Source organism: Aulonocara stuartgranti (genome assembly GCF_965226115.1).
Source record: "Aulonocara stuartgranti genome assembly, chromosome: 13".
Lineage (NCBI taxonomy): Eukaryota > Metazoa > Chordata > Actinopteri > Cichliformes > Cichlidae > Aulonocara > Aulonocara stuartgranti.
This window is the reverse complement of record NC_138949.1, coordinates 27,216,064-27,360,242: the sequence shown is the minus strand read 5'-3', so window position 1 is coordinate 27,360,242 and position 144,179 is coordinate 27,216,064. Positions and strand designations below refer to the sequence as shown.

At 41.0% G+C, this 144,179-nt stretch overlaps 1 protein-coding gene and 1 long non-coding RNA gene across 3 annotated transcripts; one reads left to right on the top strand and one right to left on the bottom strand.

Moving 5' to 3' along the window:
- Positions 1 to 53,535: 53,535 nt before the first annotated feature.
- LOC309720303 lies at positions 53,536 to 67,191 on the bottom strand. 2 transcript variants are annotated; one of them, XR_014280456.1, is made up of 3 exons: positions 67,173 to 67,191; positions 59,476 to 59,769; positions 53,536 to 56,752 (listed from the first exon to the last, which is right to left on the bottom strand). It is a non-coding gene; the product is annotated as an uncharacterized lncRNA (long non-coding RNA). The 2 variants fall into 2 exon arrangements; XR_014280457.1 differs by lacking the exon at positions 67,173 to 67,191 and adding an exon at positions 61,333 to 61,577.
- Positions 61,664 to 138,670, top strand: meis1b (Meis homeobox 1 b). The gene is made up of 13 exons (XM_082557119.1): positions 61,664 to 62,358; positions 64,084 to 64,304; positions 65,389 to 65,530; positions 65,845 to 65,895; positions 66,462 to 66,512; positions 67,657 to 67,800; positions 76,698 to 76,809; positions 97,148 to 97,293; positions 114,992 to 115,068; positions 129,188 to 129,246; positions 131,025 to 131,114; positions 131,755 to 131,852; positions 136,717 to 138,670. Exons 1-12 carry the CDS (start codon positions 62,347 to 62,349, stop codon positions 131,811 to 131,813), a joined length of 1,164 nt encoding a protein of 387 aa, XP_082413245.1. The 5' UTR covers positions 61,664 to 62,346; the 3' UTR covers positions 131,814 to 131,852; positions 136,717 to 138,670.
- Positions 138,671 to 144,179: the final 5,509 nt, after the last annotated feature.

Genomic DNA, 144,179 nt, shown 5'->3' with positions numbered 1-144,179 from the left:
CATCCAAAGGGATCAAGGCCCAGCAAGACCCAGACCCAGGCCATACATACATTCATCAAACTTTTGATGATAGTGTAAATCGCTTCACATAAGCAGTTAATGCTTAAGTTTTCCCGGGTTATCTGTCCGAGCAAACCAGAAGATAAATGCTGACTTCTCTGCCAGATACCTTTGGCTGAGTGTGTGTTGGGGGGAGTGTCCAAAAAAACAACTGGATGGGCTACAATACACACATATGTGCAACACATACACGCACATACTCATCTATCAGTCTTACCTCTCAGGGGTCAGACATAAAGGCATGGCTTTTCAGCAGCATCCACTTAGCTCAGAGAGGCAAGGCTGACTTATTATCCGTGTACCTTTGTCCATCATATTCACTTTGTATTAGAGTCAAACAGAACAACTGTGTCTTTATGTAGGCAGAGTTAAGTCTTGCAGAGGGTTTTGTGAGACTGATAAAAGAGAGAAGAGGGGAAAAGTGTTTCAGACCAGCATCAACAATAACTTGTTTTAAACAAACAGTTCATTGGCTGATACAAACATCTATATTTGAAAACAGATTTTTTCACAATATATTAATTTTTATAAATTCTAGCCATGTCAAGCAGGTTAAATGGTTTGGAGACAAATTTAGAGAGGTAAGGCTGAGCTGGTTCTGACATGTGCAGAGGAAGGATGGCTAATATATTGGACAAAGTAGCTGCCAGGCAGCAGGAAAAGACGAAGACCACAGAGAAGTTTCATTGATGTAGTGAAGGAGGACTTGCAGAGTGTTTGTGTGATGGAGAAGGATGTTAGGGATAGAGTGAGATAGAGGCAGATGAACTGCTGTGACAACCTCTGAAATAAGGTTGCTTTAATACTATTGGTCAGTATTAAAGTGATAACTGATATAGTTGTGGGAATTTTTCTGGGATTTTGGCTTTGCTGCCAGGTGTTTCATTTATATGGCCATAACTGGCTCAACAATGAATCCACTTGATTGGTTTGCAAAGTTTGAAAGATAATGAGAGCACAGTTTCTCTACTTTTTACCATATTTTGCACCAAGAAACATCGTCCTGCAAGTCGAATGAAATAAATAGATCACGTCATTAAAATAGTCTGAAGTGAAAGAACTGAGCCAAATATATAGCATTTTTTCTGACATTGGCATTACTGATTGCTGTTTTAACACATTTGTCTGACTTGTAGCAGTAATGTTTTTCGCTGTAGTGATAGTACACTGAGTGAATATGAAAAAGTTGGACACATTTGTGAAATTGCCCTAATGTTTCTTAAGGCATCCCAGGCCGTATAAATGTGTCCAAATTATATATACAATATTTTATAATAAAATGAAAAATGATGATGTTTCTTTTAGAATTTTAATGATAGCAGTGGTTTTACTGGGCTGGTCCACTTGAGATGAAATCGCAGTGATGTCCAGGTACTGCATACATGTTATATGTGAGCTATATACTAAAATGATAGAGATTGCCTGCGACTACTTTCCAAATAAGAGAGACATTTTCTTTTATAACCTCCTAGTTAGCAGGACAATTTTCACTTTGTCATCTCTTCTAAAATCATGTTAAGTGCCTTGCAGCATTTTTCAGATTCAGGCCTTAGTCACCCAGGCCCAGACTTGGCGAACACTGGCAACCTGTGGTCACTAGGGGAAAATTCTTCTTCCCCAACCAGTTGGCTGGTGGTTGCTGGAGGTTGTCATCACCAGGTGAAATCAGTCACAAAGATGGTGCTGCACCAAAAATCTCCTTGTGATTAGTTTGGTTGGTAGCAGGTTGCCGCGGTCACCTGCAGTTTGCACGGAAAACGCCAACTTCTTAGCAAGCACTTGCTATTTAGTCCTCAACCTGGAAACGGAGAGCATTTACTACCAAAGTAAAAGCTGCATATTGTTTCAGCGATAAACTCATTTCAAAAGGCACAAACTGCTTTTAACGTGAATGTTGTTCTTTTCTGGTTTGGTTCATACAGTTTCACTACAGCTCAGAGAGTAAATGGTGTGTGTTTTCAGACAAGTTGGCGTAGGGTTAGATGGGCACTAATCGGTATCTTGACCTTGTAAATTTTTTCAGTTATTGTATGATTGTGTATCAGACAGGTTTTTAATTTTGTGAACACCTCATGCCAACATTTTAATACACAATGTGGGTGTCTTACTGGCTTAGTCACATAAGATTTGTCGAATGTAAATACAGCAGTTTTTGGCTCTATGCCCTTTTTCCCCCCCAAAGTCATTTCTGTCTGTCTCTTCACTGCGAACATGTGGTGGATGTGCCAGAAACTTGTTTTGTCATCAATGGATTTCACTTCTTTGGAACAGAGTTAATCCCTCTACCTGGAATAATTGATTTTTGTTTTCTTTGGTAAATAGACTCTTAATGTATCTGAAGAAGAAACTGGATAAAGTGCTCATTAAAGTTCAAGTATGTTTAAGTGATGACTCACCATTAACTTTTGGAAAAGGGAATTTTGTTCTGTCACATTTGTGCGTCACTTCGTGTGGGTGTGTTCTCTATAAGTGCTGATATAAGTGCACATCTACTTGGTGAAGAAATGCAGTAAACAGAACACAAGAAATGTGCTAAGTTGCTCAAACCACTATGCATTTGATTAGATTTATCAAAACTTGTTACGCTGTTGAAGGGGTCTTTGGCTTGCACCTGAAAAACAACACATTCATCACACATTGCACTTGTCAGTGACACTTCAGATATATTATCGCTTCTAAACGAGAATTCCCCTGGCCCCTGTAAGTAAACCTTCTAAATCCACAGGTCTCATCCCTATTTTCCACCCAAAAACGAGCATTAGAAGGATTGCTCTGCTATTGTTGCTTCCCTTGGGAGCAAATCTATTTCTGCAGAGATGGAAATTGTCGGTCCCCACAAAGCTGCTGACACACTCTCAATGGAGGTGTCAATTCTCGAGGCCTCGCCATTGTGGACTGGATAATTTAATTGGAGAGGCACGACGGTGTGTCCCCGGTCGGGGTATTCAAATGTTATATCACCGCCTGTCCCAATGCTGGCTCCTTTCCTGGTGAGGAGATTCAAGATTTGATCCTCCACCCCTCCTCCTGCTCCTCCAGATCCCTCCCTCTCTTCTCCGAGCAGGTGGGGGCAGTGTAATGCAGGCCCAGGCTCCTGAGAGGATCCTTTGTTTGGGGGGAAACACAGCCTTGTGGCCTCAAAGTCTCAGAGCGACTGATGTGGAGAGGTGCAGAGGAGGAGGGTGAACCTGTACAGCGATTACCTGGGAGTCGTTTTGGGGCAGGCACAAAATTAGTCAGCAGATAATGAAGCTGTCTTTGATTGCAAGAGAGAGTGAAGGTTGGAGGGGGTTGAGCGTGGGGTCTCCTGTACAGGAGGCCTCCACAGGGCATGAGAAGCATGTCTTTGGAGGAACGCCTGCTGTCAACGAATGCTCTGTTTCTCTGAGATCCTGGCATAGTTTAGGGTTGAAAGATGCACAAAGGTTGGAGAGGAGCACATGCAAACACATTCCTTTGTACTTCGGCTCCAGGTGAATGAGATTAAGAGACAAGTGTGTGTTTTCCCAAATATGTCTGTGTAACCAAAGTCCAACATCGATACACACGTTTGCTTTTACTTTTCTCTGCTTAGCAAATAGGCATTTTTGATAACCTCCTTAATGAGTTTGATCTGTTTTTAGCATTTTCTTTTCTCTGACATATGGCAGCAGATGATCCATCCCAAACATGGCGCAAACAAACATATAACATCTTTTTCTTTTCTTTTCTTTTTTTTGTGCAAACTGTCTACCAATTTCCATCTTCATCCTTTTTTGCGTGTATGTGTTTGTTTGTTGCACTGCAGAGTTGTCACGACAACCTGCACAGTTGGCTGATGGCTGCCCTCCAAGCGCAGACAAAGCTGTCGTCGAATGAACCAGGCGTGTGTCCACGGGACCTGAGGGGTGCCGCCACCGCTAACAAAACACACAAAGCCCCTCGCCCCTGGCACTGGCCCTCACCCCGTCTACCCGCTATCCTGCCCCTCCCACACACCGCCGCCTGCTGCTTTGTGCCTGCTCCAAGCAGAGGAAGTTCCTCTCATCCCCTTTTAGAGGTAGTCCTGCCACCCATGCCCCTCTCTCACAAAGGCAGAGCTGAATGCACACACACATGCACACACACACATACACACACACACACACACACACACACACACATTCTTCGAGGTACCACAGTTTATGTTTTTCAGTCTTTACCATATTAGAGCCCACCTTTTGTTTTTGTGCATAAACATAAAACGCTCTTATAGACTCACACGTCTTCGACCGGCCAGACAATATTCCATGTGGAACTTTGTGGTAGATATGTAAGTTATTTTTGCATTGCAAATGAGAAATACAAATCTTTCACTGTTGTGTGAGGTCTCATTTATATTAAAGGGACTTTTTATCCCATGTCAGATTTACATATTTTCTCTGGTCAGTAGTCTGGTTTGTTTATCCATCAAGATTGTTATGATGCAAGTTGTCCAGTTTAGGAAACATCTGCTTAATGCTTTACATTAATTATAACTAAATGGCACACATCTTTTGGTATCAAATTACCAAAATGCATTTGAAAAAGTCATCAGCAATATCGCTTTCCAGAAATCAGAGTTTGGCACAAACGTTTGTGTAGGATGATTTTTTTCTTTTTTACTCTCTAATGCACGCAGATGCCTAATATTAGATTATCTGAGTGGCCGTTAATGTTTATATACAGCCTTGTTGTCACTAGCACAAGCCTCTTGTCATGGATAGATGTATGATGTCATCTGCAGCATGATACACCTCTGAAGTGTAATGGTTCCTACTCCAAACTATTCACATTAAAGTTTGTGGATTCTATAAGAAATGGCATTAGTTAAATTAAATTCAAGAGAAGGCAGAAATCTCTACAGTTGATATCTGTAAAACTGGGAAACTCGCACTAAAACAATGAAGATGAAATAAAAAGCACTAAAAACATTTGTAAAATATCGAGGGGTGAACTGCCCCAAAAAAGGATTTGTCAAAATTCCAGCAGTATAGAGTCAGAGGCCCTAAATTTTAATCTTTGTTGTCCTCACAACTCATAAACAGATTTTTTATTGCCTATAATACAAGTAGTTTTATTTTTGTGCCATCCTGATTTTGTAAATGTAGCCAGTTTGTAACATAAGCTTTCTGTTAATAACGGTCTCTTTGCACAGGATAACCTCAATGATATCATTAGACATTTTTTTAGGCCTGTCAGATCCCTCTTCTAGTCCCGCAGAAAGCTTTTTTACAGCTGTCGTTGCAGTCTTAGCAGTACTCATGACTAGTAAACTGATCTTGATGTGTAAAATCTGAGGAGTTTTCCTTTAATCTTCAGTGAGTGCAGATCCCTTACTCACATCAGCGGGACTTACAAGTGAGGAAACTGTTCCACATCCAAGGACACATTACATCTGTCAAGTCAGCTGCATTTAAAAAGTAAAGAGTGTAGACAGGCTGTGTCAAGTGGTGAGTATACATTCTTTGGTATGTCAGTCACTCTATAGTACGCGATGTGACACTGAGCTCACACATTTGTCACAACAGTGCCCCGTCAACCCATAAGCATACCTGTATTTAACTCAGAATGACAGATCATTCAGGACTCTGTGTTAGGCCAACTTTGGTTGTTACCACTCAGAGAAAGCAAAACCAGTTTCCTTAAAGGCTGGTTTGGACTTTTGGAGTGAATCTTTGTAGTGCCTACTATGTAACCTATGTAAATGGCTGACACCGTTACCAGCATTCATGCTTTTGTGTGGTGTTTCATGTGTTAAATGTGTTGTGGTCATGTCCTGGTGTCTTATATGTGGTGCCAGCCACGATAGAAACAAATACAATGCCTGGACTTTGTTTCCCTACTGGATCCCCACTCTTTGTTATGGTTAGTTCCCCTCACTTCCAGCGGGAGACATATTTGTCCCTCAAGTTTTTCCACTTCTTTGTACATTACCTCACATCCTTTCCGATAGTTTTGGCAATCTCCCTCCAGGAATTTGCTGATATCTGTGAGTCCTTATATTGATGCTGTTTATTTATTGCTTACCTATATAACCCAAAACTGTGGACATGAAGTAGCCAGGAATGCACAGGAGTAACTGACAGTACTAAAACACCCCAGTGACAGTAGTTGTAGTCTTTGTTGACATGGGAGGTGCACGTCAGGTTATGTCGTACGATTTCAGACGGTTTTGAAGTTATGAAGTTATGTAGTTAGTTACCTTCAGTGTAGCACAGAAGCGTAAATCCCCTGGAAGAATCCTGTTATGTTGTTGATTTACTTCGTGATTAGGGTGTGAATACAAAACTTCAAATCTTAAGTATCTTAGAAGAGCATTTAGCTGATCTTAAAGAAAAAAACAAGTTTGATTGATAGAATTGAGTCTCGTTGTCAGTCAGTTTATTATTTGAATTTTGCAAGTGAAATCCACACAACAACAAAAAAATAATTTACGCATGTTTTTGTGGCATTAAAAAAATCAAGTGAATTTAGTTTTATTTGGGCTTTAGTTTAAGGAAAAGTCCCTACACTATTACAGAGAAAATCCCAACAGTCAGACAGTATTGACGCTTCAAAACGCGACTTCATAAAGCAGTGGTGACATCATGGTAGCGGTGTCCCTTGTTTATCTACAGTCTATTTTCTGTCTTATCAAACTGCAACCACATAGTCATATTGAAACATTAATTTAGTTTTTTAATAATTAAATTGAGGAACACTTTTGGAATAAATTCAGCTGTGACCTTCACTGAAGTGTTTTAAAGTTGCGCTGAAGTTTACGCAGTATCAGCAGCATGAGGCGACTTCGTCTTAAAACTCCATCTCTTTAATGAAGGTTATCCAATAATTATCTCACCAGTGATGTCATGAAGCTGGATGAAAAGGAGTGAAATACAGTTTGGACTCAGAACAGGGTCTCCAACCTCTTAATGAATATGACCTCTGAGTCCTTCCTGCAAATCCCTGAGCTCTCATCCCCCCTCTCCAAAAAAACGACCTACAGTGTTTAATGATTCCAAGGACTCTGGAGTGAACTCCAAGTCTAATCAATGAACCCCATCTATGGGGAGCCAGTATCCCCGAGACACTGTTGCAAAGACAGTCATGCTTGGCAACCCAGGTTCACCATGGTGATGAAACCCTATTAGAACAGCCCCCCCCCCCATTGTGGAGTGTCTGGTTGAACTGGCAACAGAGTCATTATGTAACCTCTGCTCATGCTTGTTCTCTCTGGAGAGAACAGTGGAGATCAAATATATAGTCTGTTTTGATAATTCATATCTCGTGGATTGCTTTAATGATAAGTGCCAGTGAAGTGACAACTGGAAAACTGAGAGACAGAGTTGGGAGTGATAAAGAATAGAGTGTTAAATATAGTGAGGTGAATTGCCCAAAAAGGAAACTAGTCTTAATTTAGCATAAGGAGGAACTTTTATACTTATTTCCAGCTTCATATTATCTATTCTTGGACTCTTTTAGTGCAGCTTTGCGTGATTCATAGTTGAGGTTGCAGCTTTGAATTGAAGGTCACTGGGGTTTCGTAGCTTATTGACAGAGCTGTGTGCCGGAGATGAATATATCAACGATATCCACTCTCACAAGGGATTCCTCGTGTATACATTCACTGTAGTATTTAAAACTTTTGACATGTTTGGTTGTGCTGAAACACTGAGGTAAGGATGGTTTGACTATAGAGGTGCCTGTCTGAGTAATTGTGACATTTCAGTTTAGGGAAAACATGCAACTGAATTCTGGTTGCTTTTGTCTCACACTGCTTTCTTTGTGCTCCTTGATAATCTCTCAAAAGGCCCCAATATTTTTGATAACTTTGTTGCAAGAAATGTGCTATTAAAAAACTGTTTTATGTACCTGCCTGCTTGCCTCTTCCAGTGGAGTTCCCCCTTTTACTTTTCTGTTTTTTGTTGTTGTTGTTTTTTTTTAAATCCAAAACATCTGAAAGTCTTCTAAGTAAGGTTTAAAAAAAGGAGGGAAGAACATTTTCCAGTGCTCCTCTCATTGATGAAATGTTTCCTCTTCCTCTTCAATTATTCAAGCCGTTTTCATTGGAGAACTCCCAGTGGCACCCGGTGAGATTTGCATCCTGATTTATTTGTCATATATCCTTTATATCTCTAAATTCTTTATACCTCTCCAGTGGCTCCATGCATCTTTCATGGGCTCCTCGGCAGTGTTTGCAGGCTAGATCCAAACACATTTTACACGTCACGCTGCAGCTGCAGCTGCAGATCACATATTTCACCTTGGGAGTGTAGTGTGAATGAAAAATTTATTGTCTAGGGTCGTTAATTTTTTTCCCTCCGCTCACACCACCAAGTTTTTGGCATTGTCAGTGTCACAAGTTGCCACCTCACAAGCTGCGTTCGCTATTTTCTCTGTCCCTTATTCTTCTGTTTCCCACTGATCTCTGAAACTTGCAAGAGAAGCATCTCTCTGACCTGGAAAGGCTGTTTTGGTGAGAATGAGTGACTGACACAATTAGGTGAATATGGAAATGATGTGTTTATGCGACCCACGGGGCAAGTTAAGTCGAGACAAATTTATTTATGAAATGCTTTTAACAAAACAAGATCACCGTCGAGGAGTTCTGAGAAACTAAAAACTTGATCCACAAAAATTAAGCAATTGTGACAATATCAGTCACACTGGCAGCTGTTTGACTTGTCACCTCTTTTACTTTTTCTTAAGAAGGGAATAAAACTATATATATAGACAAGAGAGCTTACCAGCTAGACTTTTTTTGGCCAGAAAATATCCCCGTTTTATTTTATGCCATTGACAAAATAATGGCTAAAAAAAGTCCCTGAGGGGGGCTAAGTTTGTGATACAGTTTAATACGACAATGCTTTGAACTGGCGTCACACAGGCTTTACCCCCACACCACAGAGCACAGGGATAAAGATAAACATGTTTGTAATGGTGTAGATTTAATTCTGTCTTTGGCCTGCATTGCAATTACTCTCACCCACGCAGGATGGTATAAGGAAAAAGCATTCCCAACTGATTAATTCCCCGACAATTATTCCCCTGTCTCTGTTGACATGCTGCCACTCCAAGCCGTTCCACTAATTTTTATTTCCCTAACGCAGACACAATCTAAAGCACTGCATATGTGGTGCGCAGGGTGGGGAAATACTCCGGCTTTTTCCTCTGGAACGGAGTGCCGCTCACAGAGACAGATTGTCATACTGGAATGGGCCACCTAGCCTTACAATCTCCATCTGCTTGGGCAAACCGTGGATGAGCGGGGGAATGAAAGAGGGATAGAGAAACGGGGGGAGAGAGAGGAAAGGAGGCAGAATGATGGAGTGGCTATTAAATATACAGCAGGCAGTGAAGAGCATGTGGGATGTTGTTGGGAGACGTCTGAATCGTAGAAGCTTCTGTGCGCTTGTTTTCTTTCATTTTTGGTACGGTTTTGTTGTTTTCTTCCATTTCTTCCATTACTTATTTTTTTGTTGGCTCTTTCCTTTACTAGTACCAGGTTTCTTTGTTTTTTGTCATCTTTTGCCCTCATTTGCGATTTTACTTCTATTTTCATGCTGTTGCTCTTCCTGTTCATTATCGTTTCTTGTTACCTTTTTTCCTTTCATTCATCTGTTCCTCGTCTCCAGTTATTTATAATTATGCTATCACATTCTTTATCATATGTTTATATATTTATCATTTTTTTCACTTTATATTTGAATAATAATACTATTCTTCTCCTGCCTTTGTGTTGGCTTTACCTCAGTTCCTTTCCCCCTTCTCTTTTATGGTCTTTTTTTTTTTTGCATTTCCCATCTACTCTTTCTCCTTTACTCTCCTGGCATGCTCATTGGGATGTATGGCCACCTTTGTAACATAAATCAGTGATGAATCCCGCCACAGGGTTTAAATGGAGATGTTTTATTAGAATAAGTCCTTGAGTCCTTGGCGGCAGGAGCCAGTTCATGCGAATTGAGTTGAGTTGAGGCTAACCTCGATGTTAATTCAACCTTTTATGAAACGGCTCTCGCGGTGGTTGGTTTGGGTGCCGTCTTGGGCTTCGTGACAGCTCGCTAACGCAGCTCCGCTGAGGTGTCTCTGCCACATTTTCTTCCCGTTTGCCATCTAATTCACACTTCCCTGAGGTACACTCCACAAAAATTGGATGGTAAAACATTGTGAAAACATCCTTAAATGACAGTCGAACCATGGCAGCGGATGGGTGGGGCAAGTGAAAGGGTATGTGGGTCATGTATCTGTGTCCAGATCACTTGGCAGATTTTTTTTCTTCCCCCTCTTTGTCTTTCATTCCAGCAGATTTCTTCATCAGGTTGTAAGGAGGCCAGCCTTCTGCCTTGAAACATAGTATGTGCTGTGTAGTGCGGGTGGGTTTGGGGAGGATGTGGGTGGGTTTGGGGACGGCAGTGAAGCAGCCTGACTGGAAAACCATGTTCAGATATTTTTAATTCATGGGATACCACCTGGCTAATGGTGTTCTTGGATCCGCCAGTTCCCCGCAAGCCCAGAACAGAACTTGTTTCAAATAATCTGGTCTCCACCAAATGCACCGAAATTATTCATGCAGCCTGCATTATGAGCCGTTGATCATATTATTGGAATAAAAAAACAGTTCAGAAATGTCAGATAGCATTAGAATGCACTGATGGCAACCCAAACAGCTCATGTAAATTACATGGGAGAAGATGGACAGATATTCCTCTCTTAAGATTTTATAAAATAAGATATGCTATGCATACAGAAATTTAGTCAATTAAAGGCACACAAATGGTATGTATATTTTACATTGTATTTTTATTAATAATATTATTATTATTATTATTATTATTATTATTATTACCTCAAGATTATTCGAATAGGACATTTTAAAAAACAAAAATAATTTTCTTCTGTCAAACATTAAGAGATTCTGTAGTCTCATAGTTACCGTTAAAAAACATATTGCTTTATCTTAAATCCTCCCTCAGTGGGTCATAACAACATTCTGATGTCAACATTACAGGAAACGTTAACATAGTCATACTGAACTTACAGTAACCAGCAGGCCACTGATTGTTATCCTGCCCATTGATTTCCTCTGTGGCCCTAAGTACTGACGGCTTCAGCTTAAGATAGCATGAGACCATAAAAGAGAGACTGACCAAACACAACATCATATGATTTTATGAAATATTGATAAGAGTGGTCTCCACTCCCATCAGGCCTTATGGACAAATAAATGGACAACTGACCAGCGCTGGCTGGACTTGAGCAGCTTGTATAATGAACCGAGGAGCATAAGAGCTAAACAAAGTACAGGAAAACAGCAACTGAAAGCTTTTCTGGAGCAGATTTTCAGATATCTTTCATCTTTTGGCATTATTATTTAGGTATTATTGTCTTTTATGGTTGTTTATTGTGTCATACTAGTTTTTTTATGGCTTTCCAGTTTATTAGTGTAATGGATAAAAAATACAATATAATAAGTCCCATATGTCTATCTCACAATAAATAATGCATACAGTACATGGTATAGTAATTCGATTTTCTTCTTTTCTTTTGAATCAGTCAGTTAATTTAATAAAAATAATTATAAATACGTGTAGAAGGAAAATGATAAACTAGTACTTGTCCTATATTAATTAATGAAATTCTAATGTTTGATCTGGGATGTTTTAAATTGATATTCTGCAGAATGCTGGGAGCAAACTCAGGATAGCAGCATGAAGGAGATATTGTGGTTTGATGTTACTGCAGGGAAGTTTCATAGATTTGAGTTGCCCATATGTAAACACATGAAGTCTTGGACACTGTTGACATTTTGTCCATATTGATATTTTGCCCACAACTTCTTTTAATATTTTTTATTTTGGAGACACTGATGCACACTACTCGTCTTATCAGAGATCTTTATCTTGATCTGTGCTGCAGAGTGTAAAATCTCAGTAATGAAAGCTAGACTTATCAGTCTAAACAATGTTATGTCTGTCAAAGAGATTATCGTAGCTGTTATCTGCATTTTATCTAAATATATAACAGTTGCGTTAAAAGTACAGTACATTTTTTATATATTCTTATTTTTTTTTTTTTTTTTTTGGGGGGGGGGGGGGGGGGCTGCAGTAATTCTGTAATTTTGATAAATTTATATTGCATTATTTGGAAAGATTTTGAATATGTTTCAAAAACCCAGAGGATATGAGATCTACACATGCTAAAAAATGACTGTCAGTCAAAGTGAAAACAACTATTTTATTTCTTCAACATCAAAACAGAGATTTTTTTTGTTTTTCGAGCTTTTCAAAGAACGTGATTCATTAGTTGCACATATTCTTTTTTTCCCGACAGATAGGGAAAAGCAGTTTTTAACAAGCCTTTAGTTGTTGAGGGGAATAAGTGTAAGCAGTCTTCCATCAACTGCACACATTCCTCTGATGAGACGATAGTGGCTAAGATGTTTATGCAAAGATGCAACCTCACGCTTTCAACTCTCCCAGTCACATGGACGACAACTTGGATGCCATATTAGACGTGAGGCAACAAACTTGATACGGGTATTTACCAACAAAGCTCTGTTCTCACTTGTCGTGGTGCAGAGTAAGAGGATTAGTTTCCTGTTTTCTTTTTTCTTCTTTTGCTGTCAGGATTTAAGAAACTACAACTTTTGAATTTAATTGTAGTTCTGTTGTTTTAAACACACAAGACTCTGGCTTTATGCTATAATAAAAGGGGTGAATTTGATAGCATAAATATATTGTATTTGTACATAAATACTTATTTTAGGCATTTAGTGATGGCTGACATTTTCCTTATGTGAAAGCTCTGTTTTTCTCAGGGTAGAAAAATACACATAAATGAGGCAAAAGTTGTTCGATTGATCAAGGAAATCAAAAATTCCAAAGTAATGTTACTCTGTGCTTTCACCTTGCCGGTCATTCGATTTTTTTTCACTTTTTTGCTTTCTGATCATTATAGAAGTTTATCATTTTTATTTTTATTCCATAGTTTGTATTTGAGTACTTCTTTTTAAATGCATCATCTCACAATTGCCTCTTTAAAGAAAGTTTTTGGTTTCCATCAACCACTTTATCATCAGTTTACTATTTAAAAACTTATGTAAACATAGCAGAGAGAAAAGACAAATGAAGGCTGAAGATGAAGAGGAACGAGAGTGAAGAGGAAGAGAAGATGAGGTGGGGTGGGGTGGGCTAGGAAGGAAAAGAGGGGGTTGTGGCAGATTTTTTACCTGAAGGCAAGAGAAGGCAGAGGAACCCGCAGGTTCAGCAGGGAGCAGCCGTGCCCGCCACAATTCCAGGAAGGCCCTCTCCACTATGATCCATTATTCAGCACCAAGCACAATTAGCCTCTGTCAAGCTATTTTTACATGCTCCGATAAGATAGATTCAATGTACAAAAGAATGTGCAACATCTCCCTCCTGCTCCTCCTCTTGCACATCACCACTTATTTATTTATTTGGCACGTTAATGCGTTAGAATGGTATCGATGTAGCTTTTATCCCTTAAGTTATTCATCAGGGCTTTGAAAGAGTTTGTTTAGAGCTGTTTAGCGCGGCATCATCGGCAAAGCTGGAGGGATGAGCTATACTAAATTGGCTCATCTATCTCGATGTTATGATATGTGGGTATAATTTGTGTGTTTCAATGCAGATGGTTGGCATTCAAAAATGAATTGACCTCAAGGACCTTAACAAGCACTTAGCATCAAAGGAATAACATTAATACAGCCACACTAAGTGCCGCTGCCAATTACCAGGGGAGGCTGACTAGGGTTGAGATGGGTTCAAGTCAAATATCTATGTATGATCTGCTGATGATATCATTGGCATTTAAAATTTAACAGCACAGAGTATCATGTTTACTGACAAACTAACCTTTTAAACTAAAACTTTGAGGTTCAGTGTCCGAGACCTAGATTAAGTCTAGTTGTAGATCAAATATGTTGAGGAACCATGGTGTAAATTTCCCATCACATTTCATAACTACTTTTAAAGGAATTCTTCAATGTTTTGAAAATATACTATTTCAGTCAAGATCGCTGTTTGGATCTGCATTAATTTATATTTGGTGTTATGGTTCAGTTTTGGGCCTCCCCATGCTTACATGCACAAACATAGAATGCCTAATGGGGGGAGGGCACAGCACACTGCTGTTTTATGGCCATGTAAGAGTAAGAGGCTGAGGTGGAATGAGCAGCAGCAAAAGCCCAGCAAAGAGCAGGCATCAGTACAAACAAATATCATACTAAGGTTTAAACAGGTTTTATAGTTTCCATACCTGCAAGTCCACTAGGGTCCGCTTGAGTCCCAGTGACGTAAATGGTGTCATTGGACAGTAAGCATAGGGGTCTGTGCCGACACCCACATGATTGCCTGTTTTTCTGTGACCACACAGACTCGTGTGCAGAGATTTTCCATTAGAATGCATTACGCATCCAGGCAGACCATGGAAGGGGATTCAGGCAGACTCCAAAGAAGTATACCGGGAATCACTACTTGGCTGTCAGGTCTTCAGCTGTCCATTGCCATGCCTACAACCGGCTGGTGAGTAGTTGTTGGAAGTTGCTGCCAGTCGTTGTGACTGCTGCTGAAGCCCCAGTCACACGCCTCGAGACAAGTTATGACCCCTGTCAACCACAGGAACTGAAAGTGAAACTGTGGAAAGCTAATGCAAAGCAGAAACGTTAGACCACTTGCCTTCAAAATAAAGGTCGCCCCTTTTGATTTTTTTAAATTTTTAAAAATTTTTTTGCAGTAGCAGCAGTAGGACAAATTCTACTTATGGTTTCTATTTTAATTTTCGTCAATGCTAACATTAAATTTGTTTTCAACCAAAACATCAGGTATGCAAAGAGGTTGCTGCACAAACCCTCTTTATAACTGATTTTACCTAGCAACAATCAGCAATTTCCAATTGGTTGGGAACACATTTATTTTTCCCTTTGCAACAAGGAGGTTGCTGACTGGTCTCTAGGCCTATGTGGACTAAATCAGACCCAATATAAAACGAGAAGCTGAGGTGGACATGGGTTCTGAAGTGGCTTGCAGGTTTTGGATATTGTAAGCAGGCTAAAGCAACTTAAATTGTGACCCCCAAGATGAGATTAGCAAACTGCATAAGTAGATGATGAGCTATCAGTCGAGTTATTAGCTGATGTGGCATCAGTTGATCTGCCAGGAAAGCAGCTGAGGTTGACTTCATGGTCTGCCTGAAATACCTCTGTGCTTGACAGAGAAAGATTACTTCTCTAGTTTCTCTATATTGTGTTTTGAAGAAATGGTAAACTCCGGTTCAGAGCAAAAAGCCACTCATCCCTCTTTCTCTTCTCTTGAAAACTTGATGCCGCTGTTCATTGAGTTGTTCTGTTAAGACGTAGCATTTCTGCAGCCCAGCCAATGCACAGGCGATGTGAGGATAATTTTTCACATAAGCATACCTTAGAAGTAATAGTTAGTAGCGATTGCTGCATGGTGTCATTATTCATGAGATGTGCTGCAATAGAGAATAAATGTATGATAAGGTTAGGATGAAGAGTAGAAAGTGCCCGAGCTCTCTCCACATTTCAGAGCTTTATGTGCATATTCCAGACTTATATGTACAACATAATTCAGTCCAAATTGGCTCTCCTGCCATTTTCGAAGAGGGAAAAGGAAATGTTTTGGCTGCAAGACTCTTTTGCCAAATGACACTGGCTCTTTGTTTCATTTCCATCCCAATTTTGTCTAAATTTACCTCATCACTTCCTTTGAAAACTTTGTATTTGGTCACGGCTTAGGGCCTCAGGGAGTCTCCTGCTTGAAGTGAGATGAGGATTAACTTTGCTGGTGTCACACACTTTTTATCGCTACATCATTTTATCATAATAAACTTTAATTTGATGAGATTCAGTTAGGAAGCTTGAAGATGAGATGCAGTCTGGAAGCTTCTCTATCTATGATCTGCTCTGATATCTTGGATGTCTAGGAATACATTTCCTGCATATTTACAGCACATTTACTGCATAAAAAAGCTGCTTTACGATTTACTTAAGGATGAGGGATTAGTTTCAATCACATGACACAGTTAAATATATTGTACAGGTAAGGACCTTGGACTAGGGTCTTAAACTGAGCTAATCCAAATTTCATCCATTTTCTAGAGAAACAGGACTTTGGTGACTCAAATTGAAATAATAGAGCAGCGATTTTTTCTGGGGTTATTCAAGAAATCAAAGAATTCAGGTCTGCACCCATATTTTTTCTGCAAATGCAAATTAACCTTATATGTTTTTTTTCCTCATATCAGCTCCTGATTATAATTGCTATGTATGAATGCATGTAATATACAGTACATTCACCCATCTAACACTAATACCAGGACCCGTCTTGTGAAGCCAGCGTCCTGTGCGGCACTGCTTTAAAGATGAAAAGGTATTGCCTAGTCTATGGATTATTAACAATCTTTTAAGTTCACATACTGCCCCAGTACCATGAATCTAAATATGCAACATGATTAGCTCTCATTAACATGAGGTATTCCTTAACAAGGTTGTTAGCACCTCCCAGCCAAGTGCTTGGACCCCTCTGTCATTGCATCGGATCAAACAGGTAATTAGTCTTCTTAAATGCGGGTGTATGTGGGGTGGGGTTTTTTTGTGCGTGTGTGTGTGTCTGTGTGCGTAGAGGTATTAGTGGGGTTCATTAGCCCTAACCCCCACTTAGCCACCCCTTTCCCCAACAACAGTTGATCTTTACAAGACCTGCCTTCCTTTTTATTCTTCTGTTCCTCCTCTCTCTTATCTCCAGCAGTGTTGCCCCTGACCCCCTTCAGCCCACAGTAGTAGGATGGGTGGGGTTAGAGGTGTGAGTGGAGGTGGACGGGTGCATACAACGGGGGCGGCTGATCAAAGCCCTGGGGATCCCCAGGGAGGACATTTTCAGAGGCAGGAGGGAATTTAAACAGTGGTTTAAGCCAGGAAATCAGAGCTGAGGTAAGAGGCGAGGGGGTTATTGTGGCTGTTTGTAAGCCAGGAGAGGGGCAGCCCTGTCCTTAATCCCCTTAATGAGGGAGGGGATCTAACCAAGGCTGCTTTCACCTGGAAAGGGTCTTAATGTGGTTTGCATGGTGATAACCTTTGAAAGCTATTGGTTTTTTTAAAGAGGGAATAAGAAGTGTGCGAAGTGAGAAATCTCTGGATTTGTAAGAGCAGCGTGAAGTGTATTAAGGATGACAGAAGCATCAGAAACAACAAAGTGGTCTCCAGAGGCTGACAATATCCTGTGTGTGTGCAGTAGTGTGTGAGGATGCATGTGTGCCTGTCTTCTGAGCTGAGCCTCTTTTTGAAAGTGTTTGTGCACGTTGCAAGATGGGATGTGTGCACAGTTTATATGTGTGTATGGGGGTATTTTTGGACTGTTGTGCATCTGTGTGTGTGTGTGTGTTCTGTCATGTCACTGACATGACAGGCGCGAACGCTGATTCAGTCTGGCGGTGGTAGCGTCTGAAAGCGCCAGGGAACCTACCGGGAGCAAATGATATTCATTGGTCTTAAACGGTCGGGTTGGCCGGCCGGCCTTGTTGCAACCACCGGTGTCATGTTACATTATGACCTGAAGATGACGGGGGACGACGCTGCTCCAAAGAGAGGAGAGAGAGAGAGAGGAAGAGGAGGAGGTACAGGAAGGGCAGGGTGAGGAGTGGCAGTCGCACAGCTGAGGTCATTTAAAGTAATAATCCAAAACTTGTAAGTTTTTAGCGGCACATTGTTGAAGAATTGTCTGCAGAAATTTGAATACTCTCCATCTGAATTTCTATTCATTTTGCCTGTTCAGTTGTCTTAATTTTGTTTGTTTTGAAATGTTATTCTAGTTTATATTTTTTCTTCTTTTTGAATTATTTTTCACATGTGAAACAAAGTAATTTTTTATCATACAGTGAGAAGATTGCAGTAAAGCAGAAGCAAAACTGTTTTCACATTGACTCTTCAGTATGCTTTTGATTCAATTAGCTGAAAAAAACATAAATAAAAACTTTGTGGGTAAGTAATGCGTCAACAGGGGGTGCTACACAGCTGCTTAATCCTTTGAGAAAATTTAAGCTGTTACTTTAATAGTTTTTTTCTCTCATTGGAAATGTTTTTGATTTATTCTATTTTTACATCGTCTGCATCTTTATCTGTGTGTGGCTTTTTCGTGCTCTCTCTCTGAGTTCGTGCCTCTCCAAAAAATGGTTTGAGCGATTTTCAAGTGTCTGAAATCCTCTGCAAGTCTTAATGAGCTTAACCTTAACTTTACACTTACAGATTAAAGAATAAAGGGTAAAAGAGCCAATGTCTTTTGATTACCCATTTATTAGGCTGCTAAAAGCAGTGTGTGCACAGAGACACTGCCAACATCTGTTTGCAAAGCTGCAAACTTCCTGCTTTATTTCTGTTTTGTGTTAATTAGCACTTCTCTCTCAGAGCCACACACAAAAGAAGATACTTGCAAACTGGGAAAAATGCCTATAGCTGCTCCAAAGAGAACCCACTTTTACACCTAAAGTGTGTTTGAGCTTTGATACTTTAATGAGCTTATTTTAGTGATGAACATGTAGAAAAATGTTCCTGGAAATTCAAAGTGTAGTTTTTGTAACAGTTTTAAGTATTAATTGCATAAATACTGTTCTTGGTTTATTTTAAGGGGACATGTGTGGATAAAGCTATCTGCACAGAGTGCAGAGAGAAAAACAGACAAACAAGCAAATAAGTGAGTGTCATTGTTCCAAAGAAAGAAAAGAAACTGTGCAGTTTGGTTGGAAACTAAACAAAAAAGCATCTGTGCCATAGAAGAAAAATATTTATAAAGACAAAACAATGGTGTCAAGCTAAAACAAAGGCAGCATTTATTGGTTTGTGGCACTGAATGGCAGAGTTTGATTGTGTACAGAGGGGCTGGGGGTAGGGGGAACAGCTGTGTGGCTTTATAAAGACGAGACGCTGAGATCCTCCATTGTCAGTCCATACCTTGGCATAGATCTGTTTTGACAAAGCACCATTATTCGCTGTCACCTTGCTCGCATGGTCAGATAATGAGGATGTTTTCACAGGCAAACGGAGAAAACAGACTGCGAGAGTCACCACATAAAACAATGTCATTGTGGCGTTTCTGTTGAGGCAGAATGAATGGATTTGTCTGAACATTTTGTGTGGTGATAGCTTTTTTTTCTGTGGGTTGTTTGTGTCTCTGCCAGTGTTGACAGGCTCAGTTTCATTCCCGGCCTTGGCTCGACTTTCTGCCAAAGCTTCTGCTGGAGTCTATTAAAATGTTGCACTGCAAGACCTATCGCCCGCGACCATCAGTAGACTTTTCTGGACTTTGCGGGATATAGAAAACCAAGTGTGATTTCTGGGAGAGGGAGAAGAAATATGTGTTATACTGGAAAATGAAAGTTTTAATCTGCATAGGGAAAAATTGATTGTAGCTTTAAAGTGTATTGTGAGTACATAATGGAGGAGATAATTCAGTTTTTATGGGCACCCTGGACAACTTTGCATGTTTGCAGCTCCAAATGGCAATAAGAGAGAGTTTGAAAAAATCTGAAATCCTGTAATGTGCTGCTCTGCTGGCATACAGCAACACTCACTGATGCCAAAGCAAAACAAAGGGGAAGTAAGGCATTAGATAAATAAATGTAGCTGTTTATAGACGAGATTATACTTTTAAATTGTTTGCTTTGGAGATTTTGATTTGTAAATTATTACCGGATAGGATTATGGCACTGATGCAACCAGACACATGGGAATAAGACAAACGATGAGGATATATGTAGTTGAACATTGAGCGTTACTATATTAATATATATGTATATTGCTATACCATTGTTCTGTATAGCTTTGCTTCACTCTGGCAGATTTGACCTCCATTTCGACCTCCAAATCAGTCAGGTGTATGAGCTAGTGCTACGGTTAGCACCCCAGTATTCCACTCACACAGTCTGTGCACGTCTAGCACTAGCTGTTAACCCGAGCATCTCCTCGGCACTGCAGCTGCGCCAACATCTGTGCTCACTGTCGTCTTGATCCGCCCCATTCCCTCCAATAACCTGCCCTCCCTCTGATGGGTATGAATAAAGGAGGGAACAATCTGGATACTCTGTTGCACAACATGCCTCTGGGACTGAACAAATATCAATAATAGATTTACCAGCATTCAACTTTTGCTTAGTTTGTTTTTGTATCACATTTCCTGAGTGGTCCCACACTACTGGTACTAAATGGTTTATCATTGTTATTATTTAAATCTCTTCTTGAGCCTTTTTCAAGCTACATAGAGTCAAATTAACTTTTTACAATCGAGATACGTTTAAGGCAACGTAGGCGCCTGTGTTTGAAAGAAGAGTGTACAGAAAACGTTTGATGGCTTCTCAGGATGCTGTGATGATGAGTCGCTAGTGGTTTGGGCTTGAAATCCAATGTGAATTAACGTTTGCATCTTCATGTTTTCTTAGCATGATGAAGGAAAGTATTCATTTACTAGTCGTAAGTTGGCTTCTTCCAAATATTGCTCCTGAAAACAAAAGAAGCAAAAGTAATAGCAGAAAAAAATGATATTCTTTTAGTTTAATTTCCTTTGAACAGGTTAAATTTCTTATATATTTGCTGTTAAGATGCTCTTATAATGTGATGTCTGAAAATGTTACTCTAAATAAATATATGCAAATAGATCACTATTATTATTGTTGCAGCCACTATTTTGTCGGATGATTGAACAGAAGCAAACATCTTGTCTAGGTTTTCTTTGAAGTGCTAATGAAGCTAATCCTTAGCTTGCTTATTTTACAGACGGTATTTTGGTGTTACTAAACCAGAAATTTCAAGCAAGTGGCGGACCTGAATGAGGGCCTGTGGATACCACACACTCGCAGAGCAGACGCTGTGAGCAGAATTTGAACCTGTGCGGGGAAATTCCGTTGGATTTCGAGTCTAACACCTTAGCCGCTCCATCACAGCTCCCCGATGTGGCCAAGAATCCAGAAAGACCATATGCTGGTCACAGATTATCAAACATTTTCTGTACATTCCTCTTCCTTGTAATCTTCGTAATGCATACCCTGCTTTACTTTAATTTTAAATCCATAAATTATACAGTAAACATCGTATTGTATAAACTAGGGCTTTACATTGGCCTTTAGGCCAGTAATTAATGGGAAAAGAAAGCATTTAGTTAAGTCATACATAAAGTGAGAAGTATAATTTTCACAGACAGCTACAGTCTCTCTGACAGCCATGAGATACAATCAGGATTAAAGCACTGGTGTCATGTCATTTTGTCTTAAAGCTTAGTGTGAATTTTTCAGAAATACTGTGTCCTTGAGATATGCTTCCCTTGTATGGAAAGAAACATGCAAATGTTCTGCACACCACTGTATTTTCTGTTAATAAATGATTGCTCATAGGGTGTTGGGTTTTTTCTGTTTATTCTGTATTATTATTGGGTCTTTATCTTACAATATAAAGCGCCTTGAGGCAACTGTTGTTGTGATTTGACTTTATAAATAAAATTGAATCGAATCCCATTATGTATTCTCTACCATTACTGTTGTGGCACTCATTTGTCAGTGGCACAAAGGATGATTTATAGGTACCTAAAAGCTTTTAGTCAGGACCACTTAAACCAAAGAGGATTGTTATACCATCTCCAGTCATTTATATTTGGAGGCATCGCTCGTTTTTTAGGAACTGTGAGCGCCTTCCTGACATATGTGGAGAGGTCAAGGCAGGGCAACCACTTCTTCTTGCCCTCATAGGATGAGCAGCAGCCAAACACAAGAAGGCAGGCATTGATGGCAAAGAAATGGTATGTTAATGAGAAACTGGAGTGTAGGTGGGTTGCAAAGAGGCATTAGAGCAGAAGATAAACTAGCATTAGATACAAAGATAAAAAAAAGCACCACTTTTAGCGTTGAAGGTTTATACACTTGCAAAGAACTTTAATCACTGCCTTCAAAAATGCATTGATGTAGGTGCAGGAATAATTTAAAAGCATGTGACTGAACTGCTCATAAGCTTTGATTATGACATTAAATAAATGCAGCTGCTGTTAAATCCTATTTTCAGATCTTTTATTTTGTTCTTAGAAGTCAAGAAAAGCAGTCTCACCCTGCATGATACCATGCTTGGTAAGGTAATATACTGAAAAATCCTTTCCAGTTGCATCTTGGCACTGCACAAACAGGCATGTAGGCGGGACCATGTTAATATGGTGTGAGACTGCTAATGGCTTTATGATTGGATAATTAGAGGAAGGTGGGTAATTAGGAGAGTAGTCTGTGCTTGGCTTCTCTGCTGGAGTGAGTAGGAACAGGAAGACTTCATGCTGGCTGTTGAGGGGTGTTTATGTGTGTGAGCGGGGAAGTGTGTGTTTTTGGATGTCATTGCTACTGGCTAGTAGTATAAATCCTTGCTGTGCCAGTTTAAGATTCCAGACTTTAAAACAGGGTAGCACTGAGTTCAAGAAAAGTGGTTCTTACTGCATATAATGCAAAGCTGGGTGATGCAAAAGCCTTTAAAGGGTGAATGCATGACTGAAAATCTTAATGTTCTTAGGAGTTTAGTTCATATAGGAGCAAAAAGACTCTTTTATTTTCTGTTGTTTTTTGATCACATGTCCAGTGTCCACTGTTTACCGCTTGTTTTAATCACTTAGTATTACAAATGTATAATATTATGCTAATTAGCATATTCTAATGCTTCTTATTAGGACCAGTGTCCCAAACCAGAGAAAACATCTATAAAAAGATCAAATAAAATAATAGAAAAAAAACCCTGAAATTTAAAAATATTATTTAAGTCTTTATGTTTTAGAGATGTCAAGTCATACATTTGTATGAAACACTTCAAAAAAACATCAGCTGTGTTACTTTTGGCTTTTACTTTACTTTGTATTAAAACATAGTCACATGATGACCTAAATCAATGATCACCCTCCAGAATAAAATAAATGCTTTTTTTTTTTTTTGCTCCTCCTTTTTATGAGAATATGAGTCAGGAAATTCTCCAAATCTGGCAGAATTTTACGTTTTCACTCCTCTTAGACTCTTTTAGTTTACCGGTCCACCCTGCTGCTTTAAGAGTGTGTTTTTAATCCTTGAGAAAATGACTGTGAAGCTAACGACTTCTCCCTCCACCCGTCCACCATCTCCAGACATCATTAAAGCTCGGCTATAGCCCCAGGCTGCGCATGAACCCCTTCTTCAAACTGTACACTTTATCCATAATTCAGCTATCTATCCTGAATTATTCAAGCAAATAGTGGGGAAAATAATGGAGTTCACTGAATCTTACTTACACATAAAACTGTTTTAATGTTGATTTGAATTTTTGAGGATTCCTGATGCGGCGAGTGAGGGGGGCTTAAGTAGCACATGTGGCCTGCTTTGCCTCAGCCCTGATCAGGGCAGGGGAGGATGGGTTGGCTCATAAACACATTAGCACAAGCTCACAGTGGTAAATGGATGCACATGAGTGTATAAATAGCATGTATAGCTTTAAAGATGCAAAAAAACACGACTAAAGAGGTTTAAATGAAGACGAATGTCTTTAAAATCCTACCTTTTTGTAACTGAATAAAAAAGTTCATCACAAATTTGTTGTTTCTTCAATGTGTTTACAAGTAAAGTTCTTTCTTCCCTAACCTGTACCAGTTGATACCACAACTTTACTGTATACCTAAATATTCATTGCATGTGATGACTGATGGCGTGACACAGTGAGGTTCCCTCGCTCTCACCCCCTGTGTAGCCATTGCACATGTTTTAAGGAGAGAAAGCGATAAATGAGCAGCAGCCCCCACTTGACATCTTATCAGAAAATGGCTGAATTAACATTAGTTGCTTGCTTACCATACCATGAGCCTTCATGTTAAATCATTTACTCCCTTTGGAGTGGGTCAGGCCATGCAACTTTTATCGCGGGAAAAGAATCAGAATTCCCCCGGATAGGGGAAGGTGGCTCATGCATAAATAAAGTATACAGTACATGCGAGCACTATAACCTTGCTCAGGGGTTTTGCTGGAAGCACAGAGCACATTACTTAGAGGTTTTATACTGTATCATATAGAGGCTGTAAGGCTATGCTTTATAACTGGGCCTTTAGAAAGCGGGGCTGAGTTGGAGGAGAATACATTTAAAGCAAACTCAGAAACTCGGGACGCACAACAGCATGCTTCTGCATACCTTCACTTGTTTTTAGCTTTTGAAAACTGTGATTTTTTGCTATATGTGGATATAAACACAATACTGATTTGTTGCATGAGACAGTGTATGTTGCTGCTCTCTATCTATCTGCATAACAGAATATTTTACCAGCCTTACAGTAGTAGTAATTTAAAGGTTTCAGTGGGTGTTCAGTGTTGCTGATTACAGTTCACATAAAACATTTTTAGTGCAAAGTCCTGCATTGTTTTTTTTGTTTTCTGCCTTTGTTGGTGCAGTTTTGGTGCTTCTTAGGATGTTAGTCATGGCTGTAGATCAGTGGAGAAGTACATTTAGAAAAATCTGTGTTATGTCACCTATGTGATTGTGTGTGCCTAAGAACAAATAAAACAAGGGCTCATTGAAATATTGCTCCATTACACTCATAGTGGACAAAAAACCCACGGGGCCCCTTTAAACCAAGTGTTTCCCTGGATTAAATATTACACTGATTTGAGGCTGGAAATAAGTGAAAAGCAACCACAGGGGTGTGATGAATACATTTACTGCTGTAGCACCTTCATGTTACAGTCTTGCATGTGACTGAAATGATAACATAGGAACATTGGAAGCAATAATGCATCCAAATTTCATTGCTTTGTTTACTGCATGCTGTTCTTGTTTGCCAATTTTCAAAATAAACAGCAAAAATTATTTATGAAAGTATATCATAAATAAACTACAGGCATAAAGTAAATCAGTAACACAGTAATAACGTTGATTTTTAAATATTATTTAAACATTGGGTCTTCTGATGTTCTATGGTTTAATATTTTATAAGATTTTAAGTATAGCTTATAAAAGAGTTGTTTTTGTAATGCTAATGCAATGCTAATACTCTCTTAATCGTCTATTCCTTCGCTACGCCTTCAGCATTTGGCAGTTGTCACTCAAAGATGAGATGTGAACATGGCTACTATTATGAAAAATCAAGCGCACATAAAGATAGGTGTTCCGATTTTGTTTGACTGCAGTCCAAAACCAGTTTTAATGAGGATCCATATGTGGATGAAGAGCTTGCACCACTCTAGGAGCTCTACCTTTCTCCTGCATACCATTTAGCCCAGTCTCTCTAACTTGCTGTGTATGGATGTAGAGGAGAGAAACAAGGGACAGGGTCACAAGAGGAATGGAGAAGTGGATGTGGGAGGAGCGAGGGATAGAATGACTGGGGTGTAAAGAGCAGCAGAGAGAAGTGAGCAGTAGATCACAGCAAGGTGGAGAGGAATGAGACCCAGACGTGAGAACTAATTTGACACATTTGCCCAGAATTCCAGCACCGTCTGCCACTATCAACACATTTACCCTCTTTGTCTTGTTATCGAGGGAGATGAGGCCTCTGAGGTCTAGCATAGGTCTGGCAGATCAAAGAAGGCACTTTTCCAATGGAGGCAGTCATCCAAATGCACAATCCCTTTCTCTCTATTCATAGAGGAGAAAGAGAGATACAGCTAAAGAAAAGTGAGACTGACAGTCATTTTCCTGTACTAGGTAGGGGGTAACATGTGAGTACATTGTATTTCACCATATTGGAAGCATATGAGGTTTTGCTTGGTTTCCCCCCTTCCATCTGTTTAGATCACACTAAGTTGTTATCTGACTTACTTTTCTCTGTGTCTGAATTATTGTCTATTACAGTGTTCAAACAACTTCCAAACTTCAATCTTTAATGGGGGCTTTTTTTAATTTCCTTCCTTTCGCTATTATCATAGTTTCTCCATTAAAAAACCTCTTTGGAAAGATAATCAGTGATGGTGCTCAACACATACAGGCCTCTGATGAGATGCCACATGTGGATGGGTTTTTGTTTGAAGGTGATCCAACTTTTTGCTTTGGATACCGTCCTCCTGACCCTCATATGGTTAGCTTCCTGCTACAAAATTTGCCATACATGCTGAAAAGCTGTCTTCTTGAAGTGTCAGCTCAACTTAAAACAAACTGACCAGTATTTATGAAGGCACCACAGGCAGGGCGGCAGCAGATGATGAATGCATGCAGTTTCTACTGGTATTTGTACAGTTGCTTTCAAACATTGCTGGAGTAAGGCTTCTGTGAAGATACAAGCCCAAACCAAGAGAGGCATTGTAGGTAACTGTAGCACTCAGTGTTCCCAGAATTAAACTTACACTCTAAGACCATGCATGTGGGCACGAGAAATAACTGAGATGTGCCAAAAGGTTTACAGAAAGTCAGAATAAAACTCCACATATTAGGCGCCAGGTTTTTCTCTCCTGGTCTTTGAACTCAAAATTATGTTCTAGTACTAGGCCAGAAATTTGGTTTGTGTGTGTGTTGACTTTCATAAGCTGTTATTTGTTATATTTCATGTCTCAAACTAGTATAAATTTCAAGCTTTTATGTTGCTAAGTCTTAACTCAAGTGTAACTGACTGGCTCCTTTAATACTTACCAGTCACTCATGATTCACTAATCATTTCAGAAGTCCAAAAAACAGTTTTTTCTGTAAATACATATAAATATTAAAAGAAAGAGCAGAAAATGTTAGATTTTATTTATTTATTTTTTTACACAGGGGACTGGACGATGTTAATCCTGGATGCTAGCCACTGTGTTCATTAATTTTTTTCACCTAGTCTCCACTTTACAGCACAATATTAATTTATGAGAGTCAGTGTAGAGCCATGTTCTAAGAGGATACTTGGTAAGAATGCAATGTTCACCATTAAGAAAATAAAAAAGTGCTATTCAACAGTTGGTGAGAAGTTTTCATCAGAGCTTAAATGTCAAAAAGCTGGTTGCACCACTGGCAACACCATAGTCAGTTAAAATCTAGGAACTGTGTGATAGATGTATAAAATTTCATGCTGAACTATCTGAATATAAAAATATATATATATCCTCCGAGACCCAAGCTCTTATTTTACGTCTATTTTTAATTTGTCCTGCCTAATTGGGATTAGTTAGGCATAAAAATTAAGCTTCATCGTGGATCAGAAAGGAGTATAATACGTTTATTTTATATAACATACAGTATAACACAATAAAGACAACAAGTTTTAAGCAAACTATAAAAAAATTTCATTGGGCAAAATGAAATATAAGGTTCAAAAAAGCCAAAATGTAATGTTCACATAATCAAATGTGAGGACCTAGGCTCTCAGAAAGCAGTTCAGTCTGGATCAAAGTCATAGACTGGCCAGCGTTTCCATTCCAGTTGCTACTAGAATTAAAACAAGACCAGGTTAGCATGTAAGCTGGAGTGTCTGAGAAGCCGTATTTTCTAATAAAAACAATTTAAAATCTTATCTGCATACTTTAAGTCCTCTTGTGGTAATTTTACCCTCGTATTATCATTAAGGAACTTAAAAACATTGTATTACAACCCTTTCCAAAAATATCTGCCCTGTAATTGAATTCCATGACTGATTGCATCAGACTAAAACTGGATGGTTTTGTTACTTCAGCTCCATGTTCTCACTAGATGAACTGCCTATTAGCAACCTTTGTCTCCCCTAATGAGATATTCTCTGCAAAATGTTAATTACTAAACACAGGGCCGAGTGGCTTCCAGTACTGACCCCATTCTGATTGAACTTAATAACAATTACTGTAGTTCCCTGCAAAAGTGGGTTAAGGGAAAATGAGGCTGTACTGTGACAAGCAACTTAACTATTGAAACAAAGGAAAAACCATGGTCCAATTTCATTTAAGAAAGACTTTAGAGCCAAAGTTTTCTCAGTTCAGCGTTATCTGACAATCATAATGATGCAGAAATTGTGTAAAACACACAGCTATGCATTTATTTTTATAGCCTGTGTAATGATTGTTTACACAAGTTTGATCTTTGTTTTTTTCTTGGATTGCTTGATTGTGTGTTTTTAGCTTAACGCATATGGCTATATTCTGTATTTGTACTGAATCCATGAATCCAGCGCTATGTGCTTTTTAATGGCACAGACCTCTGTTGGCTCAGCTATGAATAACAGTAATTGTTCAACCCACTCCCTGTCTGTTCTCTTTGTGCCCCTGCCAGCTGGCATCTGGAGGCCACCGACAATAATATTCACCCTCTGCCACGTCACCATGCCCCCTCCCCCACATACACACACACACACACACACACACACACAGTATCACATGCCACTTTACTTTATCTACATGAATGGTCACATGACCCTCCAGCTGTGTACACACAATTCCTCAGTCATCATAGAAGTTTAGGCTGCACTTCGTTTTGGTCACACCTGCATTCATATGCACAAAGAACAAACACATATATTTAATGTAAACTGTGTACATCCCACATGCATTGTGGGAACGAAGAGGTCTACTAAGGCTAGTGTGTCACGCTGTACAATATGCATCTATTGACCTGTAAATACATAAAAGGTTGCTTAACATTGTTGCGTACAAATCCTGATTTCTGTAGCCATAGACAACTTCACTCGCGCATGCCTGCGTGTGCTATCACTGGCGCACACACATACACATACAAAGCTCTCCTCTGATACTCTCAACCCCCAGTCCAGCTTTTTCCAAATGATCTCATCAGATTAGCCCCAGATTGCTACCTATTACAGCCCCGCTACTTATTTAGCAATTTAGCTAGGGGGAAAATTGCCCCCGCTTGATGGCTAATTTTCAGAGGTGACATTTTACCACATTGGGCTGCAGTGCTCAGGGTGCACTGTTGTTGGATAGACAGGGGGTCCAGTTGTAGAGGAGCCATTAGGGCTAAATGATCCCCTCTGACTTGATTTACTGACGGGAGTCTTCACATTGTAAGTAGTGTGGACAGAGCACACTGGAAGGTGAGGGACATGAATGGTGGTGCTGTTGTTGCTTGGACCAAATGTGTTCAAACTTAATGCATCTCAGTCTTGTCTTGATCATGTGATACAGGTTCTGTTATGTCTACAGGTCTAAAGGTTTTTGGTTCCCTCCATTTTTAAAAAATAGGTTTTTTTTGTGATCAAAGCTGCAGTATTGCACGATTAGCAGAATTTAAAATCTAACTATTCTATTTTTTTTAAAAAATATTTACTTAACTAAAGTTTTCTGCAAAAGTTTAGGAGTTTTTTTCCTTTTTTTCCCCTTTTTTTTTTTGCCTGTCCCGTTTGGCTCTTTTGCCATCAGAATTGTTGTCTAAAGGCAAAGAAAGATGCCCAACGGATTTACTTTACCAAATGGACCACCCCAGCCTTGCCGTAACGGTCTATTTGATTCACCTTTTATTGTTTATTTTATTTTATTTTCACTTGCTAAATACGGGACAGATTTGACTGGGGGAAAGAAAGGGGAGAAAGAAAGAGGGAAAGAAAAACAGTGGGGATGGGGATAAAGGGCAAAAAACAAAAACCAACAAAATAAGCAGACAAAAAATACATATATCGATCACCTGGATCACCTGTTGAGAAAGAAAAAAGAGAAAACAAGCAGAAGAAGCACGCTTGTATTAAAAGTTTCCTTCATGTAATGATCTGCTAGATGGTGTGGGGGGGCCACATCCTCGTCCTCCAGGGCATGAAGCAGGTATGGAGGAGATCAAAACTCCAGACATCCAGAGGCCCCCAGAACACAAGAGACCAAGGAAGACCAACAGAGGGGCAGCTGCGCCACTATCCCAGAAAGAGCTGAGGAGAGTCCCAGATGAGGGGTCACTCAGCAGCTGCAGAGCAGAAGTTAGGGGGTGTTGCAGTGACGTGCCTGTGAGCTCCGCCGGCAGCCAGCTGTGCCTGAGTGACCGAGCCCCAGGCCGAGAGGCCGGGGGCACCCCACCCCCGAAGTGGCCCGAGCAGGCCCCAGGCTCCAGGCCCTGACAAGCAGCCACCAAGGAGTGAGCCGGTGTGTACCTGGACACCCATCCCTGGACACAAAGAACCACCAACGCACCGATGTCTGAGGGCGTCTGCCACTGGTAGGGGAAGTGGTGGGGGGAGATAGGCCTCCAAACCTTGGAGGGCCTGAGATGTCCCCAGAGAGGTGGCGTCTGACACCCAACCTGACATATAGACACAGACATACAGGCACACACAGATACAGACATCCATTCCCACCCTCATGCTCTCATATGCAATTACTCAACACTCACCCAATGTGGAGACAGACACAAAGAGACACTGTACACACAATCACACTCCCCAAGCGTACTCTATACCCCAGGTCTAGGTACCCTTGCCCCTGGAGGGGGAAACTGCACCCAGACCCAGGTAGTGTTACCCTTTTCCCTGGGGTGGAGAGAAGCAGACTGCCCCGACTCCGCAGCAGCAGGGAGGCCCCACATTCCAGACCCCAATCGGACGGCCAACTCCTCCTCCCAGAGTCCCTGCTCCAGCAGGCTGCAGAGAACGGGGGTGTAGGAGTTTTTTTCCTGTCTCTCTTTGAGCTGGTGTCTCAGGTTCTATGCTTCCTAAAGCCAACAAATAGCCTTACTAGCCCAATTTCAGCCAGTCAGACACATCTTAAACAACAATTAAGTCTCTATAGGTATAGTATACAGTGTCAAAGTGGGACCAGAATACATATTGTAAGGTCAAAACCCTAAAATAACGGAGAGAATACCTCAACAATCAAACAACCCCCTTAGAGCAAGTAAAAATTGTTCACCCTGCTGAATGTATTTCATTAAAATCAGTTCTATGTTTGGTAACCTAAGCTTTTGTTGCAGAACTAAAACTCAAGTGATTTATTACGGTAACTAAAAAGCAAACAAACAAACAAAAAATCTAAGCAATAACCTAAAAACACAATTTTAAAGTAATATTTTAGAAGAAACTGCAGTTAAAATGGATTGGTTACTATGTGGATCAGCTTAATAAGTTCATTTGTAGCACTGAAAAATAATTGGATTGTAGCATCTCTATTCTTAAATTTGTGTGACAATGGGGGAGTCAATAACAAATTCAAATATTTATTAAACAATGACCAATGAAATTCAAGCTGGGTGCTGGGTGCATCTATATGCAACATATTATTACAGATAATACAGCCATGACAGAGAAAACACCTAAACTTTGAAATTGAACTTATAACCACAAATGCTGCTATAACATTGGAGTAAAGGCCAGTTGTCAAGTTTAAGTAATTTTTATTTGTAAACACCAGTAACTTGAATTGGTGTCTAAATATGCAATATTAATATTTAAAGCAAAGCAAAAGAGGCTTTAAAAGGCCCGTGGAGGCCTATTGTATATGAGCCAAATTATTTCAGTCAGTTTGAAATAAAATTGTTTTTCTGCACACAGAATTGACATGCTACCTAATTTAGTTTTCATTAGTAATTTTGTCATCTTAATGATTAGTTTCAGGAATCACTTTTTCATTATTATTATTATTTCATCCATATTTATAAAAAAATATGGATTTCTAGCATATACATTAAAAAACTGTGCTGTAGCAATAATTTATTTGTAACTACAATTTTTACTGAACATGTAGGGCCCAAAATCTTTCATCTCTGTTCCTGACAGTGGTAAAATGGTAACATCAAGACTTCCCGCTTTAGTGATTTTGGTCTGCTGCCACCCACACTGAGAATGCATTTCCCCCTGATCCTGTAAGGTGCACTGGCTAATAGCATCTGCTGCACCAAATGGGATCTGTTATGCTGATGTGAAAGTGCATCAATAATCCCTGGTGAGTTATGAACTGACCATGATTATTGCCGAGAGACTGCAGGAAATCCGTTTGAGGCTGTAAAATATAAAACCATGACATTGTAAATATGCAACCCATTAAAAACAGCCAGCTGACATTGCCAAAAATAACCCTAACACACTGTCCAAGGCAGAAATATGGATTATCGCCTCATGCAATACAATTCTCTTTATATGTTTCATGATCTGTAAAACTCCCTCTGCTCTCATTTATAATGAATGGAAAAACCTTATGTACAGCGTGTTTTATGCTATGCTGATGATGTCCATGGAGGGTGGCTTTACTGCTGTGTGTGCTTTTGTGTGTTGGTGAGTGTTTGTCCCTACTGCCTGTGAGAGTTTGTGTCAGTTGAATCATAGGTAGATAAAGACTGAAGTAAATTTAAGGCAGAATAGTTATTATCAAGAGGGGCTACTATAATTTCATTTAATATGTCCACAGGTAATTGGACAAAAAAAACATGAATCCTGCATGACTTTGGCCATATTAATATGTTAAAGTCACTGTGAAAATGAGAAAATTCTGCATTTTTCTACATTTTGCCATGTGAAACCAGCGAACGGAGCTACAAAGTCAGTTTTAAGGTCTCGGGTTGTTTAGTATTGTAAAATTGCACTTCACCTCACTGCATCTACAGCGTTTGACCGGGATAGACGTTTTTTGCACACAGGGTCACACCCCATCAGTGATGGATCGTTCCAGACTGCATTATACAACACTTCAAACTACTGTAAGTCATCAAAAATAGGATTTGTGACATGCTCATGTTATCCTATCCTTGAGTACTCCTTTTGCATGTTTCCTTGATAATTTTGGTTTGAAAGCTCATTCCTGGCCTTGAATACAGCAACTGAGAAGACATGTTTACTGCATGGTATGAAGCATAAAAATCAAATTTATTTTTCCTGGTTCAGAAAAGGTAAACAAAGAAAACAAAAAGACAAATGTAATCTTTCTTTTTGTTTATTTATTTCTTACACAGTGCAGAGGTTAGAGGGTAATTTGTTAATTATGTGATGTTCTCACATATCACAAGTGGATCAGACTAAAAGCAATGAGAGACAGAAAAGCAGACATAGAAGTATCCTTTTTGCACACTGATTAGCTGCATTGAGGCATTAGTAGAAGCAAAACAGTGGCATTATGGCCCTAATGATGACCAATTTGAAGACCCCTGAGGACCTCAGCTGTGTCCTGCACCAGACGTATTGCCCCATGATGAGCTTAACCAAGCCTATTTATCCATGCACTTTCTTCCCAGTCTGTAACAGCCAGCCACACGCAAACACATATGCATAATGGAGAAATAATGGAACCGTCTAATAATTTGTTTGGGCCAGGGAGGAAAGTAAAGGGATGGTGAGCTGGAGGCTGGGTTTCTAAATGACATGCCCCTGTGGCCTAACACGATTAGAATTTAAACTATGAAACCGTGGAGCCCTTCTTCAGGGGTCGAGATGAAATATTGAGATTGCTGCAATGGATTTTGCGCTCTTCCCAGCTTCCCGCGACATTCCCTCACCCTGACACTTGTCTGCCAATCAAAGTGATGGACAGCTAACACGGTGGGAACAAAGATGAGGTCCACTGAGCCGGTTTGTTTTAGTCGGTTTGGTGGCGAAGGAGGTTGAGTGACACCTTGGTGCTTGGACACACTCTGCTTTACTGAAGTGATGTCCCGTAGTTTATTTTTGTGGTTTAAATCATCAAATCAAATCATTCTATCCAATTTTATTCCACTCTAGATTGTTTCCATCAGACACATGTCCTTCTCACAACTGTAACTTCACTTTTTAAGAAAACTTTATCTGGACGAGCTGGAGGGAAAGGCAGTGGAGGATAGACTCAGTTAGAGCTTCTCACTCTTGCTCTGTCTCGCTTGCTCTCGTGGTGCAGTATGAACCACAGAAACTGTGTTTGGCACAGAAGCAGAAGCTCATGATTATTTGAATATTTTCTCCCTCATGAATAATACAAAATATTGCTTGCTGGACGGGGATCTCTCTCTCTCTCTCTTTCTTTTTTTTTCACTCTCTATCCCCGTGTTTGCATGAAAGTGTGCATACATGTGCACCTGTGCATAAGCAAGCAAGTATTTTGTGCATTGCAGTCTTTCCCTACTTTTGCACCTGTGAGTTTATTTTGTGCACATCCTTATGTTTTATTGTGTTTGTACGTGCTTAGAGAGAAAAAGTGTGCAGGGGTTAAAAGGTTGCCAGTCTCCTTCCTCCAGGGTTCCAGACTGCCAATGAACATATGTTTATCTCTGTGATCTCTTAGCCCACCAGCCATATATGCTCACAGTGTGCGTCCCCACAGACTCTGCTAGTGCCAGGAGAGCAAACATGTTGATGTGGAGTCTGAGCAAAGATGAGGGAGCTGCATCCAAAAAGGAACCGTGGCAGCTACTTGATGTAGTGAGGTTTAAACCTTTAGTCTGCTGTTGTTTTACAACACCCTTTCTACTCAACAAGGGTGGTCTGATTTAAAGTTGTGGTTCATATTGTTGCGTTTCTGTTCGATCCAGATCTGATTATAGATCAAGTGGATTATATAAATCCCCCCACAAGAAAGAAAAGAGAGAGAGAGGGAAACTGGTTTCATCACGGAAACCTAACTTTTGTCTTCTTCCAAGTGTTTTGATTGCAACATGAGGAAACACTAACTTAAAATTGTATTTCAAACTTTAAACTGAGGTTAATGGTGTAAGAGTCTGCTGAATAAGATAACAGCTACACCCTGACTGTGACACATGGCATAAATAGTGCAGTGTACAAAATTCAAAGGTTCAGCATATTATCGGAAAATTGAACAATTTCAGTTACAGCTACTCTAATCAATATGTTAAATATGTTAAACAATCAGGGTTGTGATTTCAGTCTCACTGATTTTACTTTTAATCTATACACCTTTACTTTTTGCTCTTAACAACTTTATGATTTTAGTGAAAAAGAAAACCTTGAATGAATCAAAGAGCACATGGAAATATTTACTAACTATTTTGTGAACACATGGCAACATTTATTTGCTAAAAAGCCCAATATATCCTTCAGATGTCCAGAAAACATCTTAAATTAGAGTGAATGGTGTTCAAACTTCAGTAAATGGTAAAAAAAAAAAAAAGGGAAACGACAACAATAAATAGCAGCAAAACTAACCACTCAGAAAGTTGTATTTATATACTAAAATGTGGGCTGTGGTTGTGTGCTTGCACCACTGAAAGTCCACAAGCTGATTATCATAAGTAGCAGGATTTTACATAAAATATCTTTTGATAGATCAAGCTCAGTTTTACTCCCCCCTGGATTCATGTTACTCTGTAAAAACAACAGCAGGACAATAACTGCTGATTAACATTTACTGTTACACAAAGCGCAGGAAATGTACAGTAAATGCCAGTATTTTTTAATTCAGTCAGCAATACTTGACAAAAGTTAAATGGTAAACTTATTTTCAACCCTTTGTGAATATTTTTCCAGAAGAGGGGGTCAGGATCATTGCAGTTGAGCATGACTTGCTGAAATGTGGTCAAAAAAATAAACCTCCTTAAAAAAGAAAATGAAACCTCAAGGACAGCCTGAACTTTAGCTCTAGTGATTATTTTCTTTTGAGTATGACTCAGTTTATGTCAGTTTATTTTCCAGTTTTCAAGTGTTTAATCAGTGTAGTTATTGTACTCAAGTTTACTGGCCCCATAGGAACTCTGATTAGAATCAGATAAGTCTCCTTTTTTCCCAGAAGTTCTTCCAAACCCAGGCTCCTGGCCACTTTAGAGAACACTTTGATAGAGACATCCAGCTCGCTTTCAGTGGAAGTCATGTCACATTTGTGCTAACCTGCCCTCAATTCGCCCAGGAAAATAAAAGAGAGAGAATGAAGAGAGGAAGCACATGAGGGAGGGACGGCCAGAAGACAAGAAAAGAGCCATTTCTTATTCATCTGATTCTAATTTGGATGTAAATTGCAGGCTGATGTCACTGCAGAGATGCATGTTGCTGGGTAATCACAGAGGAATCCAGGAGAATGATGCCAGAAAAAAAAGTACTGCTAGACAGGTGCACAACAGATCTGCTCAATAGAGCTGTCGCTTTATCTTCATGATCTAGCTTGCACACGATAGAACACAGGCGACGGTGCATATGGTGGCACTCTAACACGCTGTCATACAGTACAAGCCTCTAGTTCAGTCTGAAACTTTGGGCATTGAGGCTCGAGCAGCTGTTAACTGCCAACAGCTAACTCTCTTTTCTTTCTTCTTCTCCCTTCCCCTCGTTCTCTTTTGCAGTCTCTTCCATTCAAATGAGTCCACATCCTCATTCTCGTTGAACTCATTCACTTGTTTTATTTCCTCTGTTTCTTTTTTCTTTTACACTTCACTGCCACACCTCCACCCATCTCTGGGCAATGTGCCACCATCCCAGTTCCAGCCACCACATCTGCTCATGATAAGTTTAATTTCACTCAATTGCTGTTCATTAACGAATAATGATCCGCAATCTATTTGCTACACCAAGGCAAAGAATTTGACACGAAATAGCTTGCCTCTCGTAAACATGTGTGATGTTGCTTTCTTGTTGACACATACACTCGCACAAAAATTCCTTTGCCTTCTGTCTACTTGATGATGTCAGAGGTTGATTGTGGGTTTTGGTCGGGGGCAGCTTATAGCTAAGTGACTGCAAGAGCGCCTAATAATCCCTCTGTTCGAGATGGGCCCCGCTGGGGCCAAATGAAAGATGTAATGGGATCCCTCTGTATGCCTGCTTTCCTTGCAGGGTTAGAGATTAACACTAGTGTCAAATTCGGCTCTGTCTGCCACAGCTACGTCTCTTCATCACACTCTCTTACAAGCCTGAACATTTCACAGGTTTGAGACAAATATCTGCTAATATGACTGGACATTTTTTTTAGCATAGAAATTTCTTAATTTATATTTGCTACTTTAATGTAAAACTCATCAAAACTGAGTTTTGAACATTATCTGTATTTGTACAGTATATATATACACATACCAATGTCACTGTCCTACACAGATAACTCACATATACACAGAGAAGTATACCATGTGATTTTAACTTGTCTGTCATTTTGGATGTGTCACAATGTAGCTGTGAAGTGACTAGACCACTCGCAAAGGCATACAGACTGCTTCAAGACCATCTGGCAACCACCAGTTGTGAGTGGAAAATGTGACCATTCCCTGACCAGTTGGTGAATCGTTGTTTTTCTTTAATTTAGTGTTAAAGTCCCACTAACAAAGGCCTAGAGACCTATCAGTCTTCACTGGAAGTTACAAGGGAGAAATATGTATTCCCAACCGGTTAGTGAAAACCTTCTTTTAATTGCTTTGACCACTAACAGATTGGCATGGTTGCCAATTGGTAATTTGCACAGTAGTTTGCATGGAAGACACTGAGTTTTATTAACCACTTAGCAACAAGTGCAACACAAGCAGGAAATGGAGAATTTTGCCTTTAAAGTAAAGGTTGAGCCTTTTGAAATGCGGTTGCTGCAGCACTGAGGCACAACTTTTATTCTGAAGAATAATGTTCTCTGTCTCCTGTCTTCCATGCAAACTACAAGAGATTACAGCAATTAGCTATAGTGACCAAGGCAACCGTAAGGAGGATGTTGGTGCAGCACCCTCTTTGTAACCAATTTCACCTAGAGACTGCCAGAAACCTCCAGGAACCTCTTTTCAGCCAGTCAGGAAATATATGTTTTTCCCTTGCCACCAGTGGTTGCATCACATCCAATATTGTGGACCAGTCTCGAACAATGCGCGGATGATGTCATATGAGAACCCTGTATGGGCTTTGCTCCTGTGTCTTACTTATTTTTCCAAGTCTGCTTTTTGTGCCAGAGAACAAAGGGCCTACAACATAATTTCCTTTAGGCTGATGATGTCTGTGGAAAAAAAAGAGCAACAAATGAAAGAAAAGGTGCTGGATGACGGCAGCTGATTCTTTGTCAAATTGGCACAAGGTAAAAGTAAATAAACAGGACTGGCTGGCATTACAATCAAAATGTCTATTAGCCAGAGCATGTGTGAGGCCCTCCATTTCCATATTTTAGGTGCCACTAGTTTTAGTGAATAAAAATGTAGACATGCACAGAAGCAGGAATGAGTAGGAGTAAAGAAATCCAGCATTACAAGGCTGCCAAAACTCACTGCCAGCAGTCCTAGAGCCACTAAAACAGCCAGCTTTGACCAGTTTCGGTGGCAACAGTGACAGAGTGAGTATTGCTTCTAAGTAGAAACCCAGTTTGCTTCAGTTTGGCAAACCTCTGCGCCTTTACAGTTTGAGCATGAGTGTGTGTGTGTGTGTGTACAGAGTCTCCAGTGCTGGAGAGGCTTCAGAGAGAAGAGAAAGTGTGTGTTTGTGTGTCAGAGCATTGCCACAGTAGTCTGGCAAACAGAACTTGCATACGTGCACATAGGGGCTTAGTGGTGGGAAAACTCCTAACACATGAGCACGCAAAAACACACAGACACACAGGCGCGCGCACACACATAGTCAGGAGTCAGCTGTCTACTCCTGCTTCTCAGCTCATTAAACCAAATCCCAGGGACTGGACTGAAGAATTTAAATGAGAACTCCCCTGCCCCCCTCCTTTGAAGTTTTGCCCCTTTCAGCTCACCGTAGCTGGAGCTGCACTTGTAGCCTCTAACAGGTATAACACGCCCACTTTCTCAGTGCTTCTTCATTAAGTACTCCGTGCTGCCTCTACTACACCTTTGGGCATCACACCGGCTGTTTGAGCTGACACTGATGGCCCTTTTTGCTTGGACTCTGACCTTGGGGAGTTTAAAACCCTGAAATCGTATATGTGTAAATCCGACAAAAATCCCCCATCCAACACTCCCACCCAGCCCTTGTTTGTCTGTGCCTTGTAGCTCCAGGTCCCCACGGAAACTGGATAACAGCAATGTTTAGAGAAGCTTGGGATTCATTTGGGATAACAGAGCTTGCCTGACAGGCCCAGGGACTCTTGCAACAGTAACCAGAGAGAGGCGGGTGAAAGAGTGCAGATTAGAGACTTTCAATGAGGACTTTAGGTAACTGTTTTGCCAAAGAGTTCTCTTATCCTCTCATTTAACTAACCGCCACTTTTGGTTGAAAACACAAGACAGTAGTGTTTGATTATGCCTACTGTGTCAATGTCAGTGCCTGTGCATACACCAATTTAAGTTTGTAAAAGTGTTAGTTAAAGGAGAGTTGTGTGTACTAACCTTTTTTTTTTTTTTTGCAATAATAAAGATAAAGAAATAAAACACAAGTTTCATCTGAAAGTTTTTGCCAATAAGTTTTCAAGGTGCTTCTATATAATTCTGTCCATTGTAAAAATAAGTGAAGAAAACACAAGTTAAAAGCAGGCAATAAAAAAAGGCAAAAACATGCTAATGTTTATGTATTAATTAAATTTCTGTTTTGTTTTTTATGAAAACTAACTGAAACTCAACTATATATAGTTAAAGAACACCATCTCAAGAAGCCACAGAGTTAGATAAGTGTGTTAAAGAATATAAAATCTGCTTCTCTTACCACTCTTCATTTGTGACCAACTTCATAAGACACCCATTCCCCGCTCTCTCACCCATGACCTCTGACCCCAACCTTGATTTGTCCTTTTTAACTATTTGCCAACTTTTTGGGGAAGAGGCCATCCCTGGCTGTTTCTCTATGGAACTATCCTATCCTCCCACCCCCCCTCTTAGCTAGGCATCATCCAGTGGCCCTTGCTCTCTGTATCAGCTTTTTGTCGGGGATTTGCCTGCTCAATCCCACAAATCAACAGAGGATAGATGCCTATTGTGCGTAATCAAAGCACTTCCTCCTGGGGTAATCCCTCAATTTGAGCAGGAAGAAAAGCCCAGTGAAGGGGGGATGTTCTGGATCAATCCTATGAAGGGCCCATATTATACACTCTTATTTCACCAAAGAGACACAGCCAGGCACCATTCTTAACCCCCTTTCCCTCCAACCACCTCCAACTGCTCTCCTTTCTGTTTGTGTTTATCTTTATTTTACTCCCCTTCTCTCTTTATTAATCTGTTTTTTCTTCAGTGTTATTGTCAGCGAGTGTCCTGGCATGTTGGCTGGTTAGCACGTGGCAGCTCTTTTATCTCTGCTTGTTTACCCAAGGAACATTGAGGATGATTGACTTGTCGCTGGCAAAAGCTTTTTTGTACATTGGATGTAGGATGACAGAAGCATCAGCCTAAATGTTTCAGTCAGCCTGTACACAAAGGCCTAGCCAGCTTTCATCTACTAGGTAACAATGTAAATACATTTGGCAGGTTAGCTTCAGTGTGAACTTATGATATGTCATTTTGGTCATTCATGCTCAGGTAAGAAGAAGCTCTCATGGGATTGATTCCATTTTTGTGCATATTTACTACCTTTTCCCAGTACCACAATCAACAACAATCTCACCGTGACTCAAATGCCGATAGAGGATTTGGACTTAATTATATCTGTCAGTCAAATTTATTGCCATCATTGGTAGAAAGGTATGGTAGAAAGCCTGGAATATTTACTAAAAATGCAAGGCTAAACAATAAGACTATATATGAAAAAATGTGGATATAGCTTGGGTGTATATAGCAATTCTTTTATGTAATTTGTAAAAGTGCTACATAAAAAACACCAGCTTATGCTTGAAACCACATTCATATGCATAAATAAAGGCGAAAGGTGTACAACTTTTGCTTCCTGTTTGCTGTTATTTTGGTTCAGCACTCAGTGTGTCCTGCTTGTACAGAGTCCATGCTTATTGCTAGTTGGAGGATGGCCATAGCTTTTGTGTCTGCAAATTGAAGTTAGCATGGAAGTGCCTTAAAGGCATTCTTTTTAATGAGCAGCACCACTGCTCTCACTGCAAAAAGATTAGATATATTGATATATTGGATATATTTAGGAAACTTTCTTGTTTACACTTTGATCACGTTATTGGTACAGCTGCTAGTTTTTCATTCTATTAAGTAACATCCATCCAGTCCATCCAGCCTCATTTGCTCTTCGAAACTAAGCAAGGCTGAGCCTAGCTAGAGCTTGGGTGGAAGACTGTCTGTGAATACCAGGTGCTGTAAGAAATGAAGTTAATTTTGTAAATTATGGTCATTATAAGAGTCAGAAAGGAGGCTTAGGTTGATATGGTGCTACTGTAATTGGCACTGGCACCTCACAGCAAGAGGGTTCGAACCTGCTGGTTGACTGGTGCCTCTGTGTGGAGTTTGCATGTTCTCTTTGAGCTTGCGTGAGTTCTCTCTAAGTATTCTTGCTTCCTCCTACAGTCTAAAAACATGAATGTTAGGCACATTGGGGTTTCCAGTGGTTGTTGGTCTCTGTGTGCCCTCCAATAAACAGGTGGCCAGTGCAGAGTGTCCTGCCTTTTTCCCAGTGACCGCTTGGATAGTCTTGAGCTTCTCTGAATTGGATAAGTAGTTAACAAAATGGATTGATGGAAGAAGACGGATTATACAGAGAAAAATCACTGGCTAATGACTTGTCAGTCACAAGTCATTAGCCAATGAATGTGCGGTGTCCCTCAGTTCACAGTCAGATCCACCCGGGCCTCATTGCGCCTGTTTTGAAATCAGCAAACTGCTTAAGTCTTCATAATGGGACTTCACTAACCAATGGATGACATCACAGTAGACATGTGATTCTTTTATATTGTCTATGAAGGGCATTGGCGTTATGGACAGGCCTCGTGGGTCCAGGCCCACTTAATAAGGTCACTGTGCCCCTTCAGCTAAAATCTAACTATAAATTACACAATTTGGCAATGAGAAACTTAAACACTGATTTTGCCAATAAGTTATTGTAGTGCAAACTTAATGTAACTGCTCATTAAGCAGTAGTTTAGTGCTTCTGCAGCAACTGTGGTAACCAGTATAACAGAGGGCAATGAGCAGATCAGGTCAGGTCAACAGGTCAGGCTTTGGGACGTACCCATCATGTCTCTTTGAAACCAAACTCATCAGCTCGTGGAGCTAAAGCGTTATCCTGCTCAAAAATTGCAAAACAAATGGAAAGGCATTGAGGATATTGTGTGCTCACGGTCAGCTGTCCTGTTGAGTTCATTGATCCACCTTTGCACTTAGAGAAAAATTATTTCACTTTTGTCTCCTGCAATGTAAGACAGATATTTTTGCACTTTTATAAATGTGGCTACGTGGTCTCTGTGAGTGTACTGTGCATGTATGGTAGAAATGAGGCATAGTGTATATGAGTGCAAGCGCATTTTATTTTTAAAGTAAATAGCAAAGTGACTTGAGCTGAATGTCCCCTTGTCAGAGTTGGTAACCTGACCAGTTCATATAGTCTCTGCTGACCCTGTTTAGGAACATAGTACTGGATAAAACCAGCTATCCATTGCTGGATGATCATTACCCTGGTTTGTCTTTTTTGTCAGATGACCTGTGCTGTATACCCAGAGCCCCTCTGCTTTACCACCTGTGCTTTACCAATGAACCGACCCTATTTAAAAGACCAAGAAAGATGCATTTCATGAAATGACACTAAATCCTAAATTCACCCTTATCTAGTTCCCAAGCTCTGACTTTAAGGTTAAGAGACATCTCAATAAACGCTGGTTAACTGGTATGTTTGTGTAAATAGAAAGTGTGAAAATTTGGTTGTAGACAACAAGCATCACTACTATTTGTCTCACTCTAAGGATTTATTTTAACAAGCCTTAAGTAGAAACATTTTACTGGCAGTAAATCTTTCATACTGTACTCTGACACTTCCTGAAATTGCTACCAGCACCTCTTTAGTAAATTCCCCAAAAACTTCACCTCTTATTGTTAGAGTAGACTCTGCGACCTTGTCGTGGTCTCGGGTTTTCTCAATTAGTTGCTATGTCTAGGCACCAACAGATGTTTCAGCTGTGTCTGTTAGATCTTTAAGTAGATATTGTGTTTAGTCTTACAGGCAGCTGCTGTTCGTTTCTGTGCTCATGCTTCTCTTGCATCCTTTCATTCAAATGGACTAACTGTGATAAATAGACACAAATGCATCCTAACACTTTTTTTGTGGCTCAACTTATAAATGCCTCAGATGGTTGTTTAATAACAAAATATCTGAATGTCTTTGATGATCTGCAGATTTCTTGGTGCAGCGTAACCCAAACTCAGTTTTCCTACATGAGAGTGGAATCAATAGGTGTCATTAAACAAATCTAACAAAACACGACCTTTACTTGAGTTCTGAGGTTACAAAGGAAGTCAAAATAGATGACTGGATTAAGTGAGAGCTGACATCCCCGGAGACTCATTAGAATAGGAGAGGAATAAGGACAGAGAGAGAAATCAGGACCGATCCCAGCTGGGCTGACTTCCCTTTATGTCTGACCTCATCACCAGGAAAATCTTAAAAGACATCCATCTGGTCAGGTACACACGCAAGACACCAGAAGAAGCTGTGCTGTGTGCAGCCAACTCCTATGTGTAAAAGAAACTCTACTGCATGTTTACATTTTAAGTGATTTAATTGGCTTGACTTGGCAGTTGTACCTTTTAAATACAAAAAAATGACAATTCAAATATTGAGTCCAAGATATTATTGGTTAATGGAAATTCTTAGTTTGCTTAGAAAGTATAAGAACAATTCCAACTCCACAATTAGACAGTGGTGTCTTTCTATCCATCTGATGATCCCTGAGTACTGTATTTTATCTGCAATATTATTATACAGAGCAAAGCGGAAGCTAGAAATGAACACGTTCATTTGTATTTTATTTTATTAAAAATTCAAAGTATTTGATTCATTCTTATAGAGTTAAACTCACAAACTTTTTCCAGAATTTCCTGTTTTGAGAATTATCACTGACTTTGGAAGCCTTGTTCACAGACATTGTTGCCTTAGCTTCACATTTATTGTTGCAAATATGTATAATATTGTTTAATAATCTATGATATTGTGTATACTATATATGAGTAGTTTTACACATTGTATAAGATGAATTACGATTTGTACTTAAAAAAATCTCCTCTTACAGAACGTGACAGTATATGGTTTAAATATTGTGAGCTGAGATGAAAGTATGCGAGCAAACTGCTGCACTGTTTGTTTTGATTAAAAGTCTGTATGATCTTGGACATCTTTAATAGTCTTTGCTTCCTAAACATTTAAATTTCAACAGACTGTTTTTAGCAACCTGAGAGTACATACTGCAAAAGTCCATAAAGTCTCACTTTTTTTCAGTCCAGCCTGGTGCACTGGTCCAGCGTGAGATGGCAGCAATGTGTGGCCCAGATTGTGATGATGTGATGGATGATGTGAGTAATTCTCATTAACTGGGAAATGGCACATTAACATTTATTACTTCTGAAAGAGGTATGATTACCTGCACTTGCATTGGTTGAGCACAGCCCTGCGTGCAGGCGCTTTTAATTCCCAGATTACGCTATCCTCATATATATATGGCTTGTGAAACAGAACACACGACTTCTTTATTTTCCTGCTTGCTGACATTTCCAGTAACTGCAGTAAATTTTTAGTCCAACTTTTCTTTTCACTGCAACTTGGAAGTGCGGTTTTTTTTCTCTTTTTTTCCCCCTGTGTCGGCAACAGGATCAGACTTAAACCACCTTCTACTTTGCCGCTGTCTGCCTCTAAACACCATCCTCTCCTGTAGTAAGTATGGCTCTGCTCTCTGGGGTCTACAAGTGTCCCAATCCCTTCCTCTGGCCTCGGTTTCTAACCTAGATCAAATGTTAGGCTTTAAAAAGCTAAAGTTTGATGTGGATGAGCAACTGCCTATGAAACACTTTAATCCGCAATGCTGTAATGTATTTAATTTCACACCCTCTGATGGTGTTGCCCCTTCTTAGGATTACCCAAGGGAGGAAGGGGTGGGGGTGGGGGCACGGGGGCATAGCGAGAGAGGAGGGGGCAGTCACTGAAGCTCTTCGTAAGAGAAAGCAAGACTTAGGAAAGACAGAAGGAGAGAGAGAAAAGGCACTCAAGAGCTGTTCAAGTAAGGGAAGAGAGGGATGGCAAAGAACAGAAAAAGATATGAGAAAAAGAGAAAAATGCTACATATACACAGAGGAAAGAGTAAGAGTTATAAAGACAGGAGTGAAAAGTGAGGTAAAAAAGCGTTTCCAAAACCAGAGAGAAAATCTTGGCTTCACAGAGAAAAAAGGAGAATGTCACTTTACAATTTGGAATGCTTGTATTCAAATAAGAGGTCGGAGCTTTGGAGCCCAAAGAATGCAGCTATATCTGCATTGTCACATCCCCCTTGCTTGGATAAGGGGAAAAGACACCCTGGCAAATCCCATTGTAGAGCTTGGGAGCTTCATAAAAGTTAAGGAGCGATGGATATAGTCTTGGCCCCCTTATGAGATGAGGATCTATCTGGCCTGGCTTCGGAAGCCGTAGACGCATACGCAGGGATATTGGAGGCAATAATTCCCCGGGACGGGAGCACACACAGGCTCCTTTATATCGCCCCCTAATATCCAATTTACGGGCTCAGGCCCTCCGCCAGAGCAGCCCCCGAGAACTTAGAATGCACAAACGCCAGCGTGAGATGGAATTAGGGCCAAGTTCTCTTTTCTTCTGTTTGCCAAAAGTTTGAGGCTTACAGAAATATGAAACGGTTTTTTTCTCTCCCTCAGTCTCTGTCCCTTACTCCCTTCCCTTTCCTTTCCTCTCCCCTCAACCCCCCGCCCTATCCGTTAACCAAATGACCTGAAAGCAACAAATAATTTGGGCTGGGGATGGAAAATGACTTGATTTTGTGTGGTTTTGGATAATACGGAGCGAGACTTCCAACACAGTGTGCAGGAAATGGTGTAAACAAGTATCACTGATTGGAAATGATATATACTGTAGTCATTAAATATATTTGGCTTTCTTTGAAATGTGTTTCTTCAAGGGTATTGTTGCAATGCTAAATTCCCAAGAAAAAAAAATGTTTTTAATAATTTAGAAGAAAAATACATGGGGGAAGGAAGTCTATCATGCTTAGATGAGTGGGGATTTATTTAGGTTCTGGGTGGAAAAAGTAAAAGTTAGAAAGTGTATACATGCTTAAGAGGCGTGATATCCCTCCTCTGCTGATCTCCTTATCCTCTCCTTAGGCTCCCTAAGCAGCATGTGGTGCATGCACACAGACAGGCACACAGACAGTGACTTTCCCTCTGCTATTGCTGGATGAATCTCCTGTGAACCTTGCCAGCCGCCCTTGCCTGTGGATGTATTTACTCATAACAAGGGCTTAGGCCAATAAGAATATATGGTGATTTATACTGTGACCAGCAGGGGATTGTGTTGCCCTGATGCTTTAAGTATTTTACACTTTGCTAAACTCTCTGACACCTCCAGGGATAAAATCCCCCATTTGTACCAGCCCCATCTCCGCCTCTAAGAAACTCTGCACTAAGCGACAACAAAACAAAGTGGGATCAAACCTCGTCATAGCAACGCAAGTCAGAGGAGATAATAATGTATTTGCTCCATTATATCTTAACATAGAAAAAAAACAACACTGTTCTACAACTAATGAGCATAACGTGATGGAAGAGTCTACAGCCTTTGGCCCAAGATGATCATTGTTTACGTTCAAGTGACAAAGCCCTCTAGTGGCCACATTAATTATGACTCTGATTCACTAGCAGCAACGAAAGAATTTAGTTGATCTTAATATTGAGACAAGTCTTCAGATGGAGGAGGTCTGGTAGGAGCATCAATAAAGCATCAGAAAACCAAGAGGACTGCTGTTTGTTTGGTTGAGGGCAATGATGAAGTAGTTACTGTACCCAAGTCCAAGCTAAACCTTAATCACAGCAGTGTCCAGGGCTTAAGTGTCCTCAATGGTACCGTAAACATGCATTGCTTTCTTCTTTTTTCTGTGTTTTTTATGCCAATTAGTTCAATTCACAGCATAGACTAGATGAATGGGTTAGATGGCACAAAGTATTGACAGTTCAAAGACTTCTTGATAAACATGCCAAAAAAGTTTAATGGAACTGAACAATTAAGGCTTCAGTCACACAGGCCTAGAGACCTGACCACAACCACCTGATAAACACTAGCTGATAGGGGAAAAAGTTAGTGATGTTAGTGCTAGTGTTAGTGCTGAAGGTTGCTGGCAGTCACTAGTGTGAAAGTGATTGTAAAGAGGTATACGGTGGTGCACAGAAATCATATTTGTGATTGCTTTGATTGCTAGCAGTTGCCAGTAGATTGGAAGTCGTGGATGACACTGACTTGCCTGTGCAGGCACAGGTAGTGAAACTAAAAAGTGCGACACAAACTAAGAATAGTAAGAAAAGTTTTGCCTTTGGAAATTTGTTGGTTGCAGCAAAGAAACGTATATTTTTCTTTGAACTTGAATGTTCTCCGTTTCCAGTTTGCGTTACATTTTTTAAGTTTCACTAACATTTGGAAAGTAAGACAGTCAAGATCTCCCATACAAACTATGGGCTGTCGTGGTAATCTGCTAGCAGTAAAGTCTGTTTATTGGGTGCTATGACATCTTGTTTCCTACAGGGGTTCACTCCGATGAACAGGTTAATAAATCAATATTCCAGAGACTTTTACTCTACATAATCAGGAATGTAGTAGTAAGAAGGTTAATTATTTAATTGAGTGTAATATAAAAGATATAATAGATTTTATTTATTAGATAATGCTATATGAGTGTTTTACACCTATTCGTAGAGCATAAAATAGCAACAGGCTAATCAGACATGGTTTGATTACTGTGCAGTTTGCATGGTCACCTCACCACAGCAAGATGCATCTCTTCTGCAACCCCAGACAACGCTCATCTTTCTATTGTATACTGAAACTTGGCGTGACGGTTGGGAATGGAAAATAGGAATCGCTTGAAGGCAAAGGAACAATGTTGTACATTAAACAGATTCAGGTTAGGAACGCCCAATAAAATAAGCTGTTAGCACTGTGGTTATGTTTATTGTAATGCTAGGTTGTTTTCCTTGCCAGGGCGGAATGTCAGCATGATGTTTCTCAGGTGTGAACACACGTGCGCACCGTAAGTGAAGTGTGCAGGCACGAAGCGGTGGTTTGCAGATGATTGGCTTCTTGTTCAATGTTAGAAAGCAAATTGTAAAACTCTCAAGGTAGTTTGGAACAAATTGTGATTACTGGGCCTACATTTGTTGAGATGCACGTACTAGTTACTTAAAATAGTTTACATCATTTTAATGGCCTCTCATTCTATCGCAGCTCAGCCACTTTCAATAAAATTTATAACATGTGATTAGATACCTTTTTTTAACATTTGATCGTATTAGAGAACTAACATATGTATATAAAAGATGAGTCATTTAGAGTCCTCCTCTCACCTTGGTTATTTGATTCCAGCTGTGTGCCATGTCTCTTTTCTGACTTGAAGGAAAAAGCACTTCTGCAAAAAATATACTCATGCATCCTCGATTATACTTCATCCCCACCTCTTTTTGACCTCCAGATGCATTTTAGGAGCCGAGACATCCTTCAGCATGGCATATTGAGATTGATTTCCAGGTCACAGCCAAGAGGACGGAAGAGACGAGGAAGCACAAATAAGCAATATGAGAAAAGCCTTTTGTGCTTTCAAAAATGATGAATAAGAACAAGCTGATGCCATCTAAAATACAGTGGCAGAATTTTAATTAAGTCCTTATTGTGAATCCTTATTTTGAATTTAAATGAATTTATTCGTATTTGCTACTAAGATGCTAGATGTCTTGAGTTCTGAACCTGATTGGACTAAAGAATCTTTAAATATTACATTAAATCCATCATCTTACACCGCACTTAACTTTGACAACCAAAGACAAGCGGTTGCAACTTTTACAAACTTTTCACACAGAGTTGAAACCAAAAAGTAACCTTAGAAAACCCCTCGTACGAGCTATTCGACTCCATCAAAATCCGTCTTTGTCATAAATTATCAAGTCATTGTGGCCAAATTCTCTAAATGCTATCGCATTTGAGAACCCAACGCTAATATTATCCATCTACCTTCCCCGAAAGGTCAAGTAAAGTGTGCCCAAGTCATAAAAATTCCCCATCTCATTATTTGAGCATTTTTCTGGCTAGTGGCAGGGGTGCAGTGCAGTGGAAATGGAATGATATATTGCCGTTGGTCAATAGTCGATCTATAATGACTGTGTTGTTGGGCTTTCACTTTAGAATAATTTATATCCTTCCTGATCAATAACTAATCTTGGGCATAGTCAGCACTGAAATAAAGAGGAGAATGATGATGGCAGGGGGAGAGGCTCTGCTGGAATGTGTGGGAATGTGATGCCCCACCACCCCCCACCACTCACACCCACCCGCAGTACACACACACACACACACATACAGGTCTCTTCTCCACCAAGTAGTTCATCACAAACCATGTAAAGTATGGGTGGAAGTGTACTTTTTAGAGGTAAATGATTGATTTTGTGTTATGCGTGTGTGTGTGTGTGTGTGTGTGTGTGTGTGTGAGAGAGAGAGAGAGAGAGAGAGAGAGAGAGAGAGGCAGAGAGAGGCAGAGAGAGGTGGGGAGAGTGATTTTACTTAAACAACTATCTTTGTGAGAACTACTTTAAGTTTTAGAGCACTGTCGCGCAGTTCCCATCTCTTTCTCACAGTCCATCAGAGGGCTGTTTGATGAAGAATACTTGGCCTTAGCATTAGTGTTGGGGTCAGCCACTTAAAGTTACAGTATTCTGTTACAGTATTATGTCCTCACAAATATATTTACACAAGCGTGCATGTGTACGTGCCCAAACATCTACATTTCTGTTAGTGTTTTGAACACGAGTGTGTACTTGTCCAAGCATGTCTGTGTTTGTGTGCCTTTAACATTTATGTGTGTACTTGTGCGCGTGTGTGTTGGCCTGTGGAGCTGAGGGGGCTGAACCCTCTGCCCTCAGATTAGCCCCTGGTTGATAGGATTAGGCTCTAATGACTGGGACTTGGAAGACAAAGGGAGTTTCTGCAAAGAGGCTTAGATATGGAAGAATTAACAGCAACCTTGCATTGCTCTTTCTTTCTCTTTAGCTTTTCTCCTGCCTTGTTCCCTCCTTCTCTCTTCTTCTGTCTTTATGACCTTTCTCATTGTCTCTTGCATAGTCTTTGTCTCTGGATGTCTTATAACACACTGATGCTTTCCATAACTGCTTTCAGACAAGTGCATCCACTCATGCACCTTTGTGCGTTTAGAATACACAAATGCTCACCATTGTTTCAAATTGCATAAACTTTCCCTTTAGACTGGGGACACTTTGTCTTTATATTTTAGCTTAAATGATTGTTTAGATGTCAGCAGATATCTGACCCTTTTGGGTTTATTGGTATTGTATCTATATAAACTTCAACGTATACATTAAAGGTTCGCATAAGTTTTACATTTTCAGACTTCACCATTCAAGCTCATGATGTGATATATCAGGCTATCATTATAACTTTCATTGTGATGCTAAATTCTTCAATTTCTATGTGTGACTTTTCTAAAAAACAATCTTCTGTATCTTCTAGTTTGAGATCTGAACATTTTATTTTCACAAATAATAATAATACAAACAGAAAATGACTCTGTTTTAAGTCCTCGGAGACAGAATTCTTCACATTTACTCCAGAAAAACGACCAAGAAATTGAGCTCTCACTGGGAAAATCAAACATCTTGAAACTCTTTGATACGATTCAGTGCCGTCAAATCACCGTCAATACCAAACAGTGCTACAGTGTCAATGGGTCTGGGTTTTTCTATAGTCAGCCTTATTAGTGCTAAATGGTCTGATGCGCCAAGACCCTGCTCAGGTTCTAATTGCCCCGGTCTCAGATGCTCTTTTAGAGGGAGCGCCAGCCGAAACGCAACACAACAACAGCAAAAGAGAGGGATTTAGGAGATTTTCTGCCAGCTTACGTAAGAAGAGAGGAGAGCAGCTTCTTTTGGTCGGAGCAGAGTTTATGTGAGCAAAGATAAACCCATTGGTGGATGAAACCATTAGAAGAGTATTGCTCAATAAGCCTTGGTATTTTAATTTGGAGCAGAGCGTGTGTTGTGTTTGAAAAAGTATTGTGTGGGATGCAGTGCAAGGCCATGCTAGCAGTGTCTGCGAAAAGGAAAAACAATGAGGGGAGAATGATGAAGAACCTCAGAATAAAGCAGGGCGGGGTGGATGTCAAGGTCTGTTTGGGAAGTCATGTATGGCGGTATGAGTGCGAAGGCTGAGTGTTGGTTTACTGAGCCCCAGCTGGGCTCTAATCCGACTGACTTTCATAAACCTGACTGGGCAGAGCAGCCACAAGCATTGGCATTAGCACGAAAGAATCACTGTGAGGCTGTGTACAAGCCAATCTTCTGTCATTACTAATCCTGTTACTCAGCTGTTTATTTAGTATCCTTAGTTTCTTGCCAAAGTCATCATCTCAACTTCATCAGTGAGAAAATAAAGAAAGCTCCATCTGAACACGTGGTAAAGTTTTATCAGGATATAAGTGACCTACTAGCATTTAAAAATAATGTGAAGATGATTAATTTTGCCATTTTAATTACTCTGCAGTAGCTTTTTCTTATCTCATTTAAAGTAAAACTGTCCCAAATATTCCTGGAAAGTAATAAAATGGACACAGTTAGTGAGTAATTAGCAGAGAGACTTGGCCTGATATGTTAATACGTCACAATGATTCTCAGTTCAAAGTCTGGATATGGAGGTAGGATCAGCGAGGCAGCCTCGGCGCACATGTCAGAACTCCACCTCAAAGCCAAATCAACTGCATTTACAGTATAATAACAGTGACATCATGCAGTTTTCCTAACTATCCCCTGAGTTATGGTGAGTCCAATTTGCCCTAAAATGCTTGCATACGTATGTACACACAGTCACATATATGAAGTTGTGCGAGCGCATGCACACACACACACACACACACACACTTACTTCTCTACTGCGCTGTACACCCACAGTCTGTTAGCTTTTATCTTGTGCTGGGCAGTAGATGAGGACCATATGCAGCCTCAGTGCAATTATAGTGTGGTGAATTGGTAGGACAACAAGAGGGCGTTTTAACGGAGCAGTAAATGCAGGTAAGGGCCTGTATTAAGCCAGATCAGGTTCCACTGATGTTGTCAGCTGGAGACAGGCTCTCAGACAGCCTGTGAGTGTGTTTGTAGGTGTGTCCAAGCGTATGTGTTTGCATGCAGGCATGTTTTATGTGCATGTTTTGATTGAAATGTAGGTAATATTATATCAGAGGAAACAGTTACCTGTGTTTCTTTGAGGAGCAGTTTTGGTTACCGGCAATGTGACTTTCTTCATAAGTATGTGACACACGCATATGTAATTTACCTGTCTAAATGGCTGAAGGAAATTGCATGTGATCCATAATGGTTATGGGGATATGACCCCACCAGGCTTTTTTTATTTTCTAGTGTCTGATAGGTGAAAGGTCAATCTCTAAATTGTTTGTCTGCAGCCCTATAATGCTGACTCCCAAGGGAGGCTCGGCTTAACCCACACCGATCCTAAATCACCATTGTATTTAGTTTTTTTCTAAAGTTGAGAAAAATAAAAGTATTACAGTAAAAAGTAAATAAAATCAATAATTAATATTAATGTTTGCTAATTAGGTTTGTGTAACAAATGTCCAGTGGTAGAGGTATTTCATGGAAAGCAGAGATACCACAGTGCAAGTAAAAGTTCTGTATTCAAAAATTGTTATCATTAAACATTAGGAATAAAAATCTAAATATACTGACGAATATTAATTGAAAATATTAATTGTGATGAATGCATAATTTCATAAAAATGTAATCTAGTAAAATTTGCTTGTGTATTGAAGGATTATTGCTATTAAAAACTAACCTTAAATAGTAATTTGAAGTGCACTACTTTGATCAAATGTATTACCTACGACATAAACCCTTTGAAAGAATCCAAAGCTGCTTGATTAATGTAAAGAAAAATGTATAAAGTACAACAAAGGAGTAATTATGTCCAAATCTGCTTACTTTTTCATCACTGTAGACTACTTTTTTTGCCACGTCTTCCTGATACTTGAGCATGCTCATCTGATATTTAAAATGAGCTGCAATCAACTGCCAAGAGCATTTTGTCAATATTGTACGGAAGCAACAGATGTATGCACCATTACCTGCAAATGCTGTATCAGTCTGTTGATTCTGGACTATTTAGGAGTTTAATCCACATTTATGTTCATACGTTGGTTATTTTTCAGAATTTGGTGAAAATAAAAGGAACACAATAGCCAGCTGCAGGGGAAGTTCTGGTGGTTTGGTGGTGAGGAGGGAATCCAGGCACAGTGTAATCATTGCTCACATGTCAATCCAGACTGATCAGTTCTGTCACTGCTTTTGGATGGAAACAGTTTTTTCTTCCCTGTGCGGAAAGCAGAAGCGGTCAGCCACAGCTGCCCTTTTCCTGTCTTTGTTGTTAAATGACAGAAATATTTAGAATCTGTTTTCCATTTTAGTTATGTTTATTTGAAAATGGGTCATCCGAAATGAAATTTCTTCTGCTGAATGAAAACTCGATCACAGCTTTTTTTTTGTTTTGTTTTTTTAGGCTCAAACTGATTTCAAAACATTTTAAAATGTAGGAGTTGTGGTATTTTAAAATTATGCATGTCAGAGAAAACAGACATAAATGTTCAGTGACTAAAACATGTATTCCCAGCCGTAACTTCAGAAGATTTTTTTATTTGAGTTTGCTGAGGAGAAACCACATTTCTTTTTTCATTTGTTTAACCAATGTATCCACATGGTACTCATGTACATTTCCATAGAAGTTATAAAACCAAGATGCTTTTGCAAACTCGAGTTCAGAGATTGACACTTAAACTACACTAAAATATGTCTGTACACAGCTATAGATATTTATCTTGTCTAATGTGTCTTCTTTTGTACCCATATGTGATCACTAATAGTAAATAAAAGTACAGGAAAAATGAGCTGCAGTGAGTGCAAATGAGTCTTTATATTAGCATATAAGTGTCAATGGACACTTGCAGATAAGTGTTTCAGTAGAAATCACTGTAACCCATTACATTCCTGGGAACAGTTTAACTGTCATAAAAAATAGTTTTAAAGAAAACCAAACATTGCACAGTAAAGATTAATGATTAATTCTCACCCGAGAGGTGATGCTATATGAGGCTTTTTAGAACGGAGGCTTCGTATTTCACAGGTTCTGTCTGCATTTAGAAACTCAAGGACAAAGCAAGAAAAGTGCGAGGGAAGAGTAATTATTGGAGGCAGGTGTGGTATAATGTGTCATAAACAAATGAGGAAAAAGAGAGTGACGGAACAAAGGGTACAAAGATAGAAATGTCAAACATTAGCGTGTGCCAAGTCATCTGTTGTTGTCTTTTGATGGTTATGACACATGTGATAATTAACAAAAGCTTAGTGGAAGGCATTTACAACAAATCACGCTACCTTGATTCTTTGACAGTTTTCATGTGGGTTTAGAAAAACTTTTCCCAGAAAACAAGTTTGTCTCATTCTTTGAAAAACCTTGGTGGATTTTCTCTTTTTAAATTGCCTCCATTTACTATGAAGCCACAGTTAGTGCACAGTAGAGCAAGCTTTCACCATATCGCTGACATTTGTTGTTATGAGATGAATTTATGCTTTGAAAGCTTCTTTATTAGGATCCTTAGGGTCATACAGTATACAAAGGATCTTAGATGAGAGCTGACCGCTGACCTCCTCTTGAACTTCAGTAGAGATAACTTTGTTTAGAAGAGATGGCAGTAGGTTCACTAGAAACCGCTGCAGTCAATCAGTATGTTTAGTAATCTGATTCGCTGCTGCAGGGATGAACGAGTGCCCTGCTGCTGAACTGGAGTGCACACGTCTGACCTGTTATGCCAAATATTTGCTCTACATTTCATCTCAACATTTTCCTAACAAATGTGAAATTATTTTGAAGTCCAAGTCATAACGATCATTGGCATATTGACAATATGTCTTGTAAGCTAGTGGCTCTCAAACTGTGGGGTGGGCCCTCTTTTGGGGGCAAAGGGCCACTGCAGGGTACTATTGATGACCTGGGGGAGTTATGGAGTAAAACACAGTTGAATGAATAGAACTTTTGTAAGGAAATTACAATGTATCTATATTTAACTAAAGTTAACAATTATGTTGCGTGGGGCATAAACTTTTTTCACTGTTGGAAAGGTGTTACGCCAGAACCTGAAGGCATCACAGTCTGATGAAATCCACACTTTTTTAAAAAACAAACTTGATATTTATATACAGCCTACTGTAAATTGATGTTGTATCTAGTTGTTGCATATGTCTCTCCATGTTTTATCTTAATTAAACTGTGATAAGGAAAACATCAAATGCTTTAAAATGTAAAGGATGACAAAATAAAATTCAAGATTTATTCATATTTATGTGATGTTGGTTTAAGTATTGTTCTGATTTAACATTTTTACATTATATATGAAAAGTTTTATATTGCCGTATTTTTTATTTTGCAATTGCAATAAAACAAAGTAAAGGGATCTCTCAGAATTAATTCTGAAACACTTTGCAAAACACTTTGTTAAGAAATGAATTGGTTTGCTATTAACTGGGTGGCCATGTCAAAGAGGTAAGTGGAAAGCTGCAGCTTTTATCACCTTCATTGACATACGATATGAGTACTTCACAGTGGTTTTGTGGTGAATGTTACAGCTGCATTTTGTAGTGACCATGTGTTTACTGCTGCCTGGGAGATAAAGAACAGCCACAAGCCAACACTGGCCGTGGTTAGGGTTTTTCTATTCTAGCAGCCACTGTGGCAAGAAACTGGCTATCATCTGGAGGAACGGCTGTACAAGAAAAGATTTTTAAAAAGTACAATTTGGCTGCAAAGCCTGAGAAAAACATCTGTATATTTGCTGTAATGCTGTTCAATACTGAACCCTATTTAGATTAAATTGATTACCCAACTGTTTCCTTTACCGTACACTGCATTTTATGCTATGGACACAATACTGTTTTATACAATTTAAAACAAAATATGTCAAGGGGACTGGAATTTCCCTTGATATGTGTATTATATGAATTAAATATCTCATAAAATGTACAAAAACAAACATGACTTCTAAAATTTCTGAAACGGTCCCTTTTAACCGATTTCCATATAAGAGTAAACTAGCTAGCAATCAACTTTAAAGATATCAAGCTCAGACTGAAGACTATATTTTGATTTTAAAAACACTTTATAGCTTCCTTATAGCTGATGTTGTCTGTTTCTCTACTGGGGTTTCCTGGTTTATTACCACTAGGCTATGCTGTGCTCCCAGGCCTCTCTCTGCTCCGGCCTAAACTCACACCCATCCAGAAAAAGATGAGTCTTCACACCTCTTCTGCAGCCTTGCCTCACTCCTCCCTTCCTATCACTCTGTTTCCCCCCCTCCTGGTTTTATAGCTTAGCTCCAACACCCAGCTTTTTCCACTCGCCCTCTTCTCATCGTCATCCTTCATTTCTCTGCTTTGCCGCTCTCCTTTCTTCTCACTTTCCCTCCCTCCCTCTCTTTCTCCCTCTCTTAGGTGCTGATCAATTCACAGTCTCCCTGGGAGGTGTGAGAAAAGCCCCCGCTCATCCTCACCCATCCACCCGCAGCCACCCTTACCCCTCCAACCCTGAATGGATCACCTTTCAGATCATTCATCCCTGGATTTTTTTTTTTTTTTTTTTTTTGGGTTACAGGGAGTGGGGAGTTCAAGTGATGATGATGATGCCGATGATACTCTTTTCCTCCTGTTCTTCAGTTTCTCCTGTCCTCCTTTTTCACTTCATCATGTCTCTTCCTCTCTCTGCAAAAGTGTCTGCGACACCATTAGCACACCTGAAATAATAGTGCCGGTGACAAATGCTGCTGGAAGGGCTGGTTGAGAGAGACGCTGAGAGGGAAAGACAGAAAGAGGGAGAGAGTTAAGGAGGTGTGTCTGTGTGTGATAGAGCGGTGAGCTCTCTATCTGCCTGTGGTGTTAATTCAGATTCTGCAGCCCTTCAGAGTAAAAGTGGAGCTGCTGACCTGGTGACCAATGGCACAATGTGAAAATTGACGGGCAGCATTACAGGAACCTGTTCTCTCTGTGTTTGCGCACTTGAACGCACATGTTTAGAGGTTTATATGCCATATGTAACAGTGCATCTATTTTCACACACTTCTCACTGTATAGGAAAACAGCTGTTTATCACATTATGTATCCATAAGTGTTATGCAGTTTGAGTGTGAGATCCAAGGTGCTGTTGTGTCAGTTCTTGATCAGTCATTTGCAGTTGTTTATCATTAATCCACATGCTAATATTAATTATGCATTGCCATCAACGCAATTCATAGAGAAAGCAGTAGCAGTTCCCTTAGTGTTGAAATTTGATGAAGCTTTGAATATCTTTCTACATTTTGAAAATTAGAATCTTACACCTAGTAACATCTTGATGTAGACGGTTTATTAAAAAACACAGCTGAGTGATTTCTGCACAACATTTTATCTAAGGTTTGAATACTGAAAGTGTTGATTTGTTATGTTTAAGACTTTATTTGAAAAGTGTTTCTCTTAAAATGTTACCTGTGACACTTTGACAATAAATGAGCAGATCTGGTTCATGTAATATCAACATTTCTAATCCACCTTAAAATAAAACAACCACTCTATAATCAGTGACAACGCACCAAAATCCTTCTCACACCGTTATATATTTTATTAACATATTAAGTTATTCACATAAATAATGACAAGAAATATGACAAGTCACTTCTTTATAGAGTCAAACAATTTTATTCTGCCTTTAGTCCAACGTTTGGACCATAAAATGCTCACAGTGCAACAGAAGAACGCGTGAAATTTAATAGAGCCTTTACGCTGCGCGACTTTAGTATGTTATTTGAATGATCTGGTCAGGAATCTTCCCGTCCTTCTGCATCACATGTAATTTCCAACAACTCCGGTAGAAGGCGCAAATGATTAAGCATTAATGTGTGTGAGAGGCGAGAGCAGCTGAGATTAACATTTGGGCCAAAGCGCAGGATCCAGCAGGAGTGAATACTCCCTGAGCTGATTTCATGAAATTAATATTGCGAATCGTTTAAATACTGTGATCATACCAAAGTCAAGCTTATATCATTACCTAAGCCAAAGTATTTACCAAGATGTTTGGGCACCTTAATTATACTGCAAACATATTAGTGTCACTCTAGAAAGAAAAGCACCAAGCTTTCACATAAATCACAGCCCAAACACGCTTACAATGATTAAAACGAACTGTAGACCATATAAAAACAAATGCTGCACTTTCATATATGATCAGTATTTTATAAACGATGCTGGATAATGTGTGTATAATAAATTAGCCTTTTTATAATGAGTCATACCTGCATGTTACATCATATTATTTCTTGTTGCACTAACGTTTTAATCAGATATAAGCAAAATAAATGATTTACTTGTATAAAAAAATGAGTGCCCTTTTCTGACTGAATAGTTTCTAACTGGAGCTCACAGAACCTAATTGCGCCCTAATGTATCCTGTTGGGTTTTCTGACAGGCGTTAATAAACTAGTAGTTGCATAAAATTAGATAAACTGTGAAAACTTTGCAGCAGGTCTGTCTGTGTTCTGAAGCAGTGACACAAAGCAGAGAGGCTCAATGGCCTTTTTGCAGATCCCAACATGTTTAGGCGCAAAGCTGCGGAGCTGCAAAAAGTTTGACCTCAGTTTGACTCCGCAGGCTGCCAGTTGCTCCTTGTTTTTTCAAACAGCTACAGACAAGCAGTGATACAAGGGATCACCAAGAGCCAAGCCATGATTCATATCTCTGACCTGGAGGGGTTTCGTTTGTTATTTATTAGGCTAAGATTCAAATTAGTCATTTTTCTCTCTTTACATATTTACATAAAAAGCGAAAAATAATCGCGATTAACTTGACATAGTTTGGAATAAACACTTTGGATACTCCTTCTCTGCATTTTGAGTTTTAACCGAATTAAGTATAGCGTGTGTTTGTAGTGCATAAGGTGTGCAGTTTCTCTTTGTGTTCACTCTGCACGAGTCAAGACGCAGAGGCCGTCTAACAACGCTTTCATTTGTTTCCGCAGTCAAACATGCTGTCAATTTGCATTCAGTGGTTTGAAAGTAATACCTGCTGATTTTATTGAAACGACTCAAAGCATTATCGTCATCGCAAAGCGGATTAAACAGAAGTGACGGTATTTGCCCCCCTGCTCTCTTTCAGGATACCAAAATGCGCTGACCCTAACGAAGGAACAGCTCCGAGAGAGAAAGTGGAGCTCCAGTTTGCTTTTATGGATGCTAATTGACGTAGCTTAATTGCTTTATAATGCTATAGTTTTTTTTAAGTGAACAAGTGCTAATGTGACCCCCTTTCATGTTGATTTAACCTTACTTCTTCCCAATGACTCGCGAAAATTCCGTGTAGGTGAGCTGCATTATAATCTTTTGTATTCCAATAAATATAAATTTAGCTGAAAGCTGATTTTAACCGCAACATCCTCTTTAATTAGTAATAACTGAACGTGAATATTCATGTGGCATTCTTACAACTAATTATTTGCTTTGCCGTAAAATGAAGAAGAAAATGCGAAAATGAGAACTTCTACTCACCATTAAATAAATAAATCAGCAAAGTGGACGAAAACAAGTCAGCACAGTTTATTATTTGATCCCGTGTTCTGTGCGTAAAAGTCCGTGCCTTCTGGCTTCCCTGTGTCCGTGCCTCGAAGCCTCAGCGGCCAGACTGCGGGAGCCTTTGATAGTCATTTCATGCCTGTAAAACTGTCCCATCGGATCCTAACGCTCGGGTTTTACCACAGGAATCACCGCTGAATGTGTGAAGCCGCATTATCGTATTATGACACCGTTTCTGGCATCGGGGCAGATGATCGATGACTGGACGCACTGCACGGGGAAAAAAGAAGAGGGGTGAAAAAACTTAAAGCAGGCTGTCACAGACCAGCAACACCTTAACGCCTCATGAGCATAATCAGGAGATAAAATGGATCTTTTAGACACTCTCCATTCACGTGTGATGGGCTGAAAAATAAATGAAAAAGTTGTGTCGGTCATCGTCATGTGACAAAGAGTGACAAAATCTGCAAATATCCTTTTGTAACTTCAGGGGGAAAAAACTAATAGCTTATCTCTTAAAACTAATCATGTCCACCTTAATCCGTTTTTATTATATTTCTTCATATGCCACGGAATATCTCATTAATATTTATGTAGAAATAGGTAATCAAAGTTCATTTTTAATTAAAAAATATCAGCTAAATTAAATAAGATTTGTAGTTCTTCTCCTCCCGGTGAGGAATCATATATAATAAGATAAAATAGAAAATTCAAACAATTTGGTTAATTTATACCCAGACATTATTCAGTGGTATCATTACTTTTCTGAAATTCCTCAAGAATCCAAGTTCCCTTTCATATATTAAAGCTCATAAATATTTGACCAAACTTTTATAATCTCTGTACGGCAAATCGTGAAACTCAAGTGAACGCTTCATTATAAAAAAGACAAAAGTTAAATTAATAAGGATTCCGAGAGGAGAGACATTATCATATCTTAGGAGTAGTTCTGTTTGGTTAGGGAAAGTTAAGTGAAAGTGTAAGTGCGTTTAGAGGGACGTAATTAAGTTGGAGATGTGAAAATTTGTGTGTGTTTGGTAGGGGGGTAAATGGAAAGGTAGAGAGGAAAGGGGGTGTCTTGGTCAGATATTTTGAGTTTTGGCTAAATTGCGCACTGTATAAGCTGACAGAAGCGTAAAGTGTGTGTTATGTATCCGCGGCCGACGTTTTGTTTTGCACCTCCTCGCCAATGTGGCCTAAAACCAATCAATCAGCTCGGGATCGATCATGTGGGGAGCCAATAGGGGGCTCCCATCTCTTTGCCTCCCTGCCATTGGACAGCCCGGGCTGACTGGAGCGACCCATTCGGCACTACTGTGGGGGAGAAAAGTGGATAACGTTTACTGTTATTTAGACATAAAAGATGCTTTGACGACGACTTTAATGTTTTATATACTTATTTCAGTATCCCCTTTTCTCATGACGACTCTCATCAACATCCGGAGTAATTAAGCTGCTTTCGTTTGAAAAGCAACCAACTTTTAAAATAAGTATAAATGTTCCAAATGACGTGTTTAAAGTTGCTTTGTTGTTCTTTCTATTTAGACTGGACAATTTCTCCAAGGTTTTTATATGTTGTTTGCTTCTAGTCTTTCAGTTATAAAATCAAACACGGGAAGCAAATCGACTGCACAGAAGTCGAGCTGCAAGGCCGAAAACCTGCAAAACTGGATGTTTGGCTGCAGTGGATTTCATGCATAAAGAATGATGACAGCCTCTCAGAGGCTTCGGTTGACTGCAACATTACTGGGATGAGCTCGACTTATTTTATTCTACAGCTCATTTTCTTTCATTATAAAAATATTATTAACTTACAGGCTCTTAATAACGTACCTGAGAACAGCTCACTTCAGAGTAGAAAGTTGGTTCAGTAACTCGTTTACAAACTATAAGAAGAGAAGTGGGTGCTGGACGTGTCAGTCCCGAATTCACGTGTTTTCCAGACTGCAGAATAAAGTCAGTTTGTGAGGATGAGACATGAAGTCGAAGTCATAGATGAATATTCTGTGTTTAGTGTTGTTCCAGCTCGCAGTGCGGCTGGCTGGCTGGGCTCACAGGGTCCTCCCACCCCCCCTCCTCTCCGCACGACTTGCTGCAGCCCGGTGCGTTGTGTAAGAGACGCGACCTGTTATGGCCACCACTACTTCCGGGTTTCGGCAGTCTGGTCCAGATCCTCCGCTCCTCCTCAGCTCAACACACACATCCATTGTACACAAACGGGCAGGCGGCTCACGCATACACACGCACTCACACACATGCAGACGCATACACGCGCACAGCATCGATCGTGGCTCCTTTAAGAAAGCCTAAGCCAGAATTATCACCCCACCTCCTCTTGATCTCCTCTAGACGCTTTTGCATAAGAAAATCAAGCCGGGAGCCGAGAGTGATCAAAGAAAACGAGGGGAGAGCTGCTTCATTTTTTAACTGTGATTGTGACCATTAACATTTAGGTGGTGCCGATCCCGTGGAGACGCACGTCGGACCATCATTCATCCGGTACTTTTGACAAGCCCTCGCGTTTTGACTGACAGGCGGAGTGGCAAAAAGCCATGAGAGTCGCCAGTTTTGTTTGAGGGGCTTTTTTATTTTCATCCTGGTTTTGGAAAAGGAGCCCGGTGCTGCTGCCCCGAGGATAGCCGAGGACCTATTTGCCGCGCCTGGGCTAAACTTGCACAGAAAGCGGGAGCTGGCTTCATCGTTCCGTGGAAAAAAAGAAAAGGCAAACGGGATTTTGGCTGAAACATCTTCTCATTTATTTGGATTTTCTTTCTTTATTTCGTCTCCACCCTGGCCGCAGAGGGGATTTACCTAAAGTGAAAGGACGATCAGGGAGTGAGGAGGGTTATGGCGCAACGGGTACGTAGGGCAATCCCCCCTAAAAAGTTTCTCCAAGTCTGCTGCGCTTGAATGCTATGCTGCGCTGTAACGTGGCTTAATGACACACATACCCACACGGACACACATTCGCGGCGAAAGTTTCTGTCGTCTTTCTGACACACGGAGGGACGGTTTCATGTTTGGCGTGTTTTTGGCCCGGTATTACGCACGGTCGCTCTCGTTTGTCCCACAAACCGGCCCAGTGAGAGACACTGGGAGCGTGATCATATCTCACATTGGCTGTGTTTTTTAGATTAGTTATGACAGGCCAGTTACTGGAAGCAAAATGGGGGAGGGCATGGAGGCAAAACAAATCTCTACTTTTCTCTGTTGACTGCTCCATCAAGCTTACTTATCGAGTATTTACGATCAAAATAAAAATTCCGTCGGTTGTTCGTCAATCGACGGCACGTCGTAGAATGGGTTTAAATATGCAAAAAATAAGCCTCGAGCAAGTAAGGCACTTTTTCCCTAATAACGAGGTGATGACAAACGCTCTGATTCGCACAATCCAGGGACTTCTTTTCTTTAGAGCAGCAGCTGAATCTTCACACGGATAATAAACAGCGTAAAAGCGGGGATGTTAGGGACACTGGACACATTTAGCTGCAGAATTTGGCACTGGGGCTACACCACGCTGGGGTTTGCACCTCTTTGCCTTTAGGCTCGACATGCTCAGCCTTAAGTGATAATGCATTTTACTCTTCCACCGGCACTTGTTTGTCACGTCTAAAAGAACGTCATTAATATTTCAAGCATATTTTCTTGTATATGAAAAAGCAAACCTCAAATAAGTTGCTTAATTTGACCTTTCTCAGACCAGAAGCAACATTTCTGAGTAGTTACAAACCAAAACGTAAAGGCTGGGTGGTAAATTCACTCAAAAGCGACGCATGAAAAAAGTTTGAATATTCACCTTCGGTTAACAACATGAAAAACAGCACGTGACTTGTGTTGTTTAGTTTTGTTTGCACTAATCATAGCGTGCTTGATAAGTAAGAACATGCTGCACAGTTACGAGCCTTTAAAATGAGAAACGCCGCAATTAACAACTTTAAGACTTTTGTTGTTGTACACTGTGACAACACAGGACTCCGGGTTTATGGTGTTAAAGCCCAACAACCGCCTGGTTAATGGCGATAATAATAACCGAGCCGTGTTGCTACAGTTTTTGTACTCCCAGTAATTTCGAACATATTGAATAATTCATATGTGTTTTTCCTCCGGGCTTCAAGGGTCACTGGGAATGAGACGAGAACAAAAACTAGCTTGCACTTCAGAATTATCAGTGCAGTTTTCTTACTGGAGACAACTCAGTTTTAGACTCAAGTCTTTAAAACTTTCTCTGATTATAAAATCAAAAACACAGACGTGAATTTGTCTCTCTTTTGCTTTACATTTGTTTGTTTTTCTCCCCTCCTCAATTTTTAAGAACATTTATTTTTAAAAGGGCAGCTAAGCGTATGTGTACCTGAAAATTTTGGATTTTTTTTAAAAACACGTTCTTAATTTTGTAAAATTAATTAAATTATTTCTTCAGTTTGACCGAACTTTTTCTTAGAAGAAAAAACAACAACACTACAAGTGTTACTTCGCCTGCTACTCACTTTTACACTTCGCTGTTTTTACACTAAAGTTTTAATCAGTCTAATATAGTCTTGTACGTCTATATTCACTGTTGACCCGGGTGTTTGTTGTGTGCAGTACGAAGACTTGCCCCACTACGGGATGGACGGTGTGGGCATCCCGACCACCATGTACGGAGACCCGCACGGCGCCCGGTCCATGCAGGCGGTTCACCTCAACCACGGTCCCCAGATGCACACTCACCAGTACCCGCACACCGCCCACACCAACACCATGCCTCCTAGTATGGGCTCCTCCGTTAACGACGCTCTCAAGAGAGATAAAGACGCTATATACGGGTAGGTGCACGCCTTCGTTCCGTGGGGAAACTCACTCTGTCGGGCAGGCGTGTATCCAGGCCTGGAGGGGCCAGCTGGGGTGGGCAAGTGGGTGCAAAATCAGCCTCGTACAAAAGAAAACACAGGCTCGATGCCAGGGACAGCAATCTGTCCCGGTGAAGAGTTTAAGACACACTGGAACCCAAACTGATGCAGAGGCGCTGGGGAGGAGAGAGGCTAAGCGGGCTTCTCCTGCTCTTTTATTTTTTGGCATAATTTGGAGTGTTGTACTTTTCAGTCCAGTCATGTCTGTTGCGTGTTTCTATTGGGTGAAAGATATAGCAATATCTTTTGTACTTGGAAGACTCGCCAATCTCCCGTTGTTCCAATTATTTTTTGACTTGAATATTTCTGAAACAAGCTCACCTATACGCAGAGCCTTTTCCACCCCCAAGTTTTCCCGCTTATATTCCATTTAAAGCTCTGCCGTTTATTATAAGTAAAAAAAAGTGCAAATAAAAATAGATTCTGCTTTTTAACATTTTGAATTAATTGTATTAATTTGCAAAGCTTCAGCAAATAAAAAAAAAACTGTTCAAAGAAAATCATTTATTAATTTACGTGAGTTTATTAAAATCTAAGAAGAGCGTTTTCAGGCCAGTTGCAGTTTTACCACCTTTTGCCACAGTGGCACAACTTCAGGTAGCGCGTTCACCTCCGCATTACCAGGCTGCACATATTTATTCTAAGGATTTGAGCAATAAATAATAAATGTGTGCACATTTAACCGTCGAGTTTTTTTTTCTTTCTTTTTCTTTGCCAAACAAACACACGCCTGTGATGCAAACGGAGACCTGTGCAAGAAATTGTTTGACAGACTCTAAAGCTTTTATGCTATTAGGCGCGCCTAGATTTAATCACAAAAGTCTGTCCGCTGTTTGAAGCCTTTCTCCGAGCCTCTGCATAATATAATAGCATGGGCTGCAGCAGCAGTCCCCATGGGTGAGTTGTTGAAGAGTACCATGGCTGGCTAAATCTAGCCTGGAGTAGTCTTGACCCCGGCGCTGTTCTCTCTGGTGACATTTGCTATTGTGTGTGTTCCCAGGCACCCCCTATTCCCCTTGCTTGCACTGATTTTTGAGAAATGTGAATTAGCGACTTGCACCCCCAGAGAGCCCGGGGTGGCGGGAGGAGACGTTTGTTCATCGGAATCTTTCAATGAAGACATAGCAGTGTTTGCAAAACAGGTCAGGAAACTTTGACTCTTCTTAATCTGCATGCTCGAGCAGCGTGAGCTCTCACCTGACAGTCCGAAATGTGCAATTCTGGCTTTTGTGCTTACACTTAATTCTGCACTGAAATGAATTAAAGAGACATCTACCATTCAAATTAACGCGATTTTTACAATGTTCTAATTTCATATTGTGCACTGTCTTTGCGAAGAAGTAACTAGTGTTCCGTTTAATGTGTGTATGTGAATTTAATATTACATTATATGTTAAAAATATCAGTGTGACGTTTTCTATTCATATATTTTATAAAGAAATGTTTTGGGTTTTAGATTCGGGCAGAAAAACCTTTATTTTCATCGAATCCAGAATTGGATAATCTGGTAAGCTCTATATTTTATTATTGCACAAATGACATTTTCTGCATTTTCGTACTGCATTTTTGAATATGCCAGCTGTTGTTTGGATGTGGCGGGCTTTTCATCTGTGTCAGGCAGCCACGTGGTGCTGAAAAGTTAAAGCAGGATTGCAGCTGATATCCCTTTTTTTTGGGCTGTTTGATATCATGATGGCCCCCGGTTGTATCTGCAGATGAAGGGCTGCTGTCAGACAGCTGTCACACACCTTTGAACCCTGCCTGGAAACTTATTCTATTCAGTCTTTCCACTTTGTTCAGTTTGATACTTTAAATGTAATGTTAGAGTAACGCTTCCCCTCGACTAGTTGGTGACTAATAGATCTCTGACTCTGAGGCTTATTGCAGCTTCAGTCTGTACTGTACGCCTGCTCTCCATATTGCAATAACATCCAAGTTTAATATCAGTTCCACATAAAATCCATTCACATGAATATTTTCCTCATCTACAGTTACTTGTATTGAGAAAAACGCGTCTGTTTAATATCAAGAGATGTGAACAGCTCATTTTTTATTGTTATTTTAATTTTTCAGATGATTCAAGCCATTCAAGTTTTACGATTTCATCTTCTGGAGCTGGAGAAGGTAATATTCTCTCGCCATTTCTGTCCACTGTGCCACTTCAGACCTATGGGCTGTATTTGCATAAATGTATTTTTGCTAGTCGGTTATAATTAGCGTCAAAATCAATCATGGGGCCATTTCTCTTCCGCGTTTAATCACGACGCAAGCTGTTACAACTGGAACAGATATCTCTGTGCCCAGTCTCTCCCATGTTTTAATGAAGTTTAATGCTGGCAGAAATTGCGTGCAAGGTGAAACATATAGGCGAATTTTGCGGGTTTAAAAAAAATGATTCTTTGTGGAGGGCAAAAGGCCCCAGGCAACCATCTGTGGATAGAGGCAGTAGTGGGTGTAAAACTCTGATTTGTCTTCGTTTCAGATGGACTGCGATAGCCTCTAAAGCCAACTTTAGCCTAAACGTTGACATTCTCAAACATAATCAAAACTGTTAAAAAGTTTTCGTTTTTAAACTTATCTCCGTGCATGCACTTCTTTCCCTACAGATCTTGCTTCTCTACGGAAAGCTATATATTCTGTACATATAAACTCAGTAGCCTAAATAAAGTTTGAAGTAGCATTTTTTGCGCATGCGTTTATCCTTTTTCTGTTTGTTTCTCAAGCAGTCGGATGCGTCACATTGGCAGTGATAATATAATAAGTTGATGAAATTAAACAGTTTACCTTAAATGTCAGTCAAGCGGGTCACCCTCCTCTAATGGCCACAACCCAGGGCACTGATGATGAATTTAACACGGGTGTTGAGTGCGTTGTAGCCTCAGAGCCCTCTTGTCACTGTCAATTTTCGACGATATCTCTATTTTGAGAGGAGAAAAAAAATGAAGTTGACTATTCCATGCAGGACAGTCCACTGCCACAAAAGGCGCGGGAACCTTACCCTGAATCCAAAGTGATCTTTCAGTTTTTACAGACGAAAGAAAATTAACAATAAGTTAATATAAACCCGTAAACATAAGTTTAAAAGAAAGTTTATATATACGTCTATAACGTTTAAATACAGATTCACAAATGTAATTTTTAGCTGTGTCAAAATGCACAAAAAGTCTTCGGGGCACTTTTGCGCTTCGAATCGGTGTCGTGGTTGCGCATGGCACTGTCGTGTAGTTTGGGTGAGTGTGTAACACCTCTGCCTTCTTTCTCCCTTTAGGTGCACGAGCTGTGTGATAATTTCTGTCACCGGTACATCAGCTGCTTGAAAGGCAAGATGCCCATCGACTTGGTCATAGACGACAGGGAGGGCGGTTCCAAATCAGACAGCGAAGAAATCACGAGATCGGTGGCCCTTGATCAGGTACATCTCTCCATCTGCGCGTGTGTGTGTGCGTGTGTGTGCGCACGCGCGCGTTCTCCCTGCTGGCCATTTAGCTATTCTGGGTCACTACTGTGCTGCGCTGCTATTTGCATATGATTAAAGACGGTTTCCATTCCATCCTTCGGAATGAAAAAAGAAAAGAAAAATCGGAATAATGTTGCTATTATTGGCCCATTAAGACTTGAACCCGGAACCGACCTGGGAAGATTAGCTTGAAAAAGCATCGCCATAAACTTGACCTGTTCCATGTCGATTTTAATTTAGTTCCTCTCTCCATTTCTCCCGCTCTTCTCTCTTTCTCTTTTTGAACCTAAAGCCTTATCAGCTCCTCTCTGTTTTGCAGCCCAGAAGAGAGCAGCAGCAGCATGGGCTGCACACTGTGGTTTAGATGCCTTGGTTTCTCCACTGTAGCTAGAGTTCACGGTTCATTTCGCGTCTTGTCAGTATTTTTCCTTAGACATGAGTGCACACTGCTTATCGAGACCCCTCCTCTCCCCCTCTTTTGTTTCGCTCAGAGCGCACAGATTCAGCGCCAATAAGACGGTTTATTTTCGAAAGCTATAGAAGCAGGGGGCATTAAAGGTAGATTAAGAAGTGTTTCCTTTTGTGCAGATATCAGAGATAACCACAGCCTTCATTATGTGCTTCACTGACTGTTTGCACTCCGGGGACATTGTAGTGTGCGCACAGGCATGACCCTAATGGTCCTTACACTGCCGTTAAATAATGATAACAGCAACCGATCATTATAACTATGCAAATCTGGACTTGCGGCCATTAATAGCTCACGCCCTGTATGCAGGAAAGCGGGCTGCATGCACGTTTCGCTAAGTTATACCAGAGTTTTAAGAAATTACTTCGGAGTGTGGCGGCAATAACCTATAGACAGCGCGGGGGAGGGGGAATCAAGTGTCCAAATTAAAGGGATTAGTTGGATAGTCCGACATAAAAAGTAATGAAGCGATTAGGCTAAATAATTTAAATCCGCGGACTTCCATATGGTTGAGTGGCTGGTCTCAGAAGAGAGAGACAGCCAGCGGCTTTTATGTTCTGTGCTGAATGGGAGGACTGGGAGCCGATTGGGGCCCAACTGGGAAGAGCCTCACTCTGCTGCGCATGCACTACTCCATCCCTGGCCCTTATGTCTGATTATGGAAATGAGAAAGATCACCCAGAAGATAATACTTCATTTAATCCAGGAACAGAATTAAATAACACAGACACCACTTGTGCTTTTAAGTGTCTCTTTAAACAGCCTGTTGTATTCTCTCAGGGATTCAGTTGTCAAATTTTTTATAGATAGGTCAGAACATGGAATGAAGCCTTATGGTATATAGATATTGAAATAGTGTGTTAAAACCCTTGGGATTCTAGGTATATGAAGAAAATGATGTTGTGCTTGCGGCACTGATGCGGATCTTTAATTGACTGTAAGATGAAGACGTGGCCTATTTTAATATAATGACGGTTGCCTACATATAGCCAATTCAGGCCAAAACCATACAAGCTTATGTTTACACTGAAAGAATCGTAAAAAATGACCTACAGGCACAGTTTGTATTAAAACACAGAGCAAACTTTTTTGACAGATTTGTAATACTGAGGGATGGGCTGATGTTCTGGTAGGATGGCCTAATGTGGAGACTGTCCACAAGAGCAGTCTGTGTGTAAATGAGCATATCCAAACAGGCAGAGGGTGCATGCCTCTCACCGCTGAATACTTACATTGTCAATCCAATGGCACTGCACTTCATGACTTACTTGTGGCAGAATATATATTTTTTAAAATTTTTTATGGGCTATTTTTGTGTGGCATCTTATCTGCAGTTGTTAGGTGGTGACATCCTTAACGGATTTGCATTGTGTGTGCATTATCTCTTTCCATATGTATTTTTAATATATGCCCTCGGGCATAAAGTTGAAGTGGACTGGAAAAAAATGCTGAGAATTTGCACAAAAGAACAATGTTAACAAGATGGAGAAAGCAGGCTCATTTATTCATAAACCAATTTATTCCAGTGAGGCGACTGTAGCAGAGGAAAAAAATGTCAGAGGAAAAAACTACTTTGAATTTATTAAACTCAACAATTCAACAACGCTGACTTTCTTGCTGCATTATGTACCCTTGCGTCATAACAGTGATTTTTCTGAATATTCTTTACATGTCTTTACATTTTTTTTTCCTTTTTTTGTTTTCCTGCCTATGTGAGGAAATATGAAAGGACACCGAGCGCCTCTTTCAAAAGAAAGCAGAGCATAGCTGAGAGGTGAAAAAGTCAGAGGCTCTGCACTGGCTTGTGAATGCAGCCCAGCCAGTTTGGGCATACCCTCCTATGTTTGTGTGTGTCTTTCGGTGTGGGTGTGTGTGCGCAGGCACACGCTCTGTGCGTGTATATATATATATGTGTGTATTTGTGCGTGTGCTGCTGTGTGCGCACGCGTGTGTGTGTGTGTGTTCAGACTGGCTTGATAAATGCAGCACCCCCCTCAGGTGCTATGTGAGTGGAGTGACTGGTTAGCACCAGTTGGACTTTCTTAACTCTTTCCTTGCTGGTCTCTGGAGAGCTTTCCACCACATTCACGTTGATTTCCTCCCTTTGAGCTGAATGTTTTTGCCCCATTAGATCTACTTTGAGCTAATCAGTATGCAGACATAAAAAACACAAGAAGTTAATTTCGTGCAGGCCTTTAATGTGATCGCGAATATTGCCGCGTCTGTCTCAATCTTCTTCTTGCTGTGAAAATATGGCAAGAGTTACTCTGCTGATTGTGTCCCTATTTGCCTGGCACACACATTCACCTCAGTCTAAAGAAGTGGGGAGGTATTTCTGCGCTGCTGTACGTCATTTACACATTTGCCTTTAATTGCACAGAGCGTATGGGGAGGGGTGTAGCAATTTGCTAATGAACTCTGAGGGCCCAGGCTTTCTGCTGTAGAGGACAACAGTACTAATAGTGATGAGGACTCACTACAAATCTCAAGAGCTCCTCTACTTGATTGAGCTATGCAGGCTGAAGTGGGACTGGAAATAATTGAAATTTCCTTTTAAAAATATTTACTGCCTGACTTTTTCTTTGATTATGAATGCTGAGTCTTTTCCTGAGAAGTTGAAATAATGTGAAAATAAGGTGAAATTGGCTGCAATCTGAAATAACATCTACAGTATACATTAGGGACCCGTTGCTGTTGTGCTTCTAACCTGCACAATCTTTTCTAAACAAACCCGGCTTGTTTGAGCTTTGTGTTGTGGTCACTGTGTAAGAATTTGCTCCTGATAGCGCTATCGCGGTATCTTTTTCCCAACAATTGGCACTGTTATGCCATACAAGTACGGGTTTCCAGGTCAGTGAGACCCAGCAGTGTTGGTTTAGGTAACTCTGGCGGTCAAAGAGTGACCCCTGCTCCCTCCCCACTCCTAGCTCAATGGAAACCATGACTGCCAGGGTCAGCCACTATTTTCCTAATCAGTACACCGCTATCGCTAATCTATCCGCTTCTCGTTGAAGTATGGATCGAGTTTCACCCGACTTAACAGGCGCACACACTCGCTCTGTTTTTTTCATCCCCCTCTCTCTCCTACAGTGGCACACTGCTGTTCTTAATACAAACTTTTGAATCATTGTAGTGATTGTTGGTAATAGCAGCTTTTGTAGTTGAATAGAAGAGAGGTTTGACCCCCACTCACCCCTTCTCTCCTCTACTCCCCCTTTGCCTAAACTCCCCCTTTTCTTCCATTCGGTAGTGAATGCAGGGCGGCTGTTGGGGATTCAACAAGTGATACAAAGAGGTGACCACGTGACTTGTGTGTTTCTTAGCCTCTTTATAATTGTGGTGGAATAGCAAGTAGGGGTGATTATGATTGAGCAACTCAAGACTGAAGTAACTTCAAAGAACTAGAATGTCAGGAGCCTCTCTCATGCCTTCATAATTTTTTTCACACATCTAAAGTGCATATGTTTGTTTTTTTTGGTGTTATGGCCTTTTTTTGTTAAAGTTGATTTATGAGTTGTTTTTAAAACTAGTGCTTAGTGCGGCCTCACTGTGTCACAGACACACTATGATAGTCAGAATTTCCCAGTTACAAATAAAGTTTTTGGTTTGTGTCTGCTGTTACTTATGATGGGCGGCCATGTCTGTCCCTGAGGCCTGCTGTGGTTTCTTTGGCTAAGTAAACAATAACCTGGCTTAACACATGTGTACTTAGCTAATGGAAAGTTCCTCTCCCCCTTAACCCCCTGCAAGCCTCTGACAATGGCCACCATCACAAACAACCCGTCTCCAAGGAATCCACCGAGAACATCCCAGCGCAGTGGCTCCAAGTCAGGCTAGGCTAACGAAGAAACCACAGCAAAACGTGTTGTTAACTAATAATGCCCACCTTTCCATTGCTTTGTTTGGGGTTCGATGGCGTGGAGAGGGGAAAGCACTTGAGCTAATGTTTTTGTTTGGATTTCAGCTCATAGAGGGTAACCAAGGAGTCTATAGTAAGAGCTGCAGTAGAAGAGGCCACAGAGGAAGGGAAATCAGTTTGTCAGTTTCCACGAGTGTCATCTAAATGGACTTTGAAAGCTCTGGTAATTATCTTAAACATGTAATTATCTTTGGTTGTCTCTATGAGGTTAACCCACCGGTTTTAAAAAGCCGTTTGAAGAGTACCTGACGGCTATTGAGTGTAGCATACTTTACTTACTCAAGAGACCAAATCCAGTTTTCTCCCTCACCCCCTTTAGCAATTATAAGGTTATTTCTTCTTTCTTTGTCTATTGTGAAGAGTTAGGGAGGAAGGGGGAGTGTTGAACAGAATGGGAGGGAGTGAGGGGTCTTTTCTCTCTACACCCCCCACTTTTTTTTTTTCCACACGCATACCATTATCAGCCCCTCTTTTCATTTTGGAAGCAGTAATATTGCAACAAGGGGAGGAGAGGGGTGGAGAGAGCACAGAAAACCGAAGTAGTCGGGCAAGCACTTGCCTGGCAGGTTATCAGAGAGGCAGGTCCTGCTTTATCTAGTTACAGTGAAAAGCAAAGTAAACAAGAGTTTACAATAGCTGGCCTTTCAGCCCCTTTCACTTACAGCTTTCCCACCAGCATTCAGCTGAGTGGCAGAATGTGTCTGGAGTTATTGCATGCCATCTTGCTGCTGCAACACATGGCATTCTCGCCGGTTTCAACTTGAGAAAGCAGTGCTGTTGCAAAGGTCAAAAATGGTGTTAAAGAAAACTACCACAGAGAGTAGATGCACCAAAGAATTCTGGGGGATGGAGTAGCTCAACTGTCATCTTTGATTCAGATGTACCACCAGTGAAGAGTGTATGTGTGGGGGGTTATTTGGATATTTATGTCTGTGCCTGTAAGTATGCACATATGATTATTTCCGCACGCTCACTGGCACAGAGTGAAAAGTAAATATCCATATCATCACAAAAGATATTTCAGAGTGAAGAAAGGGAGAAGCGTAGGTGGGGGGGCAAAGCACAACAACCTTAACCGTTTTCTTTATTATTGCAAATGAATTGGCAAGGCAACATTTCTTGCATGAGTGCTTGTATGATATGGGGCCTGGCACAGCCAGAAAGGGAAGCCCCTCTTGCATCTAAGACACGGCACAATGAGAATGCATTGGATTGGAATGCCTCACCGATCATAGTGGAATCAGAATTTCCAGCAAGGAAAATCTTTTCATGGCGAATTAGGGTGGTGTAGGGAAGAAAAATGGTAATGAAAAAAAAAGGTATGCATGGCTCAAAAACAGGGTTCCCACAGCTTGGCGGCACCGATTTAAGAACTTTACCTAAAGATAGGCAGAATAGAATGTGGAAAATTGAATTTACTAAACAATTAAGCATTGAATTAATGTGCATCCTGCACAGGAGACGGTGGGTAAAGGGAAGAGTTAAAGAGAGGGGAACGGAGAGGTAGTGAGAGACTATGGCGGCTCATTAAGGGACAGAATAAATCAAGCGTGCTGCTATGTGTGCAGAAGGACAAGTTTCTCCTTCTTTCCACTACCTCAAGCTTTCTATTTATGCATCTATTCATCTTGAAAATTTACATACCCCATATTTTGAAGGTGAAGATCTTTATTGTGTGCCGTAGTCTTGCTGGCACAGGGTGTGTATTGTTTTGTTTCCCTGTGTCTTGCGGTCAAGGTGTGTGCTTTTGTTAAATAGAGGCTGTGGGTATGGCAGCGATGTGATGTGTTTGTATAAGGTAAATGAAAAGCGTGTTTGTGAGTGTGTGTGTGTGTGTGTGTGTGTGTGCACACAAACCAAGTGATCAAAAAAAATTTACTTGTGACTGGGTGTGTGTGCAAATGCACTGCATGACCTGTGCGCACTGCTACGAGTGTTTGTTGGTTGTGTGTTTTCAGCCGTGTGTGCAATAATTGTGTGTTAGATCAGTGCTAAGCCCTTTCCATCCAAGCGCGGCCTGCGATTATAAATAAACTCCTCATCCCCGCGGAGATGCCACCAGGTCCTGTCTCAGCCCCGCCCCGTTTCCCGTGGGGCCTCAGTGGCCACCTCCCAGCAGGCAAAGCGCTCTTTTGTTCAATTACAGCTAATGCAGTAGTTTGCCATTTCCGCCTCCACTTTCTAATTATATTTTCAAATGGAATTTGTTATAGAATTAACAAAAAAAGAACATGGGGGGGGGGGAAGAAAATATCCTTTTTGCAAGCTGAGGCTCTTGGGTTTTTAATACTTGCTGTTCGACATCCCTGGGGTGCTGTACTATTCTTTTTCATTGCGCTCTGAATAAACAAGTTCTGCTCATATTTTAAATGCTTCACTTTTGAAAAAAAATGGCAAAAGCCGGAGTTAAGTTTTTTCTCGCTGAGCATGTGGTCTGGATTACCTCACTTCTGATGTTCTCTGGAGTTAACTTGGTCATGCACGGGTGTTTCATTTTTCAATGTTCTACGGTCGGCAAAAAAGAATTTGTAAGAGGTGGAGAAGGGATCTTTTTGGTATCTTATCCCTGTTAAAATCAGCGTTTATCTAACCAGTCGCCATCCTAGTCATGCCTTTGTGCAGTGACTCCCCTCTTTATTGCAAAGCCTCAAAGCCTAATTTGGAAAACAACAATTATATTGTCCATGTAAGCACTGGAATATAATTTCATAGCCCAGGAACATCAAAAGAGCTCTAACAGACCCCAAATGTGTTGAATTTGCTGACTTTTCTTTTCTTTTCTGTTATTCTATTCCTTCTATATTTTGTTTAAAACAAACCTGAGTCATGAATTAGTGTCTGCCTTTTTATAATGCTAAACTCAACTTGAAACCCTCTTGCTGCGGCAGAGCCAATTGTAGTGTCCCAATTGAAACCAGTTGTTCCCCAGTGTGCTCCTCTCGTCTCCTTCCTTGCTTCCTCCGTGTGGGTTTCTATCAGTCATTTCGTCGCAAAGCCCTAAAAGCGTGATGCAAACACCACATTGCCCCTTGATATCTCCTTCATTTGATTTCACCGAGCAAAGATAGGCTCATGCAGGCGGTAGAGGAGGCTCGATAAGTGTTTGTCTGCGTGTGTTTTGTTTGTTGCGTTGTTTTTTTGTGATAGCAAACTGTGTGTGATAACACATTAGATTCCATTTCCTTCTATTCTGAAGTCTCTTTCTCTCCTGTCCTCAGCGCTAATGTTGCTTTTCAGAGGCACTCAGAGATAAGAAGTAACATCTGGTTTAGTTTCAATAGTATGCAGCAGCTTTGTATGGGGCAGGGTGAGATTTCTGTGTTTTCTTTGCAGGCTGTATGCAGAGTGTATGTCTGTTTGTAAGCATCGGACCTGTATATATGGGAGAAAACTTGACTCCTCTATTTTTTGTCTGCCTGCATCTGTGGACAATATTGTGTGTGTGTGTGTGTGTGTGTGTGTGTGTGTGTGTGTGTGTGTGTGTGTGTGAGTGTGTGTGTGAGACTTCGGTTTTTACTTCTTTCTGGGCCATTAGCTCTCTACCATCCAGTGTGCAGCTGACACTCATCTGGCCTAAGACACACGCACAAATAACTATATATAAATAAAACCCTGTCTCCTGAGTCTCTCTGTCTAGTCAGCTGCTTGTGTTTTGATGACACAAACTAGTAAGAGTAAAATGAATCTTAGTCTGCTGTCAGTCAAGTTTATCTATTTAAAAAAAAAAAAACTTATAGAAAAAGGAATGCGTTTTTATACTTTTGCGTTGCTTAGACTTTTTCATTTCTTTAAAATCAGCCTTAGTTTGGTTTGTCATGCAATACTTTTGTTTCTATTTTTTTTTTTTTGCTCAACTGTGGGAAACTTTAGCTTATTTGATTATGTCCCAGTCTTGGCTCTGCTGCCTCAGATGAAGTTTAATTCAACATTAGTGGGACTGGTCATCCATTTTTCCCCCCTTTCCCTTTTGGACAAAAGGGAGGAATTATACTTATGTAGCAATACTTTGAGTTATTTACCTCGCGCTCTCTCTCTCCCTCTTTCTCCACTCTGCTCGGATGACATCACTCCCTGGCGCTTGCTGAAGCCTATCTTAAGTTGTAGCTGTTTTGTATTTTCATCTGCTAGTGGTTTGAGCCAAATGGAGGCAGCCGCAGATTGCATGCCTCAGAAAGCTGGGAACTAATACAACATGTTCACTTTCTATTTGTCTGAGCTTTTCTCTTTATCAAGCCCCAATAATCCTTATTCCATAAGACTGTTGCAGGGCCTCACACACACTGGATGACTGGGCTGAGAGTTGGCAGAGATTGATTTCATTTGAGTTTGACTGGCTCTCTTGAATGTAATGGACATTACATCTAGACCAGAGCTTTCAAAAGATGATAATGAAATTTTAAATCAGTGAAAGTTGAGTATTCGATTAGCTGATTAACCTTTCGATTTTGTCTCTCCTTTTCTCAGACGTCCTGGAACAGAGATCACGATGACACGGCGTCCACGCGCTCTGGAGGCACGCCGGGACCATCCAGCGGGGGACACACATCGCACAGTGGTGACAACAGCAGCGAACAAGGTAAGAGATCATGTGACAGAGGACAGGGGCACCGTTTATGTGTTGACCAAGATGCAGAGTATATTATACGACATCCGTCAGAGAAAACTTTATTATGTGTGAGGACGAAGTGAGAGAGGCTGATTCAGAGTATTTGGAAAGGGGATTGGTTTTTGCAACAGAACTCACAGAGGGGTCAGAGGTCACGGTCAAGTATGTGAAAGCTCCTCTGGGATCTAGTAGGGACTTTTCATTTTGCATAGGAACACATAAACAGTGTAGACATATTTTGGTAGATAGTCTTTACCTGAGTGCAGCAACTTTTTTGTTTTTGCTTTACGCTCCTCTCTTTGGGAATTCATGCACTTGAAAGTGTTTAGAGAGTGTAAAATCCCCCACATTAATAACTTGTTAAAATAACTTATGCTGTGAAGCTTGAGACCTTTATTAGAGGTTACTTATATTTACAACAGTCTTTGGATTCATGCCGCTTCTATTCTGAACTAATCTGGAAGAATATTGCATGTAAAACATCATAATTTAATCCTATTTTTTTTTATTGTTATTGTGCATACACTTCCAATACATACTCTCCCTTCCACTGGACAAATCTGCCAGAGTTGGATATCTACATGCAATCAGAAAATATGTGTGTGCCTCTGAGTGTGTTAAAGAGGCTGTGAGAGAGAGGCAGCAGTGGGAAAATGGTGGCGGTGGGAAGGCGCTGCAAACAAACTGTAGTCAAAAAAGCAACTTCATATATTATTGAAGGCGATGTCAAGGCGAGCAGTTTGCAGGGTTGCCAGGGCCAGGAGGCAGAGCCTGGGTGGGAGCAGAGAGCGCCGCCATGCCTTCCACTCCAACGAGCAGCCATTTATATAGTCAACACACACACACACACACACACACACACACACACACACACACACACACACACACACTCTGTCTCTCTTTGTCTCAGTCTGTCTCACACTTGGTCTTGTTGTCTCTCCTTTTTTTATTTTTTTTTAATTCGGGCACATTTTCTGTCTTGTATATGTATGCGCTTGACTCTCCCTCTTCAGTAATGCTCAGGACTGAGAGGTCAGACACGAGTTGAGACAAAATTGAAATAATATGGAGGAGGAGACCAAATTGATACAATAAGAGTGAAATTACAGTAAAACGGGGGAAGACAAAGAGATATTGTGGAAATGTGTGTGCACTCCTCTGCCTGTGATGAGTAATGGTCTGGGGCAACCAGGCAAGATCTGATTGGTCGCTCTAATGAGTGTGCTCTGTGCAGAGTTTGGGCTCCTGCTTCTGTGACCTTTGCCCTCTATTGACCAAACTGACACTTCATTTTTCACATCTTTCCAATTATAGACCCGCTCCTTATGTCTGCCCACCTTCTCCGACTCTCTCGCATCACCCTCTATCTCTTCATATCTGTTTCCCCAACTCCTTTTCCAGGCTGTTGCAGATTTTTGTTTGTTATTAAAGTAATTACAGAGTATAATGCAGGGTGTGTTGTGTGTGTGAGAATGTGTATGTGCTTCAGCAAAATGAATGATGTGCTTTGATTCGTCCAAGTGTTGCACAATGGCAGCTAAACATCATGCATGTATATGTGTATGAGGCCGTCAAACATGATTGCTAGCATTTTATTTATTCTATTTAACCAGGAGGTGCAATAAGACACATCAAACTGTATAAAACTCCATCAAGGTTTGGTGGAGAGGCTCTTGGAAAAAGTGGAGGCTGTTACAGCATGTGATTCTAGTTTTAGCCCATTGGCATTTCAAGAATGGAAACTTCTTTCCTCAGAAAAAACCTCCAGAGGTTGATGGTGCAAAGTGCTATTATGATATATAGTTTTTAAAGCAGAGTGATGTCACACATCCATGTGAATAAATACATATAAAATTGCACAATAGCTAGACTGTGCCAGCCTTTTTAATGTGTTTAGTTGTTGTTGTTTTTTTCCTTGTTACAACTTGTCAGTCTTGTTTTTGCTTGTTTGAAGTGAAAGCACTCCTATATGTCCTTTCAGGAATACTTATAATCAATTGTTTGAGATTCGAGGCACAATCAAGTTCTACTGTTTAGTTGGAGAACTCGTAGGGACGATAACATGTCTGCATTCATTTGGACATGTTGTGCATTTTTACTTAATTTGTATTTTTTATCCAGGTAACGTTTAACCAGCTCTAATAATGTCTTTTCAAAGCTGACAACTCTCCTGCTATGTGCCCGTATATGTAAGTCCACATGTATGTAGCACACACACAGTGGTGAGCATTAGAATGCAGTGACAACAGTAAATACTGGAGGACATCTTGGACCAGTTTCAGGTTTATATGGGTTAAGAGCTATCAGTGCCACGTCATATTGGCTCTGGCAAATTCTGTGTCAGTCACTTGGTAATCCCAGTAAGCTGGTTATTTATCTGTTTGGCACTTTACTCACTCTCTCTCCCCAACAGCTTCACCCCCCCTCTCTCTTTCATCTCAACATCCTCCCTCTCTTCTCCAGTTTTCCCTTGTCTCCCACCTACTCTCCTGTCTCTCTTTCATTTTACTGTCAGTCGGTTTCTCTCTCCCTCCTTGTGTATCCTTATGTTTTTCTCTCTCTCCTCCCTCTTTTTTTCTTCCTTGCCTCCCACTCGCTCTAAAACACCACCTTTGTTTATCCTTCTTCTTTCCCGTTCTCTCACCTCTCTTTGTTCCTTTGGCGCTCTAATTCTTCCCCATCATTCCCTCTTACATTTTTCACAGCTCTGTTTTCCCTCTGTGTTGTACATTTTGCAATGCTTTTTGCTTATCTTTTCTTCTGTTGCTATTTCTTTCTCCGTGAATAATACAATTTTTCAGATTTTTACACTCATTTATTCAATCTGCCCCATTTCTCAATTTTCACTTTATTTCCACTTCCTTTTGCACCTTTCTTTAACCTTTTTTCTTCCTTTTCTCTTTGATCACTTCTTTGTTTCTCTGTTATTTCTGATCCCTTTCCTTTACCTTTTCCTCCTTTCTACCTTTTACAGATTGCTTTCTCACTGACCTTTCTCTCTCATGTCTCTTTCTTCCCCACTGCCTGTAGAGCTGCACAGCTAATGGCCATCTTTCTCTTCTTTGCTCATTCCCTCCATTTTCATTTCATCTATCCTTCAACTCACCTCCTTTACTCCATTTCTTTCAAGTACATCAGTCCATGTCCTCACACTTTCTATACCTCCTTTAGCACTCAATCTTTGTATAATTCCTTGTATCTGGTCTTCTTATCGTCTACCCCACGTTCATCTCTTCTTAATCCTCCCCCTATAGTGGAGCAAAAGAGCGATGCTGTCTGTTTGAGAGCCTTTAACTAGTGAACTCTCCTCTCTCTCTTTTTTTCTGAGGCTATTCCTGTGACAAACACATGCTTCACTCTTTCCTCTTTTCTTAAGGGTTCACTGGCCACTGGTATAAAAATTTCTCTCTATCCGGAAGTGTACTCGTTCCCAGATTCAACAGTGTAAGACTCATGAGAAGGGATTTGCATTATATAAAGTTGGTGTTCACCATGTGAATCTTGTTGAATTCATTTGTGGGAAAAATATTTTTCACAAAGCAAATTAAATGATAATTATATAATGTACTTTTAATAATAAGCTAGTTAATAATAACTCTTAAACCAGCAGATGTTTTGCAGTGCTCTCAGTGCCACAGTGACAATGTGAAAAAAACAACCCTTTTTTATTTTTGCGTGTGGTGACAATGCTCACATGCTGCGTTCTTAGTTATGGTGTTTGTGCTTTGACCACAATGCTGATGGTATTTTTTAGCACTAAATTCCATTGGCAGTTTAAAAAAAAAATGGAGGGAGGATCACATTTGCTTCACATATGTCATTAAAATCAGTCCTGGGTGTCTCCTTTCTCCCTAAAGAGCAGACAAAGAAGAAAGCCTCTTATTTTTCTCCTCCCTTTCTCTGGGATGTCTTTGTAAACATCCAGCAAGCATCGACAAGTAGAGTCGGAGAGCAACCCTGTAGTTAATTAGTCCCGCTCTATTAGCCCAGCTGTTTGCTCGCTAGTTCCTACCAACAGGCTCCTTTGTTTAATACCCAGAAGCCCTCTGGAGAAGCTTTTCTGCAGCCTTGGATCTTGCTTTTCTGTGAAAAGTATAATGCTCGAAGGGCAGAGGAAAACCTAGCAGATCATATATGCCTGCGATGGAGGGGTGTCCCTCATGGACATGAGCGGGCCTTCTCATTTTCTCCCAGTATAAAATACTCCTCTTTGCCTGTGTGAATTTGTGAGGACACCCCTTGGCTTCTCTGAGGGTCTGGCGTGCAAAGGAAACAGAATAACATTCAGGCACTGAATTGGGCAGCTGCAGCGATGTGGTATGTGAGTTCAGCAGAGGAGCGGAGCAAAGTGTTTGCTCTGTTTTTGAAAGCTACAGGGTTTCCTTCTCTGCTTGTCAGAAACATCCAGGGAGTGAGGCGATGACTGGTGATATTAGATATGTATCACCAATTACCCAGACCGTTTGTAAAGAGTACAGTGTGCCGCGCCAAGACAAATAGCTCCCTGTAAGGCTATGTGTTGGTGTCTGCATGCATTTTATGTGTCTGAGTAGTAGTCTGAGATTTAGGGATGTTGTGTGATGCCTAGCTCTTTTTTTTTTTTTTTAATTGGCTTGTATATTTGGAATAATTTAATTTATGCTCATATTATTCTGTGTAACCAACCGAAAGTCTGTAAAACCAAGTCTAAAATGTTTTCATAGTCCAATAAACCAGTTCATCTATTTTGCACACGCTGATGTTTAAACTAATGTTTCTAGTTTTCACTTTAAAATTCCTGTATGCTTATTGTACATTATGATTAGATAGATGTCATCTTTGTGAAGACTGCGAGTACTGACGAAGGCAACGTTTGCCCAGTCCCAGCTGGGATTAGCCTGGTGAAGGATGTGGCATTTGGCCTACCACTTCTTGAGGATGTGGCTCTAAAAACATTTGGATAGTCAACTTCGCTGGTTTGATATGTATTTGAATGAATAGATCATCCTTGCATTCGCTGTTAATCACTGCGTATAACCTCCAGTGGCCGCAAATTCCCATTGATCAATGTGGAATATTCCTGTTGTTGTGATCCATTCATTTATCCATTTATTCACTCTCCAATCTCTGTGCCCTCCAACAAGGTCAGGCCACACAGGAGCTGCTGCTTTCTGTTGTCTCATTGGGCAGTCTTCAGTCCTGGGGTGGGCAAACAGGGACATAGACAGAGGTGCCAGGCAATCAGCAGCCTGCTCTCCTCATCCAATCATTCAGCTTCACGTGGTGCCCTCAGAGTCACTGATTAATTGGTCCGATTGTCCAGTAGACTGGAAGAGAGAACTCTGTGTGTCTGTGTGAAATAATCCCCTCCCCGACTTTCTTTTCTCTTCCAGGAGTTCATAAATGCACTTTTCTTTTCAATTTTTTGTTGCAATAATGAGCTAAAGACTAATAACTGAGGGAATCAGATGCACTTTAATAAATAAGTCCTGGAAGGCAGTTACAGTGTATTTACAACACAGGCCCACAGTGATTTTATTCATTCATGCAAAATTTGTAGATTATTCATAACAATATTAAAGAACTTATAGACATACCTTAAAAAAAACTGTATTTCATTTTGTGAATGCATATATTGTCTAGACATTGTCTAGACGTTATCGAGGAAGATCCTAGGTCCGGTAATTGTCTTACTGGTGTCCAGCTTTACCGGTAATCTGTTTAAATGTGAGGCTCTGTGGGTAGATAAAAGGTTTGTGGCTCCCTTGATTAGACTGTAGTCCGTATTACTGGAGGTGTGTAAGTACAGTAGCTGGCAGACATAAACAGGATTCAGTCTTTGATATCTTCAGAGCGTGAACACAGGGAAAAGAGGAGAAGATGAAAGTGGAAGAAAAAGACAGCGAGGAACAGAAACGGAGCAAAACGAGAGAGTGCGATGAGGAGGAAGGGAGAGATTCTCAGGGTGAATGCTGGGAAACCATCTCGATGCTTTGTTGTGTGAAAAAGAGGGGCAGAACAGTTACCCCTGATTAGTGTGTTAAATGATGCAGAGTGCTGTTTGGGAGTCTATTGAGGAAAATATGCCACTGCTAGCAAATAAAATCTTCAGTCAGTCCAGAGGTGAAAAAGTTTTGGCCGTGCCACCTTAAGCTTGTCTTTGTCCCATAGGAGGTTAAAGGAAAGTGTGCAAGCATGTGCTAACGCGTCAAAAAGAGTTTCATATCTACAGGGTCACATGAGCTTAAAGTTTCTGTTTAATAAAATTAATGCATGGAAGACTTATATAAAGGGTAATTGCATCACAGAACACCTTGGGGAAACATCCTTCAACAGCTGAGTGTTGCTGGTCGCTATGTTTATTCAGTCTAAACTGGATTACTGCATTATAAACATTATTATCTGTGGTTACCTGGGAAAAGAGATGTTTGGCCTCTTGGTGTTCAATCACAACCTTCCTCTCTCGGATTCACAGAGATCTTTACAGCCTCGCTATATCTCAGTGGCTGATGCGTCGGCCAACATGTTATGACTCGCCTTGCAGAAAATGATAGCCCTTGATGGCTTTTTATTGCCTCATAGGCAATAAGAAAACTCAGAGTGGCCGGAGTTTTCCCCCCCTCAAAAAGAGGAAATTGTATCAGGTTCCCACAGTGAGAGGCCAGTTTGCTTTTAGGATTAGGGCTGGTGTCACACAGCCGCTGAGTTTGTGAGGAAGCAAGGGTCTGAGGTATAGGTAAACAAAGTCGTCTCCTCCCCTCTGCATCGTTTCACACGTGAAATGATCGTCTACTTTGTCAGTCAGCTTCGCTATCTTTGTTTTATTGGCACAAATGTGTCTCGTGTGTAATAAAGTAATTGTTATAAAACCTTTTCTGATAAGATGTCAGAACCTTTTTGACTCCTTGACTCTGGGAATTGTGTGCTGTGTGTTTCTGAGTGTTGGTTTCATATTTGTACAAACTGATTTTTTTTCTACCACTGCTTCTGTCTTATTTAATGGAGACTTAACTTAAAGAAACAGAAGAGAAGAAAGATTTCTCTTTGTCTGAATCTCAGCCTGTCTGTTGGTTACATATGACCATGTTTGCATGACCAAAGAAATGCAAAGTCTAGAGACCATCACAATATGTCTTTCACAATTTACATGAAATACATATTCATAAGTGCATAAGTGCACTTGCATGCACACCAACTAGCTTCTCTTTCCCTTCACTCCATTGGCTGTTATGTGCCTTCACTCAGTCTTTGTGCTAGTTCAGGATGTGGTCTGCTTAAGTCTTTAAAATGACATGAGACAAAAAGTGCTCACTTAATGCGTTGCTTTTATTTATTTTAAAGGTGTTGCATTTTATCTCTCTCATTTCACAGACAAATGCACTTAGGTCAGATCATGTAGTTTGCTGTCGTTTCAAGAGAGAAAAGGGTTCTACTTCATTTGTTCCACAGAGGGAGTGCAAGCGGGAGAGAAATGTATCTTTAGCTCCCATGTTATAATTGTGGCACACTAATGATGTAGACACATTCTCACTGTCTGTTTACAGGAAAGGCTCTTCTTTAATTTGTGACTGGCGTGAATGCCAAATGCTTATATCTAATTACTGGTATTTGCTAAAAGATACTATTTACTCACCCCTCTTTGCCTTGTATGTGTCTCTTGTGTGTCAGGGTGGGGAGATTATGATAAGAAAAGTTAAATATATAAAAGAGGAAGACTGGAATATTTTTTCTGTGGGTAGGAAATTAAATTCATATAAGAGAGAGATTTTTCACACATGCCTCAAGTTTTCAGACTTAAATCGTTTTGAATCAGCACCCATAAATTCAAGATTTTGTTTGAAAAGTGTCAATTGAGAACTCCTTTTGGGTTTATTTTTTGCAAAGCACCATAATTTGCACAATTGTAGTATCACTGTTCCTTAAAGATGCCACTTTGGTTAAATTGATATCTTTCTTTCTTTTCTCTCGCTATCTGTCTATATATAGAAAATGTGTGTGTATATATCCCCTTTCATGTTTGATTTGCAAACCTAAACTGGTGGAAATGTGGCAATGCACTTGTCATGCAAATGAATGGGGAAAAAGTTAAAGCACGCTCATGCACGTGTGTCTGTGTGTTTCTGTGCATGTGTAGGGGAAACTAGTGAATCTAAATGGTGACAAAATAAATTTCTTTACGTTGTGCATTCCTTACAGTTTTCTGTTTTCAGTTCAGATCAAAATTGCATTAAATTATACAGAGACCCACAAACACAGCAGATTCAGGACCAAACGCACACCAACAAGCTCTTAGGAGCAAGAGCATGCCTCGGTTCTTAATCGTGGTTCACAGAGAGTCTGACAGTAAAATCACAGCAACTCATCGCTTATGTGTCACAACACATTATATCTGGCCCAGAAAACGACCTTAAACTCTCTCTGCTTCAGTCTTCCTCTCCCTGCTAACTCTTTCTCCCTCCTCTTCCTACTCCTCCCACACCTCCTCTTCACTTGAAAAAGAGCTGAGCTCAGGGCCCAGGAGGCCTCTGATCAGATAGATGTTAACTTTTCAGGGAAAACCCTGATAGCAGACTGGAAGACCACAGAATTTAGTCATCTCTGCCAGTAGACGCCAGGAGTCAACGGCCAACTGAGTTTTTGTGAGCATTTTATTTTTGTAAGTATTGGAGGAAAAGCTACAAGTAACATCTCCTTTTTATTTATTTTTTATTTTTTTGTATGTCAGACACGTAGTTTGAGCATTCACTTGGGCAGAATTATAGAATGGGAGTGAAGGAAAAAAGCAAGGAGAGGCAACGCAAAGCAAAAGGTTATCAACACTTTGTTCAAAGGAGAATCATTGTTTAACTCCTTGGCACACACAAAAACACAGTAATGGGCAACACTCACATGAACAGAGCACATTATTTATTTAAGCTTTTGATAAAGAGATTAGCCCCATCATCCCATGCTCTTAAGCTAGCCAAGGGGTCCATGTTCAGGAAATCCTGGCTTTCCTGACACACAGGCTTACGGGGGAATCTTGATCAAGTAACGTTTATATGATAACAATGCATTTCATGTGGGTATGTTTAGTATGATTTAGTCTTTGAATTTGGAGTGATTAGTCGAAATAGTATTAGGAGCTAAAAGGGAGTGGTGAAAGACAGGGCAGAGAGGGGAACAGGAGGTTGGCTAGAGAGCGAAAAAGAAGGCAGAGGATGCGAAGTACTTGTGCCAACTGAGCATTTTGTTTTCCTTTATTATTAGCCCCATCACAGTGGTTAGAGTCCAGCTTAAAGCTACAAACAGTGAAGTGCTAATTTTAGCCTCCAAAGAGGATAAGGATAACTAGCTTGCTGCCAGTATGCCATATGTTCCCCTGCCGAATACATTGTGTCAGGAATATTTTCACCCCACACCCGCACACCATTTCCCTAAAACACATTTCTAAACAAACACAAGTGCATATTCGATGTTTCAGCATTCATGAAGTTTGGAGCTTTGCTTTTAAAAGACTTAACAAACGATCAAAACACTTTAACATAGACAAGTTGTTTTAATTACAGTTGATATCTTTGTAAGAATAGAAATATATGACAAACTGTAATATTCACAAGGGAAACGGTTATTTTGGCATCAGTCAGCTTTCTCCCCCCCCCCATTAGCATAGCTTCCTGCTGCAAGGTAACATGTGGCCTCCACTGTAATCTTCTGCAACTTGGCTTATATACTCACTTGCCAATATGAGGCCTGTAGAAGAATAAAAATGAGCCTCTCTCCATCAACACACATTCATATGTTCACATGTAAATGCAACTCTCTATTATTCCCTCGCTCTCTGCCTCAAATTGAAATAATTCAATTTATGGACAGTTCCAGACCTCCCTGGCTAAGACCATTATGCATGAAGCTCACCCCCCCCCCTTTTCTAACAAAAGAAGGGAGAATTTACCAGCCGGCTCTCCCAACAACACCCACACAAAGCCAATTTCATGCCAGGGAAACACCAGTGAAGCGCCATTTGTGGTCACAACCTGCTTCCCTGTGGAGGTTCTTTATTATTAGATATAGGTCGATGCTACCTTAATTTCTGTTGAGGCTCATTTTGTAACCTTCATATGACACATGCAATGCTTCTATCAAACCTGTATCCACACAAACATTCACTCATTTGGAAGTGGAAAAGTGACTAAAATCACCATATTGTATGGTCACAGATTTGATTACTGTGTCTTTTTGCCACAGTATTTCCTGCTGTAGTTATATTGAACACCTACAATTCAAATTATTTGTTCAACTTTTGGCGATAATTGTGTTTAAGAGCATAAAGGTGTGAAATGCCATGGCTGAGGTGGCACGCTGTGAGTCCAGGTAATCTGGCATGTGGGAAGCTGGAAGTATAGAACGAGAGAGCTAGGCCAAAGCTTGACCCAAGGCTGACCTAGACCAAACATGCTGCCCCCAGAGACCTCCTCCCCTTGGTCCCTTTGACATGTATACCTGCTGTAGGGATTTGAGTGAGAGATAAAGACCTCAGCAAGCTTTTCTAAGAGTTTAGAGACAGAAGGAGGAAAGAGAAGGCTAGATAACAAATAGTTGTAGAGCAGCACAAGAGCAGCAGGGTGGGCTGAAGGGAAACTCGGGGGTTTACTTAGTGTGTTTGCAAAGCAACACAAAGCATCCCACTTGTGGTACACACACTTGTGAACACATACATTTAGACGTAACCCAATCGTCCCTTCCTACTCCAAACTGGTGAAACTCAAAGAGATGAGCAGGAGTTGGGGCAAAGATTCTTAGTAGTGATAACCTTTAGAGCAAAAGCATGAATGGTGGTGTTAAACACACAAACTGCCAATATATTGTACACATTAGCTCCCAAGGGCTCTCCCAGGTCTTTGTTCCTCTGAGATACTCTTAAGCAACAAAGAGGTCATACTTTTACAGGAAGTCACCCCCAGAGAGAGCTGCCTCTTTCAGGAAATGACTTGGTGGGACTGTGCGGCGAGAGTGCCAGCATCCACGGGGGGCATATCACTCCTGTCCACATGGGCCCATGCTCCACAGGAAGTAGGCTGCTGTAAACCCACTCACTTCCTCTTCCTCTGTCCCTGTCCCAGAAGTCTTATCAGGGCTGTGTATGGGTCGCCTGATAGGACTACAAATCCCCCACATCCCCATAGCACCACATCCTTTCCCTATCAAGGACATGACAAGAAGTAGGAAGTGAGGATGTAACATTCCTTTATAGAAAGAATCTGCAATGCATTTTTTTTAAATTTATTATTATTATTTTTTATGTAGGAGTGATTAAGAGGGCATCCTATCATTAAAAAAGTCATACACTCAATCTCTCCTACTCCTTTTGCCCTGTTTACTCATAAAAAATAAGCTAAAATCCTAAATAGATCCTAAATAATTTAAATAGAGTAGGTTGTAGCTCGGATAATAAGTTATCCTGTTTTCAAAACCACCCCTTCAGTAACCTGAGCTTGTGGGCGAAGAGCATATTATACTCCCTCATAATACTGAAACCGTCTGTTATTCCAAAAAAAAAAAAAAAAACCCTCCCTGGAAGCTAATGCGCTATTATTAGCACTTACCACCGCAGGGTTAGCGTGCCTGTATTATCTAACTACATGCAGTTTGGCTGGTGCTGATAGGTTAGCATGAGTGGGAAAATCCATGTGTATTAAAAGCGTTTATCAGAGGCTGTGTCATTCAGATAGTTACCATGTGGAAAAATGCAGACGCAAACAAGTGCTAAACACGGAAGTCTGAATAAATAAACTGAGAAGCTTCAGTTTGGTTAGTTGAACTGTACCCTGATCATAAAGACAAGATTAAAGACAGAACACGCTAGTTGTTGGTGCTGAAATTATATATTTCCAGACTGATGGCTTGAAGTTAAACAAGTTAGCCCTGCAGTAAGATATAATTTTGCAAAATGTAGCTTTTTTTATAAAATATAATTTGAAAGGATGTATTTTCTGGAAAGTCATGTTGGCTAAAAATTACACCTTGATACTACAGCTTAGTAGAGAACTCTTGAAAGAAAGATGCAGTTACTGTCACTTTGAGTTTATTGAAAGGATATTTTGATGGTTTAATAGCAGACTTTAGTGAGTACAGGTTTTCTCCTGCAGAATATATATACATTTACTGAGTTTAAGTCCACAACAAAGTCCAATGGGATGTTTTTCCTTGAGATTAGCTAAAGGTTCCTTCTCTTTGTCCCGCACATACATTGAAGGACTTTTGAACGCCCTTCAGCACATCAGCTGACTTTTGGAAAGGACTGCCGTGCCATTGTGCTGTTAAGTGCTCTTCGCTTTTGTTATAGTCCTTGTCCTCTCTACAATCCCTTCCCCCCTTCCCCTCCTCTCTCATAGTCCATTTGACTCTCCCCTTTTCTCTCTAGCTGTTCACTGTGAGCTGAGTTTGACTGAAGCTCGGTGAGTCGAAGGTGTCAAAAGCCACGTGAGAGGCAGTGAAACAATTGGAAGTGAGTGTTAAGAGTGAGAAAGAAGAAAAAGAGGCAAAATTTCAGGAATGTTACCCTTTTGTGTGTTTGTGTGTGGGTTTTTGAGGACTTCTCTTCCCCGACTTGAATGCGGACCCCCCTTACAAGTGCCCCCATTTGAACCGAGTCTGGCCTTCTATCTCTAGGTTAGGGGGAAAAAAAGAGAAAACTTCAGCACAAAGGCAAGAAGGGAAAAATCAATAGTTACACAGCAAAAGTGCTCGACATGAAAGGGTGAATTCATCGCTCTACACTTTCATTTTAGCTTGTACCGTCTGTCTCTTTCTCACTCATTCTTTCTTCCTCAACTGATCTGGAAGTGGGAATAAAAAGCAGTCGGTGTGTGCGTAGACGTGTGTTCCTGTGCGTGGAGGCATACTGCAGTTTAATGTCGTGTCGCTGCCCTGTGCTTGAGGCAGTTTCCAGCGTGTCGGGCAGCCTGTGGTGATGACCCTGTACGGGAAAATGGCACAGAGAGAGCAGTCACATTTACACTGACATTTTTGCCATCACCTATGGCTATGTCAACAGGCCTGATCCCTCCTTCCCCCCCAATAGCCAACAGTGGGTGGGTCTCAGCTATAACACAGAAGCACAGGAACACTTTCACAGAGAGTATGACCATTAACAAAGGTCTAATATTCAGTATATTAGAAAAGGTTTATCATTTGGCCTATAAAACGCCATAAAACTGCGAGAAATACCCAACACAGTTGCCTAATTTGAAATAAACATTGTTTTTGTGCACCGACCAAACCTTGTCTTTCTGTCTAACTTTACATTTTCAATTCCATCAGTAGACATGCTAACATGAAACACGTGAGAAGGCGAGCATGAATGGAAACTTACATTCCGTATGATTACCAATAATGCAACACTCCAGTAAAAAGCCACATGAACCTCCACAGACTTGAGGTTTAAACAGTTTTAATTAACTGATTACTCTGATAACTGCTCTGTGCTGCTTTATTCGTTGTTGTTAAACACATTCCCTGTCTCTGACTTACTGATACCCTCCTCATTGGATCACCGCAGTCGAAATAATTGCAGCAAACTTGGCTCGGAATCTCACAACAATAAGTCTCTAGTGTGTTTTAATTACAAATCACCCTTGTGAATGAATCACTAGTTACTGTCATTATTGAATCTGTCAGTGCTGATCCACAAAACTGTCATCATTCAAAGTAACTGGCTTTGTAATTGCAAAGCACTCATTATTTACTGTAATTACTTCAATGGAAATGTCTTTAATTGCAGGAAGCAATTACTTAGCCCACTCCCTTTTATTTACCTGGAAAGCCTGATTTTTTTTTTTATAGTTTGTAATAATGGCAACTTTTTTTGTCTGCCTAATCTAATAAGGCCTTATATTAAGTTGGTGAATGTTCTGTACAGATTAATACATGCTTCAGAGTGCTATGATCGAGATTCAATTACTGGACTTTAAAGCAAAGACCCCAAAACAGTAGTCTCTCTGGCAAAAGCAGAAGGGAAGTCTAGACTAGCCATATTGTTTTGTCGACAGCGCATGTCATTATCCGCAGAATAGTCATGGGGATTTCTCTCCGTCTCTCCTCCTCCTCGGGAATAAAAGGGAGGCGAAGCAGCATTGGTCACAGAGAGTGTTTTGTACTGAAGTGTGTGTGTGTTAGTTTAGAATACTTCAGTGGTCATTATTGGAAAGATGCCTCATGATAGATCATAGGAAATGGGTGCATGTGAGTATGTTCAAGTATGTGTGCGGTAAAGGGAGAGATGCTTTTGAAAATGTGCCCCTAATTGCGTCGCGAGGAATTCCTGCATGTTCAGAATATCTGGAGGTGGGAGGGGCCCTTCAGAGCCATGCAAAGGGAACCCCCCACTGCCTGCAAGCCCCCCTGTACTCCCCCTTCCTCACGTCTAGAGCTTATGAATGGCCTGAATACAATAAACGCTGCTTTTTTTCTTTTTCTCCCTCCCTCTTGCAAGCCCTTCTTTACCCCTCTGAGGATTTCTGGGAATGTAACGTATGTGTATTTGTGTGAGTGTCTTGTGTGTGAGTGCTAGAGAGAAAACGAGTGAGGGCACTATTGTGAATGTACATCAAGAGTGTCTGCACTTTGTGTGTGTGTGTTTCATGTTTGGAGTTTGTGTATGTATGTATGAATTTCTCATCTGCCAGTACGAAATGTGTGGATCCCATGTGGAACAGGATATCAGGTCCCTGAGGCCTGGGCCTTGCCTGGGTAACCAACCCAGGGTCATGTGAGCTTTCTGGGGTGTGAAACTCTAGGACTGGTCTATGAGAGATCAGCTTCAGGTCACTCACACTTTCAGCAAAAGACACTCTCTCCTGCAAGCAATAGCCCTTAGACTAAATGCAGTGTCATAAACTCAAAAACCTGTCTCCACTCCTTTTCTTCTCAGTCCATCCACAGCCTATAAAACCTAGCAAAAACATCACACAGTATGTTCCAAAAACGTTTCGCCATCTGTGAATCATTCCTCGCACAGGATCCCACTCATGACATCTGGCACAAAGCTAATATTCATAACCCTTCTCATCTCAACGGTGCTTCTACGAAGAAAAAATAAATTATTAGAAAGCTAAATGTCATAATTATCTTGCAATGCGCTAGAAGCGACACGTCTGACAGTACTGCTATTCGCAGATGAATGACTGGTGAGTCTGTGGCTGTTAATTTGCCAGGCAGCAGAAAAGTGGCTGACACCTCTGAATGGCACGTGTGCCCGTGCACAGGGGGCAGCTAGTACCAGTGTCTGTCCTATGCTGAGAGATGGTTTATAATCAGATCATAACAGATTAGCCTAGATACTGTTTGATAATGTCACGGTATGCCTTGAGACAGATGTAGAGGAGCGATAAAGACACAAAAGAGGGAAGTAAAGAAACTGAGAAGTGGAAGCTTAATTTCTACCCAGAATTTGAAGCGGTACACTTTTGATTTGCATAGGAAGACAAAAAAAGCAAAAAATGAAGGAAAAATAACAACGCCTCAGTCTTGCATCGAGCAAATACTGTGCAGATATCCCCCATCCAAACTCCACAGTCCAGCAGACAGAGAGAAAGAAGAAGAAGGGTAATGAAGTAGGAGGGGAGGGAATGCAATAATGAAACACAGAGTGGCAGAAAGACTTAAATAAAAACCATCGAAGCTGAATAAAACAGACTTTAAGTCAGTTTAGCTAGCGCTGACAAAGCTAGTGAAAATGCACAAAGAAAGCTAACCTAATTTTTACGTCATTATCTGTTTGCTTGCAGTGTGTGTGTGAGTCTGTGCATGCTCGTGTGCAAGTGTGTATTTGTGTATACAGCGTGTGAGGGGACTGATAAAATATTCCTTCCCTTGGTTGGCCCCGGGGCATTTCAACTGCCCCTGGCTCCTTCCAGTCAGTGGCCTGCTCCTAATTGCCACACACACACACACACACACACACACACACACACACACACACACACACACCAGGAAACGCACATGAATAAAGAAAGGCAAAGATAGACACACACATACAGACAAATGCACATCCATGCATGCAAACATTCTTAACACACAAACATGCACCCCCACTGTCCTGCATTGATTCACCCTTCTCCATCTTCCCAGCACCCCCACCTCACCAATAGTTACAAAGATGTTGTCATGGCCGATCAGTAGGCCCTGAGTTGTGCCTGTGGGGAGACTGGAGCTTGCTAGCCTAGCATCCACATGCTGTATGCATGCAGCGCAGGGTTAGAGCCTGCTGATGCTCTTAATAAGGCTCACAGCCCATGTATGTAGAATGACTGGCTTGTTCATTGGTTGAGTGGTTAGCTAGTTGCATGGCTAGAATTCTAAATAACTGATTGACAGACTGACAAAGCACACGACAAGCAGGGCTGCTTTATGACTGACTGTTATACTTGCTCACTGGCTTTATAGGCTGACTAGTTGACTGGATAGTTTAGTGGGTGACTGAAAAGCGGTGTGAACAACCATCTGACTGACCACCAAAAGGGCTATTGGCTAAGTGGTGGACGGATTATGATGTCACTGTGGCCACTTCTATACTAATGAAGATGAATTTGAAATCAGTGCTTGCATAGCCCATGTTTTCTGCCCATTCAAGCATACCAGTGATCCATACTGACACCACAAAAGACTACAGAAATGTTTGCATTTGGTCTATTGAGTATGCCCAAGATGCTTGAGTCATCTGCTTTGAGGGCGACATGCACCAGTGTGTAACCACATGTCATAACAAACAGACCCATGTTTTTGTTAGCCTCCACACCAGCCACATCTCGACATGTATCGGGATATGGCAATGCAATACCATATTTCCCAGCAAGAAAAATGGCAGTTTTATAGTATTCACTTCTCGCATCTGTGTGGTATGTTCAGCTTGGGCTACAAACATCAGTTGACGAGCATCAAATGATACACTGTACTCTGCTGATGTTTGTTTCACTGTAAGCCAAATTTTTATCTATTTTAAATCACACATCTCTTTATAGTGAAATGGATGGTACAGAATGTCTCTGGAGGACCTTTTTCTGAAAATTTCACCTCAAAGACCCAATAAACGAAAAATATAGATCTGCATTATGAAAGCTGACAATTCTGTCTGTGTATTATTATCATTATTATTATTTTCCAGCTGATTAACTCCAGTGCACCACTGCATCTTTTCCCTTTCTTACCAATTATTTTCTCGCTCTGTACTGCTCCAGTCAGTGGCTTGAGTTTGGTCTTCCACTTTTTCATTCTCTCTTTCTCTCTCACTTCATTTCCCCTAACACTGTCTCCTTCTATTTTCTTATGGTCCTTCACTATCTCTCCCTCACTGTCTCTCCCTGTTTTTGCCTCTCTTTCTCCGACGGGCTCTGGTAACACAGTTGACATTTCCCCAACATGGCTGCCAGACACAGCTTCAGCACCTTTCCAGTTTCACCCTTCCTTTCTCCCTTTTTCTCTCTTCCCACCTCCCACTCTTTCCTCACTTGCTGGGGTTAAAGAAAAGCAGAAATTAGCCCCAGACCATGTAGAGGTGATTGGTATCAAATTGCACTGAAAATGGAAATGCCAATAAAATTGACAGCCCTTCTCCAGCTCTCTTTCCTTTCCCCCTTCTAGGTAAAAATAAGCGTGTATAGGTCAGACTCAGAGGTATAAGCAACGAGAGATAAGGGGGGGAGGATTAATATTGGTAAGTGTTAAGGTTTCCCTGGCTTAGGGTGATGGGTGACAAAAAAATTGCAGCAAGAACACACAGAGAATCATGCAGTTTTTCTGAGCATACACTCTTTTAGTACTTTTGTACTTCATTTGCTCCCCTTTTTGTATCCTCCCTTGTTTTCCCTGTTCTCTATGCTTCTCATGATTCTCACCTCTTCCCTGAGATTCCATGCACACCAACTCTTTCCCACTTGCTCACCTGCATGAATACTCACTCGCTCACCCACACTGAGCTGGTACTCTGGCCGTTTGCTTCTGTTTTCCCAACTCGCATGGGACAAGCCCCTGGGTTTGTTATTGTAGGCTTTGCTGAACATGAGCCGGTCTTTACAACGGATTGAAAGCATTTGCTTCCAATGAAAATCTGGTCTTAGATTACAGGGCCACGGCTCGGCTCACCCCTCTTTTCCACCAGGCAGAGAGATGTAGACAGAAGGGTGGGTGTATTTTAGTCCTGAAACAGTAGGAAGAAAAAAACTCACTTGTTAAGCTCCGGCTGCATTTGTCCCAGACTAATGATGTAACCAAAGCCCACATTTAAAAAAAAACAAAACAAAGCATTTTTTAAGGACAGAGAGGAAGAGAAGCTACGTTTAATGGCGCTTGCGTGGTTAGTCTGTTAATCAATTAATGGATTGGCCATAAGTGATTAATTGGGTAAAGATTATTTAGTTCTGGTTTGATGTGTGTTTGTTTTACATCATTGTAAATTAAATATATATGGATTTTGTGCTGTGGAAACACACAAATGTAATATTATTTAAGCTCTGGAACATTTGTGAGCATTTTTACTAATTCTTTCTTTATAGCAGATTTTCATCCTTTTATCCAGTCCATAACATCATCCAGTGACTAGTAGCTCAACCATTACATTTTGGTGATGTGACAGTACAGTTCAACCAGCTGGTTTACCTGCCTCACAATGGCAGGTGTTTGCATCACTGTCAGGCCATCTATAATAAGCTGTCTCTTGTTTTATCCCTTCTTCACCCTCGATAGCATCCCCTCCACTTTCACATGAGGTTCATTAAAAACCCTTCAATATGTGTGCATATGTATCTTCTTCTCCTTCTGCTAGAACAGAGCGAGAGAGTGAGAGCTAGCTGAGAGCGTTGTTTCGTATGGATCGTTGAGGCTCTCTCTCTCTCCTAATGGTGTATATAATTCAGGTGCCCTCCAGGCATGCTTTCAGGAATTCTTTTGCCTGAGGTAATGGGGAGCAAAGGCCTGGGTTTTAGGCCCTTGATTATTCCATTGATGTGGCAGGCTGGAAAAAAGTCATCTCCAACCGGATTAGCGCCAACATGCCTATTAATTATCGATGAATCGGGGCTTAGGGTTTAGCTAGGTGCTGGGTGTCGCCCTCTGCAAGTTAGTGGAACGCAGGCCCATTTCATTGCAGTTATCTATCCCTGCCACAGTGAATAGACCTAGAAGCTTTAGAAGTGCTTTGTGTGTAATCAATAAATAACTGGATCCAATTGTGTGCACTGCTTTAGTGGGGTTTTTTTGTTTTTTGTTTTGCTTTTTTCTCACATTTTTATTTCCCCTCACTTCCAGTCGAGAGAGGCGATACAGGACAAAAGTCAGTTATTTGCCTCTGAAATGTTTAGCAGTGAAGGTGCCACTTGTTTACCTCGCCTCATGTTTCTTTTATGATTATCATCTTCATTGAGGGTGGCTCACATTTTTGAATAATGATAATAACAATTAGGCTTTTCACAGCCACGGATGGGAAGAGGCCCTTTCTCTCCACTGGAGCTGTATAGAAAACGTACCATAATTGGATGGTTTTGAATATGTGCTGCGTGTGTGTGAGTGTGAGTATGGGTTCATGTTGTTGAGTCTGAATGCAGAGAAAAGGCCCGTGGAGCGCCTTCCTTTCTCTCTTTCTCTCAGTGCTCAAATACGCTGAGCTTTCTCAGTGTTCCCCTTAGGTGAGGTTAACTGGCCTTAATAGAGTCTTATCGAAGCCCTACAGGTTGCTGTAAGCAGCCATGACGCCATTGTTATGAAAAGCAGTTAGCTTTGTTAGCTCTGTATGTGCCTCTGACTTCCTTTTTTCTACCTATTTTCCTTTTATTTTCTGCCTTCCCCCTCCTTGCAACCTTGCCTTTTGTAGTGCCGTGTTACTCTTTCCACCTCAGGTAAAATGGCAGAATGCGCTGGGGCAACGCTTCAATAACTATTTTCCCCTCAGGATAATAAAGACTAAATCTCTCTGTCATTTTCAATTCTGCGTGGGCTTGGATGGGAGAGTGGGGAAATGCGACCTTACAAGTCCTTTGTGCTCCCCTTCTCCCTGTCTTTCTCCCAGGAAGATGCAAGCGCTTGCTCTGTTTTCAAGTGACGGGGGGAGCAAAATGAAAGGGAGGGTTATTTATAAATGTATTAAAAATGAATGCATTTATGAGGTGCTGTTTTCCAGCCATTCTCTTCTTGCCATTGTTGTGTCTCTATATCCATCCTTCTGTGCATACAAAGCCCTCCAGAATTCCCTCGAAATCGTATTTATTCCCTTTGAACACAGAGGCGCAGCAAATGCAGGAAGTAAACAAACTGTGTGTCTGATCTCCACTGTCTCTTCCTGTTTCTTGTCATGTGACAGGTGATGGTCTGGACAACAGTGTGGCTTCGCCGAGCACAGGGGATGACGATGACCCGGATAAAGAAAAGAAACACAACAAGAAGAGAGGGATTTTCCCTAAGGTGGCCACCAACATCATGAGAGCATGGCTCTTCCAGCACCTAACGGTGAGTTGAGCCAAACACTATTCGTTCACTCTCAGTTTCATATCACGAGTGCACACTCAACTTCATTTTACAGCCACGGGCTGTCTGTACTGTTATACTTGCACATAGACACACAGATACGCTCTGTCTTTCTGCACTACTCAAAAGAACACACTGAGCCACTCTTTCTCTCTCTCTCTCACACACTCACACACACACACACACACACACACACACACACCACAGCCCCTCTTCTTCATAGTGTATCCTTGTTCGTACGGTGCACACTTCAAAGACGGAGGCCTGTGTAATCTGCTGGCGATCTCTGCAGCCTGCGTTCTCACTTCTCATCTGCTGAAACTGAATAAGGTTGAAGCCAAGGAGAGATGCCCCTGGCCATAACTGCAGATACATAGATGAACCTTATTAAAAACAAATCTGTCATTATTTAACAGATGCCGGGGATGCTGCAAAGGCCTGTGGTTTGGCTCCATTTTTCCTCAATTATAGCAGAGAATACAAATGCCGTTAACACCATCTGACTGCATCACAGATACTTTGTGGGGAAAAATGTATTTAGGCAATGGAGGGTGCCAATGTGACTGCTGGGATGGAACCAACAGTGAGCTGAATGCTCCCTTGGCCAACACAATTTTGATTCCGTTCAAGCCGAATCATTCGACTTATTAAAGATGTCTAGTTAAAGAACAGTGTACGATAGTTTACATGGTCTGTCATGAAATGAAATTCTTCAGTGTTTTATTTATTTATTTATTTTTTTTACCCCATAAAGAGTCACTTATGCCCTGCTTGAGCTTCAGTGTTGGTACAGCTTACTAACTCAGAGTGATTATAGTCTCCTTAGTCCCTATGAGTGCATATTACACAGCTAGTATCTGCAATAATCATTGCCAAGAATGAGAAGCTTTGCTGTTTTTATTATAGTTTTAAATGGTATTTTTTTAAAAAGATCTGATATGTTTTCAGTCAACAAATAGTTAATACATTTTCCTTAACGTTGGTTTGAGACCTCACCTCTCACATCTGTTTTTGTATTGATTCAGATAAAGTATGAACAGGGCACAATATGGCCACCCGGAATTAATATTAAGATAGTCCTACACTGTACCGCTAACCTTTTAAAAATATAAAAAATACAGTAAGTGAAACTGCTTTTTTGTGTGACAGATGAAGTCTTTCGTTACATTTTTCATTTCAGCATACACAGCTACGCTAGGGAAAAACCTTGCATCACACACATTCTGCCTATGTCAGGAGTTTGTGGAGAACTTGATACGCTCTGGCTTTGTGGGTGTTGTTTTGAATTGCACAACAGTGATGATGTTAACGAAAGCAATTTGGTTGTTGGATGATGGCTATTGCATGGGCTCAACTTTTTATTTATTTGTAGCTTGTCTTTGATGTCGATGGTATTCATCGCTCAGTGCATTTGTTGGTTTTCAACAGTTACCGGAAAATCAGAGGAACTTTTTTACCGTGTCCAATTGTCTGCAGGTATGTAGGCAACATTGTGTGTGCGTACACAGACTCTATATACTCTCAAGACTTTTTTCCTTTGTACTCCCTGCTTCCCATCTGACTATCACCATCTTTCATATACCACCAGTTCTCCATCACCCTGCAAACACACATCATACACACATACTCCAACTCCCTGACCTCAACCCATACACTCCCAAAACCTTCGGGGCCACAGAGGAAAGGTGTTTGAAACATACACACATCCTGTCTGTGGAAATACAGTTCAACACACAAATGCCTAGTGAAAACACACACCCGGCAACACACCTCCTGTGTCATATTACACTGTGAGCACGACTTATGGGAAGCTCCTACTCTGTTAGATCTCAAACAGTGAGAAGGATATAAGTGAGTGCCATGGGAGCAAAGGAAAGGAGAAGAAGGTGAGGAGGTGAAGACAGGGATAAGGAGGATTCATCAGTCTTTTTCTTTTCCAGAACAAAATGGAAAGAAGAGCAAAAACATGCAGGCATACAATGGGACATGTGGCCATTTTACCTTATTACACAAAAGAAGCTCCTTCAGTTCAGCCTGAAACTGAAGTAAACTGAAAGGTTGATGGAAAAATCACTTCCAATTTGTTTATTCTCTTCAATGAAGCCAAACAGAAATGAAACCCAGGCAGAGAGGAGCCAACATTTTCTTTGTTTATGGGAAATGTGGTCTTAATTTTGGGAAACACTGGCATTAACAATACCGCTGGTGTCAGATAAATGCTTGCTGTGGTTTCATCTGCTTACTCTTCAGTGTCACCATTAATTTATTCACCATATGTCAATGTTTACGAATGCTACACATAGCACCTATAATGCAAAAACATTTACAGTTTTTCTCACACTGGTAGTATGCTTCTCTGCCTCTGCTGATAGCAATATAAGCATGGATAGCTGATCCACATTTCATCACGGCTTGACTCTTTGTTTCAAAGAAAGAGGATGAAAGATGTGCCTGACCCCCTCAGAGATGAACACATAGACATATACACAATATATGAAGGGCTGCTGTAGCGCTACACAGTCTTTAAAAAGCCAATCAGGGCTTGCTTTTCTTAAGAATAATACATCTAAAAGTATTTGACACAGGTGCAGACAGACCACAAAACAGAATATGGTGAATTAAGAATGAATTATAGTAGAAGACACCCAACCTTAGTGTTCTGTAATCCCTTCTGTTATTCGCCCTCACACTTAGACCCTTGGGAGTTCTCATTGTACTGAAGCGGAAAGGAAGGTGGGTGGCGCAGTGAGGCTGTGAGTACACCAGCAGGGTAGCTGGTAGGTGGCATTGATACAGCTGTTCTTACAGGGTTTTTTGAAGACTTTTATGCATGTCTGCTTCCTTATCCATCAAGGATGCTAATTTCTTATGTCTTGTTCCATGTGGAAAGGGTAACATTTGGAAAACTTCTAATTCCCAAGTTTGCTGGTGTTGTTAGATGGGTCTAAGCCACAGTGTTTTTGGGTATATGCATGGTGACAAGAGGTATGTACAGTGTGAGGTGTAGAGTAAGGGATAGAGAGTGGGCATTGAATTTGTGATGATGACAACAGTTGCAGCTCACCGAGTTCTCTCCAACACACCCAATGAGCTCATATGTTGTTGACGATGCTTGTGAGACAAGTTCATCGGAAGAATTTGGCTGTGCTGACTTGGAGCGACTACAAAACATTAGCGTTTACCGCCTGTCACCAATGACCAAAGTCGCTGCCAGCTTGACATGCAGCTGTAAACTTGGTAGGGAACCAAAATAAAGGAGAGGGGAGGGATTTTCCACTTGTGTCCTCATCTCATTTTGATGTTTGTTTGCATTTGACATCCTTAATTAAACATATGTTGCGGCTACTAGCTCTCTGTTGGTTTTACTGACTAAACTAAACGGGATATTTGTAAGCGTAACCTGCTTTCTCTCTTTCTAGATGTGTTTGACATCAATAAGGATGTGTTTAAAGATGTAGATATAACTCTGAAGTGTGCTAATGACTTTTCCCTGGAAATAACTATAAACTGTGTTTAAGAAAATAATTGCAGAATCAATTCTAAACTCATAACCGGCTGAGCTGCCTGATTGCTTTATGTAAGAGACAAATCTTGAAATAAAGAAAAAGCTTCTCTCCAATCTCTCTTTCTTCCAACCCTCCCATTGTGTGGTTGGAATACACCCACATCCCGCCCGTACCCTCCCCTCCACACAAATGGTATTTTCTTGTTTAATTTAACAAGAAATGAGTAGTAAATGAAAGCTCAAGCCTCAAATCCCCAACGCGCCCTGTGCTCTGCTCTCCACTCCCTTATGAAAAGGCAATTTGTGAAATTATGTGATAGAGTAATTAGATGGAATTCACCCCCGCCTCCCCACTATACACACTACCCATATTCCCATTTAGACTGCTGCTGTGCTAAACTGAAGTAGGTGTGTGTGTGTGTGTGTGTGTGTGTGTGTGTGTGTGTGTGTGTGTGTAAAAAGAAAGGGCAGAGGGTTTTGGTATTTTTAGTGTTCATATTGGTATATTCACAGAGTGGGACACACACTCTCACACACATTATCGCTAACGCCCTCTCATTCTGGCTCTCCTCCCCTCCTATTTGTACACAGATGCAGTGTAACGAGGGGCAGCCATGATCGCAGCTCATAAAAGAAGCCAACCCGCAAACCCTCAATGAGCTGCCTTTCTCCCCCTCCTCCTTTCTCCTCTTAAAATGTGTAAAATGCAGAGAGAGAGCGCGTATAAAAAAATCCAACTTGAAGGCATAATCCGCCGTTAATACAATTAGAGTCCAATTTAACCACTTGCGTACGCAGATGTAGCTTAGCTTGGGGAGCGCTGCCCCCCCACCTCCTTGGAAATGCTTTTTTACCCTCAACACAGCAGCATGCAGTGGGGGTTTGAGCAGAAACAGGTGTGAAAAGCGATATAATTCATTTCTGTGCTGGCAGAGGAGGCCAGGAGCCTTGCTGTCGTGGGCCCTGGGTGGTGGAGTAATCTAGACTGGGTGTGCAGAATGGGAGGCGAGTGAGAGGAGTGGATGGATACATGGATGGCTAGCTACACTACTCATTAGAAGCAAGATAATTTCCTCCTCGTCTCAATCGCAACTCCTCGTTCGGGTTGCGATTGAACCAAACAACAGGGCAGAGTTGTGCATAACCAACATTTAGAATTAATATTTAAATTCACAGCGCTCTGTAAACTAAACACTTTGCAGTTCCTGAACTTCTCACCTAAGAGAACACAAACCAGATACTCAAAGCCTCATCTAAACAACAGAAGGCAAGGGAGGGAAAAGCGTTTGAGGTCAGAGTTCGCCCTTGCCTCAGATGCCATTATTCTTCGTCTGTTTATTGCTGGAGCCTGAATATGTCAGCACCCTGGTCACCCGCTGCAGCCCTGACCCACCGCAGCAGCCCATTGCTGGGATGGTATTTTTTTCCTTCTAGTTCAGTCATACTTCATACTTTTTATACCGTTATAGTGATAAGAAAATGCAGAATAGCAAGAAATACAGTATGACGAAGGTACACCTTTGAATTAAATTCAGGAAACCGACACTGACATGGACTTTTTCATATTTATGGTTATGGGGGTCTCATGATTATCATTACACTTGTTTGTCTTAGTTATATCTTGCACAACTTAAGCTTCTCATGAAAAATAATTTCAATTAACCATTGAAGCCACCAAGACGCCTTGTTAATGGTTTTGAAAAGACATCAGGAAGCAAGCTAAAAAGGAAGACATCAGCTGACTTTTTATGTGTTTTCATTCATTTATTCATAAACTACAACAAAGGCATGATGTCCATCTTGATACTATAAAGTAATATAGTGGCCTATGTGGCCTGGTGTCTCCGATTAGGTCTTAATTCAATCTTAGCGGCAGTCAGAATCTTAGGCGCCACTGCATTGGGATTTCAAAGAGGTCCTAAGAGACGACAGACAGATGGACAGATCTGCCAAAGGCCTGGCGTGACACTGTGACGAGACAGGGTAGCAGAGGAAAACAAGAGAACAAGTTAGGCTTATTCTCAGCGGTTTTATTCAGTTTCAGATACTCTATCTCTGGGAATGGAATTGGCTTTGGGCTGTGTGTTTGTGTGTGCATTTGTCTGCGAGGACCTATGTTTGTGTAAATGTGGGTGTGTGATTGCGCTGGTGTGTGTTTGTACGAGGGCATTTGGAAGCAATGACTTGTCCGTACCAATCCAAGAGTGGTTGGTGTCAAAGAGGGAGGCAGCTGAGTCAACCTGCCTACCCCCACTACACATTCACACACACATGCACACACATACTGTGCCCCAACCCCCACATTACCCCACACCTTGTAATGAAAACATCATCAATTATCCCTCTTGACAGGCCCCAGGGACCAAAGGCAGACAGCTCTCTTTTGGGGCTTCTCTTTGTGGACTGACCCTTACAGACAAATAGATTTGTTGCACACAACACTTACACTTTGCGACCATTTCAGGAAGGACACGTCAGAATTTTAGATGTTTATTTATTTATCTGTTTATCTGTTTTATTAAAAGGTGATAGGCTAATGATATGACCCATCTTTGCCAAGTAGATAGTGGGTTTTGGGAGCTGGAAATAGCGAGACCAGTCCATCTGGTGGAGGTGCAGGGGGGCAGGAGGTGTGAGTATGTGTGTTATGTGGGAGGCTAGGGAGGGTGTTGTGTGGGAGCGAGGTGGGGGTAGTGGTATGGCTAGGGCAAAGGAAAGGCATCAGTCCTGACATGGACTCCTGAAAGGCCATCTGTGTCATGATTGATGGATGGATGAGCAGATGAACAGATGGATACAGTATCTATCAAAAAGACTGACACATGGTTCATCTTGGCAGCTTGAAACATATATATACTAAAATATCATCCATTTCCACATGAATTTTACCATCACTAATAGCAATAATCCTATGCTGGGATGCATTCTTTGAAGGTTCAGAAAATCAGATCTCCACATAGGTTCAATCTTGGCAGCATATCTTTCATTCTTTACATTTGAGTGGGTCATGTTTTCTCACATATAATGTCATAAACCTGTTACAAATCAAAATACAGTTTGCATTTATATCACAGAAGCGTGACCCTTTTGCTGAGAAGTGATATAGGAATATAGGAAAGAATCCAGTTAGACAATCCTTCTTTTTAAAAATTGTCATCTAAGGATATTCACATTATTCCCATACTCTAAGCAGGCTGAAGAATTTTTTTGGAAATACTTATATGAACTAGGACCTGCCTTGGGTCAAAGTCCATTTACATTTCTGACAATACTTTAGGTGTACCTTTCCTCCCATTTTCTCCCAACTGCTTCTTGTATCGTTTTACTCCTCTATTTAAAAGCCCTCAAGGGCAGTTAACTTTTAATTCATGTCACCTTTGATCTTTTCTAAAATGTCTGCCATAGATCTAGACCAAAACCACGCTTATGTGTGTGCGTGTGTTGATCTGGCTTCAGTCAAGGGGCGGGTCAGTGTGTTTCCTTGAGAACGTGAGAACTTTACAGACCCTCAAGGTCGGTCAGTAGCAGTGAAGGAGATCACGAGCCTCAGAGCCCCAGCGTGGCTGCAGGACTAAATGCACACACATGCACGCAAACACGCACAGAATCATCTGCTTAAACTGTTCCAGCTTCTTTTTTAGTTTAGCATTAGATTAGATTTTTTTGGAGGGGAAATTCAAAAATGTTTATAAGTTGCAATTAAAGCTTTTTATCCTATATATAGAAACTCATGCTCACTGAACAACATATCAGTGGGTGTTTTTCAGTGTATTAAAATGCAATATTTATGTCAATGACATTAAATATCAAGTTTAATTGAATATTTAATTTGAGCCTTTATACATCATTACTGTTATTACTATCTACCATCTGTTCTTTTCTTTTGGCTAAACCTTCTGCTTTTTTTTTCTCCTCCCTCCAACTCTCATATAATTTCATAGTTGGGAAACTATGAAACAGTTCAGTGTGTGGTTTCATTGTTGCATGTCACGATGATTGATGGCTTCATACTGAACCTGTGCTTCACGCTAGTTCTTTTTTTCATTATCACCTGCATGTGAAGAGTGTTTGTGTGTGTGCTGGGTGGATACAGGCCCAGTAACTCAGATATGTGAAACCATTCTTGGTTTGGTACCCACTAATCAGTTTACAGTGATCTGTAAATCCAGAGAAGAGGTTCGCTCTCAGCTCTAAGTCGCACACAGACACACTCAAGTTGCACACTCTTTTACATAGGACCACATCCATGACGTCAGTAGCTGGGTAGGGTGTGGAGTTCCCCACCATCACTGTGGTATTTATTGGAGAGTGAGTGGCAAGTTGACATATGGAAGAGTCAGGGAAAAATATTGTCATAAATCTGTGGTTAACTTGATGAAATGCTTCTATCCATTGCTTTGCAAGAGATTAGCAAAGCTATCCTCTCATGCACTCTCTAAGCAAATGCATAACCTCTGAGTGGCTTTTTTGTTTAAAACTCCTCAAATGAGACTTTTGGCAGAAAAATGTTCACCGCCCTTCAAGTAACTGAGTTTAGCATAGGCTCTGTGTAGCATGATTTTGTCTAGCCAGTGATATATTAACTCTGCTAAGTGTGAAATCACATTAGCGCTAGCTGTTAGCCATTATCCATTAGGCTGTGTTTGGTGATCCAGAGGATTGTGGGATATTTTCTGGCTGGAGTCAGCAGCTCAATACCTTTTACTTACAGCAACTGCTGCAGCTTGCCCTAGATACATTTGGTGTGGATGTGCGTGTGTGTGTGCGCGCGCACGCCTGTGTGTGATTGCATATGCAGTTGTGCAATTATTTGTATCTGTCAGCCTCATGTCTCTTTTGTAAATGCCGAGTGAATGTGTGCATGCCTTTGTGTCTCATTCCATGCGTGTGCTCGATAGACGTTGTGGCTTTGCCATTGTGGTAATCAGTTTGCGCGTTGGCTGAACTAATTTATCAATTCAGTTCCTCCCACTTGTATTCTCTCCCATGCGTGAACCCTCTCTCTTTCCCCCACACTCTGTGTCCCTTTCTGACAAAACACTTCTTTCTGAAAAACCATAAGGGTTTCCTATCTTTTATGCATGCCTTCTGCCTCCCTGACTTCTCCCTCCTTCTCCTCCTTTCTTCACTCCCTTTTTACTTCCTTTTTTTTCTATAATGTACAGCTGTGTTTCCTTACATTTTAATGGTCTTGAACCCCGATGTCATGGAAATATTGGTGCTCTTGTGCTGTTTCAAAGGGGAAATGGCACAAGAGCACAGGGGAGAGAACCATGATTTATAGATGAGATCTGGTGATATCCTAATCACTTGTCTCATAATCCTGTGATAAAGGTTTTTTTTTTTTCATATTTTTACATTGGGGAGAAAAATAACCCCTGTCAGGATTATGATCCATTAGCGGCAGGTGGCATGGATAGTATGGCTATAGGTTGGTAGTGTACTATTGACCAGCTGATCCAGGGTGCCTCAATCAGGTGTGTGTTGTACGCTCATCTGTGACGCACACACCCACACAAACAAGCATGCATGTGTACGTTTATGTGTATTTGTGTGTCCATTGGAGTGAGGGAAATCATAGCTAGTGAACCAGGTGGTGAATGCAGACAGGCAATAACTCATGGTAGAGGAGTCGAGCAGAGCTGAGGGCTGGCAGAGAAGATGTGTTGGGAAAACCTATACCAATGCACATACCCTGTCATTTTTCTCACTTTTCCACTGACTTGTCTTTCTTTTACGTCTTCTCCAAACATATTTGTAACACAGAGTAAGATCCTCATGTATTTCTGTACTCTTGTCTTTAAAGTCATCCTTTTATTTATAGGCAGCATATTTCACACTATATTTGCCGGCTTTCTTCTCTAATTGCTCATTTCACTCTTTCCGAGGCTGTCTATATTGTTAGCAGAACGTGGACAGGACTGAGGATGCTGCTCACTTGTTTGTTACGACAGATTAAGTCATTGATTTGCAAAAGCGGTGCACTGATGGTGAAGGCCCTCTGCTGCTGAAGATGTGGAGGTAGAGAGAGATGAATGAAGCAGAAGGAGGAAATTGGGGAGGGGGGAGGAGGCATTTCACAAAGGAGAAAGAGAAGACAGAAAAGATGGGAGCTAATTGTAAAGGGAAAAGTTAAATGAAGGTGGGAGAAAAGAAGGTAGAAACAGAGGCAGCCCCAGATAGTTAAGGAAAAAGCTAAATATAGAACAGAGGGATGGAGGGGGCGGTGACGGGTGAAAAGGATAGGAAACTAGAGGGACTCGGAGAGGAAGGAGAGAGGGGTGTAGGTGCACTCTGAATGACAGAGATGTCAGAGGGAGAAAGAGGAGGTGAATGTGAAAGCTTCATCTTATAATAACAGTGGCTGTAACCTTCCTCTATCTGCTACCTGCTTTAAAGAGCATAAGGGAGCAATTGTGAAATACCTTTACCTAGTTTCAGTATTCCCCCCAATCCAGGTTCTTTTCACCCCCCTAGGGGCCAGTGGTGAGTTTCTAATTAAAACGTTGGGGGCAAAAGGGTAATTATGATAATAACATAATAATATCGCCGGGGTTATTAGAATGTGCCGTGGTCCCCAAATTGCTTCCTCTGAGAGATCAGATTTCAGTTGCATTACGTAAAGTCAAATTTCCTTGAAAGTCAGGTGAAATGAAATGTATTCCCCCATGGTCGAAGTGCAATCTGAGAATCTGATTCCCTCTTGTATGTCATGGACATGAGTCTAAAAAAAGCTTTACAGTTTCTCACCACAATGACATGTCTCTGTTCTCCTCTTACCTTCATCCTTAGTCTATACTGAGGGTTTATGTGTTTAGAAAGTCTACGTTTTAGTGCAGTAGTTTTTGTTTTCTTTCTTTGAACTCACCAGTAATAGCTCATAGTTTCTTACAGCCCTGTGTAAAAACTTCCATGTATTGTAGTTGCGTATAACAAGAGAACATTTGTTTGCAAGCTTAGAGATCAGTGCTAGAATGGTAGCTCCGAGCACTGTAGCTTGGAGCTAGCATGCTTGTGCTCCAAGGGGCATCCCACTGGTTTCTCTCAGCTTTCTATGGTACCTTACTAGGATGATGCTTTTTTGGATCCCTGTTACTCCCTATTTACACACCCCCTCATTCCCAGGCAGCCCTGAGGCAGCCCACCTCCAGCTGTGGCTGCCGTTCTCTGCACTGCTTGGTGCAAGTGCCGATTGCTTTGGAGTGCCTCCCCTCGCTCAAATAGGCGGTAATTACGGGCTTAAAGAGGTTTAGTGGTCCAGCAAACTACATAATCACCCCTTGAATTAGCCTCAGCTCATCAGCCTCAGTCCAACGAGCAGTGCTTACCACTAGCATTAGCTAGCATGCTGCACTCCCTTCTCTTTATTGCACAGAGGGAAGCACAGCAGCAGGTGTTGTGCAACATCCGGCCCCCTTAATAAATTTAGCCTTCCCTGTGCTGGAATAGGGAGGACTAATGAAGCACGCCTTCATAGTGAAAACAACCAGAAAGTACACACACACACACACACACACACACACACACACACACACACACACACACACACACACACACACACACGATTCTTTCCATCAGCACACCAACAGACCTCACCCTTTATATTATACGTATATATGGCACTTTCTAAAGACTTGTCATGTACCTACATGCTATAAGCTTAAGTCTACACATACATTAGAGACACACCCTACTGTACACAGCACACAGTTGTTGTAGGTTTTTAACACCCAGTTATATTGCAACACAGTGGCTGCTGTCCTGCATTGTGCCCTGAGAGTGATGGATGATTCTAATCATCAATTATCATTCTGTGGAAGCTGGCAATGCTGTACATTGTCTAATCCACTTTGTACCGGAGCTTTAATGACATACTTTTCACCCTTTGCGTCACCAGCTAACTAGATTTATCTCATTCCCATAGGCAAGAGCGCTGTGAGATTTCCCTAAATCAACAAAAGCTGTTTTTTGAGAGGGCAATGCTCATTAATGAATAAAAAACCCAAGAACATCTGCTTTTCCACATTTCTTTTTCATCCCGAAAAGAGATGGAGAGATTTGATGACAAAAACAGTTTGAAAGGGGGTTTCTTTGCAATTTATGGTGCATATATCGAGACCCCCCCCCCCCCCCCAAAAAAAAAAAAAAACAGAAAAAAAGGTTTATGAATTATTCATACAAGCTTTGAGCTAGTTTACTGAAGACCAGTATGATAAAAAAGGCTGTTCCTGCTTTTTTTGGGTAGCGCTAAGAAGGGGACATTTAATTTTGCACAGGCTTTTCAGACAGAAGAGACTCTGCATCTCTCATCTCGTAGTTGGTTCATTTTGAGTTTCTCAAAAGATCTGTTTTTGCACTGTTTAGTTATTTTGCGTCGGAGCAGCCTGAATCAGAGGAAATTAGGTTAGGGGTGCTTTGTTTTTCTTCTGTTGTTGTTTTGTTCACTCTCACTCCCTTTTCTTTTTTTCTTTAATCCCCCCTTTCTCCCAGAGCCAGCTTTGTTGCTGGGTCCCTGCTCCCTAATGAAGTCAAAGGGATGTCAGTCGATGCCACCTACACAGAAAGGAATTTGAAATGGCGTAGCTCTCACAGCACAGCATGAACACACACACACACACACACACACACACACACACACACACACACACACACACAAACAGTGTAGATGAAACTTTGACTCTATGAGCAAAAAAAAAATTATAAAATAAAATAAAACTGAGAAATTGGAAGCTTGCTGTATGAGATAGAACAGGCTTACAGTTTGGAACGCTTGTTTTAAAGTCTGCTCGTGCGCAGGGTTCAGGGTATTTGTTGTTAGCATAACAATGTGCTCGGCTCTCCAAATATTTAAGGTAATCTCATGCTCGTCTGTCAGGAGCAAGGCCACACTTCCAGTAAACCCTATGTTTTAGAGTGTGCATGTGTGCATACATGTTTGTGGAAGACAGTTTGGTTTGATACAGTGATGCCCTTCTAGCCAAAAAGGCCTCCGGATTAGCCGTCAGGCATTCCTGATAGGCAGCTCGGTTTCCACAGAGATTTGACCTGGGAACAGTGAGGGGAAGAGATCTGGCCAAGTCAAGGCTGTTTACTTTTTACCTTAAGTGGTACATGCAAGTCGGTTACCGTCCATTATTTTGTTGGTGTTTAACCTGCTTGGTTTCAGGTCAGGAGAGTTATGCTACTTTCACAAGCCTGCTTACAAATATTTCCAAGGGTATCTTGTTGGTTACAGTGGTACACTAGGGGAAAGTGTTGCATATTACCAATTTGTTTACTGTTATCATTGCATTTTCTAACATCTTTGTGCCTTGTGGCCTTCTGCAACCATCTGGTGTTAAAATAAGCTAACTGAAAATACCACTGACCCATGTCTGTTATCCACAGATTGTGCAGTGTCATGGCCTCTTTTTTGAGGGGACGTCACATGGCTGTGACAACATATGATTTTCCTCTCTCCTCTTCCTCTCTCCATCCTGTTTCATGGTTGCAGTTTTATAAAGCTAATGTGGCGTGTCAAGCCTTTTTAATGGGAAGCGCAGAGGCTTGGGAAGTGTAGCTTTAAATAGAAATATATGCAATGATAACACCCTAATGCAAATGGCTAAAGAAGAAACACAGAGAAGTGTGGCTACAGTGAAACTGGTTATAAAAGTGTAATCACAGTGCTTCCCCAGCAAAAGAGACTACTTTTTCCTTTTGCCCATTTATTACTACCAACACATTCAGGTGAGACTTGCACGGCACAAAACAAGAATTGGGGAGCTGTGACCTTTTAGGAATTCTGTTCTTTTTTTTGTGTCAAAGTTTATCAGAATTTTTACTCCAGCAGATGAGATCAAGAGACACTTTGTGCTGTAAAGGTCAAAAGTTCAGTCATCATGAAGGGAACTAGGGAATGACACCAAGCAAATGCTTGTTCCCATATACTAAGCTACCATAACTTAATGTTTCTTATAACTAAATAAACATGCGGGACATGAAATCAGACTTTTACCAGGGTAGCTAGTGTGAAGCTTAGGTCGGGTAACTTTAAAAATGTTAGTCTTTAACAGAACAACTTTTCATCCCTTTCATAATATCTTAAGTAATTTATTATGGCTACTTTAAGTCACTTTTAGATCCATGGAGTTTTTCTATTCGAGTCCTCACGAAATTAAAATTTTACTTCAGTGGTATGTGTTCAGAGCCTTATTACCAGCTCAAACTGATGATACTTTATTTCAAGTGTTTTTTTAAAAATTATTTAATATATTTTTACAAATCTGGAAAAAGTAATATAATTCCTATTTTGTTGTATGTTTAATTGTTAACTGTAGCATTCACTTTTTTTTTCTACCGTCATGCCTAGAATAGTTTTCTTTTGGGTTATGGTTGGAACGGGGGAGTAAAAAGGGGGCCTACAGAATATTCATGCTCTTATCTCTTTTTTAAACCCTGGGGCTCCAGATATCCATTTCCATGTCTCCTCTCCTGCCTCCCCCTTCCCTCTTCCTCTTTCTTTCTTCTATCTAACCCGCTCTTGTTCTTGTCTGAGGAGGTCAGAGAGGAAGACGGTCAGACAGGGAGGGGATGTTACTGATGCTCTGTTACTCACCCCCACACACAGATCTGCACGCAAAGATACATACACACACCATATTCAGACCATGCACAGCTAAACTTACTTGTAAACCATGCAAGCTCAGTGGCTCAAATAAGAACAAGGAAACATATTCAATTCTGTGCACATATTAACTTGCAGGGCAAAGCAAAGTAAAATCTTTGACTCTATCGGACAAACAAAATGTACAACGGAAATGTACACCCATACTCTTACATACTCAGATTGATAAGACATGAAGAAGAGAAGGAAGCAAAAACGCACACCCCTCCTGGCACCCACATGCTCAGAGCCCAGTGGAGAGCAGGGTGGAAATTCTCATGAAAGGAGCTGTATATTTGGAGAAGACATATCATTAAGATAGGCGGAGGAAAGAGGGAAGGGAGGGAAGGATGCGCAGAAACTTTCCATCTGCTCTTTTAAAGAACATGTTATTGCTTTTCTCACTAAAGGCCTCTCTCTCTCTTTCTCTCTCTCAACCCGCTGAACCTGAGCCAAAGGCCGTTAAGACACCAGAATCGCTCACAGACAATATTAAAACTGGCCGACTTGTTGCTCAGCAAGAAACTAAATCACAGTGTTTTGACAGATAGGAGCTAATTTGGAGGTTTAGGGAAAAAAGGAGGAGAAAAACAGTTTTAATGTTCTGGCTTCATGGCTATCTCTTCCTCTAAACTCTTAAATTAAGTGAGGACTTTTTTGTATGTGAAAACTTGTAAAGGAGTTTGCTTATGTAAAGTAGAAGTCTCAGTGCTCACATACTGAAGTTCTAGTGATTGTCCTGGAAGTTGTGTTATCAGCATAATATGCGTTTAACTGTAAACAATAAAAATACTCTTTTTTTTTTCTTTTTTTTTAAATTGACACTGAATAAATGAATAAATTACGTTATTTCTGACTGATTTCTTTTAACCATTTCTTTATATATTTAATTTAATTATTGTATAAAAATTAAAAGAACCTCAACCTTATGCTTATGTTTATTCTTAAGTAAATGTACTTATTACATTCTACCACTAGCAGGATTTGTGTCAAATGAAATGCTGTAAGAACATTTTTCTTCCAGTACTGTAGGCTGAGACCGAGATAGTCACACACACTGTCTGTTTGTGTATTTTATTTATGCATCTGTCTGTGTAAGTGCGTATCTGTGCTGGTAAGCTAGAAGGACGGGAAACATTGAAACAGGGTGTATTTGTGCTGTATTGTGGCCTCTGGCATGGCTGCATCCCCCTGATATCACGAGGCAGACACTCCACAGATCTGTGACAAGCAGAATAGACACATTGATCTTTTCATGTTCAATCATCTTTTTTGTTGCAAAGAGAGACATGTTTTTCACATGATTAGCTGAGATTAAAATGTCAGAAGTGTATGTGTAGATATGATATATAAAGCAATGCATCAGGGCATCGGATGACACAAGCCGTAAGAATAATGTTTTCTCACTTTCACCCACAGAGGAAGGCAAGTGCTGCCTCAGATTTTCTGCAGTTATTTTCCTTTGGTTTTTATCTGATTGGGCAAAAATATGGAGGCAACTTGCACGCACACTGAAACAGCACTGTGTGTATATGTGTGTGCATATGTATGGGCAGTTCACATGCATATATGCACACTAACACACACACGTACAGGCGAACAAAAATGGTTGTAAAAAAAGAACTGGACACAAATTTGGCCAGAGGCGACAAGCAATTATAACTTTGTGCATGAAATTAGCCTCCTTGTGTTCCCATTCCCTGCAACCAATCACATGGACAAGGGAAGACTGGGAAAAAATCTGTCTCCCCTCGCTGTGCCGGGTGGTTCCAGCATTAAACACAATCCTGTTCATTATGCACTGAAAAAGCTTTAATGAAAAAATGAAAAAGCTGGCGCCGCACTAATTTTGCACATCTGATTGACTAACAAGGAGACATACCCTTGATAGATGTACTGCAAATATCATACAGCAGCCATATGTGTGGTGCCTGTTTTTGAACACAATAACTTGGGATTTTTATCGAAGCACATGTTAGCGCTGCGAGTAACTCTAAGCTCGACTCGGCCTATTTTTAAGAGAGCAAATTAACCTAAAAATATTTGAATTTGTTCTTTAAAGTCAGTAGCATAAGATTTTCTAAGTTTTTAGACAGTCATTGTTAAATACTACTACTTAATCATTGAAAAGCAGTGCTCTAAAATAGTGCTGACTGGATCATTAAGCCAGATTATCCTTATGCTGTTTAGTTTTTGATGTATCCCTTCTGTAAATGTATACACAGCTTTTGGATTATAGATAGTCCTCCAGTTTGTGCTAGCCTTTCAACAATCTATTCTCTCCATCGCTCCCTTTCCCCTCCCTCCTCTTCTCCTCTGTTACGGCCTGCCTATGCCGTACTGCACAGTCCATGTCTTGTCTGAGTCATGAACAGCACATTGTACTCCATGAACAAGGCTCCGTGCAACTGTGATACCCCCTACTCCAATATAAATCAACACACTCCCCAAGTTCGCATTTATCCCATTTATTCATTCTATATATTTAAACAGGTGGCTCAAATTTAACTGTTCTCAGCTGGCTTCTTGATAGGAGGGGTCACAGTCACTGGTTTATATTTAAACATTGACTTTAGAAGTCACTTCGGGCTTTTCGTGTCCATGATGCATTCGTTAGTCTTCAGATGAATAAAAAATCATTCAGATTCCAATTTGGATCCTCGAATAAGGAGGAAGGATCTTTTATCTTTTACCTGTTAATATTATTGTTGCACAAATGAGTGAAAAAGGGATGTCTTCTAAAATCAAGGTGATGCAGTTTGATTAAAACATATTAAGAGTTACGAAAAATGAAAGTTTATTGGGTGTATGCGTATAACTTCTTCGCCCTCCACCCGATATAAGACTCGACACAGCATTGAATGATATGTTTTGGTGGCATTCTTTAATTTTGGGGATAGGGATCATATTGTGCAGTTAAGCCATAGAAATAATTGCAACAAAAAGACAAACTTAACAGAGTCATGTTATTGTACACACTGTAATAAGGATAAAAGAAACCAGCAGCAATAAAGACGCGAGTTTTACATCCTCTTGTCTCTATTCCATCGGCTTAATGTTACATATTCCCCACTCTCTGATTACATATGCAGCGGGGTGAAAGGGGGGCCATTGACGCGAATATATTTGTGTAAGAGGCTGCCTAATTACTAGAGCTGGTTCTCCACTTCACTTAACTTTCTAATTGGCTTGCCTTTTTGGCTGCCATTAATTACAAGATTTCATATTCCATTAATGATCGGAGGGGGTGGCACATTAATGTGCACACACTCAGATGTACTTACAGTATACATAGACATACACACAGGCACATACTGACACCTATGCACCAATGAGCATGAGCACACATCTCATTTTCTAGGTCTCATTACAGCGCATGGTTTTGTATGTGCGACTGTGTATGTGCAACCTGTGCCCTGCAACATCTCTTTCCCTGCTAAAAGACACATCAAAGCCCTTTTAAAAACACAAGAAGCTTCATTAAACAATTTGTGGTCAGCCTTTTCTCAAAGTGTCTCTGTCTCCTGCAGCATCCCTACCCATCGGAAGAACAGAAGAAACAGCTGGCGCAGGACACAGGACTCACGATCCTACAAGTGAACAACTGGTAAGTCATTTCAGAGTTTACATGCAGTCGATTTCAGGAGTTTGACCCCCCAGGCTATCCCAGTTCTTGATGATTAGAATTAATGCCTCCACTCCACCTCTATTTTCATCACGCACACGCACACACCATTTACTGAATCATCCTCACCTAGATCAATCCATCTAAAGAGATATGGCCTGGAGTGATTTTCCAAACCAACAGCCTAACTCGGCCCAAACATGAGAATCCATGTTAATTAAGAATCAAACTACTATCTGAAAACATCCAATAAAATCATCCAAGATGCACATCTTATAAAAGAATGATTACTGCTCTGAGACTAATTATAGGGTTTTACTTTGGTTGTCTTATTTTGGGGTTTGCGGCTTTTTGTAGGCTTACCTTTAACTGTGATTAGCATTTGTTTTAAACACTTGGAGAACATCATTTAACATTCATCTGCTCTTTGTAAATTTTTAAAACATACATTTATTCAGTTTATACACTCTGTTATCCTGAATTTTCCTCTTTTTTTCTTTTGCAAATTATCCTGAAGTCTGTAGTACTGCATATTATTTGAAAAGTAAAATATGAACAGGAAACACTGTATATTCTGATTTGGATTAAAAAAAATCCTCTAAGAAGCTTAGTTACCTTTGTCTTAACAACTCAGTTCAGTCCAATACAAATGTATCTGTGTAGCTCCAAATCCCAACAATGGTCACCTTAAGGTGCTTTATATACTAAGGTATGGATCCAACAATATTAGACAGAAAATACCAGAGACCAGACAAACTCTCTTTTAACATGAAGGTGAGGAGTAAAAGAAAAGGGGGAAAAGAGTCCAAAGAGACAAAGATAAAGCACAAACTATGGAAGAGAGTAGATAAAGGTTAATGATCCAATAGTGGCATATAAATGCATCAAGAGTGAAAATAAGGGAGTGGAGAAGATGGGAAGTCCCCAGCAGCCCAAACCCGCATCAGCATACTAAGGCATGGGCAGGGTCACCTGCTCCAGCCCTGTGATTAAAAAGGGAAAATTTTAAGGCCTGTCTTCTGAATTTAAACTGGGAGCTGATTCTATGGGAGAACAGCGTGATAGCCAAAGGAACTGCATCCAATTACTTTTGCAAACTCTGGGAACCAAAAGCCTGCAGTCAGAGTACAAAGTGAACGAAAGTCAGTCAGAGAACAAAATGACCATATATTATTGTTATTATTTAGTACTTATTTTTTAACAAGGCATTTGAAGATGTCCTTGTTAGCAAGGAGCCTAGCATATTAGCGGACAGGCTGATTGCTAACTAGCCTCTGCAAATTACTGCTCTGTAAGTGCCAACTGGCCTGTTAATTGGGCATGGACTGAGCCATAAAATAAGGTTGCTAAGTATCCATTTTAACCTTAGGTAATACTGTAAAAGGTAAAAGGAGGCCCTGTGTCCTTTTGCGGCTAGTCTTATCAGAGAGATGGCTATCAGCACATGCTTAGTGTTATTAGCCATGTCTAATTAAAGGGGCTCAAGTCTGGGTAACCAAGGCAGGGCCCTTGCAGAGGGTTTTTGATCTAAGCAGCCCTTAAAATAATCCTTGAAAGTATCAGTGAGTTTGCTTGGTAGGAGCATGAAAGTGGAGACTGCAGAAAAAGCAAAGAGGAGGAGTGAGAGTTGAAGAGGCAGACAGTGAAAAATAGATGAAGAGAAGGAGAAAGGGAGAAGGGAAGAAAAGGAGATGAGACATGATAACTCCCCATTACCAGTGGCCTAATGATGTTAATATTATTCCCAGCCATTGTTTAATCTGAGACCTCAGAGACAGACAGACGTTAGATTAGGGTATGATGTATCAGTCTTTGGAGAATTCATTTTATACCAGGCCAAAAACAATACACACACATACTGGTGAAAAAAGGTCTCCGGACCAGGGGGAATCCTAGAGGTTATCAGATCACGTGACCCCTCTGAAATCCATGGGGATCAATCCTTACAGCTGAGATAAAGCCAAACTCTGTCTGCACACACGCCTGTGTCTGTGTGTGAGTCACAGACAGTCACATGAACAGTAGCTTGGTCACTTAATACTGACTGTGTGTTCTCAATCTGTTTGTTATATTTATTGGTAGGGGAATAGCAACACACCCCGAAGGTGTGTATGCATGTGTATTTGTGCAATACCAACACACACTGTGTAAATCGTAGGAGGTTAATCTTGGTTTGTAGAAGATGTGTGTGTCTGTGTGTGTGTTTAAAAGAGAGGGACCGGGGGTGGTTAATCTAAGGGGTATTAGCTGTTAAACCCTCCATGCTGGGATCCCGCTGCCCCCTCACATTTTGTTGTATACGTGCGTGTGTATGTGTGTACACGCTTGTCCACAGGCATATTTCCATGCATGGTTCGGTTGTTTGAGCAAGCGAGCAGTACAGTGTGGCATGGAAGGGCGATCAAGGAAAACAATAAAGTGAAAACATGGAGTGACAAAGAGATAAAGACAAAGAAACTGACCAAAAAAAGAGAGAAGAGAAAAGGAGGATAAGCAGAAATGGAAGAGGGGGAAAAAGATGATAGAAACAAACGAAAGAAAGACAATGACAGAGTAATAGAGAGCGAGGGGTTACGTTAGGGGAACTGCCATTTCACAGTCATGTTGTTGTGCTGGTTGGGAAGCCCCGTCATTGGGTGTCTCCATAGCAACCCCCAGTGATGTTACCTCCTGACCTACTGATTTAGTGAAGTCAATTTTCCTAGATGTGATTCTGTTTGTCAGTGCTTTGGAAAACCGTACTCACAGACATATATACAAATGAGTACACAAACGCGCTTCACATCTCGCGTGTTCGCTTGCAAAATGGGTGCAAAAGAAGACTTCCGAAAGTATAAAACACCTAGTGGGAGTGTGTTTCACAGTCACATGCAGGCCATGGGCAATGAATTCATGTTAAACAGCTCAGGATGTACCGGGGTCATCCATGATCCGTGCTTATTGTCCCAACAGGGGATGACTTAACAACTGACAAAGAAAAACTCTTGTCAGAACATTAAGAACACACACTCTTCCTTTCTTCCCCTGCATCAACATAGACACATACAATCTCTTTATTGTACTGTACAATGTGTGTTACCTCACATATATTGCATAATCGCACACTGCAATATAACCATATACTCTCCCTCTGTCTCCCGCACCATAGATGTCTTAACACACATGTTGGTGTGCATTATTGATGAGTGAGCACGCGGTAGGGCTCAGCAGATTAAATAAAAATGCTAAAGGCCGGCAAGGGGCGCAGATCACTCATGAATTATTGGCAGAAATACGCTGCACCAGGGAATCTCAATTTGAATGGCAAAAGTGTGCGTGTGTGTGTGTGGCAATACATGTTCACATTTACAAAGCAGAATCATATACAGAGAATTTAAGAATATTCTATAGCAAACGGAAATTTCTCACGCCCTCTGGCATAAACGAGTAACAGAATGATGTACATTAAAACATAAGTGCAAAGTCTCCCATAGACTTTATAGAGCAGTATAGTATGTCACAAAGAGCACTCACCCATGTGAATGCTTATGACGTTAAAAGTTCATTAACAAACCTGTACTGTAAATTCTAAAGAATAAATCAACCACAAAGAAAGTATTTTTTTTAATAGTTTTTAGTAGTTTATAGTATGCATTATGTTGTGTTGTTTAAAAAAACAAAGTAAATTTAATCTGTTTTTTGTTCCTGTATTATTTTAGTCTTCTAATAATTTTGGGCTACAAAAAGTTTTTGCTTTTTATCTCATCTTATTTCACTGAGCTGTAAAACTGACACACAAACTGCTGCCACCTCACAGGCCTGGTGTTGCATGACAAAAGCAAACAGCGTGACAGAAAAGATACAATCTGTGTGCAAAATCAAACAAATCTTTCAGGCTTTTATTTGCATTGCAATTATGATACTGAAAAAAAATGCAAAGGATCTCCAAAAGGAGAAGTTCTTTTGTTCCTTCGAGTGCATGTACTTTAGGAACACAAGTGCATATGTTCCACTAAGTGAGAGCTGGATTACACTGTCCAAACTGTTTGGTTATGTTTTTCAGAGGCATGTCAACAAAACAAAAGCAATCCTGGGATGGAGCAATAGGGGGAAAGAATTCTCATGTCTCAAGGAGACGAATTCATAACTGACCTCTCCTCAGCATGCGATATAAAAATAGCTGTATCAGTTGATTGGTAAAGAAAGAAGTCGAGGAATAATTCGATTTAGATCTGCCGATAGACCCGTGTTTATATCTGTCAGCAACCATAGTATGGACATGTTCTTTCACAATACAACCTTTTACCTGCTCGAACAATTACATCATTCTGGACTGAGCCAGGAGCTAAAAGCTCCATGCGTAACATATAAAATGTCTTTTTTTTTCTCTCTCTCTCAATCTCTCTACTCTCTGTTTCTCTGGATACAGTCAGTATCTCTGTGCTAAGTTCTCCTAACGCTCCAGTGATGTAAAAATCGATGGCGAGGTCATCAGGTTTCCCTTGTTGGCTGCCCCTCCCCTTCCTGCCTGCAATTTAATAATACCCCTTTAAAGGCAGTGTTTAAGCCCCGCCGAGCAATTGTTTTGTCAATAAGACCTCCTTTTACGAACGTCTTAAAAGCATGCACAGAGTGAGAGTGAGGGAGAGAGAATGAGAAAGAGAGGTAGTATTTAAAAGGGCAGAGTGGACGGACGTTCGGGCTACTTAGGAAAGGGGGGCATGGCACATACATATGCTGCTTATCGGGTTTCTGAAAGCACAGGCAGGGGGAACATAGAGGAAGAGGTGAAAGAAGGGAAGGGGAGCAAGTAAGGGAGGACAGATAAGTGGAGCAAGGTGAGAGGAAAAACATGCAAAGAAGAATGACAAGAAGCACTTGCTGTTTATAATTTTTACCTAATAAAATTGGTTAATTCAACTTAGGTTGAAGATCTAATTTTGTTTTTGGTTTGTTTTCGAGTTACAGTAATGTTGCTCTGGAACTGAGATGTGGTTAGACCACAAAAAACGTTATTGGAAGAACAAGAATGTCAGGTTAGGTGGTGTGAAGGCCTCTGAAGCATATGAAGGAAAATCTAGGTTTAAATCTTACCTCCTCTATTTGCCATGCATATTTCCTGCTCAATAAGGCATTCATATTGTGTGTCCAGTCTGTTTTGTCACTACTTAAAGTAGTTAAAAATGTCATTAATGCATCTGGCAAACGTTGTCATCAAATACACAAATACATACACAAACACACACGAAAGGACTCACTTTGAAGGAAATGTTTTAATATCTGGAAGAGTTGATTACTAAAAAAGATCCACCTATTGCAAGAATAATAAACTGTGTTAAACAGTTGAAATAATGAGAGCAGATGACAACATGTTTCAGTGTTCTGCAAGCTGACAGGCTAAAGAGAGAGATGCTAGAACTTGTTCACAGAAAGTCTTCTGAGGTGTGTGTTTGTGTGTTTTGGAATTAGCAGGCCAAGTTTCAGTCTATGCCCCGAAGCTCGTTTCGTACACTGCAGCTGTGTCAAGTTGCTTCAGCCTGAAACTCCTTGACATTACAGGAACCCCCCCAAAAGACACACACGCACTTGCACACTTTTCACTAGATGTGACCTCAGCCTAAGTTTTCAACACTGAGGAAAAATGTGAAAATAATTTCAAGAACAATATTTTCTTCCCTTGGTTTGAAGTCTGTTGCTAACAATAGTTCCATACAGGAAACTTTAGCCTGTGCAGACACAACCCTGTCTTTACTGTATTATGTCAACAAAAGTGTGTGCAGACACACGCGCGTGTGTGTCTGCACACTCAAATAGGTGTCCATGTGCAATGACTGACTACAAATAACACCATTTCTCCTCACCCCTACTGCCCTCTTTCTTCCCCTCACTTTCTCTATTTCTCTTACATCACAGCACGCTGCCCTAGGCCAAACCTGCATTTCCCTTCATTCGCCCCTCTCCCTTTCTTTTTTTTACTCCCTTCCTCTTTTTATCCCCACTCCTCTCTCTTGCTTTTTAAACCTCCTTTTGTTGTAGAGGAGGGGGTAGTCCAAAACATGAAAGGCGGCGCAATGTGAATGCCCGGGATCTGTGTTGAAGCACACATGGTCGCTGTCGTACTCGCCACCATTAGTCAGTTGTTGTTGTTCTCACGCTAATGTTTTCTCATGTTGATCAAACACTACTGTGAAGTGAACCAGCAGGACGGCGATCAAGTGCTGCGTGCCAAAGTTAAATATCGAGGAAAATAGGACAGCTTCTCCCACAATTAACAGACAGAGGACTGACAGTGATTTTATGCAATTAAAATATGTGACAGTTCCATGTAGGGGATTTGTTGACAAAGCATAAAATGAGAATGTTTCTGCCGGCACTGACACACGTGGCAGTTGCCAGCCAGTGTTGGTGAGATGAACTGGATTGGACACCCGTGTTTAATGATTATTACAGTAGTGGTAAAATGTTCTAGCAACTGGATTTTTTTTTAAATTAAATCCTGAAATTGTATATGCATTTACTAAAGTAGGTAAGCTGACATTAAAAAGGTAAATTGAAATGTCAATATGTAAATTTTAAAAATGCATTAGAAGCTGTCATGTCAAAATATTGCTCCTTTTCTTTACTTTCACTCCTTCTTTTGTATTTGCTGACTGTAGATGTCTGCTGCTTCTGCTAGTTTCTGGGCACTCAGAGGGATCCCCATAGCGATAGCCGCTGTGAGCCAGCGGGTGGAAGTGACACGCGCAGAGACAGGATATGACACGGGCAGTATGGGGGGATTTAGGTCAACCACTGTGTGTTTGCAACAGTCCCCACTGCAAGCCCTGTCAGCAATACTGTCTCTGTGTGACACGGTGGTCATCTCTCTCTGACTGAGATTTTTGTGTGTTTGTGTGTGCATGTTAAGTTGGTGTGTTTGTGTACACGGGGAAGAAAAACACACACTGTATTTGTTTTTTTTTAAAGCAAATACATATGCAACCTTGCCCATGAAACCTTCATAAACACAGAAAAGTGGAGTGCTGCTAACAGACAGTTGCACATTCACAAAGAGCAACACGCAGAGACTCACACACACACACACACACACACACACACACACACACACACACACACACACACACACACACACGCACACACACACACACACACACACACACATAAACACATTTCGATCTAAGCCCAAAGGCTAAAGGACACATGCTCTGTCCACTGGTGTTTGCGGAGTGGGCAGTGTGCAGGACAGCCATGTTGTTTCTGGGTAAAGCCAGGCTTCAAGCCATACCCTCTCTTTGGCATTGATGGATGACTGGCTCACTGAGTCCAAGACTGTCTGAATGTGTGTGAAGGGAAGCAGGAACAGAGATAAAGAGAGGGACTGGGGTCACGTGTGACAGCTGCAGACTCCCTTTTAATTTCTTTTCTCTGTCTTTGTCTTGTTTTTTTGTCTTCTGGTATTGTGAGCACTTTTTTTCTTAATCCTGTTTCTCCCACCCTCTGTTTAGATTTTGCTTTTTGGCAAGTCCTATATAGAAGTCGACAGGAATTGCAAAGCCAGCAAAGTCAGAGCCAGTGAGTTCATGTATGTTTTTCAAGTGGCCAACATTTCCTCCATATACGTCTGAGAGGCACCTGGTTGTCATGGACACACACACACATAACACACTAAACACACACAGCGCTCCTCTCCAGTTTGTGTGTGAATGGTTACCCGTCCTGTTGCTCCACTCTGTAAAACCAGCTTTAGTGCTAGATTCATGGCTCTCTTAATGGACACTGGGCTCTTGGGGAGGAGAGCAACAGGGAGTGTGTGTATGTGTGCGTGTATCCTTACATGCTTGTATTTTATGTGTGTGCCGTAATGGGGATTAAGTGACCCCGTGGTTGTTCTCAGTCTAAAGCTCCTTTTAAATTTCACACTGTTTTCTTAAGTTTTCCTCCATATGCGGCGCTGGATCCTGCTAATCCACCTCGTGTTATTAGGGGCTATATTTGCAGACCTGCATTTACTTAATGTGTATGTTTTTCAGTGGGTGTGTCTGTAAATAGCTGTGCATGCATTTGGAGACTGGCTCCTGGTAAATACTTATGTTAAGCTAAATTGAAATACAGGCCTCATAATTAATAACAAGAAAGCTACAGACAAACAATCTGATCACATTACTCCTGCATGACCTTACTTCAACCCTACTTGTAGGCTGTTTTCTATATTGTTTTTATATCTCCATGTTCATCGTAGTGTCACAGCTAACCCCAAGGTTAACACATCTTCTCTACAGACCCAGTGCGTAGGGCCTTTAGAGACAGTGTAATATAATCATTACACTGTCTCTAAAGAAGAAAACATTGGCCCCCACAACAAGCAACGCAGGTCTCGAAACTCAAAAAACACCTTTTGCTTTCCAAATGTAAGGAACATTAGAAAGCTAATATTAGCTATTTGTTTGCAAACTGCTGTAGTTAGGTGGTTGCAATGTTTTAGCTTTTCAGAGTTCTCTGAATGATGCACAATCCACTACAATACCAGACGCATGCTGTTTTAGCTTAACTTAAAGAAATAGAGTAGCCTAATAGTGACCTATGGATATTTGAATAATCAGTGACAAAATGCTTGCTGCACATGTAGCATACTGAGTGACAGCATCCCAGAGTTTTGCCCCTCTGCTTGGCTCACATTGTCTTAGCAGCATTATTCAGTTTGGACACCTGTGCATTTTTGTTTGTGGGTCTCTCATCTTGTTAGTAGTTCATGCCACCACACGGAGGTGCTTTGACTGTGTTTTCTGAAGGGTCTGCATTAACATTTCTGCTCACCAGCAGTGATGTGCCTCTGTTGTTTTCCTCTTCAGTTTGGACATTTAAATGAAATACACATGTCGTCATCTGGCTGCAGGTTGTCATAGGTATATTTTGCTGGTTGATCTGTCTGAGCAGCATTAGGAAAAATGGTGCAAATAAGACAACGGTGCTTTGAACTGGCAAGTGGGCACATGCAGGGCAAGTATTGCTATGCATTAACTGTTTGTACTCATGTGAGTGTTTGTACTTGCTGAAAGCTGCGTAGACAATTAAGACAAATCCAGTCATTTTGCACAATATAAGGCTTACACATAGATAGTTGCAGTAGCCTTTTTTCCTTTTGGCACAGTCTAGAGCTTAGCTCAAAACCATACTTCCCAAGATAAACTGCACCAGTCCTGGTTCCCTGCAAGTGGTCTCAGATGCAGCTGAGATGACTGCAAGACTGATGGGATAAGAGAGAAAACAACATGATGATCCTAAATGCATCACTGCTTTGTGAATATGTCTCTATTCCTACAAGGAAACATTATTTTAAGGCATCACAAGTACAAAAATAATATAATTGTAATTATTAAATAGTTTTGGGTTTTTTTACCTTTTTTTTTCTGCAAATTTTTAATAAGACAATTTTTCTCAATGAACTTTAATATTTACCCAAACTTAACCTGTGCCACTACTCTGGGGATTAATGAAATTCACCCTTCATTAAGTACCGTCTGTGCTTATTTAGGGGCATTAGTCCATAAAAAAGTCATGTAAACACAACAAATAAAGCTGAGTCATATTTGAATTAGTCTTGTTTAAAACTGTTCCCATGCTGTAACTGTTTGTGTTGCAACTAGGCATTTTGCAAGCAGCTCCGATAGTTTATTTAAACTAATCTGAAGCATCTAATCCAAGCATCTGACCCGAAAACGACACAGAGGAGGAGAGAAAGAGAAGGCGGGATGGAGATAGAGTATGGGGAAATGAGAAGGAGGTGATTTATGAGTTAAGTCATCAACCGAGGAGAACAAAAGGAAAAACTCATAACTGTAATTCCCTTGCACACCCACATGCAGTATACTCACACACATACACACATACAGTGCAGGTACAAGCACGGGAATGCCCTGCCACCCCCGGCTGTGCATAAGAGAATATGTGAGCTGTATAATAAAATAACTAATTACTTAAGAAGATGGTGATGTTCTGGGACATAGGACGGGATAATAAAGTTCTGCAGAAATAAATGTGTGGCTTGGCTTAGGCTGGGATAACTGTTACTGAATTTATGTGTGTGAAAATGTGCAATTATTATTTTGGATAATATTAAGCAAGAGTAATGTGTTAAAGTCACTTTTTTAAAAACAGCAAGTTTTGAGTAAACAAATAAAGAGTTAAAAAAGAGAGATTATTTTTTTACATTACATGGGTGAATGAGAGAGAGAAAGAGCGCGCGGGCACACCATCAGTGTGTATCTGAAGGATATATGGGCCATGCGTTAATTGTGGTGGAGCAGGAGACAATCAATGGTATCCATGCAGTGACAGCCTGATGATAAGCTACATGATTCTACCCGTCAAAGCTTGCTTTCTTTTACTGCGTCTAAATCACATTGATTGGCAGCTAAGAGGAATGTGTGGTTGCAGAGTTATTTTAAGTGGCTGTCAGATTTGAATATGCATGTAAACCTCTGTCGGCGTGTGCAGAAATACACCACTGGATCCTGATGAATGTATGTGATGCTGAAATATCCAGCGGTGTAAAAATATGAGATGTGTGCAGGCCGCGTGTGCAAAATTCTCTCAGATTACTAATGTAATAGTATGTAAGTGAGTGTTGAGAACGCGGGGTGGATGTGTGCGCTGTATGTGCGTATTTGTGTGTTTCTGTGCGTCTCATATTACTAATATAATATCGGTAGTTGGCTCAGGAGATATGCATGTGTGAGTATGTGTGCCACAGATATTGAGAACTCCACATGAATTTAAATCAATGAGCTTGTGGAGTAACCTTTTGTATATCCAATCTGCATCTTTCCACTGCTCGTTATTAAATTATCCCCTAATTGGTCACGCAACAAAGGCAGCTGATGAAAAAGACAATTTCTTGCTTTTAATTGGGCATTTCACGTGTGCTTCGTGTACACCTGTGTGCAGCTGACTCGGCTCAGTATGTCTGTGTATGTGTGTGTGTGTCGCACGTAATGAGAATAGGACATTAGCAAGGGCTTGGCAGACGCCGTCGCAATCAGTTCCACTCTTTCTAGAGGAGAAGGGAGAGGGGTAGGAGGATTAATCCAGACATGAGCAATCTCAGAAGGAGAAATGGATCCGACAAAAAAGAAAGAAACAAAAAAAAAAAACAATAAAACTCTGTCTCCTTAAATGACTTTAGTGCCTTCAACTCTGGCATAACACGTGGCCGACATGCGTCTTGATCCACTGTGTCATGGGTGCATGCATATGTCAAACATGTGTGCTCTTGGTGTGAATCCAGCTCACATCCTGACGGTGTTCATGTTGGATTCCAACAAATTTTATTTCAAGTCGTGTTCTTTCCTTTGCCCAACTTTAGGCGTACCACCAGTGGTGTGTCACGCCAAAATAGCCCAGCTATTGTTGTACTGAGTGGAGCTGAATAGTGCAGCTCATTGTGTTGTGATGGGAGCCAGGGGAATGAACAGGCCATAACACACAGGCCCTATAGCACCCAGGGGTCGTGAAAAGGTGAAGCCCCGCTCCATTTTTTCTCTTCTCTGTTTCTCTTTTTCTTTTCTCTCTCTCCATCATTCCATCTCTCTCCGAGTTGTGTCTCTCTCTTATTTCATCCATCTTCCTTTCCCTCCTTTCTCTCCATCTCCCTCACCCTAACCCCACCAACCACCCCCCCAGTCTTTCTCTCTGTCTGCTTATTAACGGTCACAGCAAGAGTGTCTGGTTTGCAGACCAGATCCCCTTGCTTTTTTTTTTTCTGATTCTCTCACTCCTCCTTCCCTTCCATTCTCCCGCTCTCCATCGCTCCGTTCCCCTGGCTGCTATTATGAGAAGCATTTTATCCTTTGTTCCAGCCCCCATGGTGCATCTGGCCTCAGATATAGGGACGACAGGGACAGGAAACCGGCAAGAGTTTTTGAAAGGAGGAGGGGATTTGGTGGTGTTGCTGTGAGGTGGGCTGCCAGTTTCCACCATACAGGGAAGGAGTGATAAGAAGGGAAACAGATACAAGAAAGAGAGGCATGGACACTGTTGTTTTTTTAGGAGTCACAATAATAACATCACCTGTAGGTCTAGTAGCAGCAGTAGGAGTAGGATTATTATTTCATTAATACATTGCCTGTTTAATCCTTAGAGTAAATAAATTCTTTTTGCCATATTTCACATCAAGTTTGAAGTCCACATATGCCTTAAGCCCTATTGCGCAAGGAATGAATACCTGACTTTCTAAGAAGTGTACACCTATTGCTGAAAAATCCTCCTTTGTTGCATCAGTGTATGTTTAAAAGAGGTAGAAGCCATGTTGGAAAAGGAAAACAAAGAGACAGAAAAGAGTCAAAGAATAAAAATGGTGACAATAAGACAGCTATGGATGACAAGAGGAGGGAGAGATCAACAGTGAGCTTGCACTGGCCTCCAGTTAACCTTGTAAAGGGTTTGGAGAGCAGAGGAGAGGAGAGCAAAGTTAAAGGAATGCTCAGGCCTCCTCAACCCTCCTCGCCCTCTCCCTTGCTCCTCCTCTCATATCTCCCCCAACAAAACAGGGCAGTGGGGGAGGAAGAGAGAGGGGGGGTGGTGGTGGTGATAAAACTCCAGACGTTCCCTCATTTGATGGTTCTCTGCCATGTCAGTGCATTCTTGCATTCCTCCCTACCTCCTTCTATTTCTTTCTACCCCTTGAAATTCCAAGGTTGTATACTTTATTGTAACAAATACAGAAAAAATGCCCCAAAGCTTCAAGTTCAAAGGTTGACAGAATCTCTGCAACTTTTTTTTTCCCAATGTAAAAAAAATTTCACTTCACAGGAAGCTCTGCCTGCATCCCTGCCAAAGCGAACAGTTTTTCTAAAGCAGCTTGCAAAATATAATGGAGCAATTAGGCTGTTAATCATTTCATTTTTCTCTTGGTATCTGCCTTTGCCACCTTCTGTTTGTTTATTTCCCTACAGCGCTGTCCTTACAAGATAATGCAGGATACATATAAGGCGAGAGGCTTCCATTCACTAATTAACAGACGCAGCATCCTAGTGTCGTTTTGCTTCTGTTCCCCTGCTGTCCCTTCCCAAAGCTCTTAACTGCACTGTGTTCCAGCTTTAGAAGTGTAGCAGGACTATTGTTTCCTTAAAGTTCAGTGAATGCTCCCCTTTCAGAGATGAAATGGAAGAGTCCATTGGGGTAACAGCAGGAACACATAAATCAAGTCAGAAGCCCCAAGAGTCCTCTGTCCTTTGGGTCACCGAGGGTCAAAGGTTCATTTCACAAGAGTTTAAGATGACCAAGGCCGGAGGGCCACCTATAAGTGTGTGTGTGGGTGCGAATGTATGTGAATAAATGTTAGGAGTGAGAGAGGGATTAAGAGTGTGTGAGTAAGTAACAGTGCTTGTGTGTACACAATAAATGGCCTACTTGCTTTTGTAGGATGTAATGAAGTATAAAAGATTTTAGTCTAAGACTATACACACACACACACACACACACACACACACACACCTCCTGCTGTCACAGAGTAACAAATGGTCACCTGTCTTAACACAGTATCACCCAAAACAGTGCTTCTCACTGGTGGCAACGTGACATGTTTCTGTCAGCAATACTTCCCACACTGCTACACGCGAAGCCAAGTGTGTTAAACAGTCAGCAATCTCAGCTCGTTGTGAGGTGGAACATCTCCAACAAGGCAAGATGGGTTAAAATGTTTCAGAGGCAGGGAAAAAAATCGTGGCCAAGCCTCGCCCCACAAAGACCCCAGTGTTCAGGCTGATGTCTGCGTATATGCCGAGGCTGTGCAAGTTTGTACAAGTTGTAGAGTTCTGCATTTTCAAAGACAGCTGCCTTGATTATTAAGGTTGTTAAGATGTGACTTTCGCTGTGCCTCTAGTGGGGCTTTACCAGGGATCAGAGATGCTTATGGGAGAGTAATTACTCCATATCATTATTATGGTTAGCTAAGAAAGAGAGGCTGATTTGGCAATATGTTTGTTTTCGTGCTGTGTGCCATGATTTCTAGGTATTAGTCAGCATTTTTGCCTGATCTTGTCTTGAAAAATACACTAACTTTGTTTCTGTCTTTGTCCCTTCTTCCTTTATTGCCCTTTTCCTCCCTACTCTTCATCTACTTCAGGTTCATTAATGCGAGGAGGAGAATAGTGCAGCCCATGATCGACCAGTCAAACCGTGCAGGCAAGTCTTCTATAGTTACTGTATTCAAGTCGCGCAGGCAAAAACCATCCACACTCCATGCACCCGGAGGCCCCTCATCTGGTAAATACAGGACTGATGCCCCGACCCTGGAATGTCCAAAAGATCCAGGGGCTCCCCCCCCCTCACTGTTGTGACTGAGCACTAAAATCAAAACCAAAATGTTACAACATTAACAGCAATCATTAATCAACTATGACATGGCATTTGGAGTGAAAGCTATTTGTTAATTATAAAATATAATTTGGCTGAAAGCAAGTTAATGATGAGTGGATTTATTTTTCCTTTTATCGTCCAAACAAAACTAGCTGTGTTCTTGGTAAGCCTTGCTCTTAACCAGTCCCCCCCACCCATCCCACCGCCAACTTTTTGTTTTTTTCCAGTGAGCCGAAGGAGTTGAGGAAGGGGGAAAAAAACACTCGGCCCTTCGTCCCTGGCTCAAACCGAGAGACAACTACACCCCTTTCTTTTTTTGGGTGACCGTTGTTTGGCTTTTTGGCTCCAGACCTGTTTTTACCCACGCACACACACCCCTCTCGCTCCTCTCAACACCCTCCCTCTACCCTATTTGTGGCTGGTCCAGGCAGCGAGGGGAGTGAGTGAGCGGTTCCTCTGGTGCATGGCTTGGTTTGGGCTGCCGTAAACTTTATTACCTGTAATAGGGGTCAAAGGTCAGGGTGGCAGTAGGGGCGCAGTAAAGTTCAAAGACATTCAGCGGGGCCGAGGTCTTGCTTTTGCTTGACTGACCCCCTAACAGGCTAAATCGAAGGTAAGTGGATTTCTATGAAACTGGGACAATAGAAGTGAGCAAAAAGTAGGAACCCTATCAGGTTTCACTTGTCATTCCTCCCTAGGCAGAGGCAATGTTTGGGCATTATTCAGCAAGAATGACTTTCTATTGTTCCAAAGGAAAACTGATTAGAGCGCTTTTTCGTTCTTTAAATGTATGTGCACAGTAACAATGCGCTGCAAACATTGCAGTGTTAAGTGTCAAAATTACTTAGAGAAGCATACAATTAGTTTGAGACCTTTGAGTCTAAACTGTTCAGTACTTTAGTATTAAAAATCACCGGCAGTATTTTTATGTCTTTTCTGGATTCCACAGTTCCTAACCACAAATGTTCTACCCCTTAAAACTTAGCCATTGGTTTGAGCTCAAAACTTTGACTTCTAAAATTCCAGTGAAGATACCAGTTTCCAAACACACCAAATATATCAGTCTGAATTTTCCATAAATATATAACATAACATACTAGAAATTAAAGTTATTCCCATGTTATGAATGTAAACATCAAATGCACAAAAACAAACCTTTAGACGATCCCCAGAGAGCAAAGCGCGGTAAAAAGACGAAACAACCGTATGTTATGGCCTAAAATTTAAGAGTAATTTTTATTTGCACTAGCCCAGTTGAGTCATGCTAATATGTTACACTGGTTCATAATTAGTCAGTCTATAAAAGCAGCTCCTCAACTCTTCCAGATGGTCTAAATCTAGTCTTGAAACAACAGTCCTTGCATATGTGCGCTAAACACCCAGTCCAATCCCTTTTAGAACATTTAGACGTATTAAAGTCTACCAGGGGCTTACAGTGGAGACTCAGTTGCAGAGACATGGAGTAGAATGACGTTGAAAGACAACAGCGGCTTCCCGTGCGTGCACCAGTCAACAGATGATCCCGCCTCGGCCACTGAGCCTTAATTAAAAGCACTAATTGACCACTCTGTTCCCTTCCTCCCTGTCTTCTCTTCCATCCACAGTAAGTCAAGGAGCTCCCTACAATCCAGATGGCCAGCCGATGGGGGGTTTCGTCATGGACGGCCAGCAGCACATGGGAATCAGACCACCTGGTAAGGCTTGCGCAGCGTGTCTGTCCCTTTCTTTCCTCTCTTGCTCTTCCCATCTTTCCTTTCTCAGCTCATCTTCTTGCCTTTGTCTTCTCGATTCTTATGTTACCAGCGTCATTCTTGACTTTTTTTGTCTCTGTTTGCTGTTTAGTATTTTAAGTTTATGCTGTGCAATGCTCCTACACCAGAATGAGGATACACGCACTACATACACAAACACACTGTTATCTAGCCCTCCCCGAATACACCAGAACAGGTGTGGTCAATCACATTACACAACCATCTCCTTCCTCACTCCTACTCCTTCTCACACAGTCCCTCTCTCTCACGCCATCAGGTTTAATCCCAGAGTTTGTCCTTAAGCTCCTCTCCTCCTCCTCTATCCCCTGTTTTCTGGGATTCTCCCAAGTCCCTAACCCTATCGCACCCTCCACTCAAAGTCAGCAGGTTTGGATAAACTGCCAGGCTACTTAACCACCCCTCACTCCTCCCCATCACCTTCACACACCTCACCACGGCAGATCCAGCATGTTGTCTGTCACAGTTAAACCATCATATTATTTCGCTCGGTGTCTGCAAACCATTTCCTAGTTACACTTGGATTAAATAAATAAAAAATTAACAACTTATCTCTGTTTCTTAGGACCAATGGGTGGAATGGGCATGAACATGGGCATGGAAGGTCAGTGGCACTACATGTAGCCCTACTCCAGTGCGACCAATCACAACACACAGGGGGATGTAAGTAATATGCTCACTTTGTCACAAACACACAGGCTTTCTTGCCCAAGACTTTTTTGGACTTGGAGTATATTATTAAAATACAGTTCACCACGAGGAAGTATGGAGGGTGCAATTTACAGTAATATGATCATCTTGTAGAAATATTCTCCCACAAGATAATTACAAAAATATAAGTACAATGGGAGTGTCTGTGAGATGTCAAAGGTCACTGTTTGGAAAATGGCTATTTTCCAAACTGATATATTTAGGCTTTTTTTTTTTTTAAGCAAATGGGTTTTTGTTACAAACAGACTCCTTTTCTTCCCAGGCTGATTTTTCTCTGTTACTCTCTGTCTAACTCTCCCACCCCTTGGTCTGGTGATAAGAGCCTTTGATCACAACCTTGTAACTCTTTGTGTATGTAATGCCTGTGCATGTGCGTGTAGCTGCTTCACTTTCTCACATATCCAAAACCTACAAGACCTTTTTTTTTTTTATGTCAGGCAGGGGAGATAAGAGAAGAAGGTTTAAGGGGGGGAAAAAAAGAATGAGAGAAAGGAAGGCAGGTGAAAAGCTGTCATGCAATATTCACTGATTACAAAAAATTCTATTCTATATGAACTGTTTTGTCCACATTTTTTTTTATTAAACATGGGGCAGAGAGGAGGAGAGAGGGGTGATGAGGAGGAAGGAAGGCGGGGATGGGTTGGGACAGGGAGTTGGTGGTGCAATGGGGTGGGGGAAATTGGGGGGCAGGTACGACGTTGCTATGGCAACAGACTGATTGGCAAAAATGTAAGCAGTTGTGGTGCAAGGAGAGGGAGAGAGAAAGAGAGCGAGAAGTGAGCGCCCCTTAAGTGTCATAAATCTGCCGGGTTGCTGTTGATGCATGAGCCACATTAATACACACACTAACCAGCTAGAGGAGCCCCCCCCCCCCCCCCCACACCCCCCGTGCCACCCCCACCCCCAACCCAACCCTTCCATTCCCTCTGTCTTTCTAATGCTTGCTCTGTCTCACTCCCTCTTTGTGGTTTTTCTCACTGTCAATTTTGCTCCTCCATCTCTTTCACACAACACCTTTTTCTCTGTTTCTCTCTTTCTCTCTAATTCTCTTGCCCTCTCTCTCTCTTTCTTTCTCTTTCTCTCACCCCCCTCCCCCCCAATCCCCCTTCTCTTTCCTTCCTTCTCTTTCCTTCCTTCTCTCTTTCGCCCCAGGGCCAAACAGACTCCCACATAATTCTGGATGTATACAGGCTTGGTGTTGTCACAGTGCACAGTGTGTATAAAGTGGCTATGGGTCCAATCGTAGTAAACATCATTGTTATATGTGTGTATGTGTACGAATTAGCCCGTTTGTACGCCATATGTGCGCATACCTGTGTGTGCCAGCCTTTCTGGCTACATGGATACTATACACAAACATTGTGAAATACATACATGTGCTGAATGTGGGTGTTTATAACTGTGTGCATGTATGTGCATGTGTGTGTATGGTAATAGGATTACTCCTGGCACAGGGAGGGGACACAAACTAGTGCAAAAATGGAGGAGGTAGCCAGCAGGGTATGGAGCTTAGCTGGGCCTAATTGACTAGATCCAAATTAAATATGCCATCACTAGAGGTGTGACCAATGGATTTGACTTATTCAGTTTACAAAAATAGAGACCATTAACCCTCCACACAACGCGTGTGCTTGTGTGTGCTATAGTGAAAATATATCACCCTTGTTTCTGTCACAAATGTCCACAACTGAAACAATAGCAGACATTCTTGCGTCAAATGGCATATTCCAGGTTTGAAAAGCTGGAAGACACTGTAATAGAAAGAGTATGCCTCAGAATGAGACATGTGTGCCTGTTTATGTGCAAGTGTGTAAACATCAGGGCTGGTTCGCTGTGTCCAAGCAGCCTCTTTCAAGCAGCTGCTAGCCTTCCCAGCAGACCTTGCTTTAAACAGCCTCAATTTGCCTGCTGAATCTCGTAATTGGGCCACCAGAGGAATCCTCCGTGAGACAGGCAAAGCACATAGAAGACGAGTAGACAGAGGAAGGAAAAAAAGAGGGAGAAAGAGGGAGGGGCGAATAAAGAGATGGCGAGAGAGAAAAGAGTAAATGAAAAGAGGGGAGGGGTAAAGGGAGGAAGGAAGGAATGAGGGAGGGAAGAAGAGAGTAGATGGGAGAGGGATGGTGACAGAAATATTTCTACTTTTCTTCACAAACGGAACGTTTCTTTACAGCTTCATCAGCTAGCCATTACTAGCTTCTAGCTTGTCTCTGTCAAATATTGCTATTTTCCTTTCTAGGTCAATTAAATGTAAGTGATGTGTTATATTCTTTCATGACCAATTAAATTAATAGGTTATTACATGGGGGGGGCGCGCGCGCGGTTATCTTATTTGATTAAGAGAGCACAGGTTCATTATATTTTATAAGCAATTTTCATTAGCAGAGTTGGGATTTTGTTTCCGCGGGGCTAAATTGAGCGGTTATTGTGCTGAGGAGTGCTGAGCGTTGATACAGAAGGTGTGCCTAGCAGTCACATTGCAACATTAGTTAAAACTAAAGCCAATTAGTCCTGCTTAGTGAAGAGCATTATGCTTTCCACCCAATGATGATTACAGAGCTTCTATCCCCTTGCGAAACAATACACCTGTCAGCAGAGATGAAGTCCAGCAACTGAAGCAGAAGTGAACTGAGCCTTTGATAGTGACAAGAGTGACTCTCAGATGACCCTTACCCCCTTTCCCTTCTTCCTCCCCCTTGCTTTTTCTCTTCCACAAAATTAGCCAGGGGTAGCCCCGGAAAACTGTAATTTTTAGTTTCATGACAATTAATTATAGCACAGAGCGTATGGAATTTTTCTGGGCCTGCCCACTTGGAGCTTTTCCCAAAATGTCGGGCAGAATGCTTGAGTGAACGCTGTCTGTAACCCCTTTGCTGCCAGTCTTGGCTGGAGACCCTTTGTCCCAGGATTCATTGCTCCAATCATTAAGCACAAATTTGTTAACCTTCTACGCAGAGGTCAAGATCCCTTCCCTCATCCCATCAACTACCACAAACCTTCCCACTGTCACCCCCTCCACCCCACCCTAAACTTATTTTTCTGCTGGATGAACTTTTACTATAAACGAACACTGGGGGGAAAAAAGAGAAAAAAAACAGGTCCCAATGGGGATTTTGCACCCCCTTGTATTGTCCATGTGAATGTGTGTCACTGTTGATTTGGCCCTTCTGGAATCCTTCTCAGAGGCTAAGAAATGAGGGTTCCAGCTCAATGTATTGATTGGCTTATTAACTGAAAAACCTTATTAGCAATGTGTGCTCTCTCTCAAGCATGCATACCATTTATTAGACCCTTGACATGTATTTACCGCAGTAATGAGGACAATCTTGTTAACCAGGGGGAGAAACTGTAAGAAAGCCAAACAAACTAAGGGCGAGAATCAACAGATGAATGGATTGTTGTCCTGTGGTTATTAGACATACAGCATGCTTTCTGATTTCTACTACCCTTTTCCAAAAACTGCATCGTAGATATTTAATATTAGGGAAATTTCATAGATCATTTCCTTAACACTGGCCTGTGCTGCTTTTAAAGTCGCATCCATAATAGTTTGATTTATGGTAGTGCCACAGGTTATGTTTCAAAATAGAAAGGTTACAGGCTGGATGCCACTGGCTGAATAACTCCTACCACCCCCTCCCTTGAAAACAAGGTAAATGAATCTAACACAGCTAACATAATAGCTCACCCTTCCCTTATGCAAGTGGCGCCTTTTCTCTTCAGGTGAAAAATGATGTATGAGGGGAATAACAATCGAGGGCCCTTGCGTTCACTTCTCTATTGTCCTACTCCCGCTGCACCTCCTTGTCCTGTTCCCTGCCTTCCTTTGTGTCATCTGTAGTGGTCCTCTCATTTGTGTGGTGAACACGTGGACAGGCCCGGGGCATACTCAGGTGACAGGCGACTGCGAGCCTCACCTCTCCTTTGGTTTTTGACTACAATGGCCGTAGATCCTCAATGGTGACTTTCCACTTGCAAAGATAGATTACTGCTTTTGTTGGCTTTAAAGAGAGGAATGCAGTGAGAGGTGCCAGTAAAGATGGTTTTCTTTACATAGTTTTTCTATTGTATGAGCAGGTTTGATGGTGTGCAGCAGGTTGCACCAGTTTAAGTTGTTTTGGTTAATATGTGACACAAACAAGTCTTGTCCAGGCATATTACACTTTAAAGCAAGATTAAACTGCATGCCATGTTAGTACTGACCTGAAATAGTCTTATGTAGTCATCATTAATCAAATGTTGACTGGCGAACAATCAAAAGGTAATTTTAAGTTTTCTCAGAGTCCAGTTAAAGAGATTATCCAGGAAATGCTAAGCACAGGCCTTGGTATCACTTCAAGTCGATCATGTGTGTTTGGTTTCTAAGCCCTCTCCTACTGTTAAAGAAGCATTACTGCTGGTGTAGGATTAACTCACTAAACCTTCCAATGCGCTCCCTCTCACTCATACAGCCACACAGTGTCAGTGAAGGCCACAGTTTGGTCTTTTTCTGACCCAGATTAACACTACTTTGAGTTTGCAGTAGTTGCGACATACTATACTGTTTCAGTGTTCACATACTATAAGTGTAACGTGAGAGCAAGTATTATGTGATCCAGTGTTGTATTAAATGAACAGTTAATGTCAATTTCATGTATTTTGTAGTTAAATATTTTCTGCCCATGTGGTGCAGGCAGTATGCTAACTCGCTCCAGTCTTAATATTTTTATGACCTGACTAACATTTCCTAATAAAGTGGAGTTTTTAAAAAAAACTTCATACAGAAGACATTTTTTAGTGGAAAACCATTAACCATTTTCATCTTCTCTTTCCATAGACGCGCAGGGCAAACCAGGGGATCTTGTGTCTCACAGAGGCCTATAGAGCTATGGAGGGGGACTTCCGGACTTCCTGATGGGGACAACAAATGGCAGTCCCTCCGTTCACCTCCAAGATCCAACACATTTTATTTGGCTGGTATCTGCAGCATGGGAACTTCCATGACTGCCAACAATCCTCGTCTATATATCTAGCAAAGGTGATACACAGAAAACCAAACTTCACTCCAGTCAGATGAACCCTTGTCCTGACAGACTCCTGCTTCTTCTCTGGAGGGCACCAGACCTCGCCCACCCTGCTGCTGCCCACCCAGTTAACATGGATTCCTCCATTAAAGTGATTGTGATTGCAAACGTACATGACCCACAAGACATGCTGGGCTATTTGCCTGTACCCTTGGTGAATGTGGCACCTGTTGATTTAGTCTTGACTCTTTGGCAAACAAAAGAGACTTCCTGTGAGGAGCACTCCACTCTTTGGGACGATGGAATTGGACCAAAGAGAAGCCAATGTCTGTATCTGATAAGACACTAACAAAGCAAAAGAGGTGCCCTTTAAATAATATAGTGGATTGAAACCTGGAAGGAGGGAAAGCAAGAGTAATGAAATTAAAAGTATAACTATATCAACCCCTAGTATGGGAAGCAAGTGGAGAAAGAAAATATACTGTATACTGTTGTAAAATTACGCTGGACTCTCACAAGAACTGGGAATTTAAGTATTGTAAATGCTATTGTATTGTTCTGCATATTATGTTGTTTCTAATAGATTTTTTTTAAAAAAGGATGTGAACTTTTTTCTCTTTTTTTTCTCTTTTTTTCTGTTTCTTTTCCACACTGTGTGTGAGCGCCGTCTCTCCATCAAATTTGACCTCCTGTCCCCTCTCCCTACTCAATCACACTGCAGTTTTAAAAGAAAAAAGTAAATAAATGAACAATTCGATCAATCCGTCATTTCTTGAAGGGCCTTTATTTGGATTGCTTGGAGTACAATACTGACAGATCTTTTTTCCTCTGCATAGGACACACAGCCCTTTCATGGAACACACAGCAAAAGCTGGTGCAGCTAATTGTATTTATGTTACATTGTCTACACCTTGTCACTCCATATTTTTTTAAAATTAATATTATTTTCATATCAATTTATTATACCCTCCTCTACTGGTGGACTGTTTCTATTATAAAAAAAATTCTGATGATGTTTGGGGTAATCAAGCTCATTTAATATCCAACCTCAGTGAACTCGAGCTACACAAAATTTCTAGTAGCCAACATTTTGGACAAACAAGATTTTTAATCTGGTTGCCACTATGCTGTGTTTTTTTTTTTGTTGTTGTTGTTGTTGTTGGTTTGTTTTATAAAGAAACAGTGTAATTGTAAAGATGGGGAACAGACATGATACACAACTCCTGTTTATGCTCACAAACAATCTAAAAAAATCATTGTGGATGGGAAACTACAAGTATGTGTCCCACAAACATGTTGTTTCCTGTTTTTCTCCATGTGTGTCTGTGATTGAGGGCTTCTGGAAGTCTATTTGCAGTGTTTTAGTGATGTTTATGTCACATGGTTGAACACTCGCATGGCCAATGGATTCTCTTCCCCTTTTCGTTTGATGCAGCCTGATAACAGGGAGAGGCAAAGGCTATGGGGAAACACCATTTATGCCACAGTCCATTCATTTTGATTTAACCAGATGATGTAATGCTGATCAACAGACAGGAGAGAATGTAAAAGTCACTGTGCGTGTCAGGATGCATGTGAGCGGTACCGTGCATGTATGAGAATGAGTGTGTGTGTGTGTGCTATCAATGCTTCCATTATCCATTGCTTCATACATGTATTATGCACATCTTTAAGATTCATTTGAAGACATGTTTCGTATGCTTTTCCTTTGAAGGGTGTATATGTACATCTGTGTTGTAAATAAATACTTTTTGTCAAATAACAGAATTCCTAACTATAGTCTCAAATTATCTTCCGATACACAGGTATGACATATAAAACACATTATTAATCGTTTAGGAGTTTTAACAAAAAAAAAGCAAATAACCTCAACTGATTTTTGTTAAACTAGATTAGTCACAAACATGTCAAATGCCCACTAAAGAAAGGTAGAGGATCATTTATACTTAAAGAACATGCACTTAAGTCAACCCTCCTCCCATTGCTGCGGATAATGTGCAGCTAATGCATGCGTTATGCTGTAATTTTCTCACACAGAAGAGAAGAGAGGAAAGAGGGTCTCGATAAGAAAGCGAATTATCCTTCATTTAGCATTAAAATTCATTTAGGTAAAATTGCTACAAACGTGTAAATGGGGTGATTAGTTCTCCCTCATGCCTTGTTGCCCGCAGTCAAAGGGCTCCGCATGAAGCCCGGCGCTCTGCAGCCGAGGTTGTCTCCGGGATACTACGCGCTTCAGGAGAAAAAGGCTGAGCCGATTGAGCAGGCGAGCGCGTAAGAGCCGAGCGAGTTCTTTTTCTAATTGATACATTTCAGAGAGCAGCCCTGCATCCCAAAGTCAATGTCTCCCCCCCCCCCCTCATACCCGCGAACAAGAGAGAGTCTGTTTTATCCATAACAATATGTGCGTATAAATCAATACTCTACCCTTCTTTCTCTCTATCACTCCTCCGAGCAACTATTGTGTTTTTACTGCCTTTGCCGAAGTGAACGCTATTTACACTAAAGAAGGGAAAAGGGAAAAAAGACACGCTCTTAAAAAACCCGGGCGACGTTTTAATTGCTTCGCCTCTCCACCATGGCTGGAAAATCCGAGGCTGTGAAATGTGAATTCCTAAGCCTGTAGCCGCTGGGAGCTGTGGAGACAAGAGGAGAAAGCCCATGCTTGACTGCCCTCTTTAGGGAGGCCTGGTAACTGTCTGGGGCAGGGACGTTTGGAGATGGCGCACAGTACCACATCTCCTTTTACGCACGGACGCAAAGTGTACCAAAACGCTTTTTGGCCACGTGATAAAAGTAGAAAATCAAAGACAGGTTACAGGGAGCGCGTGGCTGCATCAAAAGAGAGCACAGCAAAAGTGCATTCAAAATAAATTTGCTTTGAATGAATCAATACCGTGCCATCCCTATGTTTAATGGGAAAATCAGATGTTTCTTATTATATGAATAAGTATAAGTATAAGTACCAGGTGACAGAAATAACTGTCGCTGACAATCATCCCTGAATTTAATACCAGTATTTATATATAAAGAATACAGTTGTCTTAAAAACAGACAAGTAACGTCTGATTAATCATAAATATTTTTGATCCAATTATTGAAATATTTTTTTAGCTTTTCTTACACCCTGTTGACATTTTAACATTTGTAAATATTTAGAAGACTCGGTGCTTGACGTGATATAAACGTGTTTGCATAAAGGTATCCAGAAATATGTTTCTCCACTGTGCGCACTAATAGCCTAAATTTGTTCCCTTTTTTTAGGAAGTGCAAAACGCCTTTACATTAAAGAGATTCAGGGTCTCTCTGAATAATTTTTTCACACCTGACCTATATATCAAACTCTTGAGATTTTAATGCAAAACGCCTTCTGACTGACCTGCTGTCACTTTTTTTTACTCATGAAACCACGCGAATTTTCGCCTGTGTTAATTTCAAAAACTGTGAGTTTATAACGTAATTGGTAGCTAATGATGATTTTAGGCCTAACCACTCCTCTCTGTCTTACAAACACAGTCTGACCGCGAAGTGAATCGTCAGAGTAATGAATGGAGCAGAAATATGTTCCAGAGCATGAGGTGTCCGGGCAGGCCTGTCTTCCTCCCACAACGCAAACATTTATGTGTCTTTATGTTTGAAGCAGGGAACAAGCAACCCTGTGCCTCTTGTTCCGTGTTACGATACAAGCCATGACAAATCTCGGCGGCAGTGTGTGTTTTTCACCCAAAAACACCTTTTAGTCACTTATTCCTAAACGACGACCTTGTCAAACTGCATTTCTCGATACCTAATGAGATGGAACTAATTTTATTTTTATTTCATTCTAAATTTCTTCATTTAAAGCGTGTACACGAACTGGAAATTACTGGAATGTTTGTGGAAATTTGGTTCTAAAAATAACACAAGTCTTGAGGTTTTCTTTTTAAATAAATGTATCTTTTAAAAATAATAAAACAAATAAAATAACAACTTAGGCCTTGAAGCCATAAGACTAAAAGTACTTGCTTAAAATTAAAACACTGCACGTTATTTTATTTTTCTCTTTCTTTACGCGAACCAGGTTTTTAAATGCTGATTAATTAAGTGTCCTTTATTACCGTCGTCTCTCACAAGCACAGGTCCCAATTCGAAGGGAAAAGCTTAAAGAATAGATATGACATGAGCTCCCAGCAATGCAATACTGCATCAATCAATTTTCTATAGTTTCCAAAGCGAAAATCGTTGCACAGGAAATACATATATAGCTGCGGTGATGTGTCAATATCTAGCTACTTAATGAAATCAATATGAACAAGAACACAAATTGCACCGCAGTTTCCAAACTTTCCAACACCCCCTCCGAAAAAAAAACACAACACCAAACCAAAAAAAAAACAAAAAACCTCCACTTGCAAACGTCGCGTGGCAGCTGGTTTGGAAACAAAAGAAGGAAGAAAAAGGGGGGAGAGAAAAGAAAAATCTGTTGGTTGGTGGGAGAAAGAGAGCGAGACAGGAAAAAGAAGAGAGGATGACTGTTGAGCAGGGGCCATTTTGGATGTCATCTGTCTCCTTGGCGACGGGGCCCCGGCCCTCAAAAGCCCCTTGGGCGCACGGATTGTTTGAGAGGAGCCCGCTATTTTCTGCAGCATCATTTATCACTGTCACCACATAATGATTCCCCTCGCAGCTCCTTATTGATGTTTGTAATTGCATTATCTCATAAGGGGGGATGATCAATGGAGCCGAGAGGAGCATCGAGGGGTCAGGAGATGCCGGATTGCTGTTTGTCCATTTAATGCAACCAGGCTCTCATTATCTGCAGCCTCTCTGCTTTCAGAATAAGTAACGTTCTCGTCTGCTCCCCTCTGAGGTTTTACATAGCAGCGAGGAAGAAGAGGAGGGGAGAAACTGCGCGTTTCATTTGTTTAACCCTAAGCCACAGCAGAAAAAAGAAATAAATAAATATAAATGCAAAGGAGAGAAAGGAGAGGGAAAGTAACGCGATTAAGCCTTTTGTTATCAGTTCCATTACATCTGACAAACGAGACTCTGAATTTAAGCGCACAGCTCTGGGCTTTTGGGCATCAGTCTTTAATAGTCATATAAGTTTTGGTGATTAAACTTATCTATAACAATCTGCTCTCTTGGTTTGAGCGTTCAAATCGACCTAAAGCGCGTGCAAGAAACAAATGAAAAGTTATTTCAGGCTGCATAATGTAGCTGATGATGAAGTGCTGTTTGCTCCGTGGTCAGAAATCATGACTTTGGTATTATAAAGTTTGAGATCTCGCACTAGCTTCGGTTCAGACGATGCCTTTAGCAGAGGTTCTTGTCGGGGGGGGGTGAAGTCATGAGATCCGGTTTCAGAGCCCGACTGAGGCCCCTGCGTCAAACAAAATGCGATACTAACCTTTTCCAAACAACCTTAAGGAATACCGACATAATTACTATGACGTGAAGAACTGGCGTGGCTCCCACCTTCACGCACATGGCAAGCAAATTTGCTATTACGTGCATCGTAGTTAATAAAGAGCATAGGCAAATTCTGTTAAAAAGCTCATTTTGATTTTCCAAATAAGCCCGATTTAAGACAACTTTTAAAAATGTTTTGATTATATTTGTAGAGAAAACATTTAGAGGTTTTCATCTGAAAAATAAATCACCTGTTCAGAGGGAAAAGTAACTAAAAAATTATGAAAAAAGACGCACTGAAGTACGAAAGTTGTCGAAAGTTTTCTATATATTCAGCTGTCGCACATATACAGTCACACGTTAAAAGTATCTGGAGAAAATTGGAAATGACTCAAGCATGAATGTAAAGCTTGCTTCGCTTCTTTTGAATATTTCACTGGCTTACAACAGAAATATACATATCATTTTCCAGGCTCGTTGTAAACGTCCTAGTTTGGTTTCTGTGGAAGACGTGACAGCTGCGACTGCTGGATGAAGTTCTGCAATCTTGTAGTGAACGCGCTGCGCGTCATGGCGCACAGGGAGGGCTTGTCAGCAGGTATGAGTGTGGATATGTGAGCCAAGAATTAGAGACATGCGTGCTAGAGTGTGCTAGACACAGGCAGTGACAGAGAGCCTGGCGCAGAGAGATACAAGGTAAATACTAAGCTACTGGTTTGCGGAGAAACTACACAGCTCATTCAGACCAGGAATCTTAAGTTCTGGATCTCTTGTGGCTGTGTGGTGTGTTTCTCTTCTCTGCAGCTTATTACCAGAGACATCCGGTGCTTTGGATATCATGTTTTTGGCCTCCGTGTGTTCCCCGCTAGGTGCTCCGGCTGCGGGGAAGGAGAGGCCGCTGGCAGCACACCTTTCCAGCGGAACTAGTCGCGGTTTGCTTCCAGGGAAGCAAACCGCGACTAGTTCATAACCAGAGATGTTTCTGTCAGCACCTTTCTCAATACTCACCTCCTCCCCTCGCCCCCCTCTCTCTCCATCTCTGTTTGGAAGGTCACCTTAGCAGCATCCGGCAGGGCAGGTCAGATGAGCCAGAGGAGCACTGGGTTGGCAGGTGGGGGGTGTCGACTCCTCAAAGTTCACCTGGTGCGGTCTGATCTAATAATGCGACCTGCCGCTCCTCAAGCACACGCCCTCCATTGCCCATGCGGTCTCTGACACAGAACAGAGCAAATACTTTGAAACCATCCGTTTACTGCCTGTAAAGTACTGCATTAAACTCAACACGTTCCTTTCTTTCTTCTCATCTTTTCCACCAATTCAATAGTTAATTAAATATTTTCCCAGAATTTTGATCCCCTGAAACACGAAACCGTGAGCCCTTCATCTGGAAGTTCGAGTCACCGAAAGAAGAGACTTGGACACAGTAAATGGTACGCGGTGTCAGGATAAAACACTGTTTTTGGATGGGTGTCAAAAAGCACCCCACCACTGGCCTAATTTGAAAAATCTAAAGAAAATTATTATCGAATTATTATTAATATTCTTATCAATAACGGTAGCAGTATTGCACAACTGTGCATCGTTGCATTTTTGTTGCGAAGTCGCCCTCATTAATAAGCCCGCGCATGACTGCATGGATGAGTTTTAATTCTGTTGTTTTTCAACTTGCTGCTCTGCCTCTCTGCACAGGACTGAGTGGCTGCAGGCGCTGACTGCTTGGCCTCTAAAGGTAAACAGTGAGGAAGCGAGTCCAGACAGGACAGTGGGGCTGAATTCCAGCTTCAACGCAATACTGATAAAGTACTGGCCCCAAGCCACTTCTCTTATTAGTTTACTTATATATTGAGGCCGCTCCAGCATACATCACACAAACCAATCTGCGCTC

Coding starts and splice junctions, on each gene's coding strand:
- meis1b (XM_082557119.1), top strand. Junction 66,513..67,656: donor ATCTTCTGGAGCTGGAGAAG/GTAATATTCTCT, acceptor TTCTCCCTTTAG/GTGCACGAGCTGTGTGATAA. Junction 129,247..131,024: donor CGACCAGTCAAACCGTGCAG/GCAAGTCTTCTA, acceptor TTCCATCCACAG/TAAGTCAAGGAGCTCCCTAC.